The sequence below is a fragment of the Sinohyriopsis cumingii genome, chromosome 19 (assembly GCF_028554795.1).
Source record: "Sinohyriopsis cumingii isolate HCF-2022 chromosome 19, ASM2855479v2, whole genome shotgun sequence".
NCBI classification, from domain to species: domain Eukaryota; kingdom Metazoa; phylum Mollusca; class Bivalvia; order Unionida; family Unionidae; genus Sinohyriopsis; species Sinohyriopsis cumingii.
Genome location: NC_142979.1, coordinates 43393542 through 43515437, shown reverse-complemented (window position 1 = coordinate 43515437; position 121896 = coordinate 43393542). Strand labels below are relative to the sequence as shown.

Below are 121896 nucleotides of genomic sequence, written 5' to 3'. Positions count from 1 at the left end.
TAAAAATTGAAAACAAACAATAGACGCCTTTTTTCAAAACACAACACTTTTTATTCAAACAACAAATATCCAACAATTAAACATAAAACATTATTTTTGCAAACTACAAACTATTTTTGACAAGGTTGACAACGTTGTGAAGTTAAGCTAGATTTCAACCGGTAGACGTCACTGGGCCATTCTTTGGAAAGTAGACGGCTACCGAGTAGGTTCCTAGAAGATGACTGTCTTCCGTATTGATGACATAAGCTTGACGGTCTTCAGGTTTGCGATGAGGCAGTTCATCTTTAGCGCACACGGAAGAATTTCAAGAAGCAGTATACGCACTGTGGTTCAAAATGTAATAAAGTTCCCAGGTATCCATTTTTGTGGAGTTTTTCACAGGTAACGATAGTCACCAATCCAATCCTGACTTTTTGTTTGAAAAATGTCTGACAAGTAACCGTTTCTTCTCTTCGTCTCCGCAGTCTGAGCCAAGAGAGCTTTGATGTGATGGATCTCTACACCAATCAATGGAGGAGATTAATGATCACGCAAATCTTTATACCACTGATGGAACACTGCTTCTTCCGTTATTGAAACTCCAAACTTCGTCCAGATACTCGTCCAATTTTTCTTCTTGATTCAGCATCAGGAATTTATTGTGTTGAATTTGACTTGAATGATTGTTTCGACAATTCCGTAATTTTTTATGCCAGGTATTTTGAAAAACAGGAGACTAAATGTTGTTCTTGTTCTGGCCATCTGGACTTCATCACTCTTTGTCTTGGGGTTCACCTTCCACGGTATCCTCCCATTCCATTTCCATAGATTCTCCACTATTCAAAGTGGGATTACAAACTCAAACTATTGATTTATATCGTATTATCAAATTCGGTATACAAAAGGACGTTCACCGTGTTATCTGAGGGTAGATGACTTGCAAACTGACGTTCTACACGAGTCTGGCCAGATTTTATAGGGTAGAAATGTCCCTTGTCGCTGGCTTGGTCTGGAGTGAAATCAAAAGCCCACAAAGCGTTACCTCTTGAACAATCCTCGTCGTAATTCTGTGACTGGTGTTGGTCCCTAACTGTCCGGTGACTTCGTACAGGGACAAGTACGATCTCAAGTAATTCTTCTCGTAGCCAAACTTAGGTTCAACGCGTCTGATGCACAGTGTCTTGCCATCTCGTCTCACTTTGATCTTGGTCACATTGTAATGCTTAAACTCTAAAAGATTTTCATTGTGAAGTCCGTTAAAGGCTGCATTCTCGACGATGTCAATGATCAAACGCTTGGGTAATTGTCCTTGGAGCAGATGATCTTCGATCATGGATTGATGTCCAGCGTAAATGGTTCAGGATTTCACCTCCACACGTCGTACGAATACTTGGCATTAGTTCTGCTCAAAGTGTGACTGATGTCGTTTCCCACTTTAGGTAACACTTCCACGCGTCATACGTAGAATCTGGCTTCTTGGATGATGGTTTTGTAATAGGCAGTTGCAGCCATTAAATTGAAAGCGCACCTACTGAGATTTAGTCTCAAGTGAACAGCCACTTCTTTCAGCAAATACTTCTCTTGTAACCACATGTATAAATGCTAGCGATCCATCATTTCTAAACTATGGCTTTTTTGATGTTCTTTCGACGCTCAATAAATCCTTTATTATCGTCATCTACATCGTTGAATTTGTCTGCCGTGTCAGGTTTCCATAACACGCAGGCATCCAGATGAGTGATTTTGTTTTTTTTTACGTACGTCAATAAATTTGCCAGGTACGCTCGAAAAGGGTAAGTATCCATGCTGCTGCTGACCAATTTTTTTTCAAATACAAAATCCACGTTACTGAACAAAGAATGCATAAAATTGTTGACGGGAGCAACTACCTCCGCCGTCCCTTAGTTTGGGACCGTCCGTCGATGTGTCTTCCACTTTGACTTTCAGGTACAAGTAACTGCTGTTCAGATCCATGTAATCTTCGGGCTGTCCTCTGATTTCAAATTCTATGGGAGCTGAGGCTGTCAAAGAGGAGACGGGATGAAATTCTACCCATTAGGATTATTGCATCTCATCATAGAGGGAGGCATGGCAAACATATTCAGTTCCGACTTGGAACAGACGCAAGACTCTCTGTGCATCATTTTATTTATTTATTGATCTCTGTGAATTTTTTAATAATAAAAAACGTCAAAGTCTCGGACGGTTCCTCTTTTCTTAGTCTTTCTAGCTTTGTGAGGGTGAAGTCCTCTAAAGGGGTGTTTTCGTCGTCTCTTTCTGCCTTGTCCTTGCTGTGGCGTCAGGAAAGCAAGAATGCCTGAATCCCTTGCGTCCAGAGTATTTATAGGAGTTTCTCGCCGACCCAAAATGTCTTTCCCCGTTTGAAGCAAGACAACTTTGCTTGTTCTCATGAAAGCTTCTTTGGTGTTTTGTTTGTCAATGGTGACATTTTGGAGAAATATTTTATCGTGCGTCAATACGTCATCTTTCAAGGCGTGCAATCATCGTGTCACCATCGGTTTCAACACGGGAGCCACCGAACGAAAGGCCGATTTCAGCATATCTCCTAAACCATGCCCTCGCTGTCGATCAACGCCTCGGTACACAGGATACATGACTTACGAGTCGTTAGTGAATCATTTTCGAAAATGGAGTTTCACCATGACTTTCCCTTTGGTGAATAAAATATTTTGTCTCAGATCTCCTTTTATAGCAATGTTGACAGTGTCGAAATAGACTTACTGACGGGCAAATAGTGAGGATGTACCAATTTACGGTGAACGTAATAGGTGTTTCCAACTTCCTTGTCAGCGTTCGTGGCAGAATCCACTTAGAAAGGAATGACACGCAGTAACGGTACGGATGTGTGTCCCACCACGTTGTACTCCACTACATCGTTGTACACAAAGATCAAAGTAAGCCCTTGGTTCAATTCTTCTAGGGGGGGAACAAAACTATTTTGCTTAATCCAGGTTGCTGGCAATGTTTGGTATGGGTCCATCCTTCAGTATGTTCATGTCTTCACCCAAAATGTCATACAAGTAAGGACAAAAGTTAATACCTACCACATTGTCCTCAGTCAAACATTGTATCAGTAGACGACGAGCTACCTTATGGTTTTCGAGGGGGACATCTTTTTGTTTTTTGTCCCACAAAAATTACCAAGCAGTGCATTGAATCTGGTAGCAATCGCGTTCAACAAATGTTGACCACTAAAATTATCGTCTACACGAATATGCAGCCCATAGGTGTATCCATTTTATCAGCTCGTTCGGAGGTAATGGCTTCGCGTCAGCTTCATTTACAACAGCTGAGTGAGTGTTCAAGTATTCTTGCACTTGAACGTCATAACTGATTTTCGACAATGTTTTAGATTTGTGTAGGGTGAATGATTTCCACCGAAGCCACTTCCCAATAGGCTTCGTGATCCAATTGGATGGCCTGAGGTAATTTGGCTGTGTAACAACACAAAGTATTGTTTAGAAACGCCTCCATGAAACTGTCGCTGGGTAACGTTAAGTAAAATTGGTTGTTGTTATTCATAATTCCAGAGTTTTGCTGCTGTCTGAGGGGGTCACTGGATGTCAGAGGAGTGTCTAAAAGAGGTTTGTTGTGGTTATTGGGGTGGTGACTGACCTTGGACCCAAGGCTCCTGTTGGGAAGAAGGTAACCGATACATCTGCTCAATAAAATGGTCCACAATTGTTTGTCTCCAGGTTGCAAGCTCAAATTGACAATGGCCTTACCGATGACACAGTACACCACAAACATTTGGCAGAAAAAGATGATTTGCGTTTTAGGCACACGTTGTCCACAACTCACCCACGGGGCTTGCTACTGTAGATCTTGCAGAGTAGAACTCGGGGAAGGAGTGGTCACTGCGGTGGTAGCGGTAGATGAGGATGCGTGGAAGTGTATGATGCTCACTGAATTGCGAAGCGTCGATCCAAGAATCAAAACTGGGAAGGTCTCCGTTCCAACCCACTTTGACTTCTGTGATACGGCGCTTTCCCACTTTTCGGGTTCTTCGTTCGAGAATGCTTTCGATATCGTACACTTCGTCTTCACTTTTGGTTACACGTTGCAAGTTAAACGTTTCTTTTAACACTTCCCCATCCATGTGTTCCAATTTTTAGACGGCAGGATGACGGCCAAGCACTCGTCCAATGACACGAAACAATTCGGTGGTCCAGTTGTGTAAGTAACCTTTGTCGAAAGTGCGTTTAGTTTTGCCAATGCGCACCCAATCTCCTGGTGTCAATACTCAACTTTTCATGGGGACAGCCACCGTCGAGACGTACCAAACAGGCTCTCAAAAACGGTCACTTCGTTGTCGGAAGTCACTTCTTGGAGGACGCGTCTGATGTTTTGAGAGTAAGACTGGTTATACGCTTGAACCAGGTGCGGTAAGACGTCGATGTACTTGAGAGTTTACTGATGCATAAAATATTTCCACACGAGTTCTTTCAAAGTGCGTTGAACACGTTCCACACTACTGTCTTTGGTTTTGGGATTATCGGTGCTGTAAAAATGAATGTCTCGTTTCTTTAATTCTTTTTGGGAAGCTTAGCTCAGAAATGCGGTGTTTTTGTCGGTTTGCCATTGAAGAGGTGACGACAGCTTTGTTTCAACACCAGTTTAAGGGCTCGCACTAACTCACTGCTCGATTTGGAAGTCAATGGCACGAAACAGACAATCTAGAAAAGACTTGGATGACACAAAACAAATATTCTTAGCCACGATTGTAGGTGTCCAAATGAGAGACATTGGCAAAATCGGCTTGCCATTGATGATGGATACCCTCCACTCTGCAACCACTTCTGGAAATGTTTCGTCGAATGGGTTTGTTCAAAGTGTACGTGGCTTTTTCTTGCAACCATCGTTGCACTTGAGGTAAACGGAGACTGTTCAGACGAGTTTTGGCGGCAAGACACAATTTGTGAACTCCTCTGTATTCAGCAGGATGTGATGTATCGTAGTAAATGCTGGCTAACACCTTCTGCATTTCTGTTAATAAGTCACCCAATCTTTACTGAAGCTACTGGTTTTTTTGTGTGATATTTTCTTGGCTTGTAATGCTCTTCGTGTCCGATATGTGTCGAGGAGGAGGAGGAGGAAGATGTCTGAACAGGGGTAATCGGTTTTTGTTTCACTTCTGTCTTCACCTTCTTTTTCTCTTCTGTGGAAGAAGAGGTGGCCATCATATTTTAACCCATCCAATTCTGGATGTAGGTGGTGTTGTTAACTTGAGAACCTTCTCTGGTGGTGGTGTTAACTTGCGTACTTTTTCTGGTGTAGTTTGAAACTCTTCTTCTTCTTTTTCTGTCTTGGTCTCTGTGGGTAGTGTTGGTGGTGGACTTTTCATCAGGGTCTTAAAATCTTTCAGAGTCGGCTGAGCTGTTTCGTCTACAAATTTCTGGTGAAAAAGTCGCAGTACCTTTGCGATTTTTCCGTTTCGGACAAATCGTTGCGATCCATCAACGATTGCAATTCATGTTGTTACTGGGACATTTAACTCAAATGAGGATCGAGAGGCCAATGCGGGGTCCGTTGTTCGTGCCAACGATGGTATTACATCCTTCGTTTGTAAGGCAATAAAGCCAGTTTTCGTCCTTCCATCAGTTTCCAAAGGTCACGTCTGTGATTATTTTACCCTAGAGCTCCCTTTTATCTTTTTGGTCCCAGCATTGTTCCCGATACTTATTTCAGCAAGGCACCTATCATCATGGGCTAAATTCCTTCGCGTTGTACCAACATCTTCTTCTTTTGACCGATGGGTTTATTCTTTTCGACCATTTAGCGAAGAATATGACGATGTTTGGCTTAGCATTCTTTATGGTGTTGAGACAAGAAAATTGTGCCTTTCAAGACGTTCAAACAAGATTCCTCAAGGTATCGATGACGTGTTTGGATACTGTTAGAATGAGGTTTTTCTCGCATGGGTGGAGAAGTTTTGGACAGTACGGACAATATGTCCCCATGGCTTCTGGGGGTGACATTGTTGGGTGTTCAGGAATACAAAAACTGATTCCCATTCTTTTCCTCGGGTCTTTTTTATACTGGAATGTGTCGCCACTGATTGTCTTTACGTCCTATCAACTTGATGACAGGCATCACGCGTCGTGGAGGAGTTCGCAAAGGACTAAATTGGGACAGGTCTTGCACGAATTCAGTAAACTCTGTAACATGCCCGATCTCTCTTGGACTTTAATTTGGGAGCAGGTACTTTGTGACCAGCTGCCACTGCAGCTAAAGAGCAGGTGGGTGTCACCTCTGGAGGAGAAGTGTTTGGATACGTGGGTTTACATTGTTTCATCAAAGGAGGAAGAATGGATGCCATATTGGTTTGGCAAGCATCACCAGCAAAGAAGAAGTGGAAGAACCTCAGGCTTTTGGAGACTTGGTCACCATCGCTGCAGGTCGTTGTGTGCGAATGTAAGGTTGCGTCATGGCCGAAGTGCCTCTCTTGCGGGTAAAATCTGTTTTATGTGGGCTTTTCTTGTTTGGGACTGTAATCTGGTCTTGACGCCATTGCTCTTTTTCTTCCTTGGAGTTCGTTTGGCTTTTTGGGTGTGTCTGTTTTCTTACGGAGGACTTTGGGGACATTAGGATTCCATTTTAAGAGGTAGCGAATGATGACACCTCCAAGGGAACTGCTACCTCCAAGTTTCAAAATGATTTGCTTTTTGGTTTGAGTGTCGATGCGGTGATAGGTCAGTTGCGTCAAGACTATTTTGTTTCTGTCAATAAAGCGTTTGGTTTGATAAGAAATGTGAATGATGCCTTCCAGAAAATGACGTGCTGTCATCGTAAATCATCGTAAGACTTCTTTAAGACTGCCTTCTAAAATACGAGCACGCATTTATCGATTTTTTTCGCGACTGATGCCATAAGAGGCACGAATCAGTTTGACGGGAAGATGAGACTAAAGGAACGTCATGATGACGCTGTATGAGACAGACCCAAAGTGACAGAGGTTTTTATAGATTATTTTTTTTTGTTAAGTCGACGACGGGGACCTGTACACGACAAGTCCTCCGTCTTGGCACCAATGGTGAAACAGATGGGTACGAAATTGCAAATAATGGGGGGGGGAGTAAATCCACGAGTAAATAGGCGTGTGAGGTTTGAGTGGCATCGTCGTACGCATGAGTCAGCCAAGGCGTTCCTAACTGTTAGGCTAAGACTTGCACCTGCGATTTATCTCTAGGGCTTTTAAACAAGACCATTTAATGAGCATTGAGACTGATGGTGTGATGGGCTTTAGTTTGTTGAAATACATTTTGAGTGTTGTAAATGACACTGGCATTACGATGATGCCCTTCGCGCGTAAACCACAGTTTAATTTCTTCTTTGTCTTCTCTTATCATGTCGTCGAAAATGACCAAATGGGTTTGAGTGGGGTCAGACACGATCCCGTCGTCTTCGCCAGAAATGCCTTCCAGAAACAAGATGGAGTCGCCTTGACTTTCTCGCAAGAGACTGTACGCCGATTGCCACTCTTTTTAACACCACACGATCCAATATAAGGCCTCCCAACTGGCACGATCTAAGTATTCGTCGATGTCTTTGAACGTGGATGAAGAGGAAGCAGAGACAGTACAGGTAGTCATAGTGCAGAGAATGTCACTTTTGACAGGAACACAGACAAGACGAGAGTTTTTATACTTTTTCAGGACACGTATATTGACTTTTTTAAATGGAACAACACGAAAAACAAAAAAATAATAAAAACCAAATGGATAAGTACAATGATAAAATACACATCAAAACGCACAAAGTGGAATATAAATAAGTCTCTGTACAATATGTTTTTGACAACAAAGGTGTCCTAGGGACAGTGTGTAATGTTCTTACAGTCTCTAGATTGGGTACAGTCACACAGGTGTCATCCTGGAATCGTCTTTAGGGAATGTCCATGACAGTCCTGTCCTGAAGGAAGTTGTTGCACTCGACGACGTGTTCTTCTTCTATCAATGTCACTAACACAGGTTTAAAAGTTACTTTTTTTCACTGGAAGTTTGAACTAAGGATCACATCTCTTGGGCATAATGGGTCACTTCTCTGGTCCAAGCCTCGAAACCCCAACTTTTCCATACACGTACATCTGTTCAGTGAGGGTGTAAGTCACAATCTACACACACATCGTCGTACACATCTTCAGTACCTAAAAGTTGACGAAACTTTTTTACCGTAGAGATCGAGAAGTATCCAGATGAAAACGCAAGGATCTTAATAGAATGAATCTCTCGTGCTAATTTAAAGGGACCACTTTCAAGGGTTATTTTGGTGGCAAGTAATGTTCCTAAAGAGTCCGCAAAGAATCGCCTGTAAACGAAATCCCAGAGAGGAAGTCACTAAGACACATACCACATGTCGACCCCAATTTAATGGAGACAGTTCTTTCTTGTAATAAGAGTTAGTAATTCTCCACCGTTTGAAAACTCATTGATTTCCTTCCACGGAATCTGTTGTATCACGACTGACAAAGGTCGTGGCATGGTAGCCTGTTTTTATACCTCTTTTTGTCGGAGGCAAGAAGTGAACTTTCTGCACAGAGATGGTCGTACTCCAGTGGCGAAAATATAAATGGTTTAGTTACTAACTTGCACATCACAAGACACCGTTCAGAAGTTTCCTCTTGAACTAAGTTTACGTTGTGTAAAATATTTTGGTAACTCTCTGACTCTTCCCCTGGGATTCGTTGCAGTAAGTAAACGTTGTAGTACATACCATCAGTAACAAACCAATTCTTCTCGCCCACAAGTATTTGATCGATGTCTGACCACTGGAACACTTTCATTTGAATCAGTCCTCTTACAGCATTCAGGTACCAGTGGTTTAAACATCGGTGACGTAACGGATGCAACTGTCATTTGCGTTTCACTTGTATTTTGACCAGCTCTTGGTAAATGCGTTATCTCAACTCCACAGCAAACCACGAATTTTCTCTCCTGTAAAATATCCGTGATCATATCAATCAGTATTATTGTATTTGACATCTTCTCCTAGAGCAAAATTAATGGACATAGTGAGTAATATCTGACCACTGCCATTCAAGGTAACGGTCAAGAATGTCAATAAAATCTTCTGATGTAAACGGTCTAATGTGGAATAATCGGATGTACGCAGGCTTGATCCAGAGAAATCTGACGCGTTTGTTGACATTCACTTTTCTCTTGTGAATTTCTCGACACAAAAGTTCTACAGTCACCTATTGAGATTTTGCTCTGGCAAGCCCCTGCCAAACATCCTTGTAGATCTTATGTTGCAATTAGTTTAGTAATCATTTAATGTTACTTTTTAAACGGGGTTTAAATACTTGTTTCGGTGTTGTCCAATGTTTGACTTTCTAGCAAGCTGGTTTCTTAAACGACTTGGTTTGCCACTTCAATGACTAGGTCCCACTAAAGGTAGGTAGTGACAATCCGGAGACAATCTAGCATGTTACAGGTAAACCGAATGTTTTCGCTCCCAAACCGACCAGAAGGATAGAAGAGCCCACACAGATCAAACTTCTGATCATAGCTTTGCGAGATGTCATACGAAAGTTTTCTTCAGACAAGCCGACGGATTACTCCCCCTCCTTTCGAAATAAAAGTCACAATACTTGCTATATCTGTAAGAAGAAAGGACATTGGTCTTCAGAATGTCCAGACCGTCAAAAAGCAAAACAGGTGTCAGAAGAGACAAAAGTCAAGATACCTGTTATCATTGTAAAGAGAAAGGACATTGGTCTTCAGAATGCCCTAAAAAAAAAAAAAAAAAAAAAAAAAAAAAAAAAAAAACAGGAGCACGAGGAAGGGAGGGGTTCAGAACAGGAAGAAAGAGAAATACCCTCCCTTAAAGGAAGAACCCCGACACATCCAGAAAGAGAAAAAAAGAAGAAGAAAAGAAGACGGAACGAACATGAGGAAGAAGTGGAGTAAAAGCCTGTGAAAGGGAAGAAATTCAAAAAACAAAGAGAGAGATCAAAGGCACAAAAGAAGTCTATGAACTTTTTAAAGTGTTGTGTTGTGAACTGGATTGTAAAATTTGTACCAGAATAGACCAGACAGAAAATGTAAGTGTCTCTTGGTTTGACCTTTTAGAATACGAACCTACACTTACGTACTCACACATGTACATCATTGGGTAAAAAGGGGATTTTGAGTTTTAATTGGTTTTGGCAAAATAAATAATATCTCTTTTCGAGAGAAGTGGGTGGCCCTGAAAAGGATCTTTGGGTATCTGTTTTTTTTTTCTATAAATTTCTCTAATTCGTCTTTCTGTCTCTATTTGAAATCCTCGACATGTGGTAAGGAAGGAGAAGGTGGCGAAGGTGCTGGTACCGGAACAAATTCTTGCGAAGAAGAGAAAAAATCCTCTAAATCCCAATTAAAATTGGTCTGTTCTAGAAGTAGGCGTGTGTTGACTTGGTAGCCGCTGCTATGTCATCGCTTCTCGTCTCCACTGCTGGTGCACCCAAATTCATCGTCTTCTTAGTTTCCATCATGTTTGAAAAATCTGTCACATTTATTCACTGCGCACAGACGCTAGCGCATCTATATAGGGAATGTGACGTCACAGTCAGCTCTCTTTGGATTGGAAGACTCCACACTATGACTGAATTTTGTAACGCGTCTTAAGATTGGTGAAAAAAACTCAATCCGTTTCGATCCGCTCTTCCACTATAAATAACCGCAGTTCACTGCATTCCCTTCACCTGTTCTCATCACAGAATGTAGACTAATGTTGAATCATTTACCCTCGTATCGTCAATGCTGTTCCGCACGGACTTACCATGTATGTCAAATCATCATGGATAATTATCCGGTTTACCGATACGACGCGTTTGGAAAAGAAGAATTTATGTGGAGAGACAAGGTTGTCTGAAGTGAGTCCTCATCTATGGTCCAAAAGTCAGAAATTTGAGGAAGAGAAGAAGACCTATGCTATGTCCTCTATGTTAGCGGAAAGATGTTAACAAAACACCAGAGACCCTTTTCAGGGCCATTCATACATTCATATGCCTCAAAAAGATTTGCTTTCTTGCCTAAACATTTTATAGTCGGTTGTATAGCTGTTTGTGTGATAGATTGATAGATTGTGTGATAGATTGATGTTCATCAATCTATGTCTGCATGCTGTGTGTGTGTGTGTGTGTGTGTGTGTGTGTGTGTGTGTGTGTGTCCCGCCAAACGTTCTAGGTTTTTTCCGCTCTTTGGTCCGATTGAGGTCAGCCCTTTGCTAAATTGTTATCAATCTTCAGTACCATGACGTCACCTCACCTGTTACATTCATATTCTCCCTATATTAATTGTTAGTCCAATTGTCCCTATAGAGCCCCAAGACCTTTTTGACTGAGATTTTCTTTGTCCCTATGAATCTTGTCCCTACACAGCCCCACGACCTTTTTGACTGGAATTTCCATAGTCCCTAAACAGCCTCACTATACTACTGGAATATTATATAAGTAAATGGCAACAATAAGTCGGTGCCTACTGGGGTTTAAGGATTGTTAAAACCATCTTAAGCACCATATACGTTGAGCTGAATTTTGTCATAAAATTCGTTCACCCGATAAACTAACGGAGAATGAATTGATGATAAAAATCCAAAAGCATTTGGACAAAATTTAATTGTTAGTATGTCTCGTAAATTTTATTATTCGCTGTGCATATGATTGTTAACAAAGCGTTTGTTGTAACAGTTATCTCCGAAGAAACTCTATACCAAATCACTGACAGATCAGCATCGTTCCACTGATTTTAGCCTTCACTGCTGCGATAATTTGATTCAGTAAAAGACCATACAGAAAGTCATTTCTATCCATCGTAAAATCATTTCATATTTAGGCTCATAATTTAGATATTTCCATTTAACGTTTGGAGTGAAGGTTTCCGTCATTATTTTTTAAATCCCAGTCATCGTTCACGCCTAGTTTATAAGCCACAAGATGTAATAGTTATGACCTTGTTGGAGTTTGTATACGCACAAAATAATATCTAACAGATAAAGTAGATATTGTATCGCGATAATTGGCTTATCGTATTTAAAAGCACTTTTTGTGATGCCAATAAAATCATTATTTCAATGACCAAGAATATCTGTTTTTAAAGAAGGTAATGAAATATAAAGAGGTCTATATCAGTAAGCACAATTGCATGATGAAAAAGCCGCATGAATCCTGGCACTACTGTATTTGACAAATTTCAAGACTAATTATATTTGGGATTGAAAGAGTAACACTCTAAATGTAGTAAACAATCAAAATCTACGCACACACAAAAACAATAACACTACCATCAGAAACATTGCAATGGCACAAAAACGAAATTAAATAGAGAGGCCGACCAGCTTTCACTTACATATTTCTAAAAAATCGTGCTAAATGATTTTCTCAAGCATTTCAAAATAGAACAAAAGTAATTAAACAATACTAAAATGGTGTCAAAATCTGTTCAGGTCGTTTTATATGGATATAAACTTGCAAAAGAAATCATATTGCCTAGATCGAGCGGTTCCTGCATAATCGTGATAGCGAGGTTTTACTGGAACCATTTGTTCATGTATATCTTTAAAACAAACATTAGAATAGATTTAATCATCATCCAAAAGGTTTGAAAATTTAGCTAACTATCTAAATCTATTTGAAAACAAGCCTTCTGATTCCCGTAGCCTACGTCGATATTTTTTTAAATTGTTTTTAATAAAATTGCGCTGAACAATTCGCTAGGTGAGACAGATGGACTGACGGAAGGACCAAGTCAAAATGCCACCCGCTGCACTCGCAGTGAGGACAAAACAACATTTGCGAAATGAAAGAATTTAGCGAGTTAGAAATTCTACAAACCTTCAAAATTTCTTCTCAGATTGCTGCTTTTAAGATTTTCTGTTCGTTTATATCGATGTGTCGAATTTTAGGATTAAATTCCTATTTGACTTTAATGTGTTCATAAATGTTCAAAATAAATGTTGTTGCAGGTTTTCTAAAATACAACCTCTCTCTCTCTCTCTCTCTCTCACACACACACACACACACACACACACACACACACACATGCATTTTACTTCTCAAATATGTGAGATATCAAAAACATGTCATGAAACACAGAATGGAAAGACAAACAAGATAAGCATTATGTGTCCTGTTCGCAATAAAAAAAAAAATCCTTTATATTGTATTTTATTATTTATTTATTTATCTATTTATTTATTTGCTTTTTTATTTATAGCAATAATACTAATCGAAATGTTATACAAGACCTCAGTATTCTCATGTCCGAAATTTATTAAACGAAATTTGTTCTTGTAAAACACGTATGCCCTTACTGCCTATCACAAAAGTCCCAAACTTAAAAAAGGAGAAAATTTAAATAGCTTATAAAAATGTACGAAACTCTAATTATTTCACGTTCATATGTTGCATTCAAGACAAGCATACTATATTCCGCCTGCCTCCCTGATGTAAATTTTGCTTAAATACACTACTAAACATAATTTGTGTCCAACGAGTTCCCAAATTGTGCAAAGAATCGGATAATTGTTGCAATGAACTGAAAATAAAACAAAAATCATGTTAACATAAATACATATATGCATATGAAATTTCATATGTGTCTCTAAAGTGGTTTTTACTTAATCGTACTAACAAGACTGCTATCCACAAATAAAGTCCAAAACCTCAAAATTGTGTAAATAGCTAAACAATTGCTATCAAATTTTGACATTCTAAATTATTCATCTAGTTGCTTAAATGGAATTTAATAAAAGAATAAGTGTGTTTATTAAATTCCATTTAAGCAACTATTGATTTTTGCTTAATCGTGCTAACCAAGTTTTCTGGTCAAAAGAAAATCCAAATCCAAAGAAGATTTGTATTTCTAAAGATAGATAGCTGGTACACACTGCAAATCCCAAAATTCTTAAGTCTAAAAAACTTTTAACAAATATGGAAAACTGTAAAATCACTGAATGGCATGAAAATATAAACAGGCTTCCTACACATATGCAAAAACATGTCATCAAATTTAATGTATCTGTCTCAAGCAGGTTTTGCTTAATCAAAGCAAGGTTTATGTATAAAAAGTAATAACTCCAAACAAGATTGACAATAATTCAAAGAAGAGTAGCTGAAGGGAATTCCCAGGAAACTTTTCAAGATCGGCAAAACGCCCATGTCGATATAACTTTCCATTCAAGATGTGTAACGATAACAAGATTTTCAAGATCGGCACGTGCTGGTGGACATTATTAAATCAAAATGCCCAAAACAGTGGTGTCATAAGAAAACGTTCCAAAATATTTCAAAATTATCTATAACCAGTTACTGTAACAGCCTAATATTCATATTGATAATGTTGGGAAGAAACCTTCATTACTCCAAGTTTCATAACTTGTGTGCAATTGAACTAAAACATATTCATATAGATTTAAGGATACAAATGGACACCATCAATACAACATACTGATATATATGAATGTAACTGCCCACCTGAAGATGAGGCTACCATCCAAGGTGTAGAAGGATGCATTTCCGATATGAAGTCATTGATGACGTGGAACAATCTGCTGCTGAATGATGGTAAAACTGAAATCATCATGATCACCGCGCAAAGACTTTCTCATTCACATCTTTCACCTCAAACAATAAGTATCAGCTAACCCAACATTAAATTCACACAGGCAGTACGAGATTTAAGTGTCACTCTCGACAGTACTCTCTCATTAATTACACTAACATATAATAAACATACGCATGGCTGCATATCTGCAGCTGAGACGCATCAGCTCCATTCGCAATTTTCTAATGCCAAAATGAATTTTCTAATATATTAGTCTCAAAATGGACTAGGCTCACAAATGTTTTCCCCATATAGTCCATATATAGGTTTGACAGGACTAAACTTTATACTGTCAAAATCACAGTATATCGTGTGTTAATCATTACAATTTTCAGTGATGAACTGACGGTGAAGTTCTTGTCATTGGTTAACAGGTATTTGATGAAAGGCAAAACAACATGCAATGTATCAGATATTTGACATCCAGGCCGAACCCATTCCTGATTACTCATGGTGCATATTCGCCCAATTAAGCATATGAAACAATTACACCATGATTCTCATGTTGTAAAGAATAAACAATTCAACTTAGACCAATAAAAAGAGTATGCTTAATCTAAACCAAGGTTGACTGCCAAAAAAGGAGAGGAAAGACACTCTAAAATTAGATTAGGACAACATTCGTGGATATTGACCCTGACGCAATTGTAACCCGATTCCAAATTATTCTGCAATTATGTAAACGCTGTTTTAGTTACCAACGTGTCCTACTCTTAAAAGAGGAAACGTTGCTGGTGTCATATTTCCAACCTATATTTACACTAACTGGCTTTCTCCCATCCCACATTACAACATCTAGTCTACCCTGTGACAAATACTGGAGCGGAATATTCGTGGTTCATTCATGCCACAAACATTACGGTTCGACATGTAGGCCTGTATTTGTTGAATTGATATTTATATACTTAGGTTATTGAGAGTTCAATTGATGTGAATATTAAGGTACATCGTCGTCATTGGCTATAGATAAGCAAAACAATATAAAAGTTTTTTCTGCTATTTTCTTCACAGTCAATCTTCATACGACATAATATCGGATATCAGCCCCACTGAAGGCTAGCTTACCGATTCATTTTGTCCATACCTTCGATTGGAGGGAAGGAATTTATGACCCATCTTTACCTGTTCATTATGAAATGATTTTCAATATATCTTCTTGCCCACCTCACGAGTCTAAATGTCTAAAATTGTATCTACTTCCATGCTTTCATTAGCAGTTTAGCATTTTCAGGTGAGGGCTGAAAGTGTTTTGCACACTTTTAACTCACTGGACACAAACAATCGATAATAGAAAATTCTTGCAAAATGTGTCATGAATTTATCCACTGTGCTTTATATTTATGGGTAATTTAGCAACTTTATGAGAAGTATTGCAATTGTATTTCGCTGGAATGAAGAAACAAAAAATTTTCAAGTCTTATATGACACGTCAGCTAAATCCATTGCGAAAAGGTATAAAGTAATACATCCTAATCGAAAATGTTATTTAGCTGTCTTAATTGATAGGCAAACATTTAACAAAATTAAAAACCAAATAATATATGTCACAGCTATGAAAATCATTAATAACACTTTGAATGTCTCGAATCATCTAAGTGAACCACTTGCCCAACGACATCTAGTTATGAAAGTATCTTAAAGACAATACTACAAAAAGTGGATAGAGTTCTCAAATGTTGGTGTCCCAAAACTAATACTCAAACCTCTACTGTTCTTTATTGTAAACTAAACGTTTGAAATTCTGCAAGAAAAATTAAGTGTATGAATGGTAGCTAGTGCTGAAAATTAGACAAAATTATCATCGAACACACGCACACATATAGTATCACTTGCTTTTCGGGGCACTGAAATATCGTTTAGATGTTTGTCGCAATAAATGAGTTAAAAATGTTTTATTTCGCGTTAGTGAAGCAGTGGTGTGAAATGAAGCTGACATAGTATCTTCCAAGATTGTATTTAGCCAGGACAACATAAGAACTTAGTAATACACGGTTTTCATGTGGGGGTACGGAATAGCAGCTCTCTGAACGATTAACTCATCAATGAACTATATCTGCGATAATGGTGGCTGTTTACTCAATGTTGCTCAAAATACTCCATTCGGGCTGGGAAATGACGAGAACATAAGCTTTTAGCTAATCACTACATAGTCTTACGTACATATCTGAATACATGAGGCTCGTCTCGTGTTTTTGTTGTGTCTGTTGATATCATGCAATAGAATAATGTGGAACTTTGACAAATTTCCGTATAATACAAGTTCTAGGAAAGAATTAGAGCGGCTTAGAAAGGTGTTTTGCTTCGAATTTATTTATATCGCAAATCTTCGACTGAAATAGGATCAAAACTTTATGCAACGGAATGGTATTATACACGGGCATGTGTCTGTCTTCCATTTAAAACAGCAGTTCAGAAAGGATAATTATTTCAACAGTTCAGTTTGCGTTTTCATTTTAATATCAAAACTTTCTGAATGTTATATTTGTTTATCGACATCTTGTAATGTTATCTTGCAGAATGATCTCACTGGGCAAATGCCATAGTTGGATGATGCGAAGTAGAAAAAAAAAGTGTCCTTGGTTCACTTATCTGTGACTTATGTTAATGAGATTTTAAACTCGGGAAATATTTGATATCAGCCCATAAAATAATATAATTCAATAACCTTTTTATGAGTAAACATGAATTGTTGCAACTAGTACATTTTTCGTTATATTTACCTCACTACTAAAAATAAGCACTCAAATAGTTATAGAGAGGATCTTCCCAGAAAGTGACTGAATTTGTCATAAACATAACGCAAAAAGGATACATTCATGACACATTTTATCATAAGCACAAGAAAATATGAAAACTTCCTGCCAGAATTCGTCGTAAACATTAGGGAAATCGAATGTTAAGGACACAATTTGTCGAAGGTAAATAAATAAATGATACAATTTAGTAGAATGCACTATTCTTACAGTTAAGTCCCCTGAGTGAAACGTTGGCCCTGTCGTCTAAACACGGTAAACACGGAGACAAGCGCCTACTCCTCCAGAAATGCCCCACAAGGATTGCGTCTCTGATTGCCTGTGTCAACTAAAATCCAGATCCTGGCCTTCGCAAGTGGCATAGCTTCAAAGTCCGACGGACCGTGTTTCCACTAATGGGAGAAGAGGTGAAGGCGGGCCACTGGTGCCTTAAATCCGGTCGCTTCGGGTAGATGGAACTCGTAAACCTTGGATGGTAGCTCATCTAGAAGGAAAATTCTCATTCCAAACCTCCGCTGCCTTGCGGATCTACCGACTCACGGGAAAGGCTGAGGGAGTAAACCGTGACAGAAACTCCGGAGAAGGAGTCCCTAAGGGAGTCTGACATTGACTTCAACGTCATTTCAGCAACTCCTGGGTTCACAAGCTGCGTGGAGAGGGGGTGATCTGTTGCATGGGCAACAGCTGATTCCCCATACCACCCTGCCCAGGCTTCGTAGCTCCAATGGAGAGGACACTCCAGCGTCGTCGTAAGGTGTCGGCACAACACGAGAAGCAGCAGTTTACCGGTTCTAAGTCAAAGCTCGATTTGCGTAGAGCTTGGCACCAAGGGTTGCTTCCAACGGTGGGAGAGATCACCATGTATCAATGGACAGCTACCGCCCGCCTCAAACTGGGCAGCCCCGAGTCAGTAAGGCGCTGCCCCGCCATGGCTTGCCTGCTTCGCTGAGTGAGTGTAACTTAGAAAACCATCTCGACAAATAAGAAGACTCCAGCTCTTCGTTCGCAAGCTAGACTATCAGGACCGTGTGTCCTGGATTCACCGCTGACCTAAAGCAGATCGACGACGCACGAAAGATTGTCGTCATTGACAGAGAAATCTCCCGACTGAAAGTAGACATTGCCTGTCTTCATGAGATCCGACTGGCAGACAGAGGCACCATATGGGAAACTAACTACACCTTCTTTTGGCAAGGGAAGCCCTCGGATGAACCTAGACAGCACGGTGTCGGCTTCGCAGTAATGAACACGCTAGTCGCCTTCATTCAGCCTGCGTCATCTGGCAGTGAGAGGATCCTGCCCTCCTGCTATCAAGATCCTCAGGCCCAGCCAACATTTGCAACCTGTACGCCTCAACCCTCAGCTCCACCCACGAGGAGAAAGACAAGTTCTACGAGGCTCTGTATCAAGCAATATCCAGTATCCAAAACACTGAAAGCCTCTACCTAATAGGAGACTTCAATTCTAGAGTAGGAGCTGACTACGAGGCCTGGTCCACCTGTCTAAGCCCTCGTGGAAGGGGCAAGATCAACGCGAACGGTCACCGACTGATGGAGATGTGCTGCTACTACATCATATGTGTGACCAACAGCTTCTTTAAATGCAAGGAGATCCACCAGGTGTCATGGAGACACCCACGTTCCCGCCAATGTCACCAGCTGAACCTCGTCATCACCAGGCGTGCGGAACTGGCCAGTGTCCCCCTCACCCGCAGCTACAACATTGCCGACTGCGACACGGACCACTCCCTCGTGTCCAGCAAGGTGCGAATAATACACAAGAAGCTGAAACACCACAAGAAGGGTCGCCCACGCATCAACACCTGCTGTGCAAGCAACCCAGAGAAGACACATCAGTTCATTAGCAAACTATAGCAGGATTTAACCAAAGAAATACTTGATGACACCATCGACTCCAAAGTGGTCCCACCTCCGTGACGCTGTGTACAATTCAGCCATCACTGCCTACGGGAAGAAGGAGCGCAAAAACGCAGACTGATATGAAGCCATCTGGGAGGAGATGAAGCCCGTGACTGAGGCGAAGAGGAAGGCCCTCCAGGACTGCCACAAACAAAGCCCATCAGACCGACCGCCGCTGAGCCAACACTTACAGGCTGGACCTCTGTACCATTTATACAGACAGCTGACGATACCGGGGATGCAAGAGGCATGTACGAGGGTATCAAGAAGGCGACAGCCCCCTACACCTCCAAGACCACCCCCTCAAGTCCAAGACGGGAGAATTCGTCACAGACCAGGGGAAACATTTGCAGAGATGGTTGAGCACTATCTGAAGCTGTATGCAACCCAAGACGTCTTCACCGGACGCCAACCCAAACCTGTCAGTCATTCAGGAACTAAACACACCGCCCACCCGGGAAGAGCTCAGAAAATTCATCGATTGCCTCGCTTGTGGAAATGCTCCTGGGAGCGACGGCTTCAAATCTTAAGTCTTCAAGAGCGGAAAATCAGCACTGCTCCAGCCCCTGCATGTATTCCTCTGCCTCTGCTGAAAACAGGGGCATATCCCCCAGAACATGCGGAACGCCAACAACGTCACTTTGTACAAGAACAAAGGAAACCACAGCTACTGCATTAACTACCGGGGTATGTCCCTCCTCAGCATCGTCGGAAAAGCTTTCGCCCGTTCCGCCCTGGCGCTCTTGCAGACCCTAGATTCCGGTGTCTAACCAGAGTCTCAGTGTGGCTTCCGAGAGGGCCGGTCAACTGATCTCACTAAGTCAGTTGCAGGAGAAGTGTCGTGAGCAGCAGATGCCCTTCTACATCGCCTTCATGGGCCTGACGAAGGCGTTTGACCTGGTCAGTCGGAGAGGACTCTTCAGGCTCCTGCAGAAGATCGGCTGGACCCCACGACTGCTCGCTGTCGTCACATCGTTCCACGAGAACATGCACAGCACAGTGCCATTAAATGCCACAACATCGGAGGCCTTCCCAGTCATCAGCGGATTGAAGCAAGACTGAGTCCTTGCGTCGACGATCTTTGTCATCTTCTCCATGCTCCTCCAGTACGCCTTCAAGGACTTCAGCGAGGGAGTGTATATCATACCAGGGCTGAAGGCACGCTGTTCAACATCGCCCGTCTCCGTGCGAAGAAAAAAGTCATAGAGATTCTCATCCGTGAATTGTTCTTCGCCGATGATACAGACTTGACATCACACAGGGAAGATGGACTTCACCAGCTAGTATGCCGCCTCTCCCACGCCTGTAAAGAGTTTGGACTGACCATCAGCCTGAAGAAAACGAACGTCATGGCGCAGGACGCAGGCTCCATTCATATCATCGCCATCGACAGGTACAACCTGGAAGTTGTTGAGAATTTCACACACATCGGGTCCACCATCTCCACCTCGCTCTCCATCGATGTTGCGGTGAACGGCATGATTTCCAAGGCATTAGCTATTATGGCCAGACCAAACCAGGGGGTCTGGAACAACCCCAATCTCACTGAGAAGACCAAACTGCGTGTCTACCAGGCCTGAGTGCTCAGCACACTCCTCAGCGTGGCATGGACCACCTATGCGAGCCACGAGAGGAAACTCAACAGCTTCCCCCTGACATGCCAGCGACATATTCTGCACATCCAGTGGCACAAAGTACTGAACACAGAGGTTCTGGAACGTGCCAACATGAATGAACAGCATGTTTTCCATTGTCAGCTAGAGGCGCCTTCGCTGACTCGGCCACATCAAGAGAGTGGATCAAGGCCGCATTCCCAAGGACCTGCTATAAGGCGAGCTAGCAGAAGGCGCACAACTGATTGGATGGCAACGTCTGCGTTACAAACATGTCTGCAAGAAGGACATGAAGACGGCCAACATCAACGTCAACGACTAAGAGAGATGTGCTGACGACCGCTCTACCTGGTGCTTAGCTGTCAGACAGGGCGTTCAGAAAGCCGAGGAATTGAGAAACAAACCTCGCTGCAAAGAGGGTCAGGAGGAAGGCGAAACAACAACAGGCTCAACAAGCATCAACGTTCACCTGCAGCAAGTGCAACAGAGACTGTCAGTCTAGCGTCGGACTATTCAGCCACTCGCGAAGGTGCAGATAAGACACCCAACCGGAAGCTACACCATCGTCTCCCGAAGACGGACGGATGTCAAGAGGATTTATAATTATTGTTGACACGTTATTTTATTGCCGGCCTTAACGTAATCCAGAGCAAATTGGCAGCAAGCTCTTCCTCGACTTGGACAATCAATGTTGCTGAAGATCAAGTTGTGGTAAAAACAGAATTATTGGTGAAGACGATAATTGTCACTATATATATAAATTTTATGTCAAGTGGCAAGAAATATCTTCACTACAAAATTTTCCTTGAAAGATAATTTCCCATTGGATGGGAGAACAACAGGAGATAGGCAATATCTCTTTCTTTTAAAAATTATTAAAGCCGGTAAGATTTAACATCGCTATGTAACCAATTCTTGAACTCTTCAATCATATGAATTGTCCGAGATTTTCCTAATTTATTTAGAAGAGTACCATCAAAATGTCGTGCATTTTCCAAGCAAATGTGAGATAGATCTGGTCAGTTGATTTTCTACAGTTCCTATAACCTTGTCGATATGCCTCAGGAACCAACTCATAACCATTTGAGATATATTCCTTAACCACATCATAATCGGCACTTAATCGTACCGACAGTGAAATGTAAATATCATGAGCTCTGCCAATGAATACACTGTGAATAATAAGGTCCTGTGTTCTCCCTGCCATCTCAAACTTTCTGCAATGTTCTCAAAATGAAGAAAATATTGACCTACTTCTTTCTCATGAAAAGGGTGAACTAACTTGTTATTTCTGATACATCAAAAGTGGGAAAGTGTGTTCCACTTGCCAGCTCTAATTCTTTTAATCTAAATTGAAATTTCCTTTCTTCCTTTTCTCTTTCTCTCTTTATGTGCAATTGCATTTTCTTCTCTCTTTTCTCTTTCTCTAAATGCTTGTTTTTCTTCTTCCGTAACTGCATTTGTCTCTCCTCTTTCTAAAGCACAAACCTTCTTAACTCGATTTTATTCCTGTACTTTGATTTCAATTTCATAGCTTTTAAGTTAGAGCTCGATCGAGACTCATTAATTAAATCCAAACCATTCTTTTCCACCAAAGATTGGACAAAAATATTTTGTATTTCTTACTTCATTTAAAAAAAACTCATTTCAGAAAGATCACATTTTCTGGCAAGCTGAAGCAAGTCATCCTTTTTCAAGGAGTCTAGCTGTTCCAGGGTAGGGTTTGAAATAAAGATCTCCACTTTAGAGGACATTGTAAAAGCTTGTTGGTTTCAACAAATATTTATAAAATATGAAATAATACATGGGACATAGAAAATTCAAACAACGGTGAATATAAATTTCAAAATCAAATTTTTCTGCAATATTTTTGGGAAATTCGTATCCCGGATGAGCCCCCAATTTTCAGTTGAGTCTGTGCTCTTAAAATATGTAACAGAAAAGAGTGAAAAGAAACAAACTTGGTAAAAGACAACAAATAATTCATTTCCCTAGAATAAAGTGTGAAAATGAAAGAAAGAAAACTTATCAAGCGAACTAAATCCCAAAATAATCCTAGAATTATAGACACAAGTCCTAATAATTTAATGTTCTGAATAAACTTTAGTGCAAATTCAAATTAAGTCCAACACTGAAATGCTGATGTACCTGTGATGACACGTAAAGTGTTGATGTGTCAACCGTCTTTTGTTAGATCACAATAATACAATCCTAGAATCAAACCTTTGAGATTTCACTGTAAATTCAAGTCACAACAATGACAACTAGATTCTGTTCAGCTGTTAAAGCATGAATGATTAATTTTTCCAGTTACAAGATTATATAATCCTCTACTTAACATCAGGTCACAATTAGCATTTTCTAAAAATCATTATTACCTAATGGAAAATAACCTTATTGAAATTAATTAATTTTTATAAAATAAAATGTTAGTCATAATTTAAGAAGGTCTGTTACTAAAATTATAATACATAACCTGGACTATGTCAGGTATGCCAGGGGAATCCAAAAAACCTAGAACCAGACCCAAATAAACATGAATATTTCTATTAATGATAACTAATTAATGATAATCCTATTATTAAGTTAATATGTATAAAGAGTATTTTAGATATGTATTAGTTCTTTACAGAATAAAAAATATCAATAATTCAGGTCAAGTAGAAAATAACTTTGATTTTCGTAGAGTTCAAGTCCAACAAAGAATGTTACATTACAGTAGCATATCATGAGGAAAGAAAAAAAAAATTAAATGACAGAAAAAATGCAAATTTAATATGCATAATAGGTGATCTTTTATGCATATTAACTTGCATTGGAAATTTTGTTTCCTGAGACCGAGTAGCTTCTGCATAATGATGCCTTCAAGATTTTACTGGAAACATGTGTCCAGATATATCTTTAAAAAAAACTTATGAAAAGAGATTAAATAATCATTCATTTGGTTTGAAAATTTAAATAAGCTATCTATATATGTTACAAACCAGGTTGTAAATTCCATTGGGTCTATGTCAAGGTTTTTTTGTGCAACTGTGCAGACGAATTGACAGACAGGACCAACTCAAAATTCCACCTGCTGTACACGCAATGAGGACAAAACAACATTTGTGAAATGAAATATTCTTTGGAGTTATAAACCCTAAGGATCTTGCTGCATGATTATGAGACATCTAAAATGCAAGAATTGAACTCAAATTAAAATTAAAGCATCTTTATTCTGTATCGCTATACTCAGCATAAAAGTAGGATGGCCAAATTTTCAGAATTAGCCACTTGTCATTTGTTTTACAAAGTCTCGCATTTTAAGTGCTGCAAACTTGACTCCAAGCATGGCATCTTATTATAGTCTGACGATGAAATTCAATTTGAATGATCAGCCAAGTGACCAAGTAAACTGGAAATCAACCATAACTTTTGTAATATAGATATATTTTTAATAAGAGATTGCTATACATATGAAACAATCAAGATGTAAAGAACAGGCGAAAGAAGGGTTGTGTAATTGCAATTCATAATGGACAGGAATTCGACCCCACCCACAAACATAATAGAATATTCAGAAATGCCACATAGATTTGGATACAAAACTCACTACTGCAGGTATGGAGGACCAGACATGCCTAAAAGGTGTGTTTTTTCCTGTAATCAGCCTCACAAATTGCAAGAATTAAAACCCATAGCTGCAAGAATATTACAAAATTCTACTCCTGTGCAATGTAGTTTATATTTTTGCCAGAAACTAAACACTTCTAGATTATACATCGGCATACCCACAACAATGAAGAAAAGTTCATATAATGCACAGCAATCCATACATGTAGTAATCCTGGTTATTATTCAACCTTTTTAGTGCACTAGGGCATAACCCATCCAAAATTCAACTGCCATCAACCACCACTGTCCATACCCATCTCTCTAAATTATTGATCACTTTCATTCAATAGGTGTTTAGTAAATACTCCATTCCTTTTAAATCCCACACTTAAAATGATTTTAATAAATCAGCAATGCCTGAGAAGGACATTTTAGTGATAGCAGGCCAGTGTGGCATCACCACCAATTCCATTTACGACCAAAGATTAATGCCTTTGTGGAAACCCCATATCAATATGACGATCCACTTAGGATGAGTAGCAATAGAAAGATTCTCAAGATGGTCGCCTTGGTGGCCATATTGGAATACAGATATGCATAATTTTGATTTTGGACTTCCAGTCAAAACTCATATTGATATTTAGGAGGAGTAGGGATAAAAGATTTTTGAGCCACATTCCAAAGCCTTCATTGTTTAACTCTTTTACAAGCCCTTCACCTTTGCTGAAGCAGTTACAATCAGTAACCTCGATAGTTAAATTTCTGTATATTGCTCCCAGCTGTCATTGCCAAGAACTGACAGCCAGCTTTGTAGACAAGTTCTTTGGCTTCACACCGCTGTCTTCTTTGGATCCTTTGTCTTTGTTTACAGGACCTCGTCGGTGTTCCAAACTGATGCTTGAAGCAAACTAAGCCGAGCAAGAAAGGGAGTTCTCACTTTTTTACCAGTCAAAGAAAGATGGGTTGATATTTCCCTTCAGGCTCTGTTATCCTGGATATGGTGGGTTACTTGTTAAACCCTCAAGAAATTAACCAATTTAATTTCTTATGCATATTAGCTTGTGAGATTATGGCGGTCGCCACAGGCATAGTACTCGAGTACAACTGCTCAACAACTGACGTCATCCATGCTGTGGGTGGAGGTAAAAAGTGGCATTTTCAAGCTCATAAAGCAAAACCCTTTAATCCTAAAGGACCCAGTTTGACCTTGTGGAACATACACCAACAACAGAAGGTTATCTTCCCAGGTCATTCAGCAGTTTTGTGTGATGCCAGCTGCTCTATTTCCACTGGATACCTTGGTTCTTAACAACAATTCTAACAGATTATTGGCTATGTCATGCTCAGGAAAGGAAAGCCAAGTTCCTTTCACAATGAAACTCAAAAGAAACTGACCAAGAATGACCAGGACAAGAACTGAACCTGCAACTGTTCGAATATGTGTCTGACACTCAACCAAATAAGCTGTCATATCATCTTATATCATCTAATAACAGACCAATTACGTAAATGATTTGATATTAAAGGTCAATTACTGAATCTTTTTTATCCTGGGAGGCTAGCTTTGTCAGGTAGTGGATATATTCTTAACATGTTATAATCAAGTAATGTATCTGAAGAAAAAAAAATTTCACCTCAAATTGTATCATAATATGTTGAACACATCTTGAGCTAAACTAATTAGAAGTAACATATTAAGTAAAGATATAAAATTGATTCACATGAGGTAACAAACTGTAGGCAAGACAAACCCCATACAAGGCACACCTAGGTCATTGTGACAATATTCATACCAGATTCAATCACATTATTATCAATTCATGAACTATGCTTCCACATATATATGTGAACAAGGAATTTGCATACCAGGGTCAAGGATTATGTGTCTTGCTACAAAGAGATGCCCACAACATTTTTTTTAACCTTGGTTGGACAGTTAATCTTTAACAGCAATTTTAACACATTAATGGATATGTCAAGCTGAGCAAATGGAAGCTATGAGACAATGTTTTTATTTGATTTCATCTCACGTTGTATGGTGCATGAGCTATGCTGCCATGTTTCCATCCAATGAAAGGAATGTGCTTGCCAAGGGGCACAAGTCTCTGCAATATGAATTAAATAGACTAAACCTATAAAAGGCACACATAATTGTATGAGAAAGTGTTCAAATTCCATCAGAAGTCGCTGAATGGTTCTTGAGCTATGATGGTTCTTGTATGAAGATTAGAATTGTCAAGGTACATAACTCTATCAAAAATGAAGCTGTGAAGTGAAAACATAAAATATATAGATAGGTCTAAGAGACAATATAAATGCAAAATTGCATCAGAATATGTTTAATGATTCTTGAGCTATGCTGGTTACAAGCAGCATCCTATGTGAACATATAAATTGTCAAGGGCCATAACTCTATCCAAAATGGAGCTGATGTGACAAAACCCATAAAAAGGCCCTGAGAAATTGTATACACCAAAATTGGATCAGAATATTTGAAGCATTCCTGAGCTATGATGGTTACATGCAGTAGAGATTTCAAATTCATGAAAAAACAATAACTCCATCACACTTTCAAATGAAAAGACAATGCTTTTTAAAAGGCACATCTATATTTAATAGGCAATTTATCAACCAATGGCATCCTTTTGTGTGCATGGGTTGCAGAACTTTCATGGTTAAAAGAAGTACGAATGATTGACAGCTGGGCAGACAGAAGAGGCAATTACTACAGGGGCTCTCTCATCACTAGAAAATGTGTCCATTAAATACCTTAATACCTACAAACTGACCTAAATGCATAAGTTATTCACAGTGCTATGGACATTTGGATTGATAGCTGAACAGTCAAGATTAATGCTGTATATCTACTATGGTAGGAGATTTAAAACAAAGACCAGAAATGCAAGGCTATATGAAGTTTATCGGAATCTGCCATGGATACAACATACATTAATATTAAAATGTAGGTGGTCAATAAGCAAAAAAGAAATATTCATATGTACTTGCACACATACCAAGCACCTGCAGAATACAAATCTATAATAAAAACTTGTTGAATATCTCATAACAACATATAATAAAATATATTAAATGTTATGCAAAAGAAAGAAACAAGAGACCCACATATGGTTGAGCCCACCTTTTATTTGACTAGATGAGCCATGCAAAAAATCTTTAATACTGCAATAATTACAATATCATAAATATTCAATATTATTATTAATATTCAAGCTATTAACAAAAAACTAAAAGCTCACTGAATAAAACAACTCACATAATACACAGTTTTATGGTTAATGCCTGCATAAATCCGACTGGTCACAAGATGTCAATCACTAAGCTGGATGAAATCTACACTACTTATGGCCTTCATTTAATTTTAGTCTCTGGCAATCCCAAAGAACCTATAAATAAATTGTGTTCATCCTTGTAAAACATGCAGCAACATGGCAACTGGACCATATGTATTTTATTGTTTGCAAACAAAAACAATTTCTTTCTATAAGCATGTGCAGTACGTATTTGTTGTTCTTTTCACCCAAATAATGTTGTTCCTAGTGCCTCTTTATCATCTGCCACACTGTAAATAAATCACTGTTGAGTACAGTGCCACAAACTCCTTCCAACAACAGAGAAGTGCCAAACTTAAAAGACCCTGGACTCAAACCTTTTCCAGAATACATTATTTCCAATTCCATCCCATGTACATTTTCTTATACCTTATTGACATGCACTTCAAACAATGTATTTTTAACTGCTGTTTCATGGAAAACTCCAATTTCAGCTTTTTCCAATTGAATGAATCATGCAAAGAGATTTGAATGGAGCACTTGACTGAACCATACACTGTGAGAATTTGCGAAGGTTGTGTGGATTTTGTGGACAGACATGCTCCAAATATAATTGATAGACAAAAATTCAGAAAACATGTAGAAGTTGGATAGTTTGAAAGGAAGAATCAGATTTCATAATTTATTTCATACATCAATTTACACTGAAAAAATTACTTTTTGTGTTCAAGGTTTCATAGTGTTCTACAGTGTCACATGAATAGAGTTGGGAGTACTCATGTAACTGCAAATATAACATATATGTATATTGTCATGCCCTCAGTGAATTGATAACATATATACTGTCATGCCCTCAGTGAGTCTATAACATGTATGCATACTGTCAAGCCCTCAGTAAGTTTATAACATGGTTCAACATGTATGTATATTGTCATGCCCTCAGTGAGTTTATAACATGTATATAGTCATGCCCTCAATGAGTTTATAACATGTATATTGTCATGCCCTCAGTAAGTTTATAACATGTATGCATACTATCAAGCCCTCAATGAGTTTATAACATGTTTCAACATGTATGTATATTGTCATGCCCTCAGTGAGTCTATAACATGTATGCAGACTGTCAAGCCCTCAGTAAGTTTATAACATGGTTCAACATGTATGTATATTGTCATGCCCTCAATGAGTTTATAACATGTATAGTCTGTCCTCAGTGAGTATACACCATGAATGTATATTGTCATGTCCTCAGTGAGATTATAAAATGAATCAACATGTAACATGTCATGCCCTCAGTGAGTTTATAACATGTATGTATATTGCTATGCCCATCAGTGAGTTTAACACATGTATGCATCGTGTCATGCCCTCTGTGAGTTTATAACATGTATGCATACTGTCATGCCCTATGTGAGTTTATAACATGTATGCATACTGTCATGCCCTCAGTGAGTTTATAACATGTAATGCATACTGTCATGCCCTCAGTTTATAACATGTATGCATACTGTCATGCCCTCAGTGAGTTTATAATATGTATCATTATGTATCTTGTCATGCCCTCAGTGAGTTTATAATATGTATCATTATGTATCTTGTCATGCCCTCAGTGAGTTTATAACATGTATGTATATTGTTATGACCATCAGTGAGTTTATAACATGTATAACATACCCATCAGTTTGTTTATATATGTCATCCCCATCAGTGAGTATATAACATGTATGCATACTGTCATGCCCATCAGTGAGTATATAACATGTATGCATACTGTCATGCCCATCAGTGAGTTTATAACATGTATGCATACTGTCATGCCCATCAGTGAGTTTATGACATGTATAACATACTGTCATGCCCGTCAGTGAGTATATAACATGTATGCATACTGTCATGCCCATCAGTGAGTATATAACATGTATGCATACTGTCATGCCCGTCAGTGAGTATATAACATGTATGCATACTGTCATGCCCGTCAGTGAGTATATAACATGTATGCATACTGTCATGCCCATCAGTGAGTTTATAACATGTATGCATACTGTCATGGCCCTTGGTGAGTTCAGATAATTCAAGACCTAGTAAGAATGGCAAGATACACATAAACAGACGCAAAGTATACAAGAAAAATAAACAATAATTATTTTACCACAAAATAAATGCCAGTATCTTACAATCCTATGGCAAAAAATACAAGGTGTCTTCAAAATTGGAAGACTGTGTATTATTAGCTATACTTAAATATCGAGTTCGCAGAACATGGGCTGAGATTTTGGGCTGCCGGTCTCTAGTGAAGATTCCTTTTCTATTCCCCAGTACTCTGGTTATCCCTGTAATAAAAATATACTGATATCCTGTGAATGCAATATTTTTCATGTGATACTAATTTTATTATTCATTGGGTACGGTACCAATTTTTGTGCCAATTTCCATGTGATACCAATTATCATGGGCTAAAATTCTTCATGGATTTCATGGTTGCCACAATCTCTGATATGGTATTCCTAAAGTAGGTTATTATAGATACATATACAATGACTTATTAATCAAACTGCAAAAAACAGACCCTAATCTGCAATCGCATAATGCACTGTTGTCTATTCTACTAATCACATTAAGAAAGCTGTAAAGATCCAAATCTGTCAGCACAGTATGTGATGGCAGATCTAGGTCTCAGCAGTTTATAGTTGGACATAGATTTACAAGCAATAAATATGATATTTAACCATCAATTTTGTACCAAAATAAGTGCATAAACAGCTGTAATATTGTTTACAGTGAACTCTTCACAAGTGCATCTTTTTTTTACTTTGATAGCTGAGCCATTATAGAAAAATTCTGAAAACTCTGAGCACCAATATTTGGATGGATTTGTTGTGTGCAGCTGTCTTGCTCTACATATGACGATGCTGTATAATCTTGGGGTCAAAACATTTCTGTTCAATCTCTGACCTGGGAACATGATTTCTATTTTCAATCTTTTGAGATAAAAGCATTCATTTCACTTGTTTCTATTGTTCATTCAATTTCAAATTTCTCAAATTTTTGGAATATACAATTAACATGCTATTTATGAAAATTTTGGTCCTGCTATAAAAATATCCCAGTGATTACAGAAGTTCTGCATTTATCAATAAAGTTTAAGAACAGAGAATGATGATGGGAAAACTTGTATGCACAAATCAATAAATGAATTCAGTTTACTATAATGGATTTGTGAATGCCGTGTGTCCAATTACCATATCTACTTGCTTATAAGCCAGGTTCAACTGCAAATTGCATATACCCAGATCTGTTGTTGTATAATGCACCAGCAGATCTGGGTCTATAAAGATTGTTAGTAATAGTCAAAAGAACAGTAACGGAAGATCAGACTATACCTTGTTTCCTGCTGAACCTAACTTATAAGTGAGCATATATACTAAACAAATATTCCGAGGTGCTTTATCTTATTTCTCTCCAGGGTTCTACCATGCATGTCATTTTTTGTTCTAATTGAGGACTACTGTGTTTTTTTATATCACATTTTAATAGTAATTACCTTGAGCTGTCATGAAATCAGCAAAATTCCAGATCATTTCACCAACGACAAAATCATGTCTCATAGTATCAAGGGCTTGATGGTATTCCTGTAAAAACTCCACTTGATAGTCTTCCGAGAAAACAAAAGATGGGTCCTAAAAGTACAAATAGTGACAGGTGTTTGAACTTTGGATGGGGTTCAAAACAGTAATAAATCATGGTTCAGCACACAATTATTAACAAGGCATGATATATGAAATTGCTTTACATTTGACTATTGGGATTCCTTTTTTCCTAAAATATTAACATACATCATTTGTGCAAGATACAAATCAGAACCTTTGCTTTATCATCTAATTAGTCCCCAAAATTATGTACTCCCATTCATTCTAATATATTTTGCACTTACAGGAGTTACACATGTTCTTGAAAAGAGAGATATCAAACTTAACTACTTCAATGGACATATTGCATCTGGTAAAAAAAATGTGTTATTGTTCCTAACGAAGTTTGACAGAGAAAAATAGACAGCAGAGAAACTACCTTTCACTACATCATAAATAACTATGGGATTTGTCTCAATCACTCCTAATAAAATCTTGCATGTTTTCTATTAAACATTCTCTGCAAAATGTTTTTCCCAAAAAATAAACAGCACCTATAAAATAAAGAAATCTAGGGAATATTTTCCAAAAGAGAAAACTCCTTAGCTACTGCTTCTTGATCTGTGCATATTTTAAAGCATGCTTGCATGCATGTGTTATACTATTGATCTGTGCATATTTTAAAGTGTATTTGCATGCATGTTATACAGCTGATCTGTGCATATTTTAAAGCGTACTTGCATGCATATTATACTGTTGATCTGTGCATATTTTAAAGCTTACTTGCATGCATGTGTTATACTTTGATCTGTGCATATTTTAAAGCATGCTTGCATGCATGTGTTATACTACTGATCTGTGCATATTTTAAAGCATACTTGTGTTATACTATTGATCTGTGCTTATTTTAAAGCATACTTGCATGCATGTGTTATACAGTTGATCTGTGCATATTTTAAAGCCCACTTGCATGCACGTGTTATACAGGTGATCTGTGCATATGTTAAAGCAATCGTTAATGTATAGATTATAATGTGCATATTTTAAAGCACACTTGCATGCATGTGTTATACTGCTGATATGTGCATATTTTAAAGCACGCTTGCATGCATGTGTTATGCAGTTGTTCTGAGCATATTGTAAAGCATGCTTGCATGCATGTGTTATACCGTTGATCTGTACGTATTTTAAAGTACACATTAATGTACATATACTACAGTTGAACTGTGCATATTTTAAAGCACACATGAATGCATGTGTTATACTATTCATCTGTAATTAATTTAAAGCACACATTAATGTACATGTTATACAGTTGATCTGTGCATATTTTAAAGCCCACGTGAATGTATGACTTGTAGTTTATGTGTGCATATTTTAAAGCATGCTTGAAAGCTGTGTTATATGTTGATCTGTGCATATTTTAAAGCACACATGAATATATATGTTACGCTGTTGATCTGTTCATATTTTAATGTATGTTTGCATGCATGTGTTATGCTGTTTAACTTCAGCCTCCCAAAAAGCAAAAAAAATCTTCATTCTGTCTAAACATTTAACTAATCAAGGGAAGCAAGTCTTACAGGTTGACTCCCCTTTCTAACTGCTAGATGGTTACTGTTATACCCAGTTGTACCAGTTTTTACTTGATCAAAAGCTTAAAGCTGCTTACAATACAAGGAAAGTTGATAAGGATTATTTGTAATGTGATGAGGTACATATTAATGGAGAAATATAATTTCCTTTTCAAATTTGCTTTCTCCATCAAATAAATTACCTGATCACATTACATTAAGAGAATAGGCAAGAGAAGGAGGAAATTCTGAGATTCCTACTTCTACATGTATCACCCAGTATGAGCATGACACCTTTATTAAAAGTATGAAGTTCTCCTAATGTTAGTTTAACACGAGAGATTTTATTGATACTCGTGCACAGGAGATCGCTATGCGATTCTTCATTTGATTACTGTCTCACCATCAAAAGTTGCATAGGGTCAATCTTCAGTGAAACAAGTTAATGAGTACAATTTTAACTATCAAGGCATAGTGATTTTCTCCAGAACATCTTATTACCTCTAAATTCAAGACACATTACTTACCCTCCAAATCCAAGATCACATGACATTAAAATCTGAGCAATTTAGTGTGTATAAACTGGCAGAACCTGGTGTTTGATCACTGCAATAACAAATATGTTGTTTGTTTTTTTTGTTGCTGTAAAACAAAACAGTTTTCTAATATCTTGCACCTCAAAAGACCATTTGAAATATGCAAACATTTGACATGTTGAGAGCACATGGTAAAAGCTGTTTGCTATTGTTTTATAAATGACATGAAAATAAATTTTAAACAAGGACATTTAAAACACATACCCTGTGTATCCCAGGTACTGTGTCTGCTCCATACTCAGAGAGGATCATTGGCTTAGCATACTTCTGGTGCCATTGCCTAAAATCATATTCAAGTTGTCTCTGTATGAGTTCTGTATGGCCTGTGTCCGAGTACCAACCATAGTATCGATTTACAAGGATTATGTCCACATATGGTACCTGTAAATGGAGAGTTCAAGTATTTCATTAAAATTAGATTTTGTCCCTTGCCCAAATTTTTAGAATCTAAACACAACTTATTAATATTACAACTTATTATCATAACTGTTTCAAATCAGTGACTCAATTCAATGTTTCTAATGTATACTTCAAATAATGAGGTTGTAAATTTTGAGATGCTTTATGCAAACAGGACCTATCTAGAATAATTCTAGATTATGGCAGGGTTTAAGTGGTGGCTGATTGTAGCCTACCAGTCTTGTCTTAAAACTGCATGTTTCATTACTATGGAATAGATGTGTCAGAAAGAAGGAAGCACACAGAACACCCAACAAATTCAAAAGGTAAGAACAGTGACATGTGACCTTGGCTTTCACTCTGACCTTGAATGTAGGGGCTTAAAAGTGGAATATGATAATGTTGGGTTATGAAGTTCAAGAATACAAACTCTCAGTCTGGAATTAAAGAGTTACAGCCTCAATAACACCAGATGTAATCCAGTCCTTTGTCCTTGAACTTAAAGAAAGGACCTTGAATGAGGCAAAAGACACACTCTCTTGTCATGCAATTTGTTTTAGTACATAAAGTTTTATACAAATATTGTTCATGACTTCAGAGCTACACTCTTGACATTATTTATATGACCTTGCCCTTGAAAACAGGTCAATAAAAGTAGCATGTGACATGCAACAAATCTGAATGTACACAAAGTTTCATCTCACTATCACTATATTTAAGACTAAATAATAACACATCAGACAAACTTAAGTAAAATTAATCTGTGACCTTGACCTTGAAGATCAATAAAAAAAATGTGGCAAGTGACACACCCTCGAATCTAGATATAGAAATGTAACAAGCTTCATCTCAGAATCAACTGCTGCAACTAACAAAATAAGTAAATAAAATTGATCTCTAGCTTTCACCTTTAAGAACAACAATGAACAAAGTATGTTAAATATCTGATGTCCACAGATAAATGATGATATTTGTCAACTTGACATGCAAACTTCAAATGTTGCATGTTATCATTGATTTCATAAGATAAATGATATTTGTTGCATTGTCACTTCACACGTTGCAGGTTACCAGTGATGTCAGAAAATAAATGATACTTGTCAACTTGTCACTTCACAGACTCAGATCTTCTGGTATGCTATTTGATAGCATATCCGGGTCTGTGCAGTTTGAGCTTGACTTATAAGTGTTGTTGTTGTTGTTGGGTTTAACGCCATTTTTCAGCACTCGATAGGCTATACATGGCGGCCAGTATTAATGGTGGAGGAAGAATCCGGGAAAACCCTGGAAAGAACCACCGACACTCAAGAAGCTACTGGCAAGCTTTCTCACATACCCACACTGGCCGAATCCGAGACTCGAACCTACGCAGACAGAGGTGAGATGGCAGTGATCCATAGTGGAGAGCACTTTAGACCACTCGGCCACTCGGGGCCCCGACTTATAAGTGAGTACATATTGAAGTATAACATTTATATACATGGTAATTAACCATATAAGAATAATGACCATATACATTTTCCTAAATGTAAACATTTCTTGGAGCACTAAGAAAGCTTGGTTTGGTTTCATTTGACATTTATAGCTTATGAACACAAGCAGCTTATTTACTGCCTAGGCAACTGGAGTAAAGTGCGTTGCACAAGAGAAACACCATGGTAACTGACCAGAACTAATCTCATATTAGAGTTGAAACCTGTACCCTTTTGGTCACAAGTCAGTCATGCTAATAACTGCATCACCATGTCTCCTACAGTGCAACCCCACCATAACATGCCCCACGATATCGTGAATTCGGATATAACGCGGTTGTGGCGTGGCTCCCGAAATTTCATATATTCATTCACACATGATTTTTTTTTCAAAGTACGTGAAACAGTGTATAAAAACTGTATTATCATTTTGGGGAAGAGATCGTGTATGAATTCAAATATAATATGATCGTGGCATAGTTTCTGAAATTTTAAATACATGTACATATATTTTTCTCGTACCTGGAAGAATTGTTTTTTTTTAAGTACGAGAAGTAGTGTGTAAAATGTTTATTATCATTTGGTGGAAGAGGTCGCGTATGAATTTGAATATATTACGATCATGGCATGGCTTCTGAAATTTAACAATTTCACCAGGTTCTTGAAATGCCAAAATAAACATTATCGGAAATGTTACTTATTACTGATGCATGAGTAAAGCCAGTAAGTCATCTTTGTCATTGTCTTCAATTAATTCTGAAAAAAAATCGTTGCTCAAATAATAGCCAACATGTGTTTCTTCTTTAATTGCATTCACAACCAAGTAGCAGACAATGCGGTGGTTGATAAAGATTCTCATAATTTAAAAAACATCAAAAAATGACGCCCGCCAAAACTGTTTGCAATCAGTTGACCAGTAAATAATGTCCACTTTATTAGCTGGAAAGTGAAAGGGTATGAAATTGTACATGTGTTCAGCTTAAAAATCTTAAAAAAAAGTATTTTTCACGTTTCTTTCACAAAATCTGAAGTAAAAGTTATATGCATGCTGAAAGCATGTGTTTGTTAATTATTCTTGCTGTAGTCGTTCAAATGAATAGGCGTACAAGTGTTAATTATTGAGAATTTACAACAGATAAAGGTACACAGAAAGGCATATGAGAAAATTTTAGCAGTATGAAATCTGTACAGACACCGTTCATAGACCCTGAAACGTAATAAACCGTACATGTGCTTTGTCTTTCTTAACCTAATATTGCTGTCAAATATTCCCATTGAATTCAGACACATAATGATCTGTGACAAAATTACTGAATATTTTAAATATGTAAGCAATTTTTGCAATGGAAGTAGATTATTATGGATTAACTGCATGCCATGATGGTATGATATATCAGACAGTAAGTAAATGGTGTTAATACTCTATTCATGCTATATATTAGACGTTGAATTCAGACACAATGATCTGTGACAAAATTATTGAATATTTTAAATCTGAATGCAATTTTTCAATGGAATTTCATGCATTATGGATGAATTGCATGCCACAACAGCACGATAAATAGTGAAAATACTTTAAAATCCCGCATTAATGCTACCCCACTATTAGTGCGATCATATTTTATGGACCCCAATTATCGCGTTATAGCGGGATTCCACTGTACCTCCAGCTGTTGCTTCAAACAACATACAAGGGAGCACATCAGGCCAATTCTACATCATCATGCCCATTAGAGGAGAAGGGTACTCACCAAAGACAGAACCTTGGCCTTTGCTACCAGACTTAATTTCTTGTTTTTGTGGTCCAACAAACGTATGTGCACAGCAAAACTTGTATGAATCCAGTATTACATGTATAATAACCATTCTTAGTGCATTTCTACAAATCTAACTTGCATATCCCATTTATTATTTGTTTAAGCCTGTAAAACAGCATGGGATAGGTGTAAAGACTGATGACAAATGCACACTCCTGTAATAAATGCATTAAAATTGTTAAGATTTAGAGTGCTGTTGTGGGGTTTAATGCCATTTTTCAGTACATGATAGCCTATACATGGCGGCCAGTATTAATGGTGGAGGAAGAACCCGGGAAAACCCAGGGAAGAACCCTCAACCAATGAGAAGCTACTGGCACGCTTTCTCACATACCCACATTGGCCTAATCCGAGACTTGAACCCACGCAGACAGAGGAGAGATGGCAGTGATCCGTAACAGGGAGTGCTTTAGACCACTCGGCCACTCAGGGCCCTGATTTAGAGTGCCACTTTATTATAATTGATGACAATGTGGAAAGAAACATAATAATAACATACATTTTGTTTTTCAATTCACCCTACTTACTGCAACATCATTATTAAAATCTTGATTGCACACAAATGTTACAGGCCGACTCAGGTCCAGACTTCTTACATGATTCAAAACAGTTCTGAAATAAATTGGAAAGGAATATGTCAATACCTTGGTTCTATGGAATGTATGATTTCACCTGTAACCCATCCAATGATATAGCCCAATTTGAGGATGCTCACCAGTTATTATGTACTTTTGAGAGAGTGACTTATGTAAGGTGAAGTTATTTGCACTTGAAACATTTGCACATTGGATAGATGTTGGCATACCTCTATGCTACTCTGATGTAATTGGGCTGACATTTCTTTGGATATTGTACCTGTGCAAATTGTACATGATATAAGCACATTGCTAACTAAAATGACTGAGCCCTTGTGCTCAAAAAATCTGTCTGAATAAGTCTAAATTACACTATCTTTAGCAGCTATTAAAATAGAAAAAATGAACTTTGGCCAACTAGACAATAAAGGCTTCTGAAAGTGCAATAAATGAATTACCAAATATATCAAATGTAACAAATTACATCTGCTCTTTTTTTACAATTTATCTCTGAAGTTCAGGAAAAGAAAATGACCATGTGGAACTAGCAGTTTTTTTTGAGAGGTGCACATCTGAAGTAAGGCCAAGCTGTATATTCTGTAACAAATATTACACCCATCAAACATACACCAAAATAAAGGGAATTAAAGGTATTTTGAATAATACTTATTGTATACAAGGTCTTTTTTTAAGTATCCAGTATAACCGGAGTAAATTCTTTTTTATTTAAAATTCTAACCATATGCAAAAAACGAAACTGTATAGCACCAACTTTAATCCCCCAATCTGATTTGCAAAAAGTTTAGCACAAAAATAAAATATAATATCTTAATGTTGAAAATGATGATGCCATGGCAACAAGAAAAAGGATACAAATATCCAACCAGAAAGAAAGAAATGATAAAAGGAATTTAAAGTTTTGCCCATTCATATCAAGCCAAGTTATGGAGTCTCCCTTTGATCAGTGAGAAACCACATTGTATAAACTGCATTTCTGAAATCATCAATGTGATCTGGATCAGACTAAAATAGCAGAACTATATACATGGATCTGTCATATATTCATTCTTTGAAACCTTTCACTGAAATAATATAAGACAAGGAATGCAGTAAGTCACAAAGCATATATCTTATCCTTTTAGCAAAATATTTCAAGATGGAATCTTTCCTTTTTCTGAGGTTATATTAAACTGTATTATATAATTTTCATGGTAACATTTTGATAAACAATAAAGCCAAACAACAATCAAACCCATCTATAATGCTCAGGGGAACATATAAAAGTGATTTTTATGGACAGGCAGTCTTTATATGTATAGTATTGGTATACAGTTGGACTGTGGTTACAAAGAGATATTCGGCTAAGCTCCTATGGTGGCGCTATACAGTTTCACATTTTGCATAGGTTAAGATTTTAAAGAAAAAGAATTTCCCCGGCTTTCCTCACTGGTTATACTGGCTATTTAAAAGAGACCTTGTATATCTTAGGTATGATTAAAAGAACCTTTAATTCCCTTTATTTTGATGTATGATTGATGGGTGTATTATGGGTTATAGAGTATACAGCTTGGCCTTGCTTCAAACGTGAACCTTTCAAAAAAGTGCTAGCTCTACTTGGTCATTTTCACTTCCTGAACTTCAGAGGTCAATTGTATAAAAAAGAGCCAATAACTTTTTTTACATTTTATATATCTGGTAATTCATTCATTGTACTTTCAGAAGCTGGTATTGTCTAGTCTGGCAAAATTCATTTTCCCTATTTTAATAGCTGCTATGTATAGTGTACTTTAGACTAATTCAGGCTGATTTTTTTAACACAAGGGAGCAGTCATTTTAGTTAGCAGTGTGCTTAAATCATGTAAAATTTCCAAAAGTACAATATCCAAAGAAATATCATCTACATTACATTACTGTAGCATACAGGTATGCCAACGTTTTCTCCATTGTGCATGTTTTAAATGCAAACTACTTCACCTTACATACGTCACTCTCTCTAAAGTACATATTAATTGGTGAGCGCCCCCTATCCCTTCCCTGGTATTTTGCCCCTTATCTCATTACACCCTCCAGATAGTGGGAAGACAGCATTGATCAGACACTGTATGTCTGTGTTGGCCACCAGTTCTCTTCACCATTTCTCGACCAGATCCAAATTGACACTCTTTTTTTCTGTTTTCCATGTTCTTCTTCATATTCCAAATGCACTAAGGATCTTCCAGGTTAAATGTGCAGGAAACACTCTGCATTATACTTGCTTCTTGTGATACTTCAGTACTGTTTGTTGCTGCAGGTTTCTTTTGTCCCTCTTTAATAAACTGGATGAACTAGGGACCCAACCTCTCTGGGTTCTGGACATTCTGCCATTCTCTCTCCAACATATCTGCCATTCCACTCAAGATGTTTTGTCTCCATCTGTAATTCCTTTGAGGAAAGGCAAAAGGTCTGTCCAAGGCAGTTTTCTCTCTGGCAGCTACCATCATGTTCACATTGCTTAGACACCCATTTGGACAGTTCTTGCTGACTTCTCTTCATCCTCACCTCAAGGAGTTTCTTCCTGAACCATGGTACATTGCTCTGTTGGCCTTGATTCATTCCATCTTCAGGATTTCCATCAGCCAAGGCCTCTCTTCCTATATTTCTAGTCCCAATGATATTCCTGTGCTTCAGCCCACTATCAGCTTCAATCATCGCCTTGTTTGTGGATCACTTTCTTCCTGTCCTAACTTCTATTCTGGTTCCACTTATTCTAATTTACTCATCCTTTAAACCCAAAAAGTTATCAAGAATCTAGCTTTGCCCACCTTATATTCCTCAAGCAACAATATTAAGGGTACCTGAAACTTGCATGACCCACAGCACAGACCATTACTGGTAAACAATCGAAAAACACCTAGCCAACTTCTCAGGTATTTGTTGATGAACTGTTCTAGTTTCCAGAACTTATTGATAGAGATTTCATTCCCTATAAGTGGCCATGTGAGCTTTGGAAGAAAACCATGCTGGTACATCCATACCTTAAACTTTCCTGGATTGGATAACTTTTGGCAAAACCTGCTACACCTGTTCTTTCTAGCTATGTTCAGGTATGAGTCATGAGATGTTTGTATCCTGATTTGAATGACAAGAAAAAGCAACAATTTGTCAGTTGAATTGGGATATGACGACTTTAGTGCAAGTAACGGATGGTTGCACAGATTCAAGTGCAACACAATATTAAGTGTTCTGTCCTTAGTGGAGAATCAGCTGATGTTAGTAATGTAATTGTCGAAGATTGGAACAAAAGACTAAACGATATATGCAGGGGATATGACAGCAAGGATATTTTTAATTGTGATGAGACTGGTTTGTTTTTTAAACTGTTACTAACAAAGTGACAGATGACATGATCTGTAACATAATTATAAAGACAGTTTTAAAATTACATCAATGGTCATTCGTAACATTCGTTTGAAAATGATGAAACATTTTGTTTTACATCTATTTCACAACATGCATGTGATTTTTTAAATGAAAATATTAAATGTTTAAGAATTAAATGTACTCGTGACTTTCTTCATATGTGGTTACTATTCACATTGTCATCCCCTCTAGAAAGGCCACCCTCATTATAAGGCCACTTTCCTGCTGCAATAGGGGTGGCCTTATAAGAGGGGGACTACTGTAATTCCATTTAGATTCAGGTACAAAAATGGGGGACAACTCTGACTCAAACTTCTGACTGCAGGGATTTGTCCCAGTAGGTGGCCAGACCAAGGACGCTTAACAGCCTTTTCATTGTAGACTACTGGAATACCTCCTTGCTTATCAACTTATATGAATGAGATCCATCATTATGCTTGTAGACTACTAGAATACCTCCTTGCTTATCAACTTATATTACATGGATGACATATATCATTATGCTTGTAGACTACTGGAATACCTCCTGGTGAATCAACTTATATTACATGGATGACATATATCATTATGCTTGTAGACTACTGGAATACTTCCTTGCTTATCAACTTATATGAATGAGATCCATCATTATGCTTGTAGACTACTGGAATACCTCCTTGTGAATCAACTTATATTACATCAATGACATGTGTCATTATGCTTGTAGACTACTGGAATACCTCCTTGCTTATCAATTTATATTTCATGGATGACATATATCATTATGCTTGTAGACTACTGGAATACCTCCTTGTGAATCAACTTATATTACATCGATGACATCTGTCATTATGCTTGTGGACTACTGGAATACCTCCTTGTGAATCAACTTATATTACATCGATGACATCTGTCATTATGCTTGTGGACTACTGGAATACCTCCTTGTGAATCAACTTATATTACATCAATGACATGTGTCATTATGCTTGCAGACTACTGGAATACCTCCTTGTGAATCAACTTATATTACATCAATGACATGTGTTAATATGCTTGTAGACTACTGGAATACCTCCTTGTGAATCAACTTATATTACATCGATGAGATCTATCATTATGCTTGCAGACTACTGGAATACCTCCTTGTGAATCAACTTATATTACATGGATGAGATCTATCATTATGATTGTAGACTACTGGAATACCTCCTTGTGAACCAACTTATATTACATGAATGAGATCTATCATTATGATTGTAGACTACTGGAATACCTCCTTGTGAATCAACTTATATATTACATGGATGAGATCCATCATCCCTGTTATGATTGTTAAACTACTGGAACACAGTGCTGTCCTACAAAGCCTAGTTTTTGGTGTTCTTAGTTTGTGACTAGATTGCATAGCTCATTTTATTCATGTATGCTAAGTTTATTACTCCAAAAAAAGATAGCTTATAAATATAATTATTGCAGACAAAAGCTGGTATGGCTTATTTTCAATTAAGTTTATTTTTATGAAGTCTATCAAAACATTTAGATACACCAAAAACCCTACCTAGCAAATATCAACCTATATATTTATTCAAAATTATGCATCTTCAAAAATAGGCCAGCCTAAAACTAGCGCTGCATCTTGAGCATGCCTAGGGATGTTCTCCCACCCTTGATTGAATTTGTTCCCTTAAATCTTCATTATTATGGTGGGGGGAGATATACACATAATGTCCTGCCGACAACTCAACTAAGGTGAACTCTCCTTAAAAGAAAGCTGTACAAAACTAACAATAATTCTGCTTATTTTCTATTTTTAAGAGTAATTATTTTTGCAAATAGATGAGTTACTGAAAGTAAATTTTAATATGAAATTCACTTACGAAAAAAAAACTGGATGGAAAAATAGCATTATGAGCATTCCATAGGATTGGGACCGATAGGAATGCGAGATTAAATTTAAATTTAAACTCTCCCATGATTAGAAGGTACCCATTAGACTTGCTTACAAGTGAAGTCCAACTGCAAACAACATAAACATCATGCATGTCCGGCAGATTAGGGTCTCTATTGTTTTGATTTAATGATTACACCTAACAAAACTGCACTGACCCAGAGCTCCCAGCACATTATCAACAGTTCTGGGTCTGTGCAGTTTACAGTTGGGCTTGACTTATATGTTAATATATACGGTAACTATTACAATAATTACATTAAGAATTTGGTTTCTTTTAAATGTTCTCATGTCTCCTCTTCATTTTTTCTTCAATTTTCATAACTGATCCACATGTACATGAACTTTACTTGTGATGTCATAAATTAAATCAGAATTTAGTTCAGGTCTTACCTAAAATAAGGCTCTGCTATAGGTTTGTTAGTGGCTGGTTCGTTAGCCACAGACCAGATGATGACCGAAGGGCGGTTCTTGTCCCGGCGTATAAGTTCTTCCATGACCTCAAGATGATGAGTGAGGGACACATTACCAAAATTTTCATCTCTGAAAAACAACAGTAGACCATGTTTTGAGTCAATGACAAAATATTTACATTAAGCTTATTAAATTGGTAAATACTCAACAGGAAACACTATTGGACAGAATGGTATTATGACTTCATAATACTTACCCAATTTTAAGTTATAAATTCTTTTTAAAAAATCAAAAAAAGTAAAATTATTCTCACTGACATAAAATCAATTTAAATTTATCTTATTATGAACCTAGCAGGCAAATAACTTCTTTAATAACTCAGGGGATGGGAAGAATGTTCTATAACAATGACTGGGTATACAATGCAGCCAGATCATCACCATGTTTATTTTGGACCAACTAGACATCATAAGAAGTCTATTAACGAAAACCCTATGTTGATATGGCTATCCATTTAGAAATAATGATGACAGAATTTTCAAGATGGCTGCCATGGTGATCATACTGAATGTCAGATTAGCACCAAGTTCATTTAACCAAATGGACACCATAAGAAATCTTCTATTGAAAACCCCATGCTGATATGACCAACCATAAAGGATTTCCAATAACAAGATTTTCACTGTGGTCACCATACTGGATGTCTGTGCAGCACTATTTTCATTTAGGGCCAACCTGACTAAGTAACAAACATGTTTTTAAAGTCTCAATGTAATCCAACAAATAATTTAGGAGCAATAACTACAACAAACTTGTGCTAATGGATGGAAAACCGACACAAGACCATCCCATAAAGCTCTTCTATTTCTAAAACTAGAATGAACGTGAGTGTAAAAGTTTCAAGGTAATTCTCCAAGCGGTTTAAGAGTAGTACGATACTTGTGTATATGACCAGCAGAGCTAAAAATTGTTTTTGTGAAGAATGTTTTTTTTTAAATCCTAGGGGTCAACTTCTTATGGTTTGATGCTACCACCTGATGAGACTTATGGAGGAGTCAAAACATTTCTTTAATAAATGAGCAGGTATTATAAACAGTTAATTTGTATGGTTTTATCAGAATTATAAACAGTAGATTTGTATGGTTTTATCAGAATGCTCGATTGCACCTGACAAATTTCAGAAATAACTATTTGTGTACTGGAGATATAGCTGAGAGTGAAGACATAAGTTAAGTCATACACACTTATATGGACACCACTTATGTTGACAAGCCACATCAACTGATGAAACTTAAGAGTCCCTGTCCCATAGCCTATTATTACTACCAAATCTGTCATGCTTAAGTTGATTATTAAAAAAAAAATGGTACTTTTTGACATAAGCCCTCAGTCTCAACTTGAACAAATTCTTTGTTTTCTTATCATTTTTGTCAACAAGCTGCATGTTCCAACTCATACTTTGCTCTACAATTATTTGATGTCACCCTGGGCTTTAATGCTTCCATCGCATTTACAAACAAGCACATATTTGGTCCTCGGAAGTTGATTTTCATGGCAACTTCAATAGTACATGCATCATTCATTAAAAACAAGCAAGATACAATCTTTCATAAAACAATGCACCCTTCATCAAAAGAAGTCAGCACAAAACGTGTAAAAAAAACAATGAAATCTGATAGATTGTTGCATTTTGCAACATTATCAGTGATTGGAACAAATTTATTGTTTCTGCACATTTTGTTTTCTGCAGGATAATCATAATTATATGCATCACTCTATTCTGGAATTTGTGAATGTGAATGTTTTCCAAAAGTACAAGTTTTACTTGTTCTTAATTAATACACAGCTTGGTGACAGGTTTTCATTTCCCTAACTTTATTTCCATTTACCAAGCTACAATGAAATGAAAAATACATTTTATGACACAACCAATATTATCCACTATTGTTCTTTTGGACGCATTTTCTCTACCAAAACCATCCCTGCCACCCTTTGAAAATAGAACAGATTCACCTACTGATCCATGAGTTTCTATATTATAATGTGATTCGATCATAACATGCTCAGCGTTTAAGGACCCCAAACTGCTCCTTCGTTAAGGGAGAGCTGTATAAACTTAGAAAGTAAATGGTATTTGAGACAAGGCCAGGACACATTATTTAAGGTATAGAAAGTTTTATAACTGAGCATCACTGCTATATAAAAAAGCTCCAAACTCAAATTATAAACAACTTCTAACCAAAAGATGGGTTCTATTTGTACCACATGAATATACCTTTTAAAAAATGTTCTCTTCTTCTTCTTCTTCACTTTTTTCTTTCTATTTTTCACTTGCTCCTTTATCCTATTCTTATTAGGTTGGTGCTTTTGACATTCTTGGAAGTAAACATTCTCCATGCTCCTCTTACTGCATTTAAGTTTTCCAAGCTTGTAATACTTTTTGGCAGCTTTAGGAATCCTCAAAACAAAATAGAGAGAACATTTTTCATGGACACTGTGGCTAATTTCATCTCAGTCTACTGAGCATTGTGCAATGCTTCAGTACCAGGTTTTAAATGCTGAAATAGAATACTGGAGATCAGTTTTAAAACTGGTGGAGACTGAACAAAAATGTTTCTTCACTTCCCATAGGTCAGATCATTAAAAGTTAAAAGTACCTATTCAAACACAACTAAATTAACTTCCAACAATAGGTGTACTTGTTTCCAATACTGAGTTCTTAAATATCTGTTCCAACAGTTTGCAAAATAAAAAGTGAGATTTTACATCCTTTCTTTATAAAATATTAGCCATTTTTCACCACTGTAACAATGTATGTGAATGCTGGAGAAGTCATCTTCCATGCAGAGAGGAGTGCTGGAGGTTAATCAGCAATATTTAAGAAATGCAGGTGAATCCAGTAAATTCTTGACAGTAAATTATTATTCTCTGAGAATACTTATCAACCTCATTAACATTACAAACACAAACTCAAACACATCTTAATTTCAACAATTCCACAATAAAGAATATTTCATCATTTATATACCATAGTGACAAAGGGAAGAAACTTGTATGCATTACCTCCCCTTCACACTTTCTAGTTTGTGCAAGTTGAATCAGATTAATACATTGAGGATGATGCTCACATTTGCAAAGCAGTGTGGGATGGTTTATTTGTTATGTGAGTAGGTAATTATATTTGAAGAAACATAACTTAACTAAAAACATCCGATTTCTCCTTCAAATAAGAGATCTCCAATCACAATAACATTAGAGGAATAGGTAAGACAGTGAGAAAATGCATGAGCATTCAACCTCTACCACTGGCCTCCTTCGGAGAAGGAATGTCTGAATTCCCTGTAAGAAGGATAAACCACTCTCATAATATGATGTTAGCTCAGCTGATGGTCATGTGACTCATGACAAAAACACTTCAATAAGGAAAAGAAATGACCTTTCTTTATTGAGCAAGAAAATCAAACCTAGCAAAAGTTCTAGACTCATGTCTGTGAGGAGACTGTACTGACCTCAGAAGGATCTGGTGGCCATCTGGGCCATATACACTGGACCCACCTGACTCAATTCACTTCTCTGTGATTGTGGAGATAAACGTTTGAGAGAGTAGAATGTGCATTCCAACCAATGGCTTCTTATTGCATCTTGGGTTGAAATATTGCATTTGAACACAAAAATAACAGGCAGAAAAATACATTATAAGACCCCATGCTCTTCTCTATATGTTTCAAATCAGTTTTGAGAACAGCTCAGATCTTGCTTAGCTGCAGCACCGAACTGATGACAGAGAAGAGAGCCTGGCTAACGACTTTGTGACTGTCCACAAATGGTAACTGGTTCTTACATTTGAAACTTGATTAAACCTGCAGCCAAGGCTAGTGAATCAGAAAGCACGTCTCATATGATATCAGCTTCAAAAAGGCTCCGGATAAAGGTTCAAACTTCTATGAGCTGTGTCAGTGAAAACTCATGAAAGATTCCATTCAGGAAAGAGGGTGAGCAATTAAACCCAGAGGTCCGAGTTAGCAAGCAAATTTGACAAACCTTTGTCATAACCTATGTCCACTCTACCAAGATGCCAGAATGTTCAGAAATGATGGAGCAATATCCCCAGACACTAACTCGAGCTAACTTTTTCTCCTCTAAGAGCCCAAGATAAAGTTAGCCTCCTGAGAGATCAAGGCATTCAGGATGATGGTGTTAACTGTGCACTGATCTCTGAACACCCACCACTTCACTTTGAAGCCTTTCAAATCGGAGAACCTTCTTGTTCAAGAGATTCTCTTAATGACCGAAGGCTGAAACAAGGTCACATCATGATATGGTTTGATAAAAGACTATAGAAGTGCATCTCTTCTAATCAAGCCCATATCACAAGAGGTCATAAGGGCATTCACTATCATGTTGTGAGCAGCCCTACTGACCACCTTGGCAAATTGGAATACCAAACCCAAGGAATGGTCATTTCAGGCCTTTTTTGCTAGACGAAAGATCACTACTGATGCCAGGTGGAGTTAAGATGGAGTTGGCTTGTCTGTCCACTTTATAAGAGAGTGAAGCAGGCATACTGAAGGCAGTAACTTCCTTGTCTAAGCTAGATATGTCTGAATAATAAACATCAACATGAGATCTGTAATAGTGTGCTGAGAAAGTTCTTGACAACTGGCTTACTGAAAAGAAGACTCTCGATTTACCTGGGTCATGAACTTTCTCTAACAGATATTTTGTAATTTCTGAAATTTCTGACAAAAAATTCTGAATTATAGATGAATTAAGGATGATTGTCGTCATTATCAACATCAACTGAGGCCTTGAATTTGTGAGTAGAATTGACTTCAGGTGAACAAAAGCATCCATAGAGAAGCAAAGTATTTCTTCAATAGCTGCCTTAAAATTAATTCCCTCCATTCCATATCAAACTGTCCAGGCTTGTCTGTCTTTCCTCTTTTATTGATAGGGGATTCTCCTTCTCCTGTGAACTCCATGTCCACTGGAATAACATTCCATATGGCAATGATGACATTATATCATCACCATGTGTAAACAAGTTTCTTGTTGTCATATGCTATTAGTGGAGGCCAAATCATGTCCAGCTGTGAAATGTTAGTCCAGTGTTGTCAGTTAGGCCAGGTCAGACAGCTCCAAATGTGATGATTGAAAACCTGCATGATCAGCTACAACGTTTCCATATTCATGCATGGGCAGGGATAAAAACTAATACCCAGAGGGCTGCCAATAGCTACAACAATACATATGGTGACTGTGAATTCAGTTCCAATCCACACCATGACAAAACAATGACACTCTTGACAACAGAGCGTGTTGTATAAAGTGACTTGTCATGGTGTGAATTGGATCTGAATTCACAGTCACCGTATGTGCTGTTTTAGCTCAACAACTCCCACAAAGCTGACTGAAGGTTTTGAATAATAACAATTTTAGCATTAAGATGATTTTAAGCATGATCTTGTTTTGCAGTCCTTCAGTTGCCTTTTCATAAACCAGCTGTTTTCTGTCCACAATATACACACTGTGTCTATGTCTGTGTTTTCTGCCCACAATATACACACTGTGTCTATGTCTTTGTTTTCTGTCCACAATATACACACACTACATCTGTGTCCTCCATAACATTCTACACTTCATTCACCTGACTGACATCTATCTTCTAATGAAAAAGAGAAATAAATACAAGCAAGTGGATACAACTTTGACCTTTACCACAACAAATTAAGTAGTGCAATGAACTGAAATTTAACATCCCACAACAATTAATTATAGTGAAAAATTAGGTGTTAACAATCAATATCACAAAGATAATAACAAATGGCAAAAACTGAAAATATACAAGCAAATTCATCAGGAATCACACAAATGTTGTATGCATAATGTATAACAACATTTTGATGTACGAACATAAATGATGGATTGTCAAACAATACATGTAAGTTTCCAAATGATTATGGGTGGGACTGTTCACAACAGCAAGTGAAAGTTTACACTGATTACATTCAAATATGCATGTGGCCAAATAGCAATAACACTGAAAGTTTAACTGCAAGAGTTGCTTCCCTTTTTCTTTATGAACATAGCTGGTAAGACTTGTTTTGTCTTTCAGGGATTTGGAAGCAGGAGAGGGTAATCCAAATATTAATGTGATGCATTATGAGCAAAGGTCGTTGGTCACAATAATATTCAAGTTATGTAATGCATATACTTGATTATAAGTTGTGTCCAACATCAAACAGCATAGACTCAAATCTGCCATCTAATAATGTGCTGGCAGATCCAGGTCTATGTTGTTGGTTCTACTGATCACTCCTAACAAACAGCATAAACCCAGATCTAACAGTACATTATGTGATGGTGAATCTGGGTCTGTGCAGTTTTGAAGTTGGACTCGACTTATAAGAAAGCATGATAATCTAAGGTGAATATAAAGTCTACCAATGCAAGACAGTTCACTGTCCATTTTATGGCACTATTATTAGGTAGTTAATAGCAACATTTTTCAGTGTTTAATAACCTTAATGCATTTTTCTGAAACAGCATAAAAGGCTAATTTTGAAATGGGTGAGCACTGAAGAAATGCCAATTTAAGAAGGTACAATAAATCATAACAAGATAATTTTGTTTCAGACCCCTGCCCACCCACCCCTCCAAAAACTACAAGCTAAAAAACAACACCACTAAAAAGTACCTAACTTAAAATACTTATCACCTCAAAGATTGTTTGATCGACATAGTACCAAACTTTTGGGAGTACTCATGTCTGGCTATCTGCTCATGCACATATGAAAATAAATAAACTCACTTTCCAATCCCCACCCCTGGACTTTCATCTATGACCACTATGCCCTGCTGGTCAGCCTGATCCATTAGTTCCTCAGCGTATGGATAATGCGATGTGCGGAAACAATTTGCACCCAACCACTTCATCAGGTTAAAGTCCTTGGCAATCAAAGCATAGTCCAGACCCTTTCCTCTAATCTATGTCAAAAAATATAAAAATGGTAAGAACTATAAATTGAAATATCATTAAATGTTTTGCACATTCAGTACATTCTGCATGTATATGAAATTAAAAAAATGTGCAAACCACTCCAAGGCAATAAACATATTGTGCAAATAGTTGCCCTTAATATAAATGAAATATTTTATACAAGCCCAGTTTTATTATTTATTATGAAGACAAATTTCAGCTTATTGTAACAAGACTGGAAATACCATCATATTCTGATACATACTTCAGTGCTCCAAATCTGAAATTTCTTCGATGGGTGTGCAGCAATAAAGGTACTTTTGTCGTAGCAAATGAGCATGTTTAGTATTTTTTTTAATTTCTTGAGAGGGGAGGGGTGGGGGTGCAATTCTCTATTGCTAGCTAACTAGAGCACTGAGCCACTCAACTTCAGACTTCTTTTTACTGTAATATTACCCCAAAATTACCATTAAATACTGCAAGTGATTTAACAGATATCATTTTAAATTTGAGTTCTATTGTGTCACCATTAAAAGTGACACAAGCATTATGTCTTACTACCATGTGACCAGCAAAGTGCATGTGTTTGGGATTTTTAACGTAGAATAAAAAAAATTCAGTCATATCGATACAATGTCTGCAGCATGACAGTTTATAATGATGTCAGAAATTGGGGCATCATGATGTCCCACTCAGTCACATTATACTGACACCAGGCTTACCAGTCCTAACACTAACCTCTTAATGCTGAGCACCAAGCAAGGCAGCTGCTAGTACCATTTTTTTTATAAATCTTTGGTATGACTCGTCAGGGGTTCGAATTCGTGACGAGGAAAGTTCAACTTCATACAGTTATATAATATATTATATTAAAAAAGTGCTTCAAAAAAGCTGTTTCTGGTCTTGTTATGACTAATCTGATCTTTTTCAACCTAAGACTAACAGGTTTCTGTTGGGTTACAAACTGTAAATTCTTTCTCTCCTGTATATATGCTTTAGGGTGAAACTATGTCAGCTTTCAAAGTATGACCCAGAGGAAGTCCCAAGGAGATGGATATATATATATATATATATATATATATATATATATATATATATATATATATATATATATATATATATATATATATATATATATGTGATTATAGAGTAATAATCGCAATAGGTTCCCCAGTTATGATTCAATGGGTATGGCCCCAAGAGGATAAAGTCAGACCCAAAGACCTTTGCTGGCTGCATAAATTAATTCCTTTTGTAATGCCAAGTGTATATATATATTAAATGTTGGGCAATGAACAGTTGCTAAGTTATGACCTGTGGCCAGTCCAGAGATGACAGAGAGACACAAGGACTAGGCCTCAGAGGACAAGCACAGGAGCTTGATCCTGGTAAAACATTTGTTTTACCAGAAGTTAAGTGTCTATGTATGCAATATTCCAGAAATAAATGCATGCATCATAGTAAATGTGAATTAAATCCTCTTAACAGATGTAGACATTTGTGGGTGACCTTAGATCCCCACCCCCCATTGGGTGGGATAAATTTGATGAAAACAGTAATTCCTACTCCCAGAAACATCTAGGACAGGCAAGTTTCAATAAATTCTTATTGGTGATATTAGAGTTATGGGTTTGAACATTTTATAATGATAAGTTGATACAACCATCAATTAGTTCGGCCTCATGCTTCCAATACAGGGCATGAGTAAAAGGCAAGTCTATATTCATTTTACTACAGAAATGTTACTTACACCAAGTGCAAGCCATCCACAAAATATTACAACTTTAGATGAATGAGAACTCAAATTATTATGTGGAAAATATTTTTCTTCTGTCAATCACAGTGGCCTTAATCTCTCACCTTTTGACCCTGAAATTGACACGATTCTTACTTACCCAAAGTGCATTGTGGACAAAAAATTATTGTGTAAAACCAAATTGGTAACAGATGGATGGACATCATAACACAATGCTCCATGAAGCCTTATGGCAAGCAGAGAAATAAACTAAACATTACATCAAAATCTTCATGTTTGTTGACTCCAAGACAGTAGAATGGATCCTGGTTGATCAGAAGCTTGGATCCAAGAATACGCACAGTTCTGATGCCAAATGGCTGTCTGTACACATCAGTCCCATTTCCTGATACCAAGGTCACCTTTAAATGGGGGAAGAAAAAAAACATCAATGAAAGTATTCAGCAAAGCTACTTAAATTAATTCATTATCATGAAATAATGCCCAATGTCAAAACAATAAATAAATAACCAGCTTCATCATAACCCCTTTGAAAATGTGATCATTTTTAATCTTAAAAAATATGTTAATAGCACTAACGTAGAAGTTCATGAACACATACCAATTATTTTCATTTTATAAACATGTGGTAACTACTTTAAAACTCATTCATTGTTTTGAGGTTTTTGTTGTGATTTTTCATCATATGATAAAAGAATTGTACATTCCTCCTCATTTCAAATTAAATTTATGACACTTGTAAAAAATTTCATTTAAATTATAGACATTGTTTTACTAATCTCATAATAGGCCCTATGAAATGAGCATGTAAAATCCACTGTATCCAAGAGTAAATATAAAATGTGAGGGATATCAGTATAAAATTTGATCATTATTAGATGAATAATATTTCATTAGCATACATACAGTAATTGATCTAAATTTTCAGTCCCTGCAATTTTCATGACAAATTTTCTAAATTTTTAATAATTTTCAATAGTAGAAAAAAATTTCAAACACAAAGTACATTGTTTAAAGTCAGCAAATAATAAAACATTCAAGCTGGAACATCAGAATGTTTTACTCAGACTAAAACAACATGTGCTTGAACTGACAACTATCAGGCTGTGAAATTGCTTTGAATACCGTATTATCTCAAGGATTAAATGAAGGTTTTACCAACAGGAAGCAACAACAACAGGCAGTAAAACAACAGGCAACACACTCTACAGCTCATGATTATATATTGTTATATACCTAAAGATATGATACTGACAATTCACATCCCCAATAAACTTGTGTTACTTGATATTTTATTCATCCATGTATTGATGTTATTGTCTTCTTTTTTTCTTTCCCAATAGCTAAAAATTGGGCTGACATTTATTTGTGATAAACTGGTTAACATTTCTGACACAGAAGTTCTTACATTGACTCACTCAATAAAAGATTTCTCCTAGCTAACCCCATTTAGGACATAGTTCTGTCTTTCTATCTGGAGCATGTTACAAATAATGGTGTTCCATGATCAAATTCCTGAACCACTTGAAGTGATTTTGGTTCAGTTAAACATTGAGGGTAAATCACTGCCATTTATTTGAGTTGTAGTGTAGAGACTGCTTCAAACATTATTGAAGGAAAAATGGAAGATGTGTATCTTTTTTCATACATTCTATCGTCAAAAACAGTCTTAATATTATGAAACAAAATCAGTGTTAGAACTTGATCCAATCAGATTCATATATATGTTTCAAGAGAGGATTGAGATTTGTTGGACTGTAATTGATTTTAGAAAACAATTCATTCAAACAGATTAAGTAACATATCTCACTGTGGTTCATTAACCTGCCCAGAGTTTACAGAAATTAGAGTATGGTGCTCATTTAGGGCTGGTTCACACTTATCACCAGCAACAGTATGTGTATTCAATTAACAAACTGACACAATCTTACAAACAGAAACCAAATACCAGAATTCTTTCTTTGAAAAAGTAGTTACGGGCCTATGATACTGGCTTACCAATTTAAGCAATTAACCAGCCAATTATGACAGACTCCAGAGTAGCCATGGCAGGAGATCAACATCCAAGGTCACATGACTGTTCATGGACTCAGCAGCCACATGACTGTTCATGGACTCAGCAGCCACATGACTGTTCATGGACTCAGCAGCCACATGACTGTTCATGGACTCAGCAGTCACATGACTGTTCATGGATTCAGCTGAGGATGTTCTGAATGTTCCCTTGTATACTACAAATATTTCTTTTTTAAAGCCACATGAACTTTTCCAACAGTAATTATGTTTCAATGAACACCTCAAGTATCTTTTTAATATATACCATTATCTAATTTGGGGGAGGGCTTTAAATCTTTCTTCAACAATCAAGAAAAAACTCCAAGAGGCTTCTACAAGGGAAATCAATTTTTACTGTAATTCTTCTTTTCAGAGTCATCCCATCAAACTTGTGTATGACAACCTTTCAAGGAAATAGTATGAGATGATTTTACAGAATTGTGGGTAAAAATGAAATATTCTTTGACATTAGGGCATTGTAAGAAAGAAGGGTGAAGTGTTGATGAAACTTTCTCTAAGAGTCCACTTCTCATTGAATTCCACTGTGGATTACCTACCATCACACCCACATATTTCTTCTTTGAGAAGAGCCTTTGAAAGAAACTGTTGGTTTGTGCTGGTGGTTGCTTAAGTTTTAAATAATAATTATATTCTATCTTCTTACCCTTAGTGTGTACATGTAACCTGGCATCTTTGGATTCATTGTGTATGGCCACCAATATTTGGCATTATGTACAATCAGTGAGGATTGGTTCTTTGTGCTGGATGCCACCACTTTCTCATCTCTGTCAACTACCTCAACTTTCAAGGAAACCTGGCCCGATGGACCACCAGTCTTTATGGTGTAGTTTACTATACCTGAAAAAAGTTATATAATTATCATAAAATCAGGCTGGTACTCACAAAAATAGATAAATTCATTGTCCGACAATGCAGCCAAAATGGCTTTCATACACTTGATAAGAACTTCTAGAATTTACAGCATTACAATATTTGCTTTGGGATCTGGAGGATGCCCAAGTGCTAAATGTCACGCTTCGGCCTTTTGTTGTAGGACACCTGATGTTAGTGGCAAGGTTCATGACATTATAAAATTTTCAATGCCTCTGTTGGACTGCCTATTCATACGGCAAATGTGCCAAGAGTTGGTTGCAGACTTTAGGTATGATCTGGAAGACTATAACGCTACATGAGATTTAGCTCTAACATTAAGCATCCAAAAGAGATGTCAAAGGTCAACACTTAGAACTAAGTCATCTTCCACATTTAGAACAAAATAAAATATAGGTCTGGAGCATATTTTCATTCTGGAAACATTCTAAGACTTTTAAAGCAGCTGATACAAGAATAACTGCATCTTTCAGTTGTAAAGAAAAATCCTTGGATATGAAAATTAAACATCACAATTTGTACATTGTTTCATTCAAGATATTAATTGGGACAAATGTTTTGCTCAAAATGTATGATTGCTAAGACAATGATAATTTTTTACATTTTGAATATGACAAAATGCCAATTTCTCCATGCAAGGCAGTGTCTCACTATATGTGACCATGGTTTGATAGGTGCCTCTTCAGATCTTAAAGAAAATTTTTACTTGCTGTTCTAAAATTTATTACTGAAGTAGTCTAATAAGTATATTCATTCTAGACTTTTGAGTAATCTGCATTTTAGCTGTCATCACAAAACTTCCAACTGAAAATTATCAATCACTACAGACTATTATAATGATAATGTGGCACTTAACTGGTTTTAAAAAAAGAACATTACAACATATACTCTCTTATAACTTGAGTCAAAATGCAAACAATAAATATTTTTATCTGCCATATCATAATGTGCAAGCAGATCTGGGTCTGTGTTGTTTGTCCTACTAATTACTCCTAACAAACTGCACAGAACCAGATCTGCCAATACATTATGTAAAAGCAGATCTTGGTCTGTGCAATTTGCAGTGGGACTCGTCTTTTAAGCGAGTATATATGGTAGGCTAATATTATCATTACAAAGGGAAGTTTTTTAATATTGGTCTCTTGGATTGTGATACCATAGCGAGTGACATTCAATCTGGTTTAAACTGGATGACACCATTTGGATAGCCTCATTTAAAAATGTTGACGTATTTTAACAATGACTTGGCCATATATCTCAAGATGTTTATCTATTGATCTTCAGTAGAATGTTGATTGACAATGTGCAAAATAAGATGAATAATTGCCATTTAAAGGTATATTTAATCGAAAATTCACAAATGTGACAACTACAGCTGAAATAGTTAAAACCAACTGTCATGGTCCATATGACTTGTATTTCAGCTTTATTCTGGTCATTGCTGAACTTGTTGCTGTTGTTGTTGTTGTTGTTGTTCTAGGGTTTAACGCCATTTTTCAGCACAAGTTAGGCTATACATGGCAGCCAGTATTAATAGTGGAGGAAGAAACCAGGAAAACCCCAGAAAGAACCACCGACCCAAAAGAAGCTACTGGCAAACTTTCTCACATACCCACATTGGCCAAATCTGAGACTCGAACCCACGCAGACAGAGGTGAGATGGCAGTGATCCGTAACGGAAAGCACTTTAGACCACTTGGCCACTCAGGGCCCCCATTGCTGAACTGAGAATGACTTTAAAACTTTAACAGCAAACTGCAAGTGAACTATTTAATGATTAGCATAGTTTAACTGGTCCTGATTAATGGCCCTTTTAGCCAACAAAAATGTACATAAATACCGGTGTTCTCTCAAAGAAAGTTTCTACATAACAAACATTATCTGAATATAAAACAAACTGACACCTCAATGGCAGATGATCTCTCTCCAAGCAGGTCTTTCAAGTCATATTCAGCTACATAAAGTCCAAATTAGTTCATCTGATGTTTTCCATACAAGATCACACTGAACACACAAGACTGTACATAAATGGATCGATAACTCACCATTTTCTTTGAAAATATCCGTGACTATTGTTATATCATCCACATATACTCTTGGGGTTGAGTACAGGGTCACATGCCTGTGTATGCCAGCATAGTTGAAAAAGTCCATCTGTAGATCCTGTATAAAATATCCAGGAGGATACCTAGCAGTAGAAAAAAATACTGATTCACCATAATTAACAAGACTATATCAAGTATGTCAAACACACAATGCATTGTTGAAAAACTTTAAAACAAAATTTTTCTAAATTGATGATGATGATGATAATCAAACAACAAAGACAAACAAGAGTTCTTGAAAACAACTGAAGCACCACCAGCCACAAAGAGTTTCCAGAATTAAAAAAAAAAGACTATTTCTTTCTCTTAATTGCTGAGTGCTGAAACCATCTCTGATAAATTTTTCAGCAAAAATAAGATTTTCTGGGAGTAGACCACAATATCATTTCTAATAGAACTTCATGCTAATATGTTAAAAACTAAAATGTCTTCATTAGACTGGCCTAAAAATCACACATGCATCAATTCTTTAGAGTTAGAGAAATCCTTTTATTCAGCCATCAAAAATGTGTTCAACTGCATTTTTTTAAGCCTCATCCTGTTAAAAACAGGAACCAGTGGGTCTTGCACCTAATAACATAGCTTCACACCAAAAGTACCACTGATACTTTGACAGTTGGAAATAAAATAAAAAATATAAAAATTTACTAGCCAGAGCCAATGGGTGCATCTCAAAACAATTAGTACTCTACTTTTATTCTCCCACCAGTAGACTTGTTCTCTGGCTGTAAAATAGTTAGTGGTCCTATACCTCCAAATTAACTCCAGTGGTGAGCATGCTACATGTCAGACTGGTACCATTTTCATTTATTTTCCATCACAACATCATAAAAAGTATGTGTGTGTATGATTTGGATTTTTAATGTAGCTTTACCAATTTTTCAGTCATATCACTACGATGTCTGCAGTGTACAGTTTATAGTGATTTCTAGCACCGTAGCATGATGTCCCACCCAGTTACATTATCCTGACACCAGGCCGACCAGTCCTAACACTAACCTCTTAATGCTGAGTGTCAAGCGAGACAGCTGTTAGTACCATTTTTGTAAGTCTTTGGTATGACTCAGCCAGGTCATAAAAAGTCTTCTTGTGGATATGTTGATATGAGTATCTTTTTTTTGGAATAATGATAAAATTTTCAAGATGGCTTCCATGGTGGCCATATTAGATATCAGACTGGCACCATTTCATGAGAAGTATTTTGATGAAAGCACAATGTCCAGCCATCTTGAAATAGCCATAACATGATTTTCAAGATGGCCATCATTGTAGCTATTATCAGAAGAAAGTGTTGAACCATTTTCATTTACACCAATAAGACATCATATGAAGTCTTTCAGTTAAAACCCCAGGATGACAAAAGACCATTAATTCAGGAGAAGGGATAACAAGATTTTCAAGAGGGCCGGTGTGACAGCCATACAGGATGTCTGAGCATAACCGTTTTCAATCGGGACCAACAAGACATCATAGAAAAGTATATAGTAAAATCCCCATGCTGATATATCCATCCATTCAGAAGGAGTAAAGCTAACAAATATTTTTATGACAGCTGCTGTAGTGGTCAAGCTGGATGTGCAAGCAGCACCATTTTCATTTAATACCAACTATGCATCATAAGAAGTCTTCTGGTAAAACTATGGCAATATTACTTTTCATTCTGGAGAAGTAGTGATAACGAGATTTTTAAGAATGCCACTGTAACAGCCATACTGTACTTCAGATCAGTATTATTTATTTAGAACAGACAAGACATTATAAGAAGTATTTCTGTAAAACCCCATGTTGATCTGATAATCCGTTCATGAAGGGTAGCAATGATAACAAGATTTTTATGATGGCCACTGAGGTGGCCATATTGAATATCAAATTGGCACCATTTCCTTCATGACCAACTAGACATCATGAAAAGTCTCCAGTGGAAAACTCCCATGTCAATATGAGTTTCTGCTAAGGAGCTACAACAACAAGATTTCAAGATGGCTGCTGCAGCATCATATTGAACATCAGATCTGCATCAGTTACATGTACATTTAACTATTTTAGTGAAACCTCGTGTTGATATGATCATCCATCTAGCTGGAGAAAATATGACTGGGAAATATAAGAGATAATTAAGTTACGATGAGATCTCTTTCACTGGCTTTAAAACTGACACAATGGGTAAACGGTGCTGCATCAGGCAAGTGGGTGGTTTGGTCAACAGTTTGAAGTTTTAGTAAAAATATGAATAATTTAATTTCAAAGCAAAATCTTACACCAATGATATTGCAATGTTTAAGCTATTTTGGTTAAAGGCAATAATAACATATATTCAACTCCATTACACCAGCTAATATTTAGTGCATAGGTTCATGATGTGGCTTGTTCTGTATTAGAATGACAGCAGGAAACATGAATTCCTTTGTTAGTGTAGAAGCATGACAACATGAATTTCTGTGTTAAGTAGCAGTATGAAAAAAGAATCATTGTCTAGAGAAGCAGTGTGAAACATGAATATATTTGATAATGTAGCAGTATGAAACATGAATTCCTGTTAGACATGTAGTATGAAACATGAATTTCTGTGTCAGAGTACCATTATGAAATATCAATTTCTGTATTAGAGTTGCAGTATGAACAATAAATTTCCGTTAAAGTAGTAGTATGAAACTTGAATTTCTGTACAAGAAGCAGTATTAAACATGAATTTCAGTTACAGTAGCAGTATGAAACATGAATTCCTGTTAGACTAGCAGTATTAAACATGAATTTCAGTTACAGTAGCAGTATGAAACATGGTGTTGGTGTTGTAGGGTTTAGCGCCATTTTTCAGCACATGATAGGCTATACATGGCGGCTAGTATAAGTGGTTGAGGAAGAACCCAGAAAACCCCGGAAAGAACCACCGACCCTCGAGAAGCTACTGGCAAGCTTTCTCACATACCCAAATTGACCGAATCCGAGACTCGAACCCACGCAGACAGAGGTGAGATGGCAGTGATCCATAATGGAGAGCGCTTTAGACCACTCGGCCACTCGGGGCCCCAGTATGAAACATGAATTCCTGTTGGACTAGCAGTATGAATCATGAATTAATGTTAGACTAGCAGTATGAAACATGAATTCCTGTAAGACTAGCAGTATGATGAATTCCTGTTAGACTAGCAGTATGAACAATAAATTTCTGTGTTACAGTAGCAGTATGAAACATGAATTCCTGTTAGACTAGCAGTATGAAACATGAATTCCTGTCTTAGAGTAGCAATATGAAATATCAATTTCTGTACTACAGAGTAGCAGTATGAATGATAAATTTCTGATTTAAAGTAGTAGAATGAAACATGAAATTCTGTTGGACTAGCAGTATGAAACATGAATTCCTGTCTTAGAGTAGCAATATGAAATATCAATTTCTGTACTACAGAGTAGCAGTATCAACAAAAAATTTCTTTGTTTGAATAGCAGTATGAATGATAAATTTCTGTGTTCAAGTAGTAGAATGAAACATGAAATTCTGTCGGACTATCAGTATGAAACATGAATTCCTGTCTTAGAGTAGCAATATGAAATATCAATTTCTGTACTACAGAGTAGCAGTATGAATGATAAATTTCTGTGTTAAAGTAGTAGAATGAAACATGAAATTCTGTTGGACTAACAGTATGAAACATGAATTCCTGTCTGAGAGTAGCATTATGAAATATCAATTTCTGTACTATAGAGTAGCAGTATCAACAATAAATTTCTGTGTTTGAATAGCAGTATGAATGATAAATTCCTGTTTGAGTAGCAGTACAAATGATAAATTTCTTTGAGTAGCAGTATGAAACATGAATTTCTGTGTTAAAGTAGCAATATGAAATATGGATTTCTGTGTTAGTGTAACAGTATGAAACATGAATCTGTTAGAATAGCAGTATAAAACATGAATTTCTGAATGTAGCAGTATGAAACATGGATTTCTGTGTTAGAGTAACAATAATAAACAAATTTCTGGTAGAATAGCAGTATAAAACATAAATTTCTATGTCCGAGAAGTAGCATTAAACACGAACTGCTGTGTTCAAGTAGCAGTATTAAACACGAATTGATGTGTTCAAGTAACAGTATTAAACACGAAGTGCTGTGTTCAAGTAGCAGTATTAAACACGAATTGCCATGTTCAAGTAGCAGTAATAAACATGAATTGCTGTGTTCAAGTAGCAGTATTAAACACGAATTGATGTGTTCAAGTAACAGTATTAAACACGAAGTGCTGTGTTCAAGTAGCAGTATTAAACACGAATTGCCATGTTCAAGTAGCAGTATTAAACACGAATTGCTGTGTTCAAGTAGCAGTATTAAACACAATTTTTTGTTTGTTTGAGAAGCAGTATGAAAGATGACTTTCTGTGTTAGAGTAGGAGTAGAAACATGAATTCTTGTTAGAGAAGCAGTATGAAATATGAATTTCTGGATAGTTACTAATATAGATACATGTAATACTAACATATTGGGATCTGTTTTAAAGGTAATAGACCCAGGAGGTAGTGTTGTGGAAGTCAGTGTATTGTTGACAGCAACAGTCACCCTGTTAACTCTGTCAAAATACAGGTATGAATTGATCTCTGCCTCAAAAGGAAGGTGACCCCCATCATGCCTCATCACCTCCTGGTAATTCACCCACTGCAAAATAGTCATCAAAATTACAATATTAATAAAGAACTACAACAACAAAAAAAACAATAAGTAGCAATGAAAATCCTAACTGTGATATAAATGATAAGATTCCATCAAGACACATGGATCATTTCACTTGGAAAATTCTCATATAATTTTAGACAATCAAACAGTTGACTATATATATACACACACACACACACACATACTTACTTATAATTCAAATAATATTATCATACAGGTTAGAGAAATTTTAATTTGTATTCTACAGAGATTTGAACCAAGGTCCACAGTGTAAACAGTACCCATCGCCTTGCCTGCACACACGAGCCCATCTTTCCTCACATCACCAAAAAATGATACTACTTAAATCTGTGTTATATGCACTCCTGTTTAGCAGACACACTCGCATGATGACCTAGTAATTAATTACTAGACTGTCCATGGATGTAATTGCAGCAACGGCTTGGAAGGATATGTTCTATCATGATCTGGTAATTATTACTGAAGAAACATACTGTATTTCAAAACTTGGTCTTTTCTCAAGTACTTTACCTGATGATAATACAATAGGAAAACAGAAAAGAGAAATAGGGAATTACATCCCCCTTACCATACAGCTTGTTCCAGTCTCCTATTTTTCAAGTTTTGTATGAGATATGAGCTGGGCATAGTATATGGTTTATGCCTAGACATGTTTTGTATGAGATATGAGCTGGGCATAGTATATGGTTTATGCCTAGACATGGTTTGTATGAGATATGAGCTGGGCATAGTATATGGTTTATGCCTAGACATGGTTTGTATGAGATATGAGCTGGGCATAGTATATGGTTTATGCCTAGACATGGTTTGTATGAGATATGAGCTGGGTATAGTATATGGTTAATGCCTAGACATGGTTTGTATGAGATATGAGCTGGGTATAGTATATGGTTTATGCCTAGACATGGTTTGTATGAGATATGAGCTGGGTATAGTATATGGTTTATGCCTAGACATGGTTTGTATGAGATATGAGCTGGGTATAGTATATGGTTAATGCCTAGACATGGTTTGTATGAGATATGAGCTGGGCATAGTATATGGTTTATGCCTAGACATGGTTTGTATGAGATATGAGCTGGGTATAGTATATGGTTAATGCCTAGACATGGTTTGGAGGAAATGTTGAAATCCATTGGAAGCAAAATAATCTCATCATTACGAAGCTACTAAACAAATTAGGATGGCAGCCTACTGCTCTGTTGATATAAGTCCCACCAGGTCAATTTTAAAATTGAAAAGCTTCTGAAACAAAACAGAATATTGTTTCTCATCTCAATCCTGTTGCTTGGATGAAATCAGTAGCAACAGTACTCAACTGCTGTGATAGTGGCAACTGGCTTAAACTCATGAGCCAATATGAACAAGAATTTCAACTGTTACTGGGTCACAACTGAAAAGTTTCCTTCCTTACTCTGGATAATTCATGATAACAGTAACTTCCCATAATCAGAGCATAAATATCTTCAGATTGTGAAACTTTCAGCAACATCACACTGCTTTAATCACAACTAATGTTGATCATGTGACCTATGATGGTCACACGATTCGAGGAGACTGGTGTAGATGGGTGGTAATTCAAGCCCCTCATCCCCTCTTAATGTTGGCCTCCACTATCATATTTTGATCACCTACTTCAATTTTTTTCTCCATATATTGTCTTCTGATGTGATCACCTTAGTTTGGTTGGGGACAATGGAATGGCCCATACTACTACAATGTTCATGCATGACCAATGACTCTCTACTGATGTGTGCCCCAATCCTGGTTTCTAACACTCTGCCAGTTTCCCTGATGCAATCCTCCTCACAAGTATTACATTTAAAGAAATAAAAACACCCCAGTTTTTCAAATTTTCAGTTTTGTCATTCACATGTGCAAGTTGTTGTCTTAAAGAACTGTATGGCTTGTGACACCATGTTGTCTGAATATTCTGGCTAGATCTTTTGATGCATCAATGATAGATGGCATGCCAATTTCGGTTCTAGTTAGGCTACTCCTGGAAAAGGAATGTATCCACTGTCCATACTCATTGGTTCGGGACTGGATGGAAAGATGTAAAAGTGAAGCCTGTTGTTGAGTCTGGTGGCAACACACCAGAGGCTTTCTCGATAGCAAGAAGAGAGACTCTATTACAGAGTGGTGATGAGGCTATTTGATGAAAACTTCCTCCTTTCCTGACCTGGGACAGATTGTCCACTAAAACATTCTTCTTCCCATGAATACGGTGGACTCAGAGGGTAAATTTCTACAAGTTGTCCAGTGGAGTACGTTCTAGATCTCCATACAGCAGAAGGGCATGTGTGCCTCCCCAACACTGGAGATATGCTAGAGCAAAATGTCCATCATACCTAAACCACTTATTGGTTGTTGAATCCTTGCAGCCTTCATTTCCTGGTAGTTAATGAGGTGGGCTGAATCATCCAGAGTCTTCAAAGACCCTGAAGAATTGCACACCAACCGGAATCTGATGCATCGGTAAAGAGACAGAAATGGGGGTCAAATGCACGCATGGGGGCCACAGCCAGGAATCTGTCCCAATTCATCCACCAGTGTAAATGGTGATGAAAGTCTGGTCCAAGAGGATTCAAACCTGATAGAGAATCTCCAGTCTAAAATGATTTAATAAGTACCAGAGAAATTATTCTACAATTAAGAAGGAATGCTTGGCCTTGATATGGCTTTGCAACACTTTGAAGTGTACATTAGTTCAGCTCATTCTCCAATTATTGTATTCAATGATAAAAACCCATTTACTTTCATTAACAAAATGAAAACCAAAAACTAGAGATTGTTAAGAGTCTGATGTTGCAGGAATACTGACAACAGGTATACCAAGGGGAAAAATAATCTAATTGCAGATACACTTTCACATCTATAAAAGTAATATATTGTTTTATTTTGTGTATATCTTTTAACAGTTATAAGACATATTCCTGTATAATTTTAACTGTTATTGTATTATATGTATATTTGATTAATATGTAAAAGAACGCTTTATCATATAAATCTTTCTTTTTGTTATCAGGGGATGTGTTATGTATATTTAATTTGTACTGTTACTGGCTTTACTCCATGACTATATGTTATATATATATATTTATACTGTGTGACTGATCTTGGTCTGTAATTGAGTTCAGGGCCTACATGACAAGTGACATTTACTTTCAAACCACATAATACACATCTAAAATTTCTCTGTGATTATAGATTAAATATTAAGATCATTATTAATGAAGGTATGCATGTTTACATGTATCTGAGTTTAAGACAGTTGTTTATCTCTTGAAAATTCCTGACTTTCTTGACAACTTAGATTGCTTGAGAAAGGAAGTTGAAGCCCATCCTGGTTCTGTTATTGTGATGTAGCTTTTAATATTAATGTTGCTTCCTTCAAAACAATTGATTCCTACCTTTATATCCAGAACAGAATCAGTCTTATTGTTGTGTTCAGTTTTTAATTTTAGAGGGATTCGTTTAAATTATTCACCAGAACTACAAAGTGCTCAATAATATTTCAAGCTAAATCATTATTTGTGGATTATTCTGAATTCATTCAAGGACATTTTGGATTGTGATACATCAAAAATATTGCCATATTAGCACAGTCGAGGCTATTGGCACATCAGCACATTCAATATTGGAATTCATTCAGAACACCACTGGAATTCACTGGAACTCTATACATTTGGTCTTGTGATAGAACTTTTATGAATGTATTATATTATTTTTGGAGTTTTGATAACCAGTCATGATTTGGGAGTATGGAATTTTCAACCATTTCCAACAATGATATTTACTGATTCCAAGTGAGAACAAATTCATTTACCAAAAGCAAGAATGAAGTTTGGCTTTTTAATGAATAAGGTGATTTTTGGTATTTTCCCGGCACTAAGAAGTGTGCTTCCTTAGACATGAGCAGAAGTAATAACTGACATACTGACAGGATTTAATGTGAATCATCTATCTAAAGGGAGACCACTCTCATCTGACGTCCACTCTGACAAACAGGTGACCTTTAAGCACTTCAATCACTTAAACAAATGAAATGATCTGGCAAACATCCTTTTTTGCTAACTTTGGAGGACAATATTTGAAAAATTGTGCATGTACTCCTACTGTGCTGAAGAAAAAAAAAAAGGCTAATACAGAGGCCAAAATTTAAAGCAAAACCAGAAAACAGAAGGTGGAACATATCAGAACAGAGTCAATATTTAAAATATGATTTTAAACAGCATTTTGATATTGGTCATTTGTGTTCATTTCTGACTTTACTGAGAATTATGGTAAACAAAACTGTGTCAAACTCAGACACATCGTGCCAATGCCTTGCATCCCACTCCTGCTTAATTTGCATGAGGTGGATGCAAAGCATTATCTTTTTGCCTAGACTGATTATATTACATCTAAGATTCAAACTTACGTGTTTATGCAATCTCTGAGATTATGAATTAAAAGTAATCATGAAAAACATAATGAACAGTTTTTATGTATATATGTAACATTTTTGTTGTAGGATGTTCTGTAGTAGCGCTTCATACTACAATAGTCGTTATATGGTGCCAACTAAAGATGAAATGTTCATAAAATGTAGAAATGAATTGCACAAAACCTATGGGAAATAAACATAATCATGAAGTACAACAAGATAAAAATACCACAATCGTAGAGTAATGAGCACTCCCAAAGCGCAAAACAATCCTTTGAGAATTCCATGTAGCAGGGGTGTAGAACTGTCTGTCATACCAAGCCCAGCCTACAAAGTCACGGATATTCTTGTCTTGTGTGATGTCATTGTAACTTGAAGGAACAGGCATCGGTATCACTGATCCTGTCTGGAAGAAGAATTAAAAGCAAAATGTTCATGATGCATACATACAACACACCTCCATAACAGGAGATTTCACTAGAACACATACAACACTCCCTCATAATAGAACCCTTCATTATTGTGGTACTCTATGGTTTCATATTTTGCATGGTGTTAGATTTTTAACAAAAAAGAATTTCCTCAGTTTTTATCCAAGGTTATACTGGCTATTTAAAAAAAGACCTTGCATATTCCCTATTTTAATAACTGCTAAGAACTGTTGAGTCCCTTTATTTTGGTTCATGATTCATGGGTGTACTATGGGTTATAGAGTACATAGCTTGTCCTTACTTCAGATGCACACTGCTCAAAATCCTGCTATGTCCACTTTTGTTATTTTCACTTTCTGGACTTCAGAGGCAGATTGTAAAAAAAAACAAAGAGCCAATAACTTTTTGACATTTAATGTCTAGTAATTCATTCACTGTAATTCCATAGGCTGGTTTTGTTTAGTCTGTGAAAATTTGTTTTCCCTATTTTAATAAGTGTTAATGACTTTAGCTTTAGACTAATTATGCTGATTATTTCAGCACAATGGAGCAGCCATTTTGGTTAGATGTGTGCTTAAATCATATACAATGAAACAAGTACAATACCCAAAGGAATTTCAGCTACAGTACATGAAAGTAACATAGAGGTTTGCGAACATTCTCTCCAGTGTGCATGTTGCAAATGTAAACATTACTTCATCTTACACCCATCTCTCTCTCAAAAATTTATAATATCTGTAGAGTGCCCCCATAACTATTCCCTTTTCATAGACAGGGTGGGTTATGATGTACAAATACAACGATCCCTCACAACACGACCCTTTATTATAACACAATTCCCTTTAAAAGGCAGGATTGGATATGATGTATACATGCACCTGTCCCTCACAATAGGACTTTTGATTATAAAAAATTCCCTTTAAAAGACAGGAATGGTTATGGATCCCGTTTTATTAGGAATGGTCATGGAGACCATTGTAATAGGAATGGTCACAGATTCTATTTTATTAGGAATGGTCATGGATCCCATTTTATTAGGAATGGCCATGGATTATATTAGGAATGGTCATGGATCCCAATGTTATAGGAATGGTCATGGATTCCATTTTATTAGGAATAGTCATGGATCCCACTGTATTAGGAATAGCCATGGATTATAATAGGAATGGTCCTAGATCCCATTTTATTAGGAATGGTCATGGATTGTATTAGGAATGGTCATGAATCCCACTGTATTAGGAATAGTCACAGATCCCATTTTATTAAGAATAGTCATGGATCCCATTGTATTAGGAAGTTGGTCATGGATTGTATTAAGAATGGTCATGGATCCCATTGTATTAGGAATGGTGATGGATCCCACTGTATTAGGAATAGTCATGGATCCCATTTTATTAGGAATAGTCATGGATCTCATTTTATTAGGAACAGTGATGGATCCCATTGCATTAGGAAGTTGGTCATGGATTGTATTAGGAATGATCATGGATCCCATTTTATTAGGAATGGTCATGGATCCCACTGTATTAGGAATAGTCATGGATCCCATTTTATTAGGAATAGTCAAGGATCTCATTTTATTAGGAATAGTGATGGATCCCATTGCATTAGAAAGTTGGTCATGGATTGTATTAGGAATGGTCATGGATCCCACTGTATTAGGAATGGTCATAGAGGCCACTGTATTCGGAATGGTCATGTATCCCATTTTATTAGGAATGTTCATGGATGCCACTTTATTAAAAATGGTCATGGATTGTATTAAGAATGGTCATGGATCCCATTTTATTAGGATTGGTCATGGATCCCACTGTATTAAGAATGGTCATGAATTATATTAGGAATGGTCATAGACCCCATTTTATTAAGATTGGTCTGGATCCCATTTTATTAAAAATGGTCATCGAGACCATTGTATCAGGAATGGTCATGGATTCCATTTTATTAAGAATGGTCATGGAACCCATTTCATTAGGAATGGTCATGGATCCAATTGTTTTAGGAATGGTCATAGATTCCTTTTTATTAAGAATGGTCATGGAACCCATTTTATTAGGAATGGTCATAGAGACCATTGTATTAGGAATGGTCATGGATCCAATTGTAGTAGGAATGATCATGGATCCAATTGTATTAGGAATGGTCATGAATCCAATTGTATTAGGAATGGTCATGGATCCAATTGTATTATGTTGCCTTAAATACGTATAATGTCCTTCATTTTATGGTAGTTACACTAACAGTATGCTGGGACTTCATGACTTTGGTAGACAGAATCATAATGAGGAAGTGCTGCATGTTTTTGACTGCCACTCTATAAATAACTCATGTATGGTTGTATGCATGCTGCATTCACCTGTTTATATAGCAAGTAGCAATTTAGAGAAAACAAAGCAACATACAGTAATATGCAAGTATCTCAGCTCATGACCAAGATCATTTGCCCAGTGTAAGTGCAATATAGTCCATATTAAATGGTAACAACCCCATTGTAAGCTCAGTATAGTCCATATTAAAAAGTAACAAACAGTGTAAGCTCAATAAAGTCCATATTAAACTAACAACCCAAGTGTACGCTCAATAAAGTCTATATTAAACTAAAGCTACCCCAGTGTAAGCTCAATATGGTATTATGAGACCATGAAAAATTCAACCATTGTGCATCCACAGGCTTGGCCCTAGGAGATCCAGGACCCAAGGCAGCAGGGCCCCAAGCACAAAAACTGCATTGCTTTAAGGTGCAGGGCCCAAAGCAGTTGCCTCATTTGCCTTGCCCTAGGGCCGGGCCTGTGCATCCACCTAAAAATTAAACAACTGCTTCATGTCACTAGGGTTCAAGCTTCTTGCCCATCAATCTCTAGGGTTATTTCATACCATCTGATGGAATTGTGGGCAATGTCCAATGATGATCCCCTAATGAAAACTGGAGTTATTGCCCTTTTAAAATAACTTTAATCAAAAGTCAACATAGGTCAAACAAACTGGCATTATGACCCCTGTGTCCCAGCAGGCAAGCCAAAAATACACTGAGACCATGAGATAAAAATATGTACAAAAGTAATGCATCAGTACCAAACTGCTTCATAAATTTATAGATGTGAATTGCAGACATAACTGATACCTATGTATGGCATAAATTAGCATTATTATTCACTTTATTTGGATCCTCCTGCAGCCATATTCCTTTGGAAGTCATTATTTGCACAGCCCAATAAAAACACATGGCAAACCTCAATGCTAAAGCATATGGATTTTTTTGGGATGAGATCAATCTAAAGGTGAGATACAATATAAACCGTACCGAATGTTGTATACTGTGATGTCACAATTGGATGTGAATTTTTTTGGGATGAGATCAAATACAAACCGGACTGAATGTTGTGTACTGTGATGTCACAATTAAATGGTATGCATGTTGAAAATAAAATTAAAGTCTTAGAGCTCTCAAGCAAAGAGGTAAAGTTCACCATGAGGTAACATAAGTTACAAAAGCTAAATTCCAAATACAAAGGATAACAAAAGCAAAATCTGAAATACATATACCATGTGTTTTGGACTTCTCTTCATTGACACACACACACAGTATGTTACACAGCTTGTCCTACACAGCACCTGCGATGGCTGTTTACTGTCATTCAACATAATGGTTTGATATTGGTCTTAATAGACAAATTAAATTGGCATTTGTTTATTTACAAAAGTGTTGGATCTTATTAAAGGAAAGGATTAATTGCTATATGCTTTGAAATACCAATATGAAAGGCATCACACCAATTAAATGACAACTGGCAGTCCTGTAACAATGGCCCTGTGCTGAAGGCAATTTCAAATATTCTCTAACCCCTTAGCAATCATGATAGCTGACAATCACAGAATGCAATGATGGATTAATCAAAGACAAATACTGATACCCAATACATAAATCTCTAATCTTTAAAAAAGTACATATTTTTTTATATTAACTTTTTAAGTGTTATATCTAGAATCATGAGATAATGAATTCAAGTTGTATTATGGCACTCTATAAATGCTGGATACTAAAGAATTTACCTACCCCATTGGCAGTATGTACACCCCACCCCACTACATAAATAGTCTAATTAATTTTTCTGATAACTGGAGTGATGTTCATCATCTTTGAAAAGCTCTGAATGATTCTCAAAGTTTCCGTAACTTTGTGAATTACATCCCTTTAAACCCATGTACATAAATGTCAAGCTGCTTGCCATTTTTATTTTGTCAAATTTAAAGAAAACAATTAAAACAAGACTTTGAAAATAATGAATACAGATGGCACAGGTTTTACCTTCTATGTATTTGTAGTCCATGGACCCTCACTCTTTCACTGAAAATGGACTTTTCCAGGTGCTGTAAATAGGCTAATTGTTTACACTGAAAAATCCTGCTTGGTTTGACAGTGTTGGGGACTGCCTGCCAACTGCCAACAATCAAGTTAGAATTGATAAATTAATCATTGATATGACTATGGTTTGCACATTTTTTTTTGTATCTTTAATGATTTCCATTTTTTAAATCACAAGTGGATTTGGACTGGTTTTGTGGGATTTTCATTGTTCAGCACATAATAAGCTATACATAACGGCCAGTACCGGTATTTTTAGCAAAGGAAGAATCCAAGAAAACCCTGGAGAAAAACCTGGCAACAACCCACAGGAAGCTATTAGCAAGCTTTCTCACATATGGAGATTGGTCAACTCAAGATTCAAACCCAAGCAGACAGAGGTGAGTTTGCAAATGATCTGTAAAGGTGAGTGCCTTAAAACACTCAGCTACTCAGGGCCCTCTCAAGGGGCAGACTACCAACTTTCATGGGGTTAGGTAAACACTAGCGTCCAGTTTGGAGAAAAACTTGAAAATATAACTCCTGTTTCCATTCAACCTGTTTCCATTCAACCATAGTATAAATTTCCTCAAAATGAATAAACTTATGTCTTTTTCATGTAAGCATATATGTGAATAAAACATAATTATCATCTGTATTTGTGGACAAGTCAGGACCAACTACAAACAACATAAACCCTGCATCCAATAATGTACAAGCACATCAGGGTCCATGTTGTACATGCATATATATTCGACTATACTCATGTCCACAAAAAGGGCAGAACAGTAGGTGAATCACCAATGAACCAATAACCATCTGCAGCATAACATTAGATGAATCACTGATGAAACAATGACAGCAGTGCAAAGAATTATGACATAACACTACTGCAACACTTTTAAATACCATCAGAGAGCATTCAATGGCCAAAGTTTGTACTTGCATGGATTCAAATTTCCAGGGTTTATTCTAAAACTGAAAAGTTGGGGCAGGTAAAATAAATTCTTTCCATTAAAAAATAAAGAGACAAGTTTTCTAAATACAGGAAAGATTTCATGAAAACATCAAAACTGGGACTGAAAATAGTATGCAATATTTTCACACATTTTGGTGAATTATTTTCTGTGCAATTGTTGGAGAAAAAAAAAACTGAATCCAAGAAATGAATGCCCTAAAATGGATTCCAAAATTTCTATAGCTGAATATATAATACTTAGTTCATCTAGGGTTTTTTAAATTTTAATTTCAGTTCAGTCCCATTACATGAGGAAAATTAGCCCAACTGCACATTACTGGGAAACTACAAAAAGGTGTGCAATAAAATCTGAAATTTGTTAAGTTTAACATAAATGAATATTCATTCCAAAATTTCTGCTAATGCAAACATTATTACTATATTGTAAAGAAAAAATACTTTCAAAATTGACAGAAATTATGGATGCATATTTTGTACAGATTTTAATATTTTCTAATATGTAATCTACCATAGTGTATATACTGCAAATTTAACACGTTTTCTGACTGAGTGAACATCAACATTTTAAGGATTTGGTTGGTAACTCCCTTCCCCCCTCGTTTCTACATACAAAAAAGTGTCAAATTGTAGAAATCTGGTTTTATTTTGCAAAACCAACAACCAATTGAACCCAAACCACTATGTAATGACTTGACCCAACCTAGAACCACTAAATGTAAGCAAATCTAAATACAATGGCCCCTAGTATAACTGGGATTTTCGTAGGTTTTATTATTATTACTATTATACAACCGATTAATGTAGTACAGATCAACGGCGGGGGAGGGGGCCGAGTGATCTAAAGCGCTCTCCGTCACGGATCACTGCCATCTCACCTCTGTCTGCGTGGGTTCGAGTCTCGGGCTCGGCAAATGTGGATATGTGAGAAAGCTTGCCGGTAGCTTCTCATGGGTCGGTGGTTCTTTCCGGGGTTTTCCAGGGTTCTTCCTCCACCATTAATACTGGCCGCCATGTATAGCCTATCTTGTGCTGAAAAAGGGCGTTAAACCCTACAACAACAACAACAACAACAACAACATGATCAACAGCATCCTTGAGTGCTCCTTTCTAGTTTCTAGTGCATATAATCAGCTCTAAGCATGCATCACATACTGTACCTTATCTAAAGGTTGTAAGTACCATTTCTTCTCAAAACTGTCGTTTCGTGAAGGCGATACGTCCACGCGAAAATTCCACATGCCATCAAGATTGAAAAGACTCCTGCTCTCCGAACTCCGCGGGTAGAGCATTCCCCGGTCTAAAATTGCACTGGTCGGAACAAGAGCTGCCATCACACAAATGACCAATGCTTCGATGGAATTCATGTTTCTATGCAAAAATTGTACGCATGCATACATAAAATAACTGATTTACAGATTTGATATCAGTGCTAATAAACTTCACTCTCCGGCGTTTCTACCGTTTAATTGATCATGTGACTTCGGTCATGTGATGTAAATGCAAGTGGAGTTTAAGGACTCACGGTACTAATTCCACTCCAATAGTAAACATATGGAAACACTATCATATTCAAAATTCAATAACTTAAAATTTCTGCGTGATAATAATGACATCTATAATTCTTCATGCGCATCTAACCTTGGTGCAAGCTCATCTGTGGAGAACACCATACGACCCGCGGCACTTTGTTTACATATATGTGCATGAAACACGTGTTATTGATTCTGCACCAAATGAATCAGGTGCTACTTTCAGCAATGAGTACTCCTCAGTCAAGCCTGTAAAAATGCTAAAATTGCATCAGTAGAAATTTGTCAATATTTTTCTTACATTACATATAGAATACGCTCTCAAAAGATATTTTTCCTAAAATTTTAATTTTCATTATTAACCAATTATGGACCACCAAACCTGTAAATACTCTATCATTTCTCCACCCATTTCTAGACTGGTTAGTAGTGAAGGGGGATACATTACGTACAATGGAAATTAGCATTACAGACCCCCTTGGGAACATATACGTACAATGGAAATTTAACATGGCGAAAAATCGTGGGAACATATACGTACAAGGGGAATTAACATGGGAATAAATCGTGGGATACTATACGTACAAGGGGAATTAACATGGGAATAAATCGTGGGATACTATACGTACAAGGGGAATTTAACATGGGAATAAATCGTGGGTCACTTTACGTACAAGGGGAATTTAACATGGGATTTTTTTTTTAAATTTTAAAAAAAGGGGGTAGGCAATTCAAAGGCTATCTCTTTTCGAGAAATATGGGGGCCCTGAAAAGGGCCTTTGGGTTTTTTCTTCTTCTTCTTTTAACTTCTTAACTTCTTCCACCATCCTCTTATTTTGTCCATCATTCCTTTCTTCTTTTTCTTTTCTGTTTCCGGCAACCAGTCCGGGTGGCCCATGGCCCGGAACTTCTGTTGGATTTTCATCCAGTTTGTGTTCAGTTTTTCTAATTCATCCCTTTTTTTTTCTATTTTCTTCTTCTTTTCTTTCCTTTGACCACTTTTCTTTGATCTTCTTGACCTCTTCGGTCAGCACATTCCTCATTAGTTCTTCAGCTTTCTTAAGTTTTTCTAACCCCCACTTCGCGAAACACCAATCTGTCCATTCTACAATGTCTTCTAGAAAGCACCTTGCACTCGTCACATGATCTATCGCTTCTTTTAACTTACCCACTTTGACATACGGTGGGTTAATTAAACCTCTGATTCTCTTCTCCTCATCCTCTATCATTTCTTTTACAATATTTACGGATAAGTGGAGGCTGGTTACTTGTCTTGAGACGAAGTCTTTTGTCACTGCATACCTCCATTCCTGTTCAACCCTTTCTACTACACTCAATCCATCTACCATCCAATACCAACTTCCCATAAGATCGTTGTATAAAGCTGAAGCTGCTGGCATCTTCTTGTTTGCTTATTCCGTAGAATGGGTTCCAATGGCCAACACTGTTAGTTTTATACTCAAAGCGCGAACGTGAAGGAAAACATCCCCTAAAAACATAAAATTGATCTTACCTAGATCATGACCCAACAACGCGCGGACGTGAAGGAAAACATCCCCTACTTTCTCATTTCATATAATAAAACCCTAACTATACTCTTCACATACGCTAAGAAACCCATAATCTACTATTCACACAAACATACCTGAGCTCTTACAAACACAAACACACAAACACACAAACGCATACCCTCACACTATCTTAAAAAAGAGTTAGTGTTTATATACACACTACTCTACCTACACACATTGGCAAATTGATCGTTATTTCTTTTCTAGAGTATTGGGTAGCCCTGAAAAGGGCTGTTTTTTGAACTCCTGATGCACCTATCTAATGGTTGCACCGTCCTGGCCTGGCGCCACACACGCATCTTCTTCCCCAGTCTTCTTTCACCTTTTTTCTGGGGAGCGCAGAGGGAGGATGATTCGCTTCAACACCCCAATCCTCTGTCTCGGGAATATTGAACGACATCCTCTCTTCTCTTTTCTTTTCCTCTTCTTCCCTCTCTCTTCTCTCCTCCTCTTCCTTCTTTACTCTTGCTTCTTCTACTATAGCCTCCGCTGATAGTTCGTTTACTATGCGCCTGGCATATTCCAGGTGCATCTGGAGTTCTAACAGTTTCACTATTCTGCTATTCATTCTTGTGTTGATCAATCAACAAGGGTAGCTTGACTGCCCAGCGAGTTTCAATTTATACTGAAAGCGCGGACGTGATGGAAAACATCCCCTAAAAACATAAAATTCATCTTACCTAGATCATGACCAAAAAAACAACAACAACGCGCGGACCTAAAAGAAACACTCACTCACTTTTTATGCTACCCACCACTATTATAAATTTTTTTTATAAATCACTTCAATAGACTATCCACATACGCAAGGCAATCCAATCTAACCCCAAATATACACCTCAAAACAGCCCCTACATCATTTTAATCTACTATCCTCACCAACCTACTTTATCACTTACAAACACAATCACACAATCACACAAACACATACCCTCACATTTTTTAAGAAAGAGTTAGTGCTTATTTTCACACTACTCTACCTACACACATTGGCAAATTGATCGTTATTTCTTTTCTAGAGTATTGGGTAGCCCTGAAAAGGGCTGTTTTTTTTGTTTTGCTATGGCATTCTTTTTTTAGTTTCTAAGAATGCGATGTCCTCTGAGGATAGACTTTCTGGCAATAGGTCTGCTTCTTCGGAAAGAGAAGAAGAACTCTTTGGTGTCGATACGGCAATCGACAAAGCCTCTGTCAGGTTCAGGTTGCTGCTGCTGCTGTTGTTGTTGTTGTTGTTGTTGTTGCTGTTGCTGCTGTTTTTGAAGTCTGTACTTCTCTGTCCATTCTTCTTTTTCCCTGTTCACTTCTTCTCTGAAGAGCTCTTCTATTAGGTCTTCAGTGATTTTTAACATTCTCACATTCTCTATTTCTTCTGGCTTCGGTATCAGACTGTGTCTGACCCTATGCAAATTCACGTAGGCTTCGTTGAGCTTAGCTAGTTTGGAGCACATCTTCGTAGGAGGATGAGTCGACAATGAATGGTTAGACTGGAAACAACCCCCGGTTCTTAAAGTCAAAGCGCGGACGTGAAGGAAAACATCCCCCACACGGTTTTCTAGTCGCAACGTTCAGTGAGTGTCATGAGAGGGATAGTAAGAAATGAAAGAGCATCAATCCAACATTCTTATAGCTAAACAAAAGACAAAGACATTTTTTTCAAAACACAACATTTTTTATTCAAAAATCACTTAACACTAAACAATAACATTTCTAACATTTTTCAACAATAATCCAACACTATAACATCAAACAATTTTTTTCAAATCACAAACATTTTTCTCAATGGACAATCTACTTTAAACAGGGCTGACAACGTTGTGAATGAAATTGTGATTTCCACTGTTGGAAATCATTAGGCCATTGATGGACACTACGTTTCCTAGCTTGAGACAAAAGATAAGCATAATGGTCACAAAACCATCGATCTACTTTTACATCGTTTCTAGCAGAAGAACGAGGATCGAAATGAGTCACTAAATGTTCTAAGGAATAGCCTAGGCTTCGATGATGCAGAAAATGCACACAGTACTGTCCACACACCAAGGAATCTGTGCCTTGTAATTTCACATTATTGAATCGGGTGGTTTGAGCATTTCTTCTCATAAAGTCGATGATATCGTCTTTCAAAGGGGGCAATCCGTACGAATCGAAATATTCCACACATCCTTCTTGAGGAAAGTAGACGGCTACCCAGTGGGTTCCTGGGAGATGACTGTCGTCCGTGTTGATCACGTAAGCTTGATGGTCTTTAGGTTTGCGATGAGGGAGTTCATCTTTAGCACAGACGACAGGATTCCAAGAAGACGTATACGAACTGTGGTTCAAAAGGTAATAAAGTTCCCAGGTATCCATTGTTTTGTGTTTTCTTCTTCACAGGTAATAATAAGTTGTCAATTCGATCCTGACTTTTTGCTTAAAAATGTCTGACGAATAAACGGTTATTCGTTCTGTTTCCTCACTCTGATTCAGGAGAGCTTCGATACGATGGATCTCTTGAGTGGTTAATGGTGGACAAGAATGTTCACGCAAGTCTTTATACCACTGGTGCAACACGTCTTTGTTCGAGATGAGACTCCAAGCTTCGTCCAGATACTCGTCCAATTTTTCTTCTTGACTTAACATCAGGCATTTATCGTGTTGAATTTGACTGGGATGATCGTTTTGACATCCATAGCAGTTTTTCTTGATCAATTCTGTTATTTTGTCGACCAAGTGTTTGGCAAAACAGGAGACTAAATGGGCTTCTTGTTCTGGCCATCTTGACTTCATCATGATCACTTCTTCTTCCACAGTCTCCTCACATTTCATGTCCAAAGTTTCTTCACTAGGTAAAGAGGGATAACAGTCTTCCATGGCTTCTAATAGTCTAGAATGACTTCTCTCAAACTGTTGATTTCTATCGTATTATCGAATTCTGCATACAGGAGGACGTTCACCGTCTCTGGTAGAGCACTCGAAAACTGAAGTTCCACACGAATCTGGCCAGATTTTATAGGGTGGAAATGTCCCTCATCGCTGCCTTGGTCTGGAGTGAAATCAAAAGCCCACAAAGCATAACCTCCTGCATAATCGTCGTACGTAATACCGTGACTGGTGTTGGTTCCTAACTGGCCGGTGGCTTCGTACAGGGACAAGTACGATCTCAAATAATTCTTTGCGGCACCAAAGTTAGGCTCGAAAGGTCGGGTACACAAGGTCTTGCCGTCGCGACTGACTTCGATCTTGGATACATTGTAATGTTGAAACTCAAAAGGATTTTGATCGTGAACTCCATTGAAGGCGGAATTCCTGACGATACCAACAATCAAACGTTTGGGTAACTGTCCTTGGAACAGATGATCTTCGATCATAGATCGCTGTCCAGTGGGAATGGTGAACGTTTTCACTTCTACACGTCGTATCGGGTACTTGGCGGTCGTTCTGCTTAACGTCTGACTGATGTCGTTACCTACTTTAGGTAACACTTCCACACGACGCACGTAAAGTCGGGCTTCTTGAATGATAGTTTTGTATTCATTGGCATGGGCCATCAAATGGAAAGCGGCACTGCTACGATTCAGTCTCAGACGGATATCCACCCCGTTCAGCAAATACTTTTCTTGTAACCACATGTCCAAATGCAAACGATCCATCAGTTCTAAACTTCGCCCTTGCAGAATTTTCTGTCGTCGAGCCATATATCCCGCATTGTGAGAATTGTCATCTTCTGGTGCAATAGCTAGGTCGGTAAACGTGGTTGTACCCGCTGTGTCAGGTTTCCATACCACGCAAGCATCCAGATGAGTGTTCTTGGCTTCTTTTCCGTACGTCAAGAGATTTTCCAGGTAGGCGCGATAAGGGTAAGTATCCATGCTGCTGCTGACCAGTTTGTTATTCAAGTACAAGTCCACTTCGCTGAACAAGGAATGCATGAAATTGTTGACAGGAGCTACTCTAGCAACGTCTGCAGGATTAGTGTTGTCCGTTTTGCTCACTTTCACTTTCAAATACAGGTAACTGCTATTCAGATCGATGTAATCTTCGGGTTGTCCTTTGATTTCAAACTCGATGGGAGCTGATTCCGTCAAAGAGGAGACGGGATGAAATTCCACCCACTGAGATTCTTGCATGGTCATCATGGTAGGGGGCATGACAAACAGATTCAGTTCCGTCTTGGAACAAGCGCAAGATTCTCGGTGCATCATTTTTTTCTGTGTCTCAATAATCGAAAACGTCTAAGTCTCGAACGGTTCTTCTTTTCTTGGCCTTTCTAGCTTGAAGTCTAGTGAAAGGGTGTTTTCTTCGTCGTCTCTTTCTGCCTTGTCCTTGCTGAATGCCTGACTCGGTAGCGTGCAGGGCATTTATAGGTGTGTCTCGTCGGCCTAAAATGTCTTTGCCCGTTTGCAGCAAGACATTTTTGCCTGCCCTCATGAAGGCTTCTTTAGGGTTTTGTTTGTCGATGATGACATTTTGGAGAAATTCTTTGCCTTGCGTCAGTGCCGCATCTTTCAAGGCGTGCAATCCGCGTGTCACCATCGGTTTCAACACCGGGGCCACCGAACGAAAGGCCGATTTTAACATATCTCCTAAACCGTGTCCTCGCTGTCGTGCAACCCCTCGGTACACTGGATACATGACTTACTTACGAGTCGTGAGAAAACCGTTTTCGAAAATGGAGTTTCACTGTGACTTTTCCTTTGGTGAATGGAATATTTTGTCCCAAATCTCCTTTTATAGTAATGTTGACCGTGTCCAAATACGACTTGCTGACCGGCAAATAGTGAGGATGGACAAATTCGCGGTGGACGTGGTAAGTGTTTCCACCTTCCTCGTCAGCGTTTGCGGCAGAATCCACTTTGAAAGGAATGACACGCAGTAACGGCACGGAGGTGTGTCCCACCACGTTGTATTCCACCACATCGGAATACACGAACATCAAATTCAGTCCTTGGTTCAGTTCTACCGGGGTACGAAAATACTTGGCAAAAGAATCGTTGTCAGAAATGACTGATAATTCGGGTTTTGTTTTTTGTTCTCCTCTCTTCCTCAGCTCCATGTCACCGCCCAACATGTCAAACAATTCAGGACAAAATAAGAAAGACATGATTTTATCCCCCTCAGGAAATTTTATCAGGAAGCGACGAGCTGTTTTGTGGTACTCCAGGGTGACACTTTTTTGGGCAGCCACCAAAGCTTTCAGAAACACGCCATTAAACTTGGTGGCTATGGTGTTGACCAAATGTTGACCACTAAAATAATAACCTGGGGGAATGAACAAGTGATAGTCGGTCCACTTTGGATTTTCTTTGTTAGGGTTTTTCATGTTATATTTGCTATGGGTATCCATCCACTTTTGCACTTGATCGTCATGAACTTGAACCGTAAAATAATTTTGATTGGGAAGGACATTGAGGACTTGGGTCGGGTGAATCATTTCTACTAAAGCCACTTCCCAATGGGCTTCGTGATCTAAGGGGATGGCTTGAGGTAATTTGGCCGTGTAACAGCACAACGTGTTGTTGGGAAACACCTCCATGGAACTGTCACTGGGTAAAGTTAAGTAAAATTGGTTTTGGTGACTCATAATTCCAGAGTTCTGTGGCTGTCCGAGGGGTTAGTGGACGTCAGAGGCGTGTCTCCGCCCAAAATGGGGTTCTGGTTGTGGTTGTTGTTGTTGGAGTGGTGACTGGCACTGGCACTGGACACAACGTTCCCGTTCGAGGAGAATTTCAGGGAGGGATTAGGAAGCAGGTAACCGATGCAACTGCTCAATAAAATGGTCCACAATTGTTTGTCTCCTTGTTGCAAACTCAAATTGGCGATGGCTGCCCCGATGACACAATACACCACGAAGATTTGGCAGAAAAAGACGATTTGCGTTTTAGGCACACGTTCTCCACACCACACCCACAAGGGTTGTTTTTGTAAATCTTGCACAGAAGAACTAGGGGAAGAAGGAGTGGTCGATGTAGCTGCGTCTGATGTGTGAAAGGGCATGATGGTCACTTCTTCTTTTTATAGTCGATGACTTGCGAAGCGTCGATCCAAGAATCGAAACTGGGTGGATATCCTTTCCAACGTACTTTGACTTCTTTGACACGTCGTTTGCCCACTTTACGGGTTCTGCGTTCGAGAATGCTTTCGATGTCGTACACGTCGTCTTCTTTTTTGGTGACACGTTGTAACTCGGGCAAATAAAACGTTCCTTTGAGCACTTCTCCGTTCATGTCTTCCAATTTATAGACGGCAGGATGACGGCCATGCACTCGTCCAGTGACGCGAAACAATTCGGTCGTCCAGTTAGGTAAGTAACCTTTGTCGAAAGTGCGTTTGGTTTTGCCAATGCGCACCCAATCTCCTACGGCCAACTCTCCACTTTTCTTGGGGACAGCCCTCGTCGGGGACGTACCGAACAGGCGCTCGAACACCAGCACTTCGTTGTCGGGAGTCACGTCTTGCGGAGCACGTCCGATGCTTCGATGGTAAGATTGGTTGTACGCTTGCACCAGGTGCGGTAAGATGTCGATGTACTTCAGAGTGTGGTGATGCGTAAAATATTTCCACATGCGTTCTTTCAAAGTACGTTGAAAACGTTCCACGATGCTGGCTTTGGTTTCGGGACTCTCGGTGGTAAAAAAATTAATGTCACGTTTCTTTAATTCTTTTTGGAAAGCTTGGTTCAGAAATTCGGTGCCTTTGTCCGTTTGCCATCGAAGAGGGTGACGACCGCTTTGTTTCAACACCCGTTGCAGGGCTCGCACTAACTCGCTGCTCGATTTGGAAGTCAAAGGCACGACCCAGGCAAATTTGGAAAAGACGTCGATGACACAAAACAAATATTTGTAGCCACGATTGTAGCTGGCCAAATGAGAGACATCGGCTAAATCGGCTTGCCATTGATGATCGATGCCTTCCACTCGGGTGCGACTTCTGGCAAACTTGCGTCGAATGGGTTTGTGCAAAGTGTAGGTAGCTTGTTCTTGTAACCATCGTTGCACTTGAGGTAAACGGAGACTTTTCAGTCGCGTTTTGGCAGCACGATACAATTTTTGAACTCCTGCGTAACCTGCAGGATGCGAGGGATCGTAGTAAATGCTGGCTAAGACTTTTTCCATTTTTTTGTGTTGGTGTGTTAATAAGTCACCCACTCTTCGGTGATGCTACTTTGGGTGGGTCGAAAGGGTGGTTTGGAAACGGATTTACGTGTCCGATGGGCTACGGGAGTAGAAGTCGAAGGTAGTGGTGGAGGTGGAGGTGGCAATGGAATGGCTTTGGTTTTCTTTTCTTTTTTCGCTTCTGGTTTCCCTTCTTTCTTTTTCACTTCTGTCGAAGGAGGCGTGGACATCATCTTTTTAACCCAAGCTTTCATTTCTTCTCGTTGGGGTGTGGGGGACGGGGTCAATAAGGATGCTGCAATCTTACTCGAAATGGGAGCTGCTGACGGTGTTTGAAACACTTCGCGCGTCTCTTCTTCCTCAGGTCTTTGTGGGGTAGCATCTCTGGTGACGGTTGGGGATGACAGTAGTGGTGGTGGTGGTGGTGGTAATGATGATGATGGTGCTGGACTTTTCATCAAGGTCTTAAAATCTTTCAGAGTGGGTAAAGCTGTTTCGTCTAAAGCTTTCTGGTGAAAGAGTTGCAGTCGTTGCAAGAGTTGACCGTACTTTTGCGATTTTTCTGTTTCGGACAAATCTTGGCGATCCATCAAGGATTGCAGTTCGTGTTGTAACTGGGACATCTCGCTCAAATGGGGATTGGGAGGTAAATGCGGGGTGCGTTGTTCTTGCCACCGATGGTATTCCATCCATCGTTTGTAAGGCATTAAAGCTAGTTTTCGTCCTTCCATGGGGTTGTCAGGGGTCGATTCTGAGATCTTGGGACTTTCGAAGGCCTTTTTATCTTGCTCCCATCAGTCCTCCCAACATGGTTCCCAAGACTCCTTTCAGTATGGGGCCTAACAAGACAGGCAAAATGCCTCCACGTTGAACCAACATCTTCTTTTTTTGACGAATGGGAATTTTCTTTTGAACCATTTGGCGAAGAACGTGACGATGTTTGCCTAAGCATTGTTTCTGGTGTTTGGACAAAGGGATCGTGCCTTTCAAAACGTTCAAACAACATTCGCACACGGTATCGATGACCTCTTTGGAGGCCGTTTGAATGAGTTTTTTTCGTAGGGGTGGAGAAGCTTTGGACAAGTACAGATAACAGGTCCCCATGTTTGGCTAAACGTGGTGGCAGTCCTTTCCTTTTCTTTCCTTGGGGTTTTCTGGAGGGTGACATCTTTGAGTCTTTAGGAGCACCAAAAAAACACTGATACCCTACTCGGTCACATGCCTTTTTTATACTGGAACGCGTCGCCACTGATTGTCTTTACGTCGTATCAACTTCATGACAGGCATGACACGTCGTGCAGGGGTACGTAACGGATTAAATCGAGTCAGTTCTTGCTTGGACAAATCCAGTAAACTTTGTAACATGCCCGATCTTTCATGGACTTTGATTTTGGGAGAAGGTACTTTGTGAGCAGCAGCCACTGCCACTAAATTGGAGGGTCCTGCCACTGGGGAAGTTCTTTTGGGGGTCATCAACGGAGAAGTTCTTGGTGTGATTAACGTCTCCAAATACTCTTCAGTTCCTGGTGACATCAACGGAGAAGTGGATAAACGTGAGGCTGTCGGAGACGCAGTCACCGCTGTGGCAGATCGTGGTTTGCGAGTGTAAGGCTGCGTCCTGGCCGCAGTGCCTCTCTTGCGACTAGTTTTCTTCTGTGGACTTTTCTTTTTCTGGGGACTTTTTCTCTGTTTCTTTTTCTTTGGGCTTCTTTTCTTTTTCCGGGGTGGTATCTGGTAAGAGGAGGGTCCCGCCACTGGAGAAGTTCTTCTCTTTGGGGACCTGGTCTTTTTCTTTTTCTTCTTGGGGCTTCGTTGGACTTTTGTCTTAGGGATAACTTTGGGGGCATTAGGATCCCATCTTAAGAGTGAGCGAATGATGACACCTCCTAGAGTACCGCTCCCTCCAGGTTTCAAAATGATTTGTTTTTTGGTTTGAGTGTCGATGCGGGGATCGGCCAGTTGGACCAAAGCGACTTTGTTTCGATCGAAAAAGCGTTGGGTTTGATGAGGAATCTGAATGATTCTTTGGAGTAATTGACGTGCCGTCACCGTAAACCATCGTAAGACTTCTTTGAGACTAGCTTCTAAGACACGAGCTCGTGTTTGTGGATCTTTTTCTCGACTGATGCCATACAAGGCACGAATCAATTTGACGGGAAGATGCGACTGAAGGGACGTCATGTTCGCACTGAGTGTGAGACAGACGAAAAAGGGTCTGAGGTTTTTATAGATTTTTTGATGGGGAGTGAAATGAAGTCGAGGACGGAGACGTGTACAGGACAGGCCCTCCGTCTTGGTACCAGTGGTGAAACAAGTGGGTACGAAATCGCAAATCCTCGGGAGTGGTAGGTTTCAAATCGACGAGTAAATAGGCGTGTGGCGTTTGAGTGGCATCGTCGTACGCCTGAGTCAGCCAAGGCGTTCCTAACTGTTTGGCTAAGACTTGCACTTGCGATTTATCTCGAGGGCTTTTAAACAAGACCACGTAATGTGCATTGAGACTGATGGTGCGATGGGCTTTACTTTGTTGAAACAAATTTTGGGTGATGTAAACGACACTGGCATTACGGTGATGCCCTTTGCGCGTGAACCACAATTTAATTTCTTCTTCGTCTTCTCCTAACATGTCGTCGAAAATGACCAAATGGGTTTGACGGGAGTCAGAGACGATGCCGTCGTCTTCTTTAGGAATGCCTTCCACAAACACGATGGAATCGCCTTGACTTTCTCGCAAGAGGCTGTACGCCGATTGCCACTCTTTGTTACACCACACGATCCGTTGAGGTGGTCGATCGATCAAATGATGTTTATGTTCGATCAAACGTTTGACGAATTCGGTTTTGCCTGAACCGCTAGGTCCTGCAATGAGCATGTTAAAGGGATGGCGAAGATACAAAGCCTCCCAACTGGCACGATCTAAGTGTTCGTCGATGACTTTGACAGTAGAGGAAGAGGGAGCAGAGACAGCAGAGGTAGCCATGATGTGAGAAATGTCACTTGTGACACGAAAAACAAACAAGACAAGAGTTTATATACTTTTTTCAGAACACGTTTATTGAATGTTTCAAATATGAACACGAAAGACAAAAATACATACAACCCAAATAGTGATGTACAGGAATATAAAACACAGCAAAGCGATCAAAGTGGAATATAAACAAGTGTCTGTACAACATGTTTTGGGTAACCAAGATGTCCTAGGGACAGTGTGTAATGTTCTTACAGTCTCTACATGAGGTATTGTCACACAAGTGTCCTCCCGGAATGACCTTTCAGGAATGTCCATGACAGTCCTGTCCTGAAGCGAGTGGTTGTTCTCGGTGACGGGTTCTTCTGGCACCGTCACTAACACAGGTTGAAAAGTAACTTTTTTCCTTGAACAACTCTTGTGCATACTGGGCCACTTCTTGGGTCCAAGCCTCAAAACCCCCCTTTTTCCAGTCACGAACATCTGTCCAATGAGGGTGTAAGTCACAAGCTACACACACATCGTCATACACGTCTTGGGTAGCTAAAAGTTGACGAATCTTTTTTTCCTGTTGAGGTCGAGAAGTATCCAGATGAAACCGCAAGGCTTTGAGCAAAAGGAGTTTTTCGTGACCATTTAAGGCCATGGAGGTGGTAAGTACTGATCGTAAAGAGTCCACAAAGAATCGGCTGGTAAACGAAATCCCAGAAAACAAGTCACTAAGACACACACCACTTGTCGTCCCAAATTGAATGGATACAGTTCTTGTAATAATCGATGGTAATGATGCACGGTTTGAATATGGTCATTGAGTTCCTTCCACGGAATCTGTTGGATGACATGTGACATAAACCGTGGCATGGCAGCCTGTTTTTATATTCTCTTTTTTTCGGATGCAATACACGTACTTTCTAGCCAGAGATCTTCGTTCTCCAGTAGGGAATCTAAATCTTGCATACTGTAACCGAAACGGCAGAGTTCGATTAGGTGTTTCCTCTTCCGCTAAGCAGATTCCACGTAAAATATGTTGGTAATCCTTTAACTTGTCTTCCTCAATGCGTTGCACTAGGTGAATCTCGAAGTAACCATAATCATGAACATGTCGATCATTAGCGACCTCAAAGTTTTGAACAATGTCTGACCATTGAAAGAATTTCTGACGAATCAGTTCTCTTATACCATTCAGGTACCAGTGGTTAAAGATCTGGTGACGTATCGGATGCAATTGTTCTTTACGTTTGACTTGTATTTTGACCAGCTCTCGGTAAATGCATTCTCTCAATTCCACAGGCAAGGCACGAATGTTCTCTAGCAAAGTATCCATGAATAGGTCATACTAAATCCTCTTTGGTCTGACACAAGAAATGTACTGTTTGCACAAACATGGTTTTAATTCATTGTCGAATCTAAATCGTTTCACCACTAATCTACACATTACAATTCGTTCAGAAGTTTCCTCTTTCACTAAGTTGACATTGCGTGAAAGATGTTGGTAATTCGTTAACTCTTCCTCTGGAATTCGATGCAGTACGTTTACAATGTAGTAGATAGAATCGTCAATACCAAACCATTCCTTTTTATAACCAGGAGGTCGTTGATCAATGTTTGTCCAATGGAACACTTTCAACTCAATCAGTCCTTGTATAGCCTGAAGGTACCAGTGGTTCAAACACCGGTGACGTAACGGATGCAATTGTTCTTTACGTTTCACTTGTATTTTGACCAGCTCTCGGTAAATGCGTTCTCTCAACTCCACAGGCAAAGCACGAATGTTCTCTTGTAAAGTATTCATGAACAGATTATTATGGTAAGAAGTTACTTCAATGTCTCGGTCCCACTAAAGGTAAGTAATGACAATTCGGTGACCATCGAGCATGTTCAACGTAGGCCGAATCTTGCGGTTCCCAGTGGTGAAGTGACACACCGCAACTGAAGCACTTGACTTTATCTCCTTCGCCCAAGTAGAAAAATCCGGCTCTGGCTAATTCTTCGGGGGTCGGTCCTCCCAGATACTTAGGCCATTTTCCTTTGAACGATTGAAGACGATTTTCAAAGTCGCAGTATTCCGACAAACGCACAGGGAACGAATATTCGTCTTTCACAGGTTCGTTTCGATGAGGATTGAGTGACATGGGCAGGAGTTTGCTCAGGGCTGGATGACATCCGTAGGGGGGTAGACGTGAAGGTGAACATTCCCCTTTAAAACGAAACCCAGTAAAATGTCCAAGAGGACGAGCGGCATCACTTTCGCATCCCACAGGTTTGACACGCACAGCATCGCTTTCCATGATAGGGGTAGGGACACTAAAGTTACCATGATGCTTTACGGCATCGCTCAGGTCACAACGTACAGCATCGTACACATCGCAAGGCTCACAATCGCACTCGTCTGCAAACTCCGTTACGCAATTACAATGGTAACCACATGGACAATCGCAGTTTCCTTCCGGACATTTTCCGTCGCAATGCCTGGGTCTTATCCATCCAGTATTAGTCACACTAGAGGAAGAACTTTTTTACAATCCCCAAACTGGAACGATGTCTCTTTCAAAGTATTCATCTTGTTCGCTCGGTCTTGGTAGTCCCAATGAACTATCGATCTTGCCTAGGGTTCCTTTTTATATACAGACCAATACCGACGTGACCGTACGGTAAGGTAAAGTGATTGGGAAGTCGCACTCGCTTCTGGTATACAATTTGATAGACTTTTTCCAAAGGTCGACTGACGATGTGGTGAGTGGGTAAACGTACAATCTTGTTCGGTTGATAGGTGGTCACTTTAAAGTTTCCATCCTCTCCCGATTGCAAGGCTTCTTTCAATACCCCAAAGTTGACCACTCGACTGGTACGATAATTCATAGTCAGTCCTTTCACTTTGCATGTCGTGTGCACTTCTCCTTGTTTGTCCCTGTATTCGTAGCCGTAATTTTTGGGACCACCACTGACGAAACTTAGAATCTTGTCGTCGGGATGCTCGTCTGTCCAGGCTCCTAAACGGTCTCCTTCGATGTTAGGGTGATGTTGAATCGGGTGATGGATGTAAATGCAACTGTCCGTGTCAAAGTACAGGACGCGTTCTTCTAACAGTTCTAAAGCTTCGTACAATTTTAAGCGAGCATGGGCTGTCACGTAAGCCGCAATGATGACATTTCCAAAAGGGTCGTCTTGTACAAAGTCCAGATCTTCTTCGTAATTGACCAAGATCAAATTCTCTCGAACGACGTCCACGTGTTTCATGTATTTGGTTTTGTCGTGAATCATCTGGAAGTAGCGGGAAGGTTCTGTCAAATATTCCGTCTTGGGTAAACACGGTCGTTGTGCCATTTTACCCCACAAGCAATTTAACATCACTTTGGCAAACGACCGCCTGCCTTCGTTTTTTTCGATGTGGTCTAAAGTGATGCCTTCTTGTTCGTAGTATTTCTCTTTGAATTTTATTTGGTCTTCGGGAGTGTGACACCAGGACGGATAGCCGCTGGCTTCTTGCTTCAGTTTCAAAAAGGCATCCACGTAGTCTGCGAAAATGCCTTTCTGAGTAGGGTCACCCTTGTGGTATTGTTGTGTCTTGGGAAAGTGGCAAATTTCGTACACTTCTAACAGTTGGTATCCCATGTCCAAAGCTTTGAACAATTCTACGCTGACCCAGGTTCCCGTCAAGGCACGTTCTTCCTGGCTGTGCTGACAAGGTTGGTCTTGGTTGCACGTTTCGGCACAAGTACGGCACAAGGGAAACATCAGTTTGCCTTGACAATGGTGAGGTAAGACGGGATGGTATAGGTTCGTGGGAGGCAAAACTTTACACTTGATCAAGCCTTCGTATTGTCGAATGTTTTTCAGGTCGATGTGTTCCGTGAACAATTGCGGGTGCCCTACAGGAAAGCGACAATATTTGCACACGTAGGGATACAGCGAACACACATCCAAGTATTTGATTTCTTCTCCTTTCTCTTCGTCGGCTTGGTACAGCAAACAGGTGGCATTGGTCCTTCCTCCGTACAAACTATCCCTCGGGTTCAGCGGGTCCATGAACTGGTAACTTTCCACGAGGCGTTTAAACTCGGGATCGGTTTTCATACGGTGATCGTACTCGTGTTCCCACATTTCCACCACTTGGTATCCTTCCTGTTCTAACTTTAGGCGCCGCTGACAAGTGTCCTGGTACAAGTCTTCCATGGTTCGTTGCAAAAACTGATTTTTAGTGCCACGGTCAGGGTAACAGACGGGACATCCGTGAAATAAGCAACCGTTAAACTCGTACACGATCTTGGGGTTTTCTAAGTCCCAGCCATCGACCGAATACGTTCCGATGGTCTTTTCGCCCCCTCCGTTGCGGGCATGTTGAATCCACTTGTCTTCCTTGTCGCACAAGTAATGTAACCAACGTAGGGCTTTGACCGAGTATTGACGTTTGACAAAGTGGGTCGTTTGAGGACTGATGACAGCCACGGTGTTTTCAGGCATGAATCGTTGTCGATACACTAAGGAACACGCTTTGGCAATGGTGCAAGCTTCTTTCAAAGGATCGACCCCTCCGTGTTCCATGAACAGTTCTCGAAATTTTCCACAGCAACGCCGTAAAATGTCCACGTCGGAACGACAATACTTTAGCATTTCTTCCTGAAAGTCGAAAGGGTCCGAGGCGTGAATCTGGTACCAAGCGTAGAAAGCTTCTCGTTGTTCGGTACGCATGTTGTCGGATCGTAATAGTGAGCCTCAGGCAAATGGGGTAGAACGGCATGTTGATTGGCTTCCGTATTGAAAAAGTGTGGAAAGTACCCTTTAGCCATTTCTGTCATTCCAAACGTTTTAGGCATTCGACTCAAAGGCATGGCCAAGTAACTCATCCAATCTTTAAACCGTACTTGTCCCACTTGCATGAAAATGATTTTGGCTCCGTTCAAAGTCACTTTAGGACGCTCGGTGCCTTGTTCCGTATAGTACCTCAAAAGAAACTGTCCATCGTATCAGGAAAAATTGTGAGCCATCACCGTGGCATGACGATGACAATCTCCGTAACGTTCGATGTCCTCTTGGCTCCACGTCTTGTCGACGGGGTCTAAGACCCATTGGGCAAAATCGGCTAACGTGTTCGGTCCCCGAAAGATTTTTTCACGTCCTCCAGGAATCTTGCTGCAGTGAGGGCAATGACTGAAGATAGGTTCTTGAATGCACTTCTCGCACGCTCGATGAGCCACGCAGAAATTAGGAATGTGAATGCCAGTCTCTTGCATGCATTCGAAATCGAAAAAGATGAAATTGCCTTTCTTCTTGTGACCATCCTCTTTCTCTGTTTGGGGTTGGTATTTTTGCACGTAGCATTGGTGTTCCAAGTCCACGATGTGGTGACAAATGTGACATTTTTTCTTTCCTGAACATACGTGTGCCTTGGTATTATTGGTACGTATGACTTGTTCACACGTAGAGCACAATCTCAGGAGTTGACAAGCGCATTTTTTCTGTGAACCTTGCGTCTTCAAATGTTGTTGGTAACAGGTAGGGCTGACAAACATGCGCAGACAAGTTGAACAAGGCACTGGTTCTTCGCTCAGACAGGGTGAAGAGGCCAAACATCCTGTGCATTTCGATCCACAATGCTTGTGTTGCTCTCGATTGTTATAACCATGGTCACATTTCTCACAGTAATAACCGTATCCCAGGAATCCGGGGATACTGGTAATGGTATCAAAATGGTCATCGTGATGATAAACATAAATGTATTTTCCGTCCTTAAAATCTTGGCCTCGAAACAATAGAGGCCCGCGCATTTCTTGAGGGTGCACTTTCAAGGTGTATCGTGGAGCTAGGACATCTTGCAATTTTTGCATCTCAGGAATGCCACAGGGTGTGTCTTTGGACAGTCCGGCTTGTTGTAACAGGAGTTCTGCTTCGTTTCGTTGTTTGGCTCGGTCGGAACGTTGAATAGTGTTCCAGGTTCTTTTCCATTCTACCGTGTCGTTCTTGTTGGCATAGGTTCGTCCCACCACGATGGCACGGGCTAAACACATCTGGTCATGAGGGTTGTTAATTCGGACGAGACTCTTTTTGGTGTTGCGAAGGTCGTCCACCAATAACATCTTTTTGCGTCCAGTCCCTTGAGGAGGAAAGACGTGGGTCATGTCCAGTGTGGCTTTACCATCGGTGATGTCAAACTGATCATTAGATTGTTGTACGTGTTGAATCTTGTCCATGACTTTGGAAGCAGTCAATTCTGCAGGGGTGCTAAACTCGATCCAAACAGGGGATTTCAAACCGTCGTGTTGTATGGAAAGTCTCAAGCGATCGTCTTCTTTGGGTTGACATTGTCGCTTGAGTGCAGTGAGCAGAGAATCCCACACCTCAGTGATGAACACTTCTGCTTTCTCTAACGGCACTTCAGCCTTGAAATCTTTAAACTTCACCGTGTATTTGTAAGCCGTGGTTCTAAATTTTCTAGAGGAGCGCTTTTCCGTCTCTCGAATGGAATAGTACTTTTCAGGGTTGACTAAGGGTGGTGAACTTGGTTTAAAGGGTTCGGATTCTGGTTCACTCATGTCCTCTTCAAAATCACTGGCATGAATTTGTGCCAAGATTTCAGCCCTGGTACGAGGCGATAGATCACGTTTCTGCCTCTTACTTTCTTCTTCTTCTTTCTTCTCGAATGAATGGGATCGTTTCATCTTGAAAGCAAAAAGTCAAATGACTCAAGTTCAAACACCATGAGCTACTTTATAGTCATAGCAGACCAGCGTATATAAAAGGGTGTGTGTCTTGTCCTTTCACTATTCATTTCACTCTCAAGCCGAGCACAACGATGGAAGAGACTAACCAGATGGAACGTTTCGTCAGAGCTTTGCGAGGGGTCATTAGAAAATTCTCTTCAGACCAGCCTACGGACTACTCTCCTTCCTTTAGAGATAAAAGTCAAGATACTTGCTATATCTGTCAGAAGAAAGGGCATTGGTCTTCAGAGTGTCCAGACCGTCAAAAAAGAAAAAAAACAGGGGATAAAAAAGACAAAAGTCAAGATACCTGTTATTATTGTAAAGAAAAAGGACATTGGTCTCCAGATTGCCCAAAAAAGAAACAAGAGGAGTCAGAAGAAAAGAGGAATTCTTCAGAAGAAGAGAGGGATTCTTCAGAGGAAGAGAGGGATTCTTCTGAGGAAGAAAGAAGACAGGTGAAGAAAAAGAAACAGGAGAAAAAAAGAAGAAGGGAAGAAAGCGAGGAGGAAGAAGAGGAAAAGAGTGTGACGGTGAAGAAATTCAAAAAACAGAGAGACTAAACAAGGAGAAAAGAAGAAATCAATGAACTTTTCATTAAAGTGTTATGTTGTGAATTGTGAATTGGATTGTAACAATGGATAAAAGAATAAATTAATGATAAAAGGTAAGTGTCTTTGAGTTTTGATTTTAAAATAAGAACGTACACTCACGCACTCATACACAGACACGTACTATAAGGGTAAAATGGGTGGGTTTTTTATTGAGTTATTGGCAAATTGAAATTGCATTTCTTTTCGAGAAATGTGGGTGGCCCTGAAAAGGGCCTTTTTCTTCATGGTGAAGGGGTGAGTTTAAGCAATCAACTTTAACTGCCTTATGCCTTTGCCACGGCCAAGGCCTACTTCTGGACTGCGTAATGTTGATGATGATTGGGTTGAAATCACTAAGGGTGGTACTTTAGGCTTAGTCACAGGGTTGACGTGTTTAGCTCGGGAAGGTCGTATTCTCTTCGGTCGTGATAAAGAAGTCTGATACATTTGTTTCAGACTTCTTAACTCCGCTAAAATGTCTAACAGTACCGTGACCGTTTGATTCTCACCCTCTATTTTCTTTGCTGTAACTTCTTCTTGCTGTTGCTGCTGTTGTTTTTTTCTTACCTCTTCTTCTTGTTGCTGTTGCTGTAGGAGAAAAGCCTGTTCTGCTTCCTTTTGTCGTTGTATAAATTTCTCCAATTCTTCTTTCTGTCTCTGTCTAAAATTCTCCACTTGCGGTAATGAAGAAGGTAACGAAGGTTCCGGAACAAATTCTTGCGAGGAGAGAAAATCCACAAAATCCCAATTCACCTCTTCTGAAAGTAAGTCCGGGTTCCCTTGGGCAGTCTCCCCTGTTGGTGCAGCCCAATGGATCGTTTTCTGAGTTTCCGTCATGTTGAGTCACTGTCGCATAGATTGACTGCACACAAGCGCTAGCGAATCTATATAGACTACGTGACGTCACAGACTGCTCTCTTCGGATTGGATGCGGGCTGACTGAATTCTGTAACGCGTGTTCGGATTGGTGAATGAACTCAATCCGTTTCAATCCTTTCTGTCCCTATAAATAAGCGCAGTTCACTGCATTGATTCACATATTCTCGGAGCCTCAACATGTGGACAGACGTTGAATCTTCAACCCTTGTGTCAACAATGATGTTCAGGACGGACATGCTCATGTATGTCCGATCCAAGTGGACCGTTGTCCACAGGACCAACAGCAGCCTGTGGATAAGAAGAGTCTATATAGAGAGACAAGGTTGCCTCAAGCGGACTCTGATGTATGGCCCTGCTGTAAGACGAAGTTTGAGGACAAGAAGATGTCGCAAATGCCCTTTATGTTAAGGGCATATTAACATAAACCAAAGGCCCTTTTCAGGGCCCCCCATATTTCTCGAAAAGAGATAGCCTTTGAATTGCCTACCCCTTTTTTTAAAATTTAAAAAAAAATCCCATGTTAAATTCCCCTTGTACGTAAAGTGACCCACGATTTATTCCCATGTTAAATTCCCCTTGTACGTATAGTATCCCACGATTTATTCCCATGTTAATTCCCCTTGTACGTATATGTTCCCACGATTTTTCGCCATGTTAAATTTCCATTGTACGTATATGTTCCCAAGGGGGTCTGTAATGCTAATTTCCATTGTACGTAATGTATCCCCCTTCACTACTCTGGTTCACAGTTCTTCCGTATAATTAGTACCGTGTGTCATTAAAGGACAAGTGTTCCGAATACTTGAGTTTTAACGACGAGGATGTTAGCACTTTCACTAACTATTTTAAAAGAAAAAACAGAATTTATAACAGAATTTTGATGTATTGTTTGTAGAAAGCTAAATGTCATTTGCATCACTTTTTCTAACAGAGTATTTTTCAATTCCTTAGAAAGGATGTTCATTTCAGTGTGTGTCTAATGGTGACACCATTGAAACAAACATGGTAGAAAGAGGGGTAAAATAGTTAAGTATGAGAGGGATGCCTCACGTATTTGATGGTAGCAAAGTACACATATTCGTATTCTGCTAACTTTTCACTACATGTTCACGAACTCATAAACTTCACGTGTTCTGTCTACAAATATTCTGCAAAAGAAGTACGCACGCGTTATTGAGAAATAATTCGAATCAGTGCCGGATTTGGTTAGTGCGGAGCCTATGGCATATGTTATAAAGGGGCCCTAAATTAAAAATAAAAACAAATAAATAGTAAAACACATACAATTTTAACTTGCATAGTAAAGTAATTGTATATTTTTCATCTACTATACAGCCAGATAATAAGACAAATATGATTGACATTTCAGTAATAGTATTATTAACATGTAGGTAATTGATAGCTTGAAAGCATTGAGTCCGGGTCCCGTAGTATATGCTACTTTTGCTACTAGGTTAATCCGGCACTGAATCGGATTAAAACCACGTATATAAATATAACAAAGTGCTACAAAAAAAAAAATCCTCTCGTAGACGGATGTCATTTTAGCTTGTTAATAACACTGACAATTGATAAAGCATGTTTAGTTTTCGTTTTAAATGACTACCATATAGGACATAACAGAGCAAGAAAAGAAAGGTATTCAAGACATTCTTACTACATTCCTGAAAGTATCTTTCCTTAAACAAATGCGAATAAATTGTCAGCATAAAGTGCACTGGACTAACGGAAAATATAATACGCCGACTGAAAATTTAAGCGTCTACATATACGTTAAACACGACCGCTCCGGTGGCCTAGTGGTTAGAGCGTCCGCCTCGGAAGCGGGAGGTCGTGGGTTCGATCCCCGGCCGAGTCATACCAAAGACTTACAAAAATGGTACTAACAGCTGCCTCACTTGGCGCTCAGCGTTAAGAGGTTAGTGTTAGGACTAGTCGACCTGGTGTCAGGATAATGTGACTGGGTGGGACATCATGCTACATGTCTGCGGCATGTTGCCCCAGTGTTAGACATCACCATAAACTGCCACACTGCATACATCGTAGCGATATGACTAAAAAATTGTTGAAGCTACGTTAAAAATCCAAATCACATATACGTTAAACAAGCAAGCGAAAAAACTGACTTCTCTACAAGCCCGTTTTGTCAGTTGCGTAAATAACCACTAGCAGGTATACACTGTTAACGTGCAAACAGTTGGAAAACTATCTCTCACTTTGCTTGATTTGTTTACTGTGTAAAACCGGCTTGGTGTATAATTTTAAAAGTTCTACTGAGTGCGGCCACCACCATCACCAATTAAAATAGAATAAAGGAACAGGAAAACAAGAGCAAAGAAATAATACCAAGAAGAGGAAACGATTAGCAAACCGCCAAGCCGTGAACAAAAGAATTGCACAGAACAAAGGAACTCTCAAACAAAGGAACGATAGGAACACGTAACAGAAAACAAAGGAACAAAGGAGAGACTTCTAGCGGAGGAGCAGACTGGTTTAGGACAAAAACAAAAGATTCAATGCTATACGTAATTTAAGTAGAAGAATGCAAACTAGATCCAAACAAATGGCTCTATTCAATCCAATTCTTACACTCCTTGTTGAGAAGTACAGTCAGTTATAGCAATGGCGCGTACAAAGCAAGCCGCAGGGACAAAGCTTTGAGGAGAGGTAGAATAGGCTATTGTTTTCATACTAATACCTATTTACAATTGAGATTTTTGTATTTACTTTAACATTTTCAATTATTCCGCACCGCTGCATATTATTAATCCCGGCTGGGATTATGTGTGACAGTGCAGAGTGAGTTTGAATTCACCCAGTCTTTGGTGCAAACAGTTTTGTTTGCACTTTATGTTTCATGTATTTAGTACATTTGTAGTATCACTGTAAGATTTAGAACAAAATTAGAAGGGGCTGACCGGCTCTAAAATAACAAAATCAAATAGAGAAGGTTTAGTTTGTATTTATAGTATCGTGAAACCCACACACAATATTTAGAACAAAAAAAGGAAAAATGGATCAAGATGAAGGTCAAACCGCACCAGTCAGATCCAAGATCCGGCAATACTTCCATACAGTATATGAAGACAACAAAATGATAGTCAATCACCCGGCTGGGTGCCAGACCACGACTTTGAACGGACCACCCACCCACCAAGACAAAGTGAAGTTCTGATGGGACTTCACACTATGGGAGTTGACATAGGGAAGATTGAAGCCCTACAAAACGGCGGTCTTAACAAATTCGTGATCTATCCAAAAGGAGGGGTCCCATTACTAAAAGAGGAAGATATAAGTATAAAGGGTATGACAGCCAAAGTCTACAAAGCAGCACCCTTCATCAGAACCATGGAACCAAGACTAACAGAAATCAACGTTATGGGGCTTCCCATGGAAGTAGACAGCCAAGAGTTGGTGGAAAAGATTAAAAAGAAAACAGGAGTGACGGTTGTAACACACAAAATGGCGACTGTATGGGGTTTCGCCCCAATCAAGTCTGGAAATAGACTCCTATATGTAAGCAGAGAAGACGCTAAGAAGATCCCGATCTTCTTCTATGTTTTGGGCTTCCGTCTTAAAACATGGTACAGGAGGAGCGAACAGGGTAGAGTTTGCCCCCTGTGCCACCAAAAAGGACACGGACCTAGAGACTGCCAAGGGGGAATAGAAAGACCCAAACAACAGGAGGATACATATGCCAGCAAAGCGGCAGGACAAGGGCAGAAAACGCCACTCCAGCAGCAAAAACAACAACAACAACAACAACAACAATTACAACAACAACAGGAAGAGATCCTAAATCTGATAAGGCAAGTAAGGGAGGAGAAAGAAAAGGAAAAAGAAGAAGAAATGCAAGCCCTACCCGAGCTTGAAATCACTAAAATAGAAGTGCACAAGACACTAGAGTGGGAAAACTACGTGAGCCCAAATAAGACCTCAAGATCAAGTATGCAGACAGAAGAAGAGAAAGTTACGAAGAATAGATTTGACATTCTAGTAGAGGAGAATACGCAAATAGAAGATAGCCCACAGACAGATACCCCCCTGACGTCGACTCCGATGCCCAAGAGAATGAGGCGAAAAGGAACTCGGATGTAATATCGCCCCAGGAAAAGTCACTACAACGGAAAAAAAGAACAAACAGGGAAAGAAGATTGCAGATGCAGAAGCAGAAATAGAGCAAATACAAGAAGAAGACCCAGAAATTGAAAGTGAGGGAGAAGCAATGGGGCGAAATGAATCTGAACCGGATACAGAAAATGACACAGAAATGGACACCGGACACATAATATCAACAACAGAATCTATACAAACATATAACACAGATACAGAAAGTACAATCCAAACAACAGTGACAAGTGCAGGGGAAACCCAAAGCAGTACAATTACATCAGAGGGGGGTGGGGAAACCAGTGCCCCCCCCCCCCCCCCCGACTTTTCACAAACTAGTAACTTAACATAAAAACTAATAATAATTTATAAAAGAATAGAATATTTTTTTTTAAAAAAGCAACACCCTGGGAAGAGACAAGAATGGAAGGAAAAAACTTACAGTTCTTGTCTATAAACATAAATGGTATAAATAGGGAAAAAATATTTAAATTTCCTAAAGATTTAAATTATGATGTTATGTTAATACAAGAGACGCATAACGGTTTTAAAGACAATATAAAAATAATAATGGAAAATTACCTAAATCGAATCTTATTAATTAGTGATTACGAACACACAGATGTAAAAGGAGGGGTGGCAGTTTTAATCAAAAATAAAAAAGGTTTGACATGGGAAAGAATAGAAGTAGATAAGGTTTTTAACGGTAGGATGATACATATTACAATAGAGGATATGCACATAATAAATATATACATGCCAGCAAATAGGGAACATAAAAAAATATTCTTAGACAATTTAAATAAATATATAGAAAAATATGCAACAGGAAATATAATTATAGGGGGCGATTTTAACTGGGTGGGAGAAAATATAGATAGGGAGGGAGATCTAGCACCAAATGATATTAGAATTAAACCGGATATGGACTTTTTTATCAAAAAATATAAATTAACGGATGTTTATAGAGTACAAAACTTATTAAGGAAGGAATATACTTATGATTATAAAATAAATAAAGGAAGTCGCTTAGATAAACTTCACTGCAACAACTATGATAAAAATATACACAAAGAAACAAATATTACTAATTTTAAAATATCAGATCATAAACTTATTAATATGACTGTAACATTTAAAAATAGAATAAAATGGGGGCAGGGAAGATGGATGATAAATAATTCGATTTTAAAAGATACAGATTTTACACAAAAGGTTAAGAAAGAGATAGAAGATTTTAAGAATAGGAAAAATGTAGATATAATATTAGAATGGGAAAAACTAAAAGTTAAACTAAAAAAACTAGCGATAGAACACTGTAATTTAAAAAGTAGGAAACTGAAAACAGAAAGGGAAGCAATCAGATACCAACTACAAAAAACAAATGCTAAGGATATCGAGACCAATTTAAAAAACAGATTGGAAGAATTAAATAAAATAGAAGGTAGGGGTAGAGAAATTAGGGCAGGGAAATTTACGGGGATATATAAAAAAGCAGAGGGATTATATAAAAGATAGGAGAAAAGAATGGGGGGAGATAAATTTATGGAGAAAATCAAAATAAACACAACAACAACAACAACAACAACAATAACGGAAAAACATGAAGTAATGGATCATATTAAAAACTACTATGCAACACTATATACGTCTCAAAAAATAACAGAGAATGAAATTGATGATTACTTACAAGAAATACCATGTGAAAAAATTAACGACAATTTTAAACAAATATGTGATGATTTTATATCACAGGAAGAAATTTCAGACAGTATAAATACAATGAATAAGGGAAAATCTCCAGGAGGAGATGGACTCTGCAGAATTCTATATGACATTTTGCGGAGAGCTGTTGCCCATTCTAGAATGGTTATATAACAATATATTTTTAAGAAATAAAGAAATGTCGGAAACGATGAAAGAAGGGGTCATCATTTTAATATATAAAGGCAAAGGGGATAGGGAAGAACTAAAAAATTGGAGGCCCATCTCCCTCCTTAACACGGATTATAAAATAGTGAGTAGAATATTAAGCAATAGATTAAAAAAGGGGATAGGTAAAATTATAAATGTAAACCAAACGTGTGGGCCCAAAAATAGGGACATACAAAATAATATATTAAGTATAACGGCAATTATAGACCATGTACAAAATAAGGGACAGAAAGTTGCTATGGTACTTTTTGATCAAGAAAAAGCCTTTGATAGAATAGAGCATAACTATATACAGAAAGTCCTGGAAAAATTTGGTTTCGGAGAACCCTTCCGGAAATGGACAAAAATTTTATATAATAACATAACCTCAAGAGTTCAAAACAACGGGGCCATGACAGAACAATTTGACATTAAAAGATCAGTGCGGCAAGGGTGCCCACTATCGATGCTATTATACGTAATAGCAATTGAAATGCTCAGTATCAGTGTAAAACTAAATAAAGGAATTAAAGGTATAAAAGTTCCAAATATCAAAGAGGAAGTAAAGATGCTACAACATGCAGACGATTGTACTAACTTTTTAGAGGATCCGAAATCCTTTGAGAACCTTATAAAGGAATATGAAAAATTTGGAAGAGCATCGGGGTCCAAAATAAATCAAGATAAAACAGAAATTTTAGAGATAGGTAACTGGCGCGGTAGGCTTTCTAGCATACCAGCCCATATGTTCAAAGATACTGTTAAAGCACTTGGTGTGTACTTTGGCAAAAATGAAGAAAAGGAAAACTGTAAAAAAATGGAAAGTGAGATAAAAAGGAATATCGATATCTGGGCACTTATGCCGTTATGTTTAATGGAACGAGCCCAAGTGGCCAAAACATATATGTATACAAATTTGAATTATATTATGAAGTCTACCAACATAAGTAACATAATTTTAAATAATATAGATAAACTTATTATGAAATACATATGGGATTTTAACCTACACTATGTGATAAAAGAAATATTATATAAAGCAAAAGAATCAGGGGGAATAGGGTTACCAAGCCCCATAATTTTAAAAATTACCAATATTTTAAATAGATTTTAAAGTAGTGAAGGGGGTTAGATTAGCGACAATGGGAATTAGCATTAAAAACACCCTTGGGTCAGATTAGCGACAAGGGAAATTTAACATGGAGAAAAATCGTGGGTCAGATTAGCGACAAGGGAATTTAACTTGGGAATAAATCGTGGGTCACTCTAGCGACAAGGGGAATTTAACATGGGAATAAATCGTGGGTCACTCTAGCGACAAGGGGAATTTAACATGGGAATAAATTGTGGGACTTTCTAGCGTCAAGGGGAATTTAACATATGGAAATTGAACATGGTGCGTCTGTATAGCGTCAAGGGGAATTGAACATGGTGGGATTGTCTAGGGACAATGATGATAGAGGGTAAAACACAACAGAGACAGAAACATACATACACTAGTACAAGCGTGGGATTTATATATAAAGCATTACCAAGACCTGAAATCTTGCTGGGGTGTTCAAAAATTTGCATAATTGTAATGATGCTATAAATAGCTATAATCAAGGAAATGCTCAACGACAAAATGGATGTGACTAAAAGTAACGTTAAAATGACGAAATTGTCCCAGAATTTAAAGGAAAATAAACATATCCCCGAAAATTAAGTTACAATGGTTTAGACTAAAATGGATAAAATTAGTAACTACTTACAATATCAACTTCTGTTACGATCGTGGATAAATACCTATGTATCTATAATCAGCTGAAATTCCTATGAAATCCCACTATCTATTTATAGCTCCAACTTGTGGGTTTTTCCTTTGGAAAATGCCACTATCTTTTTATAGTCTCAGCTTGAGTGACGTTCCTGTTTATGAATTCTAGTATATATGTATAGTTACAAAATGTGGAAATCCCCAAGTCGATATTTATAGTCTCAAAATTTCCAGCGTCAGTGACGTCACTGTACTGAACACTAGGGGATAAATGGCAACAGTGTTGCAAGTGGCTGACCTGAATACGCGCTACTGTAGGTAGGTAGGTAGAGTGTATCTGATAGGGATAAAGTGAGTTTTATACGGACAAACAGAGACCAATAGACACACACAACGTACGCGCGCAGACACACACACACACACACACAAACACACACACAAAGTACGCGCGCCGACATACTCACACACACACACATACTCACACACACACACACACACAGAAACACACAACGTACGCGCGCAGACATACTCACACACACACACAAACACACACACAACGTGCGCGCGCCGACATGCTCACACACACACACATACTCACACACACACACACACACAGAAACACACAACGTACGCGCGCAGACATACTCACACACACACATAAACACACACACTATAAAATAGATAAAATTAGTAACTACTTACAATATCAACTTCTGTGACGATCGTGGATAAATACCTATGTATCTATAATCAGCTGAAATTCCTATGAAATCCCACTATCTATTTATAGCTCCAACTTGTGGGTTTTTCCTTTGGAAAATCCCACTATCTTTTTATAGCCTCAGCTTGAGTGACGTTCCTGTTTATGAATTCTAGTATATATGTATAGCTACAAAATGTGGAAATCCCCAAGTCGATATTTATAGTCTCGAAATTTCCAGCGTCAGTGACGTCACTGTACTGAACACTAGGGATAAATATCAACAGTGTTGCAAGTGGCTGACCTGAATGCACGCTACTGCAGGTAGGTAGGTAGAGTGTATCTGATAGGGATAAAGTGAGTTTTATACGGACAAACAGAGACCAATACACACACCCACACAACGTACGCGCGCAGACATACGCACACACACACACACACACACACATACAGAGGGAAGAGGAAAAAACAAACCCCAAATATACTATCAACACAGAAGGGAGATGATACAAACCCCAAATAAACTATCCACACAAACGTACGCGAACGCATACAAACCCCAAATATACTATCAACACAGAAGGGAGATGATACAAACCCCAAATAAACTATCCACACAAACGTACGCGAACGCATACAAACCCCAAATATACTATCAACACAGAGTGAAGAAGTAAAAGTTTTTTGAAAGCACCTAAGCCCTCACCTGCAATGACCAACTCTGCCAAACACCTACACCCCACCCACCCCCACTCCCAACACTACAAAACCCATTTAACCCGCTATTTTATGGCATCAGTGTGTGATTTAGGAAACATCAAGACACAAAATAATGGAGGAATAGACTGACTATTGTTTACCGACTTGCATGCCTAAAGAGCGTGCGTGAAGGAAAACATCCTTCCATTTCAATTCTAACTAAAACATGATCCAGAGGGATAGAGATAGGTGAAAGGGCACAATTTCATAAAGTGTGAGTAGAAAACAAAACACGCCATCCTTATTATACAATGTCAAGACCAAGAGACACTTACGTGTTCTTTCTGGTCTATTCTCTTTTAGAAGGTAGTATGAAATTTCACATCAGGGCCAACGCATCGGCTCACATTGTCAATTTTTCCATTTCCATGTCTTTACTGGCACAAGTTCTTCATCATCTTCAATTTCTTCTTCTTCTGAATCCCTCTTCTCTGTTTCGTCTTGTTTTTGTTTCTTCTCTTTTCTCGTAGGGCACTCTGAATTCCAGTGTCCTTTCTCCTGACAACGATATTAGGTATCTTGACTTTTGTTTCTCTTTCTTAGACGAAACAGGTATTCTGGAGACAAATACCCATTTACCTTTACAGATATAGCAAACTTCATTAGCACTTACACACTTTCGTATGACTCTCATCAAATCAACGATCAAAAGAGTAAGTTTTGTTGCCACTTTCGCATGTGAATTATGCTTTCGTATGACTTTTAGCAAATATTTGACCAGCAGGTCGATCTGTGCTGACTCTTCCATCTTCTTGATCGTTTGAGAGCGGAATGAATACTCTGACGCTAAGACACTCTCCTTATATACAGGGACCTGCTGCGTATGAAACCTAGTCAAATGTAATTTTGCAATAAGATGAAACGATTTCATTGAGGAAGTAAAAGGCAATGATGTACCGTATCGCCTCACACAAAACCTGAAGTGTTAGTTCAAATCCGTGTCAGCGATTTCGAAGACGACATAACTGGGCTTTAATCAATGCTCTCCATTTCTGCCACAAAACCACGAGTCCTGATTCACGCCAAAAGAAATTTCGTTCGGTCCATAAAAAATAGTATCACATCCGAGAAACGCAAAAACGAACTTCCAGAAAACTGAGAACGACGGCTTACACCTACAACGTGAAATGTATGAGTTCAAGTAGTGCGTAAAACTTAGTCAAATTAAATTTTTATAGTCAAGACGAAACGATCTCTTTTCAAAGAAGAAAGCAGACACCAAGCGACAATGGCGATCCGTGTCACACAACACTTTTCAAAATGTATATGATCAGAGGTTTGTTCTAGCGATCTGCACGGTTAAATTAAATGTTGATGTATTTTGCAATAAGACGGACACAATTTCCATGGGATCGCCCATGGAACCATTGTTCGTGCATTAGTTTAATTTTTTAAAATATTTTTTTTATATAAATCGCCTATAGGATAGACCCAGTAAAGCATGGCCATTCTCGTCACTGTGTGAATAGCTACTCAAGTCAATTCGAAGTGAACGCGGTAAGAAAATAAGTATAGCCAATGAAATGGCTTACAACGGGTGATGCATTGTTTTGTTCTAGGACTGTGTGGCATAATAATCCCTATGTTCTTGCGTTGTTACCATTATAGTGCAGACAGACTGAAATGTGAACTTACAAGCCCTCTTTGTGTGTGTGTGTTGTACCATTTCTTCTTACCACATCAAAATACTGAGCGTCACAGTATTGGTTCGCGTTTTCAAGCTGACCATTTTTTTAAAATCTCACTTAAACATTTTAACATAAACACTCACACTCACATCGGTAGAGTCAGAACAGACGTGTTACAGTACTGAGGGGCATGTTATCTTTTTTTTTTCAAACTAATAAATTTGGGGTTTGTATGAAGTAAAGAACCGAAAGTACAGTGAAACTCAAGGATGATGACCCAATCTGTCTGTCTATTGATGCGTGTATTTACTTAAGAAGAAATATGACCTCTAAAACACAAAGAGATACGGCAAGCATGATTAGAATGAACATAACGATGTTTTCCTTCACGTCCGTGTAATTTAGAGTTTCAATCCTCTTTGAAAACAAACTTGGTCTCCTTTTGTAGGGCTTGAAATAATAAAAAAACCTGAAAAAATCTTAAGCACTTTGCTATAGATAATTTCATCAACAGACTAAACAACATAAATGCCGTTACAACACTAGAAAGCCTTAAATCTTCTATCAAAAAGAAATGCATCAAAAAATTAAAGATTAACGATAACTAACCAATGAAACCGAATTTAACAAAGGCAGTGACATGTGAAGAAATGTCTCTCACTTTGGAAAGGTAGGCGAATGTACTCTGTCATGCACCATCAACTTGAAAAAAAAAATTATAAACAGAGAGAAACCTGAATTCAAAATTCAGTTGTTTTTTTTTTCTTCAAAATTGTTTCGTTTCTTTTTTCTTTTTTTGGAACAAATCTAAGCACTAATATAGAGTGGAAAAGGGAAATTGCACATACAAGCTTTGATATTTCTGAAAAAATGAGGGGATATTCCTAACGTTCATAACCACCTATGGACTTGGACTTGTCTGTGACTTATTCACAAAACAAGATGTACATATTTCTGGTCAAGCTGCAAGTGTGTGCGTGTTTTTGAAAATGGTAAAAATGGGATATACAATTTTCTCGTGATACTTATAAAGTGAAGAGTCTGTGCAAGTGTCAAAAGCCAAAGTCATATAAGTTTTGTATTTTGTACGGCTTGTAAAGATTTCCACTTTAGAAAATGTGAAGTATCACAAGTTATTATCACAAACAGAAGTGGAACATAGGGGCTTGCAAGAAAGAAAATAACCCAGACAGTTGGTGTCATCAAGAGTGCTAGAGACGGTACCCGAACTTGCTTGCTTGCTTACTTGAATTAAAGTGATTTTCGCCCTAATGGAGCATATATCACTGGTTTAATAACGCACCGCGTGATTTTTAATTACTCCTAGGGAAGGAAAGAGAGCCTCATCTCCCAGGCTTTTATGTACTCACAGACTACTTTTAAATTTAGCCACTCAGGTGTAGGACTAACTATTCCTTAACAACCTGACTGAAAGGCTTTAAACATGAGTGGGAATAGTCTCACCACACACTCATATTTCTGTCCGAGCGTGGTAAAGGAGGAAAAAGGTGCTCAAAAAGACAGCCATGGGTGTTAAGTACTCAACAAAACGCTAGCCCGTACTTATTTCAAATCAAGTCGTGTCACCAAAAAAGACGACGTGTACGACATCAAAGGCATTGTCAAACGCAATGTAAGCAGCGGCTTCTACCAGTTGACTGAGGGGGTATCCAGTGTAGGTTTGTCTGTAGAATTGGGGAAGAACTCTGACCCTAATCCCCATTGAGAAGGTCTTGGTTTAAAGGTGTCTAGAGATTTGTAGGCAACGTATTGCATGGCTCTAATAAACTGCCCTGCTTTGTTGACGTCATACAATGCTTGATCTAGTCCCATTTCGGTGTACTTCTCAACGAGGGTCAGCGTCCCCCTTTTCCTCCTCAACCGCCTCAATTTCCTCTTCTGGTTCTGATACTAATTCTTTAGTTGAGGTAGATAGTTTCAAATCCGCTGCTATGGTGTCTGTCGCTGTTATTGTTGTTGTGGTTGTTCTATCAGCTGAGATTGCCTGTAGTATCGGAGTGAGAAAAGAACGTTGTTGTTGTTGTTGTAGGGTTTAACGCCATTTTTCAGCACGCGATAGGCTATACATGGCGGCCAGCATTAATGGTGGAGGAAGAACCCGGGAAAAACCCGGAAAGAACCACCGACCCACGAGAAGCTACTGGCAAGTTTTCTCACATACCCACATTAGCCGAATCCGAGACTCGAACCCACGCAGACAAAGGTGAGATGACAGTGATCCGTAACGGAGAGCGCTTTAGACCACTCGGCCACTCTGGGCCCCAGAAAAGAACGTAGTGCCTCCGATAATTACATTTGAGTTTGCCATACCGTTTGTCTAACATAATTAGCCCTTTGTTTTGCCACCACTCTTTCCGGGGCAGGTTGTTTGTTAGGTATAGTCGGCTGTTGACTAGATGTTATTTGTGCTCTCGAGGTGGGTGGAGTGCTAACTGGCTAGGTCTGCATTTTTGCTCCCGCTACTGTTGCGTATATTTCTTCCCTCCACACCGAGTTCTGGGCCTAATTCTTTTAATTTCGTTGTACCCGAACTTACATTATCCATATTATCACCAACAAAAAAAACAAAAACGCACAAACCTAAAAGAAACACTCACTCACTTTTTTACAGAACATTACTATTTTTAAAATTTTGATAAGCGACGGAAACGAAGGACTTAGAGTCGCACTTTCTAACCAAGATAAAGAAATCATGTGCTGATAGACTCACTCCTGTATTTTTTCTTCTAACTGACTAACATATCATAGGCAATGGAATGTTATTTCTTTTCGAGAGTATGGGGTAGCCCTGAAATTTTTTTTTTGGAACTTGAAGCTATGGCGATCGCTTAGGTTATAAGATGGCGGCCTCCTCTGACGACAGGCTTTCTCATAGGATAAGGTCTGCTTCTTCGGAAAAGAGAAGAAGAACTCTTTGGTGTCGATACAACTGTTGACAAAGCCTCTGTTAGGTTCATGCTGCTGCTGTTGCTGCTCTCTCTGCTGTTTATGAAGTCTGTACTTCTCCATCCATTCTTCTTTCTCCTTCTTGAATTCCTCCTTGAAGAGCTCTTCTTTCAAGTCTTCAGTGACTTTTAGCATTCTCACATTTTCTATCTCTTCTGGCTTCGGTATCAGACTGTGTCTGACCCTATGTAAATTCACGTAGGCTTCGTTTAGCTTAGCTAGTTTGGAGCACATCTTCGTAGGAGGATGAGTTAACAATGGATGGGCAGACTGGAAACTTCCCCGGTTCTTAAAGTCAAAGCGCGGACGTGAAGGAAAACATTACTACACGGTTTTCTAGCCGGAACGTTCAAATAGTGTTATGGGAGGGATAGAGAGAAGTCAAAGAGCATGAATCAAGATTCCTGTAGCCAAATAAACCACAAAGGCATTTTTTTCTTCAAAACACAACATTTTTTATTCATACTAACAAACAACTCTAACATTTTTTTAACAATAATCCAACACTATAACATCAAACATTTTTTTTCAAATACCAAACATTTTTTTTCAATTCACACTCTACTTTAAACAGGGCTGACAACGTTGTGAATGAAATTGTGATTTCCACTGTCGGAAGTCATTAGGCCATTGATGGACACTACGTTTTCTAGTTAGAGACAAAAGATAAGCATACTGGTCACAAAACCATCGATATACTTTCACATCGTTTCTAGAAGAATGACGAGCATCAAAATGAGTCACTAAATGTTCTAAAGAATAGCCCAGGCTGCAATCATGCAGAAAATACACACAGTACTGTCCACACACCAAGGAATATGTGCCTTGTTATTTCACATTATTGAATCGTGTGGTCTGAGCATTTCTTCTCATAAAGTTAATGATATCGTCTTCCAAAGGGGGCAGTCCATAGGAATCAAAGTATTCCACACATCCTTCTTGAGGAAAGTAGACGGCTACCCAGTGGGTTCCTGGGAGATGACTGTCGTCCGTGTTGATCACATAAGCTTGATGGTTTTGAGGTGTGCAATGAGGGAGTTCATCTTTAGCACAGACGACAGGATTCCAAGAAGCAGTGTACAAACTGTGGTTCAAAAGGTAATAAAGTTCTCAGGTATCCATTTTTTGTATTTTTTCTTCTTCACAGGTAATGATAAGTGGTCAATTCGATCCTGACGTTTTGCTTGAAAATGTCTGACGAATAAACGGTTATTCGTTCTGTTTCCTCACTCTGATTCAGGAGAGCTTCGATGCGATGGATCTCTTGTGTGGTTAATGGTGGACAAGAATGTTCACGCAAGTCTTTATACCACTGGTGCAACACGTCTTTGTTCGAGATGAGACTCCAAGCTTCATCCAGATACTCGTCCAATTTTTCTTCTTGACTTAACATCAGGCATTTATCGTGTTGAATTTGACTGGGATGATCGTTTTGACATCCATAACAATTTTTCTTGATCAATTCCTTAATTTTTTTTCTGTCAAGACTATAGCATAACAGGAAACTAAATGTGATCCTTGTTCTGGCCATCTAGACTTCATCATGATGACTTCTTCGTCTTTGTCTTGGGATTCTCCTTCCTCAGGGATCTTCACATTCCATGTCCAAAGAATCCCTACTATACAAACATTGATAAAAATCCTCCATGACTTCTAATAGTCTAGAATGACTTCTCTCAAACTGTTGGTTTATATCGTATTGTCCAATTCAGCATACAGGATGACGTTCACCGTATTATCTGCGCGTAGATTTTCTGCAAACTGAAATTCCACACGCATCTGGCCGGATTTTATAGGGTGGAAACGTCCCTCCTCGCTGTCTTGACCTACAATTCGTTAGAGAACCGTTTTCGAAAATGGAGTTTCACTGTAACTTTCCCTTTGGAGAATGGAATATTTTGTCCCAGATCTCCTTTTATAGCAATGTTGACAGTGTCTAAATACGACTTACTGACGGGCAAATAGTGAGGATGTACAAATTCACGGTGTACGTGATAGGTGTTTGCACCTTCCTGGTCATTGTTTGTGGTACTATCCACTTTGAAAGGAATGACACGCAGTAACGGTACAGAGGTGTGTCCCACCACGTTGTACTCCACCACATCGGAATACACAAAGATCAAATTAAGTCCTTGGTTCAGTTCTACCGGGTTTCCAAAAGCTCTGTAAAAATCCATATTACTTTTGATCTTGGGGCTCATATTGTTTGCGACCATTTCTGCATGTCCGCCCAAAATTTCAAACAAACTACCATTGAACCTGAGGGACAATGTGTCCGTATCTTGAAATTTGATCACGAGACGATGAGCCACTTTATTGTACTCAATCTTCACACTTTTTTTGGCTCTGTTCAGTGCTTTGCCAAAGGCTAAGTTGAACCTGTCCGCAATAGTGTCCACCAAATGTTCACCACTAAAATAATAACCTGAAGGAATTTTCAAGGTGTAGATAATGAAGGCTGGATTGCTGGCTGGTCTTGTGTCCCCTAAAAACCCTATTTTGTTGATTTCTTCCTCCAATTGGGCATTCAGGATTTCCACCTCGAAAGTGTCTTGCTTTTCGGTGATGCTTTTGATTTGTGTTGGGTGAATGATTTCCGCTAAAGCCACTTCCCAATGGGCTTCGTGATCTAACTGGATGGTCTGAGGTAATTTGACCGTGTAACATCATAACGTGTTCTTGGGAAACACCTCCATGGAACTGTCACTGGGTAAGGTTAAGTAAAATTGGTTGTTATTGCTCATAATTCCAGAGTTTTGTGGCTCTCCGAGGCGATACTGGAAGTTAGAGGAGTGTCTCCGCCCAAAATGGGGTTGTTGTTGGAGTGGTGACTGGCACTGACACTGGACACAAGGTTCCCGTGGTTCCCGTTCGAGGAGAATTTCAGGGAGGGATTAGGAAGCAGGTAACCGATGTAACTGCTCAATACAATGGTCCACAAGTGTTTGTCTCCTTGTTGCAAACTCAAATTGGCAATGGCTGCACCGATGACACAATACACCACGAAGGTTTGGCAGAAAAAGACGATTTGCGTTTTAGGCACACGTTTTCCATACCACACCCACAAGGGTTGTGTTTGTAAATCTTGCAGAGAAGAATTGGGTGAAGGAGTGATCGCAGTAGCTGAATCTGTGTGAAAGGGCATGATGGTCACTTCTTTTTATAGTGCGAAGCGTCGATGCAAGAATGAAAACTGGGTGGATATCCTTTCCAACGTACTTTGACTTCTTTGACACGTCGTTTGCCCACTTTACGGTTTCTGCGTTTGACAATGCCTTTGATGTCGTACACGTCGTCTTTTTTGGTGACACGACTTGATTTGAAATAAGTACGGGCTAGCGTTTTGTTGAGTACTTAACACCCATGGCTGTCTTTTTGAGCACCTTTTTCCTCCTTTACCACGCTCGGACAGAAATATGAGTGTGTGGTGAGACTATTCCCACTCATGTTTAAAGCCTTTCAGTCAGGTTGTTAAGGAATAGTTAGTCCTACACCTGAGTGGCTAAATTTAAAAGTAGTCTGTGAGTACATAAAAGCCTGGGAGATGAGGCTCTCTTTCCTTCCCTAGGAGTAATTAAAAATCACGCGGTGCGTTATTAAACCAGTGATATATGCTCCATTAGGGCGAAAATCACTTTAATTCAAGTAAGCAAGCAAGCAAGTTCGGGTACCGTCTCTAGCACTCTTGATGACACCAACTGTCTGGGTTATTTTCTTTCTTGCAAGCCCCTATGTTCCACTTCTGTTTGTGATAATAACTTGTGATACTTCACATTTTCTAAAGTGGAAATCTTTACAAGCCGTACAAAATACAAAACTTATATATGACTTTGGCTTTTGACACTTGCACAGACTCTTCACTTTATAAGTATCACGAGAAAATTGTATATCCCATTTTTACCATTTTCAAAAACACGCACACACTTGCAGCTTGACCAGAAATATGTACATCTTGTTTTGTGAATAAGTCACAGACACGTCCAAGTCCATAGGTGGTTATGAACGTTAGGAATATCCCCTCATTTTTTCAGAAATATCAAAGCTTGTATGTGCAATTTCCCTTTTCCACTCTATATTAGTGCTTAGATTTGTTCCAAAAAAAGAAAAAAGAAACGAAACAATTTTGAAGAAAAAAAAAACAACTGAATTTTGAATTCAGGTTTCTCTCTGTTTATAATTTTTTTTTTCAAGTTGATGGTGCATGACAGAGTACATTCGCCTACCTTTCCAAAGTGAGAGACATTTCTTCACATGTCACTGCCTTTGTTAAATTCGGTTTCATTGGTTAGTTATCGTTAATCTTTAATTTTTTGATGCATTTCTTTTTGATAGAAGATTTAAGGCTTTCTAGTGTTGTAACGGCATTTATGTTGTTTAGTCTGTTGATGAAATTATCTATAGCAAAGTGCTTAAGATTTTTTCAGGTTTTTTATTATTTCAAGCCCTACAAAAGGAGACCAAGTTTGTTTTCAAAGAGGATTGAAACTCTAAATTACACGGACGTGAAGGAAAACATCGTTATGTTCATTCTAATCATGCTTGCCGTATCTCTTTGTGTTTTAGAGGTCATATTTCTTCTTAAGTAAATACACGCATCAATTGACAGACAGATTGGGTCATCATCCTTGAGTTTCACTGTACTTTCGGTTCTTTACTTCATACAAACCCCAAATTTATTAGTTTGAAAAAAAAAAAGATAACATGCCCCTCAGTACTGTAACACGTCTGTTCTGACTCTACCGATGTGAGTGTGAGTGTTTATGTTAAAATGTTTAAGTGAGATTTTAAAAAAATGGTCAGCTTGAAAACGCGAACCAATACTGTGACGCTCAGTATTTTGATGTGGTAAGAAGAAATGGTACAACACACACACACAAAGAGGGCTTGTAAGTTCACATTTCAGTCTGTCTGCACTATAATGGTAACAACGCAAGAACATAGGGATTATTATGCCACACAGTCCTAGAACAAAACAATGCATCACCCGTTGTAAGCCATTTCATTGGCTATACTTATTTTCTTACCGCGTTCACTTCGAATTGACTTGAGTAGCTATTCACACAGTGACGAGAATGGCCATGCTTTACTGGGTCTATCCTATAGGCGATTTATATAAAAAAAATATTTTAAAAAATTAAACTAATGCACGAACAATGGTTCCATGGGCGATCCCATGGAAATTGTGTCCGTCTTATTGCAAAATACATCAACATTTAATTTAACCGTGCAGATCGCTAGAACAAACCTCTGATCATATACATTTTGAAAAGTGTTGTGTGACACGGATCGCCATTGTCGCTTGGTGTCTGCTTTCTTCTTTGAAAAGAGATCGTTTCGTCTTGACTATAAAAATTTAATTTGACTAAGTTTTACGCACTACTTGAACTCATACATTTCACGTTGTAGGTGTAAGCCGTCGTTCTCAGTTTTCTGGAAGTTCGTTTTTGCGTTTCTCGGATGTGATACTATTTTTTATGGACCGAACGAAATTTCTTTTGGCGTGAATCAGGACTCGTGGTTTTGTGGCAGAAATGGAGAGCATTGATTAAAGCCCAGTTATGTCGTCTTCGAAATCGCTGACACGGATTTGAACTAACACTTCAGGTTTTGTGTGAGGCGATACGGTACATCATTGCCTTTTACTTCCTCAATGAAATCGTTTCATCTTATTGCAAAATTACATTTGACTAGGTTTCATACGCAGCAGGTCCCTGTATATAAGGAGAGTGTCTTAGCGTCAGAGTATTCATTCCGCTCTCAAACGATCAAGAAGATGGAAGAGTCAGCACAGATCGACCTGCTGGTCAAATATTTGCTAAAAGTCATACGAAAGCATAATTCACATGCGAAAGTGGCAACAAAACTTACTCTTTTGATCGTTGATTTGATGAGAGTCATACGAAAGTGTGTAAGTGCTAATGAAGTTTGCTATATCTGTAAAGGTAAATGGGTATTTGTCTCCAGAATACCTGTTTCGTCTAAGAAAGAGAAACAAAAGTCAAGATACCTAATATCGTTGTCAGGAGAAAGGACACTGGAATTCAGAGTGCCCTACGAGAAAAGAGAAGAAACAAAAACAAGACGAAACAGAGAAGAGGGATTCAGAAGAAGAAGAAATTGAAGATGATGAAGAACTTGTGCCAGTAAAGACATGGAAATGGAAAAATTGACAATGTGAGCCGATGCGTTGGCCCTGATGTGAAATTTCATACTACCTTCTAAAAGAGAATAGACCAGAAAGAACACGTAAGTGTCTCTTGGTCTTGACATTGTATAATAAGGATGGCGTGTTTTGTTTTCTACTCACACTTTATGAAATTGTGCCCTTTCACCTATCTCTATCCCTCTGGATCATGTTTTAGTTAGAATTGAAATGGAAGGATGTTTTCCTTCACGCACGCTCTTTAGGCATGCAAGTCGGTAAACAATAGTCAGTCTATTCCTCCATTATTTTGTGTCTTGATGTTTCCTAAATCACACACTGATGCCATAAAATAGCGGGTTAAATGGGTCTTGTAGTGTTGGGAGTGGGGGTGGGTGGGGTGTAGGTGTTTGGCAGAGTTGGTCATTGCAGGTGAGGGCTTAGGTGCTTTCAAAAAACTTTTACTTCTTCACTCTGTGTTGATAGTATATTTGGGGTTTGTATGCGTTCGCGTACGTTTGTGTGGATAGTTTATTTGGGGTTTGTATCATCTCCCTTCTGTGTTGATAGTATATTTGGGGTTTGTATGCGTTCGCGTACGTTTGTGTGGATAGTTTATTTGGGGTTTGTATCATCTCCCTTCTGTGTTGATAGTATATTTGGGGTTTGTTTTTTCCTCTTCCCTCTGTATGTGTGTGTGTGTGTGTGTGTGTGTGCGTATGTCTGCGCGCGTACGTTGTGTGGGTGTGTGTATTGGTCTCTGTTTGTCCGTATAAAACTCACTTTATCCCTATCAGATACACTCTACCTACCTACCTGCAGTAGCGTGCATTCAGGTCAGCCACTTGCAACACTGTTGATATTTATCCCTAGTGTTCAGTACAGTGACGTCACTGACGCTGGAAATTTCGAGACTATAAATATCGACTTGGGGATTTCCACATTTTGTAGCTATACATATATACTAGAATTCATAAACAGGAACGTCACTCAAGCTGAGGCTATAAAAAGATAGTGGGATTTTCCAAAGGAAAAACCCACAAGTTGGAGCTATAAATAGATAGTGGGATTTCATAGGAATTTCAGCTGATTATAGATACATAGGTATTTATCCACGATCGTCACAGAAGTTGATATTGTAAGTAGTTACTAATTTTATCTATTTTATAGTGTGTGTGTTTATGTGTGTGTGTGAGTATGTCTGCGCGCGTACGTTGTGTGTTTCTGTGTGTGTGTGTGTGTGAGTATGTGTGTGTGTGTGAGCATGTCGGCGCGCGCACGTTGTGTGTGTGTTTGTGTGTGTGTGTGAGTATGTCTGCGCGCGTACGTTGTGTGTTTCTGTGTGTGTGTGTGTGTGTGAGTATGTGTGTGTGTGTGTGAGTATGTCGGCGCGCGTACTTTGTGTGTGTGTTTGTGTGTGTGTGTGTGTGTCTGCGCGCGTACGTTGTGTGTGTCTATTGGTCTCTGTTTGTCCGTATAACACTCACTTTATCCCTATCAGATACACTCTACCTACCTACCTACAGTAGCGCGTATTCAGGTCAGCCACTTGCAACACTGTTGCCATTTATCCCCTAGTGTTCAGTACAGTGACGTCACTGACGCTGGAAATTTTGAGACTATAAATATCGACTTGGGGATTTCCACATTTTGTAACTATACATATATACTAGAATTCATAAACAGGAACGTCACTAAAGCTGAGACTATAAAAAGATAGTGGCATTTTCCAAAGGAAAAACCCACAAGTTGGAGCTATAAATAGATAGTGGGATTTCATAGGAATTTCAGCTGATTATAGATACATAGGTATTTATCCACGATCGTCACAGAAGTTGATATTGTAAGTAGTTACTAATTTTATCCATTTTATAGTGTGTGTGTGTGTGTGTGTGTGTGTGTGTGTGTGTGTGTGTGTGTGTTCGCGTACGTTGTGTAGATCGTATATTTGGTTTTTTTTTCTTCCTCCCGAGTGTGGATAGTATATTTGGGGTTTGTTATTTCCTCTTCCCTCTGTGTGTGTGTGTGTGTGTGTGTGTGTGTGTGTGCGTGCGTGTGTGTGAGTGTGTCTGCGCGCGTATGTTGTGTGTGTGTGTGTGTGTGTGTGTGTGTGTGTGTGTGTATTGGTCTCTGTTTGTCCCTGTAAAACTCACTTTATCCCTATCAGATACACTCTACCTACCTACCTACAGTAGCGCGTATTCAGGTCAGCCACTTGCAACACTGTTGCCATTTATCCCCTAGTGTTCAGTACAGTGACGTCACTGACGCTGAAAGTTTTGAGACTATAAATATCGACTTGGGGATTTCCACATTTTGTAGCTATACATATATACTAGAATTCATAAACAGGAACGTCACTCAAGCTGAGGCTATAAAAAGATAGTGGGATTTTCCAAAGGAAAAACCCACAAGTTGGAGCTATAAATAGATAGTGGGATTTCATAGGAATTTCAGCTGATTATAGATACATAGGTATTTATCCACGATCGTCACAGAAGTTGATATTGTAAGTAGTTACTAATTTTATCCATTTTAGTCTAAACCATTGTAACTTAATTTTCGGGGATATGTTTATTTTCCTTTAAATTCTGGGACAATTTCGTCATTTTAACGTTACTTTTAGTCACATCCATTTTGTCGTTGAGCATTTCCTTGATTATAGCTATTTATAGCATCATTACAATTATGCAAATTTTTGAACACCCCAGCAAGATTTCAGGTCTTGGTAATGCTTTATATATAAATCCCACGCTTGTACTAGTGTATGTATGTTTCTGTCTCTGTTGTGTTTTACCCTCTACCATCATTGTCCCTAGACAATCCCACCATGTTCAATTCCCCTTGACGCTATACAGACGCACCATGTTCAATTTCCATATGTTAAATTCCCCTTGACGCTAGACAGTCCCACAATTTATTCCCATGTTAAATTCCCCTTGTCGCTAGAGTGACCCACGATTTATTCCCATGTTAAATTCCCCTTGTCGCTAGAGTGACCCACGATTTATTCCCATGTTAATTTCCCTTGTCGCTAATCTGACCCACGATTTTTCTCCATGTTAAATTTCCCTTGTCGCTAATCTGACCCAAGGGTGTTTTTAATGCTAATTCCCATTGTCGCTAATCTAACCCCCTTCACTACTTTTAAACGACTGAGTGACGAACCTAAATTACCATGGGAGGGGATATATATATATTGGTTTGGTTTCGTTTTGCGGAACAGGGAGGGAATATACAAAAACAATAAATTAATGAAACTTTTAGAAACACCTAGAAAATATAAGAGTATAAAAGAATTATTAATGAAATATAGGGACAAAAAGTATTTTGGGACCAGGACGAAAAACTCTCTTATAAATGGATTCGGAATGACATAACCAAAAATATACAAAGTAAAGAAGAACGTGAAAATTTATACGTTAACTGGAAAAAGGCATGGGGGCACTGGTCACAATTAGGATCTTTAAAAATACAAAGCCTCGCCTTCGAATACATGCATGATGCGTGGTTGACGGGAGAGGCTGCAGCGAGACGGCATATGGTCGGAGCACCGCCTAAATGTCCGCTGTGTAAAATAGGGATTTTCAATAAAAAAACACGTAATGTTAAACTGTAGGGAAACACAAAATGATAGGAAAAATATAATTGATGAAATAAACATAAACAGTATTTTTAAACCACAATGTATACTATATCTTGATGGTGATTTTAGCAAAGCAACTTTATATAAAATTTCAAGTTTTATTGTTAATAATATTAAGAAGTGCGGCCCAATTAAATTTTAACTTAGGGAATACCTCAAGAGGAAAAGTACAGATAATGATGCCATGGGGCTATGTCACATGGCGCTACGCGAAGTGAACAGGCCCATGGCAGAATCTGGAAAGGAACCCCTCTTGAATAAATAAATTTAAACTGAATCTCTTTCTATCACTAACTCCAACAAAAATCTATGTGAATAAAAATTGGAATTTGCATTTAAATTTAAATTGAAAACTTATTTAAACTTTAAAAAAAATGTTTGCAACTCAAATCAATTTAAATTTAAAATATTTTAAATTTTTTAAATTAAATTTTTTTTCTTTTTCTACGATTGAACCACTTTTGAAATATTTCTAATTAAAAGATAGACCAGCTCCATGGGGGAGAAGCATAATAAATAAAAAAAATGTGAACCCTTCATGGAGCCCAGCCTAATCTTATTAAGAAAGGTGATCTAACACATACATAAGAATCAATAGGATTCAAAAAATAAGGGGACATCACCGTTCTTCCAAATTCAAAAAGTATAAAAAGAATTTCCGTGGTATATGAATACGGAAAATAATAGGAAAACTTATACACTACAAGAATTTGATCCAACAAGCTATCCCAACAAAAATACAATATAGCATACATAACCCATAACACAAGCATATAACAAACATGGGATGTAGGAGACCCTAGCAAGGTCACACGGAAAAACAAACTAGGGGAAGTTAAACCGAGAGGATAAGTGAGATCACTCTCGGAGACACTCCCCTATAGAGACACTAGGGATTGGAAAAATACCCGAACTCCTAATTCGTTATAAAAACGATGAAATAATACAATACAACAAATCTGGGGGAACACAAAAACACATAAATAACTATTATAATTAGGATAGAGGAGGCATCTGTCTGGTGCCCCCCCCCCAAAAAAAAAAAAATATTCAATCCAAACACGCAAACACACAAACCACCAAACAACCCTCTCAATAAATCAGTAAAAATATTGCATGTATCACAACTCCAAACAGCACCAATAAAGCATGTAAAACAAGCAAGATTAACGCAAGTCGTACCAACCACAGCAAACTCGAATTCAACCAACATCACACTGGGACCCCAAATTCTGGTCACAAACACAGACCAAACAAACACAAACCAGCAGACATAACTAACACACCCCCACCCCACCAACAGAAACTACTAGAAATACAAAACTACACTCCAGGGAACAATGTAAATACAATGCCAATACTATCGCTAATCCTCTTCAAGGAAGCGGAAAAACCAAACACAAATTAAGATATAGACACCACTATTCCAAACCTAACAAATGAATTTGACAGTAACCGACATACCTTAAACTCCCCACAATTAGACCACATAACCATAACCAGCACCACAAAATTCACCAAAAATCAAATGACCAATTCTAGAACATGCAAACAAACCAACAAAAGGAAATCAAACAAACAACAATAAATCAAAACATTAGAAAAGAAACTATACACTCAAATCAAACTCCTGGACCATCTGGGATAATAACAGCAAGGGAACCACAAACCTATGGGAACAAATCCAATGAATTAGACACTACAAAACTACCCAGCAGCATCACTAATATGGCAACCCAAAGACCCCAAACAACCCAAAACACCCAAAACACATACCTAGGTAATGGCAAGGGCCCGCTAAAACCCCAAAACAACCAAAAAAAACCCCACAAATAAGGTTAACTCAAAACAGGAAATAAAACAACAACATAACCCCCAAAACAAAATTTACAATTAGCATTCCATCGAACACACCATGCACATAAGCAGCAGATGCAACAGAATTACTAGTCTAAGTACCAATAGTATTATGACAGCACTGGCCAAAATTCACACGGGACAATTCAAACTGATAAGACCAAGTCGAGACTACCTGATTGTCCAATGCAGCACAATTCAACAGGTGGAAAAATTCATCCAAATTGAAACTATAGGCCCAATAAATATCAAAGTAGAGAGACACCATAGCACTCAGAGGAAAACACGAGTCACTTCGAACTCCAAACACAGTGAAACCACAACTAATCTGGCTGAATCCACTAAAACCACTATCTTTACAAAAGTATTAGCACTAAACGGATACAACAAGGACATAAGCAATGAACTCCTACTTCATAAACTCACAGCAAATGAAACACAGACCACCAAAGTATATCGTCTTAAAAATTACAAGGGACAAGGAACAAACAAAGCAGTTATAGAGGCTACCGAGCCAATACCCTCAATAATAAAACTAGGACAGTCAGGAGTGTGCCATAAGCTTGAAAACTACATAAATAGGCCAAGATTTGGCACCAAATGCCTGCACTGGGGACACTATGCCCTCAGATGTAGATTCAAACCAAGATGTAAGTACTGCGGAGGTCAACACAAAGGAGAATACCACACAATTAAACAAAAATGTGCTAACTATAAAGAAAAACATTATCCTAGATCGGCAGAATGCAGATTTGCAATAAAAGAGAAACAAATAGTGGACTTAATGAAGGAAAAACACCTCACCTACCATTCTGTCAAAAACATCATTTGTAAAAACAACCCCAACACACCAAAATCTACCTCTGAAACAATCAATGAGCACCAAAACTCTCCACGCAGAATCAGAAGGGAAAACATTGCACCGCAAAACATACCCTCGAATCAGGAAACAAAAGAACCCAAAACTACAACCCACATTGTAACAAGCCATGACCACCCTGACAACACTCCAGATACAAACAAAACTGTCACCCCAAACGTCCCCAAACCTAACACACACCCCAACACAGAATTAATACAGGAAGTAATGAACCTAACAACAGGAACCCTAATGCAAGATCTCAGTAGCATAATGAGAACCCTCGAAACCATTTTCACCATACTAGCTGATTGGACCACAAGACTAACAGATAAAGACAACGTCAAAAAAGAATAGTACAAAAAATAATAAAATCACCATCTGGCAATGGAACTGCAGAGGAATCTTTAAAAACCTATCAGAACTGCAGAACAAACTGAATAATACGGCCGTAAAACCAGACGTAATCTGCCTACAGGAAACCCTCATAACACAAGAACACAAACGCCTGCCCAAACTACAAGGCTATACCCAGGGAATCTTTAAAAACAGACCCATGGGGCAGAAAGGGGGTGGACTAGCAATTTTTTTAATAGATACACTAATCTACTATGAAGTAATAGAAGTACCCCCTAGTCTAAACATCAATAATAGCATCGAAATAATGTCAGTAATGATAAATATAGGAACCACAAACATTCAAATAATAAATGCATACGAACCAGGGGGTACCTTTTGCCCTACCAACCTAATCTCACTAAAGGCAATCACTAATAACAACAACAACAATCTAATGATCTGTGGCGACTTTAACGCACACAGTGAATTATGGAGAGGTAAAAAGAAAGATCAAAGAGGGAAAATGGTTGAAAAATGGATAACTGAGAACAATCTGGTCATCTTAAATGACGGGTCGAACACTAGATTAAACCCTGAGGATGGCACTCTCTCAGCCATAGACCTAACCATCACTACCCCAAACTTGGCTCAAATCACAAATTGGTGGGTGGATCAGGAAGATACGTTAGGAAGTGACCATTTTCCCATCACAATCAATATTCAAACAAAAACTCAACACATTCCAAACAAAACCCCACCTAAATGGAGGTACCAACAGGCAGACTGGGACCAATTCCAATTATTACTAGCTAGAGTAAATCCAGATAACTTAGAAAGCCCAAGTATTGACATGTATTATGATAACATAACAGACACAATTATAGAAGCAGCTAACCGATGCATACCAAAGACAACTAATATCCAAAATAAAAACCCTGTACCATGGTGGACTAAACAGTGCACTATAGCACATAAAGAGAAAAAAGGGCCTTAAATAAATATAAACGCACCAAAAATTCTATCTACTTCCAGCAATATAAAGATAAAGAAAAAGCACTAAAACAAACTATAAAAACTGCTAAAATTAATCTATGGCAAACCTTTTGCTCTAAACTGAGTCTAAAATCAAACTCAAAACAAATATGGGACCAGATAAAAGGCATCAAAGGGAAAGCAACTACCTCAGCCCCAGAAACCTTCAAGAACACAAAAAAATAATGGAGGGAACCCAACCTCAAATGTTTCAAGACCAAGGAACAAAAGAATCTCACCTAAATAGCGACATCACAGTACATGAATGGAAGATAAGTAGTATATGGGGTCACCCTAGTGTCAAGTGGACTTACCATGCAAAAACAGTCGATTCACTCTGGCGTCAAGGGGAATTTAACATGGGAAATTTTAACATGGATGGAACTGTAGAGCGTCAAGGGGAATTGAACATGGAAATTGAACAGGACCAGTACTTTAACGTCAATGGGACTTTAACGTTAAAATATGGGGTTTGCACTTTGTCGTAAATGGAAATTGAACATGGGAATGTCACCTGGATGTCAATGGGAATTGAACTTTGGGTGACGTCATGAGGTTTATAGGGTCAAAACATTTTATAGGGATTTTAATGTATTTGTAAGGACAAAGGGTAGATAGGGACAAACATACAAATACACATTTA

General features: G+C 38.4%; 2 protein-coding genes across 3 annotated transcripts; one reads left to right on the top strand and one right to left on the bottom strand.

Annotated features, from left to right (window-relative positions):
• The first annotated feature begins 220 nt into the window (after nucleotides 1-220).
• Nucleotides 221-19215, top strand: LOC149775586 (protein CFDP2-like). Its single transcript, XM_089943498.1, has 2 exons — nucleotides 221-264; nucleotides 18657-19215. Exons 1-2 carry the CDS (start codon nucleotides 221-223, stop codon nucleotides 19213-19215), a joined length of 603 nt encoding a protein of 200 aa, XP_089799624.1.
• Nucleotides 19216-24068: 4853 nt separating this feature from the next.
• LOC149775585 (beta-glucuronidase-like) lies at nucleotides 24069-73872 on the bottom strand. 2 transcript variants are annotated; one of them, XM_089944288.1, is made up of 13 exons: nucleotides 73373-73872; nucleotides 66693-66869; nucleotides 61820-61995; nucleotides 57289-57431; nucleotides 55017-55210; nucleotides 52558-52698; nucleotides 50374-50549; nucleotides 45838-46020; nucleotides 43542-43691; nucleotides 37772-37856; nucleotides 33761-33937; nucleotides 31302-31437; nucleotides 24069-30090 (listed from the first exon to the last, which is right to left on the bottom strand). In XM_089944288.1, the coding sequence occupies exons 1-13, from the start codon at nucleotides 73610-73612 to the stop codon at nucleotides 29939-29941; spliced, it is 2130 nt and encodes a 709-aa protein (XP_089800414.1). In that variant the 5' UTR covers nucleotides 73613-73872; the 3' UTR covers nucleotides 24069-29938. The 2 variants fall into 2 exon arrangements, with proteins under 2 accessions (XP_089800414.1, XP_089800415.1); XM_089944289.1 differs by lacking the exon at nucleotides 45838-46020 and having other exon boundaries at nucleotides 73373-73869.
• Between the last annotated feature and the right edge of the window lie 48024 nt (nucleotides 73873-121896).

Coding starts and splice junctions, on each gene's coding strand:
- LOC149775586 (XM_089943498.1), top strand. CDS start 221: ATGACTGTCTTCCGTATTGATGACATAAGCTTGACGGTCTTCAG. Junction 265..18,656: donor ATAAGCTTGACGGTCTTCAG/GTTTGCGATGAG, acceptor CCTGCTATCAAG/ATCCTCAGGCCCAGCCAACA.
- LOC149775585 (XM_089944288.1), bottom strand. CDS start 73,612: ATGTATGCATGCGTACAATTTTTGCATAGAAACATGAATTCCATCGAA. Junction 37,857..43,541: donor ATAGCAGAGCCTTATTTTAG/GTAAGACCTGAA, acceptor AATTTATTTCAG/AACTGTTTTGAATCATGTAA. Junction 33,938..37,771: donor ATTTTAATAATGATGTTGCA/GTAAGTAGGGTG, acceptor CTCCATTTACAG/GTACCATATGTGGACATAAT.